Here is a 117,100-nt window from a genome sequence, read left to right as displayed (position 1 = left end):
AAAAATTTAAAAATTTACATTTCTTTATATTCAAAAATCTCTTTTCCTAAGAATGATAGTCATGCCACATGAACTTATTATTACAGCAACATCTACAACATGTCTTCTTTATGGTGACGTCATTTGGTGAACATCCTTTTACTTGTTAGGATGTTAGAGGACTTCGAAATTTTGCAGCGATTTTTCAAATTTTTATGAAAATTTCAATTCTGATTTTATTAGGCACTAGTTCAGTTTTGAAGTGGATTTGTGGGGCCTATGTTAGTTACCCCCATAAATCCCTCCACTGTAAAAACTGTACCCCTTCAAAGTAACATTTTATAAGTTTATTAACCCTTTAGGTGTTTTGCAAAATTTGGAGGGGAAATTTAAGATTTTCACTTTTTATGGCAGATATTCTATTTTAATAAATTTTTTCCTCTAACACAGCAAATTATAACTGAGAAATACCACTCAGTATTTAGTCCCCTTATTCCAATGTTTCTAGAAATCCCCAATATGTGGCCGCAGTGCGTCACCTGACTCAACCACAGCCCGCAGACATGACATAGACCTGGAGAATTTTGAGGCCTTTTTTTTATTTCAGTTTCTTTTTTAGCAATTATGCCATGTCACAGAGGCATTTATTAAACTATATTTCATTTTTTTAGACAATAGAAAGTGTAAAACATTAGCAGCAAATTTCCAAATTTTCAGTAAAATTTCAAAATCAGATATTTTTATGAACCTGTTCAGGTTTAGGCTATGTTTACACTACGTATATTTCCGGCCATAGTTTTTACGCGGCCGGAAATGTGAGGCTGAAACTACGGCCGTGGGAAAAAAATATACATGCGGCTGAAAACATACGGTCATTTACTTGGAAATCTGGTTCAACTAAAAATAACAAATAAAATCTTTAGAAAGTGATGCAAACACCTCTGGATGCATCTGGGAAAGCAGGGAACACAGTTTACATGAATCGCTATTACCGGGGTTTGCGATCCTCTGCAGTAATGCCGATGCCTCTCATGGTTAATATATTTAATTAATAAAACACATTTTCGTTGTAATAAAGTCCCTTTCGTTGTTCAATAATTAAATTTAAACGAATCCATCATTTTGCAATTAACCCATAGCTGCACCAGGACGTTATTGAACGTCCTCGTGCCGCTATGGGAGTTCAGAGGGGGGTCGCGCGGCGACCACCCTCTGAACTGCCGCGATCCCGGGTGCCGCGTGTAGCCCGGGCTCGCGGCTATTAGCGGGCACGGTCCGATCGCCGTGCCCGCTAATTAAGTACTTAGAAGCAGCTGTCAAAGTTGACAGCTGCTTCTAAATACTTGCTTTTATTCATACCTGGTGGTCTAGTGGGGGGATCGCCCCCCTGCGGCGCGATTGCGGGGGGGCGATCCCTGCATCCATCCCGGGCCGGGGTCTGCTCCGTAATGGCGCTGATCCCGGCTCGGCATTCTATTGCTTTTGGCTGCAGCAGCCAAAAGTAATAGAACACCGATCTCATGGATTCATGCAGTATAACTATACTGCATGGATCTCTATGAGAGATCAGAGTGCATATACTAGAAGTCCCCCAGGGGGGCTTCTAGTATATGTGTAAAGTAAAAGAAAAATGTATTTTTAATAACACAAAACCCCCTCCCCTAATAAAAGTCTGAATCACCCCCCTTTCCCCATTTTATAAATAAAAATAAATTAATTAATTAATAAACAAACATGTTTGCTATCGCCGCGTACGTAATCGCCCAAACTATTAATTAATCACATTCCTGATCTCACACGGTAAACGGCGTCAGCGCAAAAAAATCCCAAAGTGCAAAATTGCGCAATTTCTGTCGCATCAAATCCAGAATAATTGTAATAAAAAGCGATCAAAAAGTCATATATGCGCAATCAAGGTACCGATAGAAAGATCACATCATGGCGCAAAAAATGACACCTCACACAGACCCATAGACCAAAGGATAAAAGCGCTATAAGCCTGGGAATGGAGCCATTTTAAGTGACGTATATTTGTTAACAACGGTTTGAATTTTTTACAGGCCATCAGATACAATATAAGTTATACATGTTACATATCGTTTTAATCGTAACAACTTGAGGAACATGCATAACAAGTCAGTTTTACCCCAGGGTGAATGGCGTAAAAACACATTTCCCCCAAATAAAAGAAATGCGTTTTTTTTTTTCAATTTCACCACACTTTGAATTTTTTTCTGGTTTCCCGGCACATTTTAGGCAAAAATTACATCTGCCATAGCAAAGTACAATTAGTTGCGCAAAAAATAAGGGCTCACTTGGGTCTCTAGGTGGAAAAATGCAGGCGCTATGGCCTTATATACACGAGGAGGGAAAAACGAAAACGCAAAAATGAAAACTGGCTGTGTCCCCTAAGGGTTAAATATACTGTTAAAATATATATATAAATAAATGTATATTTATATATATATTTATTTTTTGACAGTATATTTAATTGCACAATGATGGATTCGTTTAAATTAAATTATTGAACAACGAAACTGATTTTATTACAACAAAAATGTGTTTTATTAATTAAATATTAAGCTCCATTAAGCCGTTAATTCATATTCCCGGTAAATAGAGCATTCTGTACTAATCAACACTTTAATTAAAACATCAAATGTTTCTTCTAATTATGTTATCACAAGAAGAAACATTTTGAATTATATGTGCGCTCAGCTGATTGGCTGATCGGCTGAGCGCACATATAAAGAGCCGGTCCGCAGTACAGTCACTTCATTGTGCTGCGGACCAGCAAAGAGGACACATCGGGACATCGGGACATCGGATTGTTAGTATAAAGCTCTCCCCACCCCCTCCCCAGCACTGCACCCATCCCAGTAAGGAAGGGGGGTCACTTAACCCCTTCCTTGCTGGGATAGGTGCAGTCTGACATCAGACTATAAGCAGCGATCTGTAAAGATGCTGCATACTGTAAGGTGCACAACACCGCTCACAATGATGGGTGTTGTGCTCCTGTTTGTGTGTTTTTTGTATGTTTCTCCCTTTTTGTTTTTCAGATATCGGTATCCTGTGGATTACGTCGGATTCGATGGACTATGACGATGATCAGCGGTTGTTTTTTTTTTTTTTTTAATAAAATAGTCAATGAGGGGTGTGGGGGTGTTTTTATTTGAATAAAAAAATTTTTGTCACTTGTGTCTTGTCTTTATTTCTTTACTTTATAGACTTAGTAGTGGAAGCCGTCTAATAGACGGAATCCATTACTAAGTCGGGGCCTAGTGTTATCCGGTATAAAATGGCTAACACTAACCCCCCATTATTACCCCAGTACCCAATGCCACCAGGGGTACTGGGAAGAGCCGGGTTCCAGTGGTCCCGGAGCGTCAAAATTGACGCTCCTGGACTGGGGCGGCAGCAGGCTGGTAAGATTTAGGCTGGGGAGGGCCTAAACCAATGGCTCTTCCCAGCCTGGTGTTACCAGGCTGCTGTTGCTTGGTTTTTAACCCGTCTGGTTATAAAAATAGGGCTCTACGGCCGTACATATACGTAGTGTGAACATAGCCTTATGCTATGTTCACACTACGTATATTTCAGTCAGTATTGTGGTCCTCATATTGCAACCAAAACCAGGAGTGGATTAAAAACACAGAAAGGATCTGTTCACACAATGTTGAAATTGAGTGGATGGCCGCCATTTAATGGCAAATATTTGCTGTTATTTTACGGCTGTTATATTGAAATAATGGCCGTTATTTACTGTTATATGGCGGCCATCCACTCAATTTCAACACTGTGTGGACAGAGCCTTTCTGTGTTTTTAATCCACTCCTGGTTTTGGTTGCAATATAAGGACCACAATACTGACTGAAATATACGTAGTGTGAACCCAGCCTCAATCTGTAAGTGTACCCTGAGGTACTCTCACAGAGTTTGTAGAATTTCACGCCAAACCGTCATCTCTTATTGGGACGGTACTAACGGAAAAGATGTGTCTGGGGGGCAGCGTACGCTACGCTACCCCCAGACCAGGGGCGTAGCTAATGTCTCCTGGGCCCTGGTGCGAGAGGCCAACTTGGGCCCCCCCCACCTCCTTTCACGACCAAGTGATGCTATTGGTGTGTATATATATATATATATATACACACACACCAAGACAGATATTACCAATAACACCAGCATATTGGAAGAAGAGTATTATCACCGTACATAATACCGCCGTACTGTTACTGACCAAATCCTGTATACTGAGACCAATATTACCAGTAATACCAGTATATAGGAAGGAAACTGCCACACCACAACCACTACCATCACCACCATATTGTTACTGACCAAATCCAGTATACTAAATCACCTCATCCAGTCATATAGAGGTGGCCCCAGCTCTACACAGGCTCTATACACCATATACATTACAGTGCAGATATATCAGGTGACTCACAGGGGGACGTCTTCTCTGATCGGAGTTCTTCCCTTTTCATCTTCTTCTCCATCTGCCCTGGGCCGTTATGAGAACTTCTCCGAGCCATGAATCCACAGAATCTGCCAGACAGACATATTAGTCTCCTCACTCTGGCACCATCCTCATCTATATACATACTGCACATTTGTATTGGCCCGTTTACACCCTCATTTAGTGTGACCTCCTAATAATATATGCACCCCTCTGTGTATTCCCTCTCCCCCTATGTTGCCCCCCCAAATAGATGTCCCCTCTCCCCCCATGTTGCCCTCCTTATAGATGGCCCCCTCTCCCCCCACCCTCCCTTATAGATGGCCTCCTCTCCCCCCTCCATATAGATGGCCCCCTCTACCCCCTCCCTTATAGATGGCCCCCTCTCTCCTCACCCTCCCTTATGGATGGCCCCCTCTCTCCTCACCCTCCCTTATGGATGGCCTCCTCTCCCCCCTCCTTGATAAATGGCCCCCTCTCCCCCCACCCTCCCTTATAGATGGCCCCCTCCCTTATAGATGGTTCCCTTCCCCCCCCCCCTCCCTTATAGATGGTCCCCTTCACCCCCTACCCTCCCTTATAGATGGTCCCCTTCACCCCCCATCCTCCCTTATGGATGGCCCCCTCTCCCCCCTCCTTGATAGATGGCCCCCTCTCCCCCCACCCTCCCTTATAGATGGCCCCCTCTCCCCCCACCCTCCCTTATAGATGGCCCCCTCTTCCCCCACCCTCCCTTATAGATGGCCCCCTCTCCCCCCCTCCCTTATAGATGGCCCCCTCTCCCCCCCCTCCCTTATAGATGGCCCCCTCTCCCCCCTCCCTTATAGATGGTCCCCTTCCCCCCCCTCCCTTATAGATGGTCCCCTTCACCCCCCTCCCTTATAGATGGTCCCCTTCACCCCCCCCTCCTCCCTTATAGATGGTCCCCTTCACCCCCCCTCCTCCCTTATAGATGGTCCCCTTCACCCCCCCTTCCTCCCTTATAGATGGTCCCCTTCACCCCCCCTCCTCCCTTATAGATGGTCCCCTTCACCCCCCTCTCCTCCCTTATAGATGGTCCCCTTCCCCCCCCCTCCCTTATAGATGGTCCCCTTCACCCCCCCTCCCTTATAGATGGTCCCCTTCACCCCCCCTCCTCCCTTATAGATGGTCCCCTTCACCCCCCCTCCTCCCTTATAGATGGTCCCCTTCACCCCCCCCCTCCCTTATAGATGGTCCCCTTCACCCCCCCTCCTCCCTTATAGATGGTCCCCTTCACCCCCCCCCTCCTCCCTTATAGATGGTCCCCTTCACCGCCCCTCCTCCCTTATAGATGGTCCCCTTCACCCCCCCCCCTCCTCCCTTATAGATGGTCCCCTTCACCCCCCCCCCTCCTCCCTTATAGATGGTCCCCTTCACCCCCCCTTATAGATGGTCCCCTTCACCCCCCTCCTCCCTTATAGATGGTCCCCTTCACCCCCCCCTCCTCCCTTATAGATGGTCCCCTTCACCCCCCCTCCTCCCTTATAGATGGTCCCCTTCACCCCCCCTCCTCCCTTATAGATGGTCCCCTTCACCCCCCCTCCTCCCTTATAGATGGTCCCCTTCACCCCCCCTCCTCCCTTATAGATGGTCCCCTTCACCCCCCCCTCCCTTATAGATGGTCCCCTTCACCCCCCCCCCTCCTCCCTTATAGATGGTCCCCTTTCCCCCCACCCTCATAGATGCCCCCCTCTTTCCCCCCACCCTGCAGGCTGATAAAAAACAAAACAAAACTTAACTCACCTGACAACGCGCTCCCACGTTGATCCTCACTCCTTCGGTCTGTCCCCGGCTGCTGCGCAGCTGCCGGGGGTGTCGCGTCTTATCCACGGCAGCGCGCGCATCCCAGAGCTCTCTGCGCGCCGGAACCGGAAGTCAGGGCCCAAGGCGCGCAGGGAGCTCTGGGATGCGTGCGCTGCCGGGGATAAGACGCGACACCCCCGGCAGCCGCGCAGCAGCCGGGGGAAGACGGAGTCGGACTCTTGTGACCGCAAGCAAAACAATGCTTGCGGTCACAAGAGTGATTGATCGGGAGGGCCTTGCGGGGCCCTGAGGGCCCCGCGGGCCCCCCTTTGTGGCGGGCCCGGTCGCGGCGGCGACCCCCGCGACCACGGTAGCTACGCTACTGCCCCAGACACGTCACTGGATGATGAGGATGAATGGAGGAAAGAAGGATCCCCCCATTCATCCTCACTGGCTGTTTCGGTGTCGGAGGCAATAATGTATGCTTCCAACACCGAAAACACCCTGGGGCCATCTTTATACGGGGATTGGTATATGGGGTATGTAAATGTGTAGTGGTGTAGTGTAAAACTTTATTCCGTGTAGTGTAATGGTGTTTTTTTACATGTTTTTTTAACATTAAGTATAAAAAGAAAACCTAGCTGAGGTGTCCACAGCAGGTATTTAACCCTTTCATGGAGTACTCACATCGCCGCGATCGGCCGGCCGATCACGGCGATCGGGACGTGGCACCGTGGCCACCATTACTTTTAACAGTAATGGCGGTCGGTGCCGTTCTCGGACAGCACTGACCGCCATTGCTTTACGGGCCATCGATGACCCAGAAAGCTGCAGATCGCCGCCATTGGCTGATCTGAATTGATCAGCCAATAGCGGCGATCGTCAGCACGGGAGGGGTTAATCACCCCCCGTGCCAACAAGCAGGGATGGCTTGCTATACATTATTATACAAACCGCGGGCGTAAATGTACGCCCGTTTGCGTTAAGGCACGGGTTTTGGGGGCGTACACTTACGTTAAGGTCGTTAAGGGGTTAATATTGTGAAAATGAACCATCTCCCACGATTATTATATCTTTTCCAGACTTTACCTGTCTCTATCCAGAAGTCCTTCTTCTCCACCTTGACTATACTCTTTTCCCGCTTTATTTGGGCGGGTAAACGACCACGTGTCGTCAAAGAGGTTCTTGTTAGGAAAAAGTTATTTGGCATATTGGCTCTACCCGATCTTCAGCTATATTATTTTGCCGTCATCCATTCCAGAATTTTGGATTGTTTCCTGTCAAGAACCCTCAAGAAATGGGTGGTCGTAGAACGTAGTAGTTCTGGTAAGGAACCTAGCTCGTGGCCTTGGCTGCCAAAACATTACGTGATGAGTACTATGCCTCCAGTTTTGAAATCTATATTAGAAGCTCTATCCTCTATGCATAAATCATTTCAGCTTTTCTCAGTGAATGGTCCTTTTTCTCCGGTGATGGGTAACTTGGCTTTCCAAGCCGCTTTAGAGGCTGATGTGGTCAAGGACCCGCTTTTTTTGCCAATGTGGTCAAGGACGGCATTTTTCTACCTTATGAAGATTTGGTTTCTGTCCCCCTTCGCAGCGGCCTCTGATATATAGAATATGTACAGTTGCAACACTTTTTCAGAGTACGTAAAAGACGTCTGGACCTTACTAGTTCATTGACACCCTTTGAGCAACTTTGTAAACAACCCACTCCAATGCGGGGAATGATATCTGTCCTTTTCCCTTGCTATTGGAACCTCTCCACCTAAAACCTTTGACTTACATGGAAAAGTGGAATGAGGACCTAGGTAGAGTGCTGTCATCTTCTGATTGGACCAAGTCCTTGACCATTTGCTTTAAGACGTCCATCTCGTGCAGGGCCCAAGAGACAAATTATAAACTCCTTACCAGATTGTACCGAGTACCGACTGTGTCGCATAAGATGTACGCATCATCCTTCGATATTTGCTAGAGATGAAGGGTCCCTAATACATATCTGGTGGAAATGTCCACCAATTTATGACTTTTGGAACAAGGTTATAGACCTAATTCATAAGCTTACAGGCATTTGTTTAGATTATGACCCTGCCCCGCTATTGTTGTCAGTGTATCTCCTCACTGTTGCGTTTTCTGCTGATGGCGGCTCGCTCAGTGATTCCTAGGTTATGGCAAACCACCCAATCACCTACGATATGTAGTTCGCTCTTTGTGGTTGCCATTATTTATAGAATATAGGAACTTGTAGCCGACTCCAAGAAGCAATTAACCAAACATACTAAAACCTGGTTTCCTTGGATGGAATTTACTGCTTCTGCAAAATATAGCTCTCCTTCTTAGTAACAAGCCATCTGAGACCATTGCCCTGGATCTAGTTCTCATGCTTTTGGACTGGGACACTTATCTTCCACTTTGTATAGTGTGATGTTCTCTGGAGTTAGTAATCGGGACAGCAGACGCCTTTCACCTAGGATAAAGGATTCTTCTTTATTTCTCTTTTTAATTGGTTAGCCTCTGTTTTAAAGTGACACTGTCACCCCCTATTTGCATTTTGACTGCTCTCCACAGGTGTGAAGGGTAAATGTTACAGCTTTCATTACTTATTTTATATCACACCTCATAGTGCTTGTTCTGGTAAAAAGTCATTTTTATCACCTGTGGATTGGTATATGTGTGGGTGGGGCCTTGCAGCCTATGTTACACATCGCTCCGCCCCTAGTGCCACTTAGCCCCGCCCATCCGTGACGTCATCACTGCATATGCCATGCCCCCTCAGCGACCATTGGTGTGGGACAATCTAAGGGGTGGGGCCTAGAGCTTTAGGCTGGCTCTTCCAATGGCTGCTGAGGGGCGTGGCCTATGCGGCAATGATGTCACGGATTGGGCGGGGTTAAGTGGCGCTACGGACGAAGCGATGTGGCACATAGGCCGCGAGGCCCGGCCCACATATACCAATCCACAGGTGATAAAAACGACTTTTTACCAGAACAAGTACAAAGAGGTGTGATATAAAATAAGTAATGAAAGCTGTAACATTTACCCTTCACACCTGTGGAGAGCAGAATAAAAGCCTTAGCCTACAGGGTTTAAACCTAGTTAACTATAATCTTGATATTGTATAGTGCTAGCAACTTGCAGGAACATTTGGGATATGTACTAGTGACTGTTTGATATGATATTTGTTGTGTCCTGTTCATCTATGTATACCTATGTCTGTATGCTATGGCGTGAAAAAACTTATGTTGGGAAAAAATATATAATTATTATAATGGTACTTCTCATGTACTCACACAGGACAGCTTATCTTGAATAGTTATCTGAAATAACAGTTACAATTATTACATGTTATTTCATTCTTTGGTTTGTTACATGTGAGATGGTACAATTAAAATCTTATTTTATTACTTTTGATTAAAGTTACTGTCATTTAACTTTTTTTTTTTTCCTGAAGAAAATTCTGAGCTGTTTCATGACCACATTAATATCATGTTAGGAAGGCAAAATTAGGCAACCTTTTCTATAGAGACATACAGAAAAATGTTTGAAAAGTGTCAGTAGCCTTTATATCTCTATTAGGTAGCATAAGGATAAGTGACCATACATGCCATATTGTACTGTGTACTCTCCATGTAAGTATGACCCATTTATCATCTCCATTTTTTAATGAAAAGTAGAACAGTACACTTGCTTGAGGGCCAACGCAGCATAAAAAGATTATTTCCTGAAATAGACAATGCTGACATGTGCAGGCTACCAGTTTTCATTCATCTAATTCATAAATATAACAAGACTAATGCTGGGCCTAAGAATAAGCCACAGATTGCAAATACACCTAGTTTCCTGCTATGTTTATTTAAAACCCTGCATAATAGATTTCTAAATTTATGTACCCTATTTGCTTCTTTCAGGAACTCCATGCACTTAAAGATACGGAGTCACATACTGTATATGTGGAAATAGCATAATGTCAAGCAAATACTGTCTGATTAATTGCAAAAATATACCAAGAAAAATAAAAGTGCCATTAAATGCTCCTCTGGTGTGTTAGTAATTATTATGCATAGCAATCAAAAAGCATTTTACACATACCTGCACTACAGTATGAAGCAGCAATTTCAGCTTTTTATTTATGAGGGAAAATCTACACATACTTTTAGGATTATAATGAAGAAAAATATTATTGTAATGCAATAGGATTTGGGGGATTTCATATTTCTGGAGACAATGTAAGGCCACAAACAAACATTGGGGGTAAGTTATCAAAGTACAAAGTTTTATTTTATTTGGCCATCAAGTGGCCAAATAAAGACATTGGGGGACATTTATTAAGTCCGGCGTTTTTTACGCCGGACTTATAAATGTCCCCGCATCTCCGGCGCTACGGGGATTTATGTAGAGGCGGACTGCCTCTACATAAATCCCGTGCGCTCTGGTGCGCACAGCCGAAAACCTACGCCAGCTGAGGACTGGAGTAGGTTTTCGGCGTATTTTTTGGCGGAACGGATGGTGAATCGCGCGGACTCTGAGTCCGCGCCCTCTGTTCCGCCCCCTTCACACCCCCTCCCCGCCCCCCGGCGTACTCGGCGGAAAGTGCCGATTTGCGAATATTTTATTTGCAAATCGGCCATTTGCAAATAAAATAATGCGCAAATCGGCACTTTCCGCCGAAAATCATCCGTACGCCGGATGATACATGTCCCCCATTGTGTGGTCAAGGACTTAAATTGTCAAACACATACCGTTTATTCAAAGTGTGCATATTTTCCTAAGCTAACATCATGTTGTAGTGAAACATGTTTTATTAAAAATGACAAGTGTTCCCTCAAATCCTTACCATATTTGTGCAATTATGAGAGCCTCAAAAGGGTTATCCAGGTAACAAAAACAATATTCTGAGCAATCCCCCTTCCCAATACCACCCTATGTCTAATATACTTGTATAACCTAGCTTGCACCCTTTCCCTGTTTTTTACTCATTCTTATTGACTCTTGTTGTAAAAAATCCTCTACTCTCGGTCCATTCATACCACGCTTAGCTCCCCCTTTTCCCCTCCCTTTGTGGTCTGAGGACATGTAATCTCCTCTCAGGGGGCTATGTTAGCTGTCTATTGACTTGCTAACCAAACCCCCATGAGACATCATCTGCATCATCTCCAAGCACCTGTGCTGCTTCCCTACTTACATGTGTCACTGAGCCTAGGTCTCTGTAATATGAAAATTTATAGTTCTATCTCTGCTTGCTGTCAGTGAATGTAGGTGTATGTACCTGTTGTTTTCTCACAGTAAGGCCAGCTAGCATTTTATTTTTCTGCTCTTAGGTGGATAACCCCTTTAAAGAGGTACTTAAAGTTATACAGATTTTTAAATTATTTCTATAAAAAAAAACCTCAAACCTTCCAGTACTTATCAGCTGTTGTATGTCCCGCAGGACATGGTGTATTATTTTAAGTCTGACATAGTGCTCTCTGCTGCCACCTCTGTCCTTGACAGGATTTGTCCAGAGCAGTATGAAATCCCTATAGAAAACCTCTCCTGCTTTGGACAGTTTCTATCAAAGACAGAGGTCTTTGAAATTTTAAATAGAAGTAATTTACAAATCTGTTTAACTGTCTGACAACTTGAAAACTATTTTTTTTTTTTTTTTTTTTTGCTGGAGTATACCTTTAAAGGTACAGGTGTGGTGTAGCCTCCGGTAGATGTTGGAGGATTGGCCGGTCACTTGCTAGGTAGTGAAGTGTAACTCCATTCCGTCGGCGGTTGGCTGAGATACAGCCGGACCTTGAGGTGTTACTTTGTGACGCCAGTGCCAGGTAGGCACACAGGTGTGATGGCACACCTGCTTTTATTTTACAAGGCCGGTTGTACCTTTTCCCCCTGTGGTTAGTGTTCTACCGGGGTCCCTTGGGTTAGTGTGATCAGGAATGGCCAGATTGGTGTAGTGCCCCTCCCAGACTATCAGAACCGCCACCCACAGAAAGGGGAAGTGTCCCAAGGTTGTGTGGTATACTGTGTCAGTGGAAAGCGAAGGATTAGAGAGTCTCTTTAACTAAAATATGCTTGTTTTACTAAGAAAATACATGCTTGAGGCAAAGTTAAACAATTATGAGGTTTCTCTTGATAAAGCACTTGATAATAAACTTAACAATAGACAAATACTTGACAATACAACAACCGAATCTGCAGTAGGAATACAGTGTAGGATACAGTCATGTCGACTCAGTAGTGTACTGAGTAATACGAAGAAGAGGAGTAGCAGAGGGGAACATGTCTTGAGAGTCTCAACCAAAGTAGTACTGTGCTCTGCCGGGATGTTGGAGGATGAGGTAGATAAATACTTAGAAGAAGAGGACAAATACTTGTGTGCGTGTATTGACCTTTTGTTAGTCTTCACACCACCTAATGACCACTAGATTTGTGTGAACCATCCTAGAGTGTGACACAAGGCCCCAGACCTTGTTAAGTGGGATGAACGGAATGCTGAGCATTTCCTGCTGACAACCACGCTGCGAGATAGAGTGCACTTTGCTCCATCCAGGTAAGTTCCTAGTTTACTGCTGTCTGTGAATACTGTCCTGCTCTGTGACTATTCTAGTCCATGACGTGGGTTGAGGTGGACTCTGACTTGTCCTCTCTTGTGTATGTCTAACACGGCATAGTGTTGTGAAGCGTTACTAAAAAGAAAAACTGTGTGATGTGTTGTGTCCTACCCATACGAGGCTCTGACTAAGGGTGCGTTTACACAGAGAGATTTATCTGACAGATTTTGGAAGCCAAAGCCAGGAATGGATTTAAAAAGAGGATAGATCCCAGTCTTTCCTTTATGACCTGATCTCTGTTTATAGTCTGTTCCTGGCTTTGGCTTCAAAGATCTGTCAGATAAATCTGTCTGTGTAAACGCACCATTAGAGTGACCTACTCTTTCTGTTTCCCACGTGACTTCCTTCCCCAGGGCATCTAACGTGCTCTGTGAGTGGGTGAAGAGTGCTATAGAAGAAGCAAAGAGAGAGCTGATAGGAGAGAAGAAGAACAGATTTCCATTGGTCTGCAGACCCATGTGACATACAAAGAAACAATAACCCTTTATACACTTCAGCTGTACAACTCCAATACTACTTTCACTACCACACAAGTACAATAAGTACAGACTTTTATGAAGGGTGTATATAAGAGTAACACCACACATGTATAAAGATATCCATAGGACATCACACATGTATAAAGATATCCATAAAAACACTCCAGGATCATTTGTGAACACACCCAAAGCATTCAAAAAAATTCCACCACAACATGACCAAATATTATCACCATACTGCTACTATACTGGTAGACATCCCTCTACACAATCTCTAAAGATCATATAAGAGATTGCAGTGCAGTTACATCCAGTGACTCACAGTTAATGTCTTCTATGAGCTGGTTATCTTCATTCGCATGTCAATCAGGACGGTTTCTCCCAGCCACAACTTACCACTGCAGAACGCGCCAAACAAATGTCTTAGGCACTGCACTTTTTAAGCATCCTCCTTACCTTCCATATGTATATATGTGGTATCCCAGCATGGGTGTTTCTGCTTAGATCACCCCTCGCAAAAGCCTGGTATCTCAAAAGTGAAGTGGTAATGAAGTCATATATAAGTTTTGCCACTAGAAGTTAGCATGTATATTCGTGTATATATGTTGCACAGCTGTAGTCATGAAAGGGTTATTGTTGTGTTTCTGATCTGTACACCAAGGAGAGTTGCTGTTCTCTTCTACCTATCTCTAATCCTTTTTCTTCTTGCACTCTCTTCTCCACCACTCACAGGAGCTGTTACATACACCCTGTAGGAAGTAGTCACATGGGGAGAGGAAGTGTTTGTTAGTTCTTCTTTGTTTCTCTGAGGAGCAAGACACACAGATCAGGCATCCCTGCTGAGCTAGCCAGGTCCCCTGTCCCGGAAGACTAGTTGTAGTGTCCACTAATGGAGAACACAGAGACTTTCTTTTCTAAAGCAACACCTCTATCTAAGATGTAGTGCTAAATACTTAAAGAGAGGACAAGTCAGAGATCGCCCCAACCCACGTTGTGAACATCTCAACACAGTGCAGGACAGTATCCTAAAATAGAGGAACTGATCTGGATAGAGCAAAGCACACAAGAGCCTACGTACTCTATCTCGCAACACAGGTGACACCTTGACACCCTCGAACACTTCTCTCAACTCAGGTAGCTAGGACTGGGGCTTTTGTCACCCTGATAGGACGGGTAACTCGACACTGCAGGGTAAAAAGTGGTATAGTGACAAAGGTCGAAACATGGGCACAAGTACTCTTATTCTTTCAAGTATTCTTCATCAAGAGACGGGTGGACAAACAAAACCCAACAAATTCTGACAAAATGCAAGCATTGATTGTGCAAGAATGGACTGCTATCAGTCAGGATTTGGTCCAGAAGTTGATTGAGAGCATGCCAGGGAGAATTGCAGAGATCCTGAAGAAGGGTCAACACTGCAAATATTGACTTGCTGCATTAACTGTCAATATAAGCTTTTGTTACTCATAATATGATTACAAACACACATAAGAACCAGAGGGCAGCAGATTATGTAAAAATTTTATATTTGTGTAATTCTCAAAACTTTTGGCCTTGCCTGTATGTGCATGAATTGAATCCCGGCCAGAGCGTATACTATGGGGGAGATTTATCAAACATGGTGTAAAGTAAAACCAGCTCAGCTGCCCCTAGCAATCAATCAGATTCCACCTTTCATTCCTCACAGACACTCTGGAAAATGAAGTTGGAATCTGATTGTTTGCTAGGGGCAACTGAGCCAGTTTCACTTTACACCATGTTTGATAAATCTCCCCCATAGTATACGCTCCGGCCGTGATTCTAAGCAGCCACACAAAAAACTGACATATCAGTTTTGTGCGGCTGCTATTAATCGAATAGCGACCGCACAGAACATGGCAGTGCACACAATGGAGCTCCGGCCGCACAATTCATTGTGTGCAGCGGTGAATTGGGATGCAGGCACGCACATCCCAATTCATCAGAAAAGAAGCGCATCCGGCCGGTACTGCTGTACCGTCCGAAATGATCTTCAGTAACACTGGCCGTTCTGTGATGGCAGATGTTATACGCCATGGTCTTAAAGTGTACCCGTTATTAAAAATACCTTTTGAAACATCACAGAGACATGTCAAAAGTTTTTATTGGTCTGGGTCTTAGGCTGTCCTGGTCATGTGACACAGTCAGGAATCAGTGACAACATGTAACATACTATATACAGTATACACCATGAGATCACTGATAAACGGTAACACTATATACAGTATACACCATGAGATAACCAGTAACACACTATATATAATATACACCATGAGATCACTGATAAACGGTAACACTATATACAGTATATACACCATGAGATAACCAGTAACACACTATATATAATATACACCATGAGATCACTGATAAACGGTAACACTATATACAGTATACACCATGAGATAACCAGTAACACACTATACATAATATAGACCATGAGGTCATTGATAAACGGTAATACACCATCAGATCAGTGATAACCGATAACACTATATACAGTATGAGACCAGTGATAACCGGAAACATTATATACTCCCAGCAATCAGTAATAACCCGTAACATACTGTGTACTACAAGCAACCAGGGCGATAAGATATACAGTGTCAGGGGCAGGGGATATAGAGGGCTGGAGAGAGGGGATATACATTATTGGGGGAGGGAATATATACAGGGCTGGAGGGAGGGCATATATACAGGGCTTGAGGGAGGGGGATATATACAGTGCTGGGGGGAGAGGGGATATATACAGGGCTGGAGGGGGGCATATATACAGGGCTGGGGGAAGAGGGGATATATACAGGGCTGCAGGAGAGGGGGGATATATACAGTGCTGGGGGGGATATATACAGGGCTGGAGGGAGGAGAGGGAGGAATATATACAAGGCTGGAGGGGGGGGCATATATACAGAGCTGGAAGGAGGAGATATATACAGGGCTGGAGGGGGGCATAGCATATATACAGGGCTGGGTGAGAGGAGATATATACAGTGCTGGGGGATATACAGGGCTGGGGGAGAGGAGATATATACAGTACTGGAAGGAGGAGATATATACAGGGCTGGAGGGAAGGAATATATACAGGGCTGGGGGGGGGGGAGGGGGCCTCTAAAGTGCAGAGAAAAGGGTCAAGGTCTAGGGGGGCTCTGATGTGCTGGGGAGGATGTACATACTGTGCTATGGGAGGTGACATCTGGGGTGGTGCTAGAGGTCCTATACAGAGTTCAGGGCAATGTTGGGTGGGGGATACCCCTCTACAGTTTAGTGGGGGAGGGGGTCGCTAATGTGCTGTGGGGAAGGAACATCTGCACACTGGATCCCAGCAGGGCGGCTGGAGGGCATTAGATGACAGTGAGCAGCCATTACACATCCTCTCACCTCTCTCTGTGCTGCTGTCATCTCCTGCCTCCAGCCTACCTGTGTCTGCACTTCCTGCTCTCTGCACTGTAGCTCCGTCTGTACACAGTGTACAGATAGCAGCAGGGACCTGTCTATTCCCAGCATACATATGGCAGCAAGCAGAGCCTTCCTGCTGCCCTAAGACACGCCCCTGCACAGAACAGTACTGACACTGTGTGTACAGGGCAGCCTCTCAAAGGCCCATACACACACTGCAAGTAGGAAGTCCAGGGGGCTTGTCCTCTCTCAGGCCGTGCAGAAGGGGGGGCATATGGGGGCCCTGAAACTGGAAGGTGACAGGAGTGTGCAGTGCAGCAGCTTATGATTAACCTGCAACTGATAAATGGGGAGCCACCTGGTCAGGGGCCCACCAAGGGGAGGGGCTTAGCGGAGTAGGAAGGGGGAGGGGCCTCCCCAGCACTGACCTCACTGATGCTGGTGCTGCCGGGGACGGGATTGGGCAGAGCAAGGGAGCCGCGCATCAGCGGGGGGCCCGTCCCAGCCTCCCTCTTGTAATCGCAAGACACTTGTGGTCGCAAGAGGTAGTCGGAGGGGGGTAGTGCAGTGGCAAGGGGGGCCCCTCCTTGGTAGTGGCCTGGTCACAGCGGCGACTGCTGCGACCGCTGTAGCTACAGCACTACATCAGGGAGTTCATATGCTTTCTATTCTTCAGAATAGTGTAAGTAAAATATATTACTTATTATATTACATTAAATTCTTCTAAATAACTAGAAGCTCCACTTTATGTATTTGTAGTGAGAACAGAAAGAACCCAGTAAAGTGTCTTAGTACATTAAGCTGTGTTATGGTTTTACACAATGGTAAGTGAATCTGATTTGCAAATGAAATCTGCATTGTGTTTCCAGCATAGTCTAAAAAAAGAACAATTTCCCCAATTTGCAATATTCTGCAGGTGTCAGATCCTTTCATAGAATGACACACTTGTCTTGCAGCATGTCTGCTATTTCTGGATCATATGGTAATCAGCAGCATCTCCTATCTACCTAAAATTTAAAAATACCATTACTTGAATATCTTCTTCCTGAGAACTTAATACTGCATCTGGGGGTGAATAATCGCGAAATTCAGTTTTGTTTCCGCTTCTAAATATGATTGACATCTCCTGGCATGTTTAAAAATATGTGAGAAAAAGGGGAAAAAGGAAGGTGATGATAATGCTAATCTACCATTTACTTGAATATACTGATATATTGATATCCTTTATACAGTATGTTGACACTACTCCTATTCTCCCACTGTTTAGACAACCTCAACACAGTACCACTCACTGTACTGTAACATCAGGAATCAGTTGAGGCCAGGACACATACTATATGCAGCTGTATATGTCATCACAGCCACGGCAACAGAGACAGGACGGTGCTGTATGGAAAGGGCATTAGAAATGCCCTACAAGGGGTTAATTTTTTTAAGTAACATATTTGAGGGAGCAGCTACGCACCCAACAGGGGGTTTATGTCGTAGGTAACATATTTGGGGGCGCAGCCATGCACCCAGCAGGGGGTTTATGTCTTAGGTAACATATTTCGGGCCGCAGCCACGCACCCAGCAGGGGGTTTATGTCTTAGGTAACATATTTGGGGATGCAGCTACGCACCCAGCAGGGTTTTTTAGTTCTTTGGGTAACATATTTGGGGGGCAGCTTCGCACCCAGCAGGGGGTTAATTTTTTTGGGTAACAAATTTGAGGGAGCAGCTTCGCACCAAGCAGGGGGTTTATTTTTTGGGGTAATATATTTGGGGGCGCAGCTATGCACCTAGCAGGGGGTTTATGTCTTGGGCAAGCCACAGCAGACAACGCACGGCGGGCACGCTTCATTTTCTTTGGCGGTGGGCATCTCTCTCTTCTCACTGCATATCTAATGCCTATCACTGCACCTGTCTCCCCTACCTAGCAACACCAGCCCACTTTTTTGTAACCACGCCCCTATTCACACTGCACATTCTCTATCCTGGATAACATACACCCATGCAGCTGCCTGCCTGTCTGTCTATCTATCTATCTCCTATCTATCTCTGTCTCTATGTCCATCCATATAGATAGCTACAAATTAGTAACTATTTAAAAAAAAAAATGAGGTAACTTCTCACAATGTTAGCGTTATTCAGAGGCATAGATTGCCCCCCAAAATATCGAAACTAAGCGGTTTAAACTGCACCTACCTGCATTTTCCTTGCCAGCTACCTACCTATGCTACCTACCTGGTTGCCTGCCTGGCTGCAACTAAGCTGCTTGCCTATGTATGCAGCTGTATATGTCATCACAGCCTTGATGACATCATCAATGTTTCCCTAGCAGGCTAGTTGTAAACAACCTTGGTTGATACGCCAACAGAGACAGGACAGTGCTGTATGGCAAGGGCATTGGAAATGCAGGATGCTGGGCATACACGCACCCTGCAGGGGGTTTATTTCGTGGGTAACATATTTGGGGGCGCAGCTACGCACCTAGCAGGGGGTTTATTTTTTAGGGTGACATATTTGGGGGTGCACCAACGCACCCAGCAGGGGGGTTATTTTTGGGGGTAACATATTTGGGGGCACAGCCACGCACCCAGCAGGGGGTTTATTGGGTAACATATTTGGGGAAGCATCTACGCACCTAGCAGGGGGTTTATTTTTTTGGGTAACATATTTGGGGGTGCAGCTACGCACCCAATAGGGGGTTTATTTTATTGGGTAACATATTTGGGTGTGCAGCTACGCACCTAGTAGGGGGGTTATTTTATGGGTAACATATTTAGGGGCGCAGCCATGCACCCAGCAGCGGGTTTATTTTTTGGGTAACATATTTGGGTGTGCAGCTACGCACCCAGCAGGGGGGTGATTTTTTTGAGTAACATATTTCGGTATGCAGCCACGCACTCAGCAGGGGGTTTATTTCTTGGGTAACATATTTGGGGGCGCAGCTATGCACCCAGCAGCGTGTTTAAGTTTAGGGCAAGCCACAGCAGACAACGCACGGTGGGCACGTTTCATTTCCTTTGGCAGCAGGCAGCTTTTTCTTCTCACGGCATATCTAATGTCTATAACTGCACTTGTCTCCCCTACCTAGCAACACCAGCCCCCTTTTTTGTAACCACGCCCCTATTCACACTGCGCATTCTCTACTATGGATAACATGCACCCATGCAGCTGCCTGTCTGTCTATCTATCTATCAATCTCTCTGTCTCTATGTCCATCCATATAGATAGCTACAAATTAGTAACTATTTAAAAAAAAAAAATGATGGTAACTTCTCACAATGTTAGCGTTATGCAGAGGCATAGATTGGCCCCCAAAATATCGAAACTAAGCGGTTTAAACTGCACCTACCTGCATTTTCCTTGCCAGCTACCTACCTATGCTACCTACCTGGTTGCCTGCCTGCAGGGCCGGGACCAAGGGTAGGCCAGGGTAGGCGATGGCCTAGGGCGCCATCTAGTGGTGAGTTACAGGGGGCGCAATTTCAATCTCCAAAAAAAAAAAAATTACTACAGGCTCCTGTACTCCTGGTGGCCTCAGAGTGCTGCCCCTCCCTGCTCACCTTCAGCATCCTCATGTCCTCCCACTCTCTCCCCTCCTGGGCAGGCAGTGTGAATATCCCCTCACCCCGAGCAGGATCATTGCTCTGCCCTGAAGATGGCCTGCAAGGACCTGCTAGGACCTTTCACTCGGACTAGAGGCTCCGCCCCCTCCTCACCATGTGACCTCCTCACTATCTGACTGCTGGAGGCCGTGCCGACTGCTGGGGCTGCTGTCTGGTGAGTTCACTGACTTACTCTCATCATCCTGTAGGTGTAGGGAGGCTGGGAGTGCTGGGAGAGGGAGGTCACCTAGGTCACAGGGCTGCCCCATATAACGCTGCCCCATATCCCTGCACTGCTCCTCTATACACAGCACTTCCCATATTGTTCCCCAACCTGTGGGTCACCAGCTGCTACAAAACTACAACAGTCACAGCATGATAGGAGTTGTAGTCCTGCCACAGCTTGGGACCCACAGGTTGGTGAACACATGTGTTTATTATGTACAGGCTAATTCTCCTGACACTGGTGCTTTATATCCTTATTGTATTGGGTCCTTGTACTGGGTCAGGCAGGATCAGTATATGATGTGTATATGGCGCTGTGACTGTGCTGTCATGGTATAGGGGAGGTGTATGTGGCAGGATCAGTATATGATGTGTATATGGCGCTGTGCTGTCATGGTATAGGGGAGGTGTATGTGGCAGGATCAGTATATGATGTGTATATGGCGCTGTGACTGTGCGGTCATGGTATAGGGGAGGTGTATGTGGCGGGATCAGTATATGATGTGTATATGGCGCTGTGACTGTGCTGTCATGGTATAGGGGAGGTGTATGTGGCAGGATCAGTATATGATGTGTATATGGCGCTGTGACTGTGCTGTCATGGTATAGGGGAGGTGTATGTGGCAGGATCAGTATATGATGTGTATATGTGACTGTGCTGTCATGGTATAGGGGAGGTGTATGTGGCAGGATCAGTATATGATGTGTATATGGCGCTGTGACTGTGCTGTCATGGTATAGGGGAGGTGTATGTGGCAGGATCAGTATTTGATGTGTATTTGGCGCTGTGACTGTGCTGTCATGGTATAGGGGAGGTGTATGTGGCAGGATCAGTATATGATGTGTATATGGCGCTGTGACTGTGCTGTCATGGTATAGGGGAGGTGTATGTGGCAGGATCAGTATGTGATGTGTATATGGCGCTGTGACTGTGCTGTCATGGTATAGGGGAGGTGTATGTGGCAGGATCAGTATATGATGTGTATATGGCGCTGTGACTGTGCTGTCATGGTATAGGGGAGGTGTATGTGGCAGGATCAGTATATGATGTGTATATGGCGCTGTGACTGTGCTGTCATGGTATAGGGGAGGTGTATGTGGCAGGATCAGTATATGATGTGTATATGGCGCTGTGACTGTGCTGTCATGGTATAGGGGAGGTGTATGTGGTAGGATCAGTATATGATGTGTATATGGCGCTGTGACTGTGCTGTCATGGTATAGGGGAGGTGTATGTGGTAGGATCAGTATATGATGTGTATATGGCGCTGTGACTGTGCTGTCATGGTATAGGGGAGGTGTATGTGGCAGGATCAGTATATGATGTGTATATGGCGCTGTGACTGTGCGGTCATGGTATAGGGGAGGTGTATGTGGCAGGATCAGTATATGATGTGTATACGGCGCTGTGACTGTGCTGTCATGGTATAGGGGAGGCTCCTGTGCTGCATCATTTTCTCTGTTCCTGAAGTCTGTAACGCTGTATATTCCTGTTATACCTATAGCACAATGTGCACCATCATTATACCCGAGGGGGGTACAGTATACACGGTCCTGTTACAGTCAGGGGGTACAGTATACATGGTCCTGTTACAGTCAGGGGGTACAGTATACACGGTCCTGTTACATTCAGGGGGTACAGTATACATGGTCCTGTTACAGTCAGGGGGTACAGTATACATGGTCCTGTTACAGTCAGGGGGTACAGTATACATGGTCCTGTTACAGTCAGGGGGTACAGTATACATGGTCCTGTTACAGTCAGGGGGTACAGTATACACGGTCCTGTTACAGTCAGGGGGTACAGTATACATGGTCCTGTTACAGTCAGGGGGTACAGTATACATGGTCCTGTTACAGTAAGGGGTACAGTATACATGGTCCTGTTACAGTCAGGGGGTACAGTATACATGGTCCTGTTACAGTCAGGGGGTACAGTATACACGGTCCTGTTACAGTCAGGGGGTACAGTATACATGACCCCCACATACAGTATAGCCTCCTGGCTGTCCCCGCATAGCGTACAGTCTATTCTGGGGGGGGGGGGGGGGGGCGCCATTTGTCTTCTCTGCCTAGGGCACCAAAACTCCTTGTCCCGGCCCTGCCTGCCTGGCTGCAACTAAGCTGCTTGCCTATGTATGCTGCTGTATATGTCATCACAGCCTTAATGACATCATCAATGTTTCCCTAGAAGGCTAGTTGTAAACAACCTTGGTTGCCACGGCAACAGAGACAGGACAGTGCTGTATGGCAAGGGCATTGGAAATGCAGGATGCTGGACATACACGCACCCAGCAGGGTTTTTTATTTCTTGGGTAACATATTTGGGGGCGCAGCCACGCACCCAACAGGGGGTTTATGTCGTAGGTCACATATTTCGGGGCGCAGCCACGCACCCAGCAGGGGGTTTATGTCTTAGGTAACATATTTGGGGACGCAGCTACGCACCCAGCAGGGTTTTTTATTTCTTTGGGTAACATATTTGGGGGAGCAGCTTCGCACCCAGCAGGGGGTTTATTTTTTTGGGTAACATATTTGGGGGAGCAGCTTCTCACCCAGCAGGGGTTTATTTTTTTGGGTAACATATTTGGGGGCGCAGCTATGCACCGAGCAGGGGGTTTATGTCTTGGGCAAGCCACAGCAGACAACGCACGGTGGGCACGCTTCATTTCCTTTGGCGTCGGGCATCTTTCTCTTCTCACGGCATATCTAATGCCTATCACTGCACCTGTCTCCCCTACCTAGCAACACCAGCCCCCTTTTTTGTAACCACGCCCCTATTTACACTGCACATTCTCTACCATGGATAACATACACCCATGCAGCTGCCTGTCTGCAGCATCAGCATCTATCTATCTATCTATCTATCTATCTATCTATCTATCTATCTATCTATCTATCTATCTATCTCTGTCTCTATGTCCATCCGTATAGATAGCTACAAATTAGTAACTATTTTAAAAAAAAAAAAAATGATGGTAACTTCTCACAATGTTAGCGTTATGCAGAGGCATAGATGGCCCCCAAAATATCGAAACTAAGCGGTTTAAACTGCACCTACCTGCATTTTCCTTGCCAGCTACCTACCTATGCTACCTACCTGGTTGCCTGCCTGGCTGCAACTAAGCTGCTTGCCTATGTATGCAGCTGTATATGTCATCACAGCCTTGATGACATCATCAATGTTTCCCTAGCAGGCTAGTTGTAAACAACCTTGGTTGCCTTGGCAACAGAGACAGGACAGTGCTGTATGGCAAGGGCATTGGAAATGCAGGATGCTGGGCATACACGCACCCAGCAGGGTTTTTTATTTCTTGGGTAACATATTTGGGGGCGCAGCCACGCACCCAACAGGGGGTTTATGTCGTAGGTAACATATTTCGGGGCGCAGCCACGCACCCAGCAGGGGGGTGATTTTTTTGAGTAACATATTTCGGTATGCAGCCACGCACTCAGCAGGGGGTTTATTTCTTGGGTAACATATTTGGGGGCGCAGCTATGCACCCAGCAGCGTGTTTAAGTTTAGGGCAAGCCACAGCAGACAACGCACGGCGGGCACGCTTCATTTCCTTTGGCAGCAGGCAGCTTTTTCTTCTCACGGCATATCTAATGCCTATAACTGCACCTGTCTCCCCTACCTAGCAACACCAGCCCCATTTTTTGTAACCACGCCCCTATTCACACTGCGCATTCTCTACTATGGATAACATGCACCCATGCAGCTGCTTGTCTGTCTGTCTATCTTTCTATCTATCTATCTATCTATCTATTAATCTATCTGTCTCTATGTCCATCCGTATAGATAGCTACAAATTTGTAACTATTAAAAAAAAAATGATGGTAACTTCTCACAATGTTAGCGTTATGCAGAGGCATAGATTGGCCCCCAAAATATCGAAACTAAGCGGTTTAAACTGCACCTACCTGCATTTTCCTTGCCCGCTACCTACCTATGTACCTACCTGGTTGCCTGCCTGGCTGCAACTAAGCTGCTTGCCTATGTATGCTGCTGTATGTGTCATCACAGCCTTGATGACATCACCAATGTTTCCCTAGCAGGCTAGTTGTAAACAACCTTGGTTGCCACGGCAACAGAGACAGGACGGTGCTGTATGGAAAGTGCATTGCAAATGCAGGATGCTGGGCATCAGGGGCGTAGCTAATGTCTCCTGGGCCCTGGTGCGAGAGGCCAACTTGGGCCCCCCCTCCTTTCACGACCAAGTGATGCTATTGGTGTATATATATATATATATATATATATATACACACACCAAGACAGATATTACCACTAACACCAGCATATCGGAAGAGAAAGTATTATCACCGTACATATTACTGCCATACTGTTACCGACCAAATCCTGTATACTGAGACCTATATTACCAGTAATACCAGTATATAGGAAGGAAACATTACTGCCACACCACAACCACTGCCATCACCACCATATTGTTACTGACCAAATCCAGTACACTAAATCACCTCATCCAGTCATATAGAGGTGGCCCCAGCTCTACACAGGTTCTATACACCATATACATTACAGTGCAGATATATCAAGTGACTCACAGGGGGGCGTCTTCTCTGATCGGAGTTCTTCCCTTTTCATCTTCCTCTCCATTTGCCCTGGGCCGTTATGAGGACTTCTCCGAGCCACGAATTCACAGAATCTGCAAGACAGACATATTAGTCTCCTCACTCTGGCACCATCCTCATCTATATACACACTGCACATCTGTATTGTCCCCTTTACACACTCCTTTAGTGGGTAGCCTGACTCTATGTGACCCCCTAATAATATATGCCCCCCTCTGTGTATTCCCTCTCCCCCTATGTTGCCCCCCCAAATAGATGGCCCCTCTCCCCCCATGTTGCCCTCCTTATAGATGACCCCCTCTCCCCCCACCCTCCCTTATAGATGGCCTCCTCTCCCCCCTCCATATAGATGGCCCCCTTTACCCCCTCCCTTATAGATGGCCCCCTCTCTCCTCACCCTCCCTTATGGATGGACCCCTCTCCCCCCACCCTCCCTTATAGATGGCCCCCTCTCCCCCCCCCCCCCTTATAGATGGTCCCCTTCCCCCCCCTCCCTTATAGATGGTCCCCTTCACCCCCCCTCCCTTATAGATGGTCCTCTTCACCCCCCCTCCCTTATAGATGGTCCCCTTCACCCCCCCTCCCTTATAGATGGTCCCCTTCACCCTCCCTCCCTTATAGATGGTCCCCTTCACCCCCCCTCCTCCCTTATAGATGGTCCCCTTCACCCCCCCCTCCTCCCTTATAGATGGTCCCCTTCACCCCCCCTCCTCCCTTATAGATGGCCCCCTTCACCCCCTCCCCTCCCTTATAGATGGTCCCTTTCATCACCCTCCCTTATAGATGGCCCCCTTCACCCCCCCTCCCTTATAGATGGTCCCCTTCACCCCCCCCCCTTATAGATGGTCCCCTTCACCCCCCCTCCTCCCTTATAGATGGTCCCCTTCACCCCCCCCCTCCCTTATAGATGGTCCCCTTCACCCCCCCCCTCCCTTATAGATGGTCCCCTTCACCCCCCCCTCCTCCCTTATAGATGGTCCCCTTTCCCCCCCACCCTCATAGATGCCCCCCTCTTTCCCCCCACCCGTACAGGCTGATAAAAAACAAAACTTAACTCACCTGACAACGCGTTCCCACGTTGATCCTCACTCCTTCGGTCTGTCCCCGGCTGCTGCGCGGCTGCCGGGGGTGTCGCGTCTTATCCCCGGCAGCGCGCGCATCCCAGAGCTCCCTGCGCGCCGGAACCGGAAGTCAGGGCCCAAGGCGCGCAGGGAGCTCTGGGATGCGTGCGCTGCCGGGGATAAGACGCGACATCCCCGGCAGCTGCGCAGCAGCCGGGGGAAGACAGAGTCGGACTCTTGTGACCGCAAGCAAAACAATGCTTGCGGTCACAAGAGTGATTGAAAGGGAGGGCCTTGCGGGGCCCCCGCGACCACGGTGGCTACGCCACTGCTGGGCATACCCGCACCCAGCAGGGTTTTTTATTTCTTGGGTAACATATTTGGGGGCGCAGCCACGCACCCAACAGGGGGTTTATGTCGTAGGTCACATATTTCGGGGCGCAGCCACGCACACAGCAGGGGGTTTATGTCTTAGGTAACATATTTGGGGGCGCAGCCACGCACCCAGCAGGGGGTTTATGTCTTAGGTAACATATTTGGGGGCGCAGCCACGCACCCAGCAGGGGGTTTATGTCTTAGGTAACATATTTGGGGACGCAGCTACGCACCCAGCAGGGTTTTTTATTCCTTTGGGTAACATATTTGGGGGAGCAGCTTCGCACCCAGCAGGGGGTTTATTTTTTTGGGTAACATATTTGGGGGAGCAGCTTCTCACCGAGCAGGGGGTTTATTTTTTTGGGTAACATATTTGGGGGCGCAGCTATGCACCGAGCAGGGGGTTTATGTCTTGGGCAAGCCACAGCAGACAACGCACGGTGGGCACGCTTCATTTCCTTTGGCGTCGGGCATCTTTCTCTTCTCACGGCATATCTAATGCCTATCACTGCACCTGTCTCCCCTACCTAGCAACACCAGCCCCCTTTTTTGTAACCACGCCCCTATTCACACTGCACATTCTCTACCATGGATAACATACACCCATGCAGCTGCCTGTCTGTCTATCTATCTATCTATCTATCTATCTATCTATCTATCTCTGTCTCTATGTCCATCCGTATAGATAGCTACAAATTAGTAACTATTTAAAAAAAAAAAAAAATGATGGTAACTTCTCACAATGTTAGCGTTATGCAGAGGCATAGATGGCCCCCAAAATATCGAAACTAAGCGGTTTAAACTGCACCTACCTGCATTTTCCTTGCCAGCTACCTACCTATGCTACCTACCTGGTTGCCTGCCTGGCTGCAACTAAGCTGCTTGCCTATGTATGCAGCTGTATATGTCATCACAGCCTTGATGACATCATCAATGTTTCCCTAGCAGGCTAGTTGTAAACAACCTTGGTTGCCTTGGCAACAGAGACAGGACAGTGCTGTATGGCAAGGGCATTGGAAATGCAGGATGCTGGGCATACACGCACCCAGCAGGGTTTTTTATTTCTTGGGTAACATATTTGGGGGCGCAGCCACGCACCCAACAGGGGGTTTATGTCGTAGGTAACATATTTCGGGGCGCAGCCACGCACCCAGCAGGGGGTTTATGTCTTAGGTAACATATTTGGGGGCGCAGCCACGCACCCAGCAGGGGGTTTATGTCTTAGGTAACATATTTGGGGACGCAGCTACGCACCCAGCAGGGTTTTTTATTTCTTTGGGTAGCATATTTGGGGGAGCAGCTTCGCACCCAGCAGGGGGTTTATTTTTTTGGGTAACATATTTGGGGGAGCAGCTTCTCACCGAGCAGGGGGTTTATTTTTTTGGGTAACATATTTGGGGGCGCAGCTATGCACCCTGCAGGGGGTTTAATGTCTTGGGCAAGCCACTCCAGACAACGTACGGCGGGCACACTTTATTTCCTTTGGCGTCGGGCATCTTTCTCTTCTCACAGCATATCTAATGCCTATCACTGCACCTGTCTCCCCTACCTAGCAACACCAGCCATCTTTTTTGTAACCACGCCCCTATTTACACTGCACATTCTCTGCCATGGATAACATACACCCATGCAGCTGCCTGTCTGTCTGTCTGTCTATCTATCTATCTATCTATCTCTGTCTCTATGTCCATCCGTATAGATAGCTACAAATTAGTAACTATTTAAAAAAAAAAATGATGGTAACTTCTCACAATGTTAGCGTTATGCAGAGGCATAGATTGGCCCCCAAAATATCGAAACTAAGCGGTTTAAACTGCACCTACCTGCATTTTCCTTGCCAGCTACCTACCTATGCTACCTACCTGGTTGCCTGCCTGGCTGCAACTAAGCTGCTTGCCTATGTATGCAGCTGTATATGTCATCACAGCCTTGATGACATCATCAATGTTTCCCTAGCAGGCTAGTTGTAAACAACCTTGGTTGCCACGGCAACAGAGACAGGACAGTGCTGTATGGCAAGGGCATTGGAAATGCAGGATGCTGGGCATACACGCACCCTGCAGGGGGTTTATTTCTTGGGTAACATATTTGGGGGCGCAGCTACGCACCTAGCGGGGGGTTTATTTTTTGGGGTAACATGTTTGGGGCACAGCCACGCACCCAGCAGGGGTTTATTTCTTGGGTAACATATTTGGGGGCACAGCTACGCACCTAGCGGGGGGTTTATTTCTTGGGGTAACATATTTGGGGCACAGCCACGCACCCAGCAGGGGGTTTATTTCTTGGGTAACATATTTGGGGGCGCAGCTACGCACCTAGCAGGGGGGTTATTTTTTTGGGTAACATATTTGGGGGTGCAGCTTTGCACCCAACAGGGGGTTTATTTTATTGGGTAACATATGTGAGTGTGCAGCTACGCACCCAGCAGGGGGGTTATTTTTTTGGGTAACATAGTTAGGGGGGCAGCCACGCACCCAGCAGCGGGTTTATTTCTTGGGTAACATATATGGGGGGGGGCGCACCTACGCACCCTGCAGGGGGAGTAATTTTTTTGGTTACCATATTTGGGAGTGCAGCCACGCACCCAGCGGTGGGTTTATTTCTTGGGTAACATATTTAGGGGCGCAGGTACGCACCCAGCAGGGGATTTATTTTTTGGGGTAACATATTTGGGGGCACATCTACGCACCAAGCAGGTGTTTTATTTTATTGGGTAACATTTTTGGGTGTGCAGCTACGCACCTAGCAGGGGGGTTATTTTTTGGGTAACATATTTAGGGGCGCAGCCATGCACCCAGCAGCGGGTTTATTTTTTGGGTAACATATTTGGGTGTGCAGCTACGCACCCAGCAGGGGGGTTATTTTTTTGGGTAACATATTTCGGTGTGCAGCCACGCACTCAGCAGGGGGTTTATTTCTTGGGTAACATATTTGGGGGTGCAGCTATGCACCCAGCAGCGTGTTTATGTTTAGGGCAAGCCACAGCAGACAACGCACGGTGGAAACGCTTCATTTCCTTTGGCAAAATATGGAATGAATCCCGGCACTCGCTGGTGTAGATTGCTACAATAGATGTTTATTACATCAACGCTGCACGCGTATCGACCATATCGGTCTTTATCAACAGCATGCTTCACAGTGATACAATGGACATTTAAATACACGTAGTCTGGCGCCAAACTGTGACGTCATCGGTATCATAGTAACCAAAACATAAACAAAAACAAAAAGCACATGTGGTGCATTAATAAATGGAGTATCAACACATAGTGACTGGAATATAAACAAATAATGTAAACGATCTCACGTCTCTAGAATTCATCAGTCATGTGTACCGCTTTGAAGCTGAGAAAGAGAAGAGATAATAAATGTCAAAAATAAAGCAAATAATGCAAATCAATGCAAATGGCTGATCTCATAATCTCTATTGAGACCAAGGGGTTCGAGAGTGCGCAATGTGTGGATCCAGTACGCCTCACGCTTTCTCAACAGATGTTTAATGTCCCCACCTCTTCTAGGTAATTTAACCTCTTCAATGACCTGGAAACGTAATTGTGAGATTTGATGGTTATGTGTATGGAAATGTGCGGGTACTGGTAATAAAAGATTCTGGCGTCTGATGGACGATTTATGTTGTACGATCCGATCTCGGACCTTCTGAATAGTTTCCCCAATGTACATCATCCCACATGGGCATTTAAGGCTGTAGATGACATTGCGAGTGTCACAAGTGAAATGGCCCTTAATCTTGTATCTCTTACCTGTGTGTGGGTGAGTGAAAGTATCACCACGGATGATGTTAGAGCATTGCTGACATCGCAAGCAGGGAAATGTGCCTTGTTTGCTGGCTCTGAACGTGGGTTGTCTCATGGTTCTCTGATGACCTAGGTCAGCCTTAACCAACTTATCTCTGAGATTAGGTGCTCTCTTATTACAAAGAATAGGAGGGGATTTAAATTCTTGTATTTCTGGGTGAGCGTCACTCAAGATGTGCCAGTATTTCTGAACCGATCTGTCAATTATATAATTTAGTGGATGGAATTTCCTGACAAAGGGGATTCTTGGGAGTGGACTACAACTTCGTGCCACCCTCGTGTGGTTAGCCGCAGCTGCTAACACCTTTCTTGGGTACCCCCTTGCTATGAAACGGTCCTCCATCTCTGAAACTCGGAGTTCACATGTTTGTGGATCAGTGACTATCCTCTTGACTCTGTCTATCTGTGAGATGGGTATGGACTTTTTTGTTGCGTGTGGATGACCACTGGAAAAGTGTAGCAGGCTATTGCGGTCTGTGTCTTTGCGGTAAAGATCAGTACACAGTGTCCCATCAGGTTTTTTTATGACTGTGGTGTCTAGGAAATGTACTTGACACTGATCATGTACCATCGTGAAATTTAATTCATCCCAAATGGCATTAAGGTCAGAATGGAACTCTCGAAGTGTGTCCAGTGGCCCCTCCCATATGCAAATGACGTCATCGATAAAGCGATACCAGAACTTCGCGTGGCGCTTAAAGCCACTGTGGGTGTAAATGAATCTATCTTCAAAAAAGGCCATGTACGCATTTGCATATGGGGGGGCCACATTGGACCCCATCGCAGATCCCCGCTGCTGGACATAAAAGGAATCACCAAATAGAAAATAATTTTCATGCAACACTAATCCAAGTAATTCCAGAAAAAATTGACATTGTTCAGACGTGTAATCCCCTCCTATTCTTTGTAATAAGAGAGCACCTAATCTCAGAGATAAGTTGGTTAAGGCTGACCTAGGTCATCAGAGAACCATGAGACAACCCACGTTCAGAGCCAGCAAACAAGGCACATTTCCCTGCTTGCGATGTCAGCAATGCTCTAACATCATCCGTGGTGATACTTTCACTCACCCACACACAGGTAAGAGATACAAGATTAAGGGCCATTTCACTTGTGACACTCGCAATGTCATCTACAGCCTTAAATGCCCATGTGGGATGATGTACATTGGGGAAACTATTCAGAAGGTCCGAGATCGGATCGTACAACATAAATCGTCCATCAGACGCCAGAATCTTTTATTACCAGTACCCGCACATTTCCATACACATAACCATCAAATCTCACAATTACGTTTCCAGGTCATTGAAGAGGTTAAATTACCTAGAAGAGGTGGGGACATTAAACATCTGTTGAGAAAGCGTGAGGCGTACTGGATCCACACATTGCGCACTCTCGAACCCCTTGGTCTCAATAGAGATTATGAGATCAGCCATTTGCATTGATTTGCATTATTTGCTTTATTTTTGACATTTATTATCTCTTCTCTTTCTCAGCTTCAAAGCGGTACACATGACTGATGAATTCTAGAGACGTGAGATCGTTTACATTATTTGTTTATATTCCAGTCACTATGTGTTGATACTCCATTTATTAATGCACCACATGTGCTTTTTGTTTTTGTTTATGTTTTGGTTACTATGATACCGATGACGTCACAGTTTGGCGCCAGACTACGTGTATTTAAATGTCCATTGTATCACTGTGAAGCATGCTGTTGATAAAGACCGATATGGTCGATACGCGTGCAGCGTTGATGTAATAAACATCTATTGTAGCAATCTACACCAGCGAGTGCCGGGATTCATTCCATATTTTGTGACTTCCTTGCCACGAGCACCGCGCCGCAGAAGTTAAACGGAGTGCCGGTTGTTTGAACTTTCCGTCATTTCCTTTGGCAGCGGGCAGCTTTCTCTTCTCACAGCATATCTAATGCCTATAACTGCACCTGTCTCCCCTACCTAGCAACACCAGCCCCCTTTTTTGTAACCAAGCCCCTATTCACACTGCGCATTCTCTACCATGGATAACATACACCCATGCAGCTGCCTGTCTGTCTGTCTGTCTGTCTGTCTATCTATCTATCTATCTATCTCTGTCTCTATGTCCATCCATATAGATAGCTACTAATTAGTAACTTTAAAAAAAAAAAATGATGGTAACTTCTCGCAATGTAAGCGTTATGCAGAGGCATAAATTGCCCCCCAAAATATCGAAACTAAGCGGTTTAACCCCTTAGGAACCAAGCCTGTTTGGGCCTTAATGACCAGGCTCATTTTTCAAAATCTGACCTGTCTCACTTTATGCGCTTATAGCTCAGTGATGCTTTAACGTATGCTAGCGATTCTGAGATTGTTTTTTCGTAACATATGGTACTTTATTTTAGTGGCAAAATTTGGTCAATGTCTTGTGTTTTTTTTGTGAAAAACATCAAAATATAATGAAAAATTTTAAAATTTTGCACTTTACGGACTTTGAAATGCTTTGCTTCTAAGAAAAAAAGACACATGACAAAAATTGGTTAGTAAGTCACATTATCAATATGTCCTCTTTATTCTGGCTTCATTTCGTAATTATATTTCACTTTTTTAGGGTGGTACGGGGCTTAGAAATGTATCAGAAAATTATCAATTTTTCATGAAATTTCCAAAACTTATTTTTTTAGGGACCAGTTCTTTGTTTAAGTTGATTTAGGAGGCTTATATACTGAAAACCCCCATAAGTGACCCCATTTTGGAAACTAGACACCTTAAATAATTAATCTAGGGGTATATTGACCTTACAGGGGCTGGAGGAAAGTATTCACAATTAGGCCGGAAAAAAATGGAAAATAGAAATTTTCCAATAATATATTTGTTAAGATTAAAGTATCTCATTTTCATAATAAACATGAGAGAAAATACACCCCAAATTTTGTAACGCAGGTTCTCCTGAGTACAATGGTACCCCATATGTGGGCATAAACCACTGTATGGACACACAGCGGGGCTCAGAAGGGAAGGAGCGCCTATTAGCATTTCCAGTTCAGATTTTGCTGAAGAAGTTTCTGAGCCCCAGGTGCGTTTGCAGAGCCCCTGTAGTGTCAGCAGAATAGAACCCCCCCCAAAAGTCACGCCATTTTGGAAAGCACAACCCTCAAAGAATACATCTTGGGGTGTGGTGACCATTTTGACCCCACAGGTATTAGAGGAAAGTATTCAAAAGAAGACAGTAAAAATGAAAACATATTTTTTTTTTAATAATATGTTTGTTTAGTTTGAAATTTCTCAATTTCACGAGGAACAGGGGAGAAAACTCACCCCAATATATGTAACGCAGGTTCTCCTGAGTAGAATGGTACCCCATATGTGGGCATAAACCACTGTGTGGGCACACAGCGGGGCTCAGAAGGGAAGGAGCGCCAATTGGCATTTCCAGTTCAGATTTTTATGAAGAAGTTTCTGAGCGCCAGGTGCGTTTGCAGAGCCCCTGTAGTGTCAGCAGAATAGAACCCCCCCAAAAGTCACCCCATTTTGGAAAGTACACCCCTCAAAGAATACATCTTGGGGTGTGGTGACCATTTTGACCCCACAGGTATTAGAGGAAAATATTCAAAAGAAGACAGTAAAAATGAAAAAATAGAATTTTTCATATAATATGTTTGTTTAGTTTGAAATTTCTCAATTTCACGAGGAACAGGGGAGAAAACTCACCCCAATATATGTAACGCAGGTTCTCCTGAGTAGAATGGTACCCCATATGTGGGCATAAACCACTGTGTGGGCACACAACGGGGCTCAGAATGGAAGGGGCGCCAATTAGCATTTCCAGTTCAGATTTTTATGAAGAAGTTTCTGAGCGCCAGGTGCTTTTGCAGAGCCCCTGTAGTGTCAGCAGAATAGAACCCCCCCAAAAGTCACCCCATTTTGAAAACTGCACCCCTCAAAGAATTCATCTTGGGGTTTGGTGACCATTTTGACCCCACAGGTGTTAGAGGAAGGTATTCAAAAGAAGACAGTAAAAATGAAAAAATTTAATTTTTCCAATAACAAGTTTGTTTAGTTTGAAATTTCTCAATTTCACGAGAAACGGGAAAAAACTCACCCCAATATATGTAAAGCAGGTACTCCTGAGTAAACGGTACCCCATATGTGGGCATAAACCACTGTTTGGGCACACAGCGGGCCTCAGAAGGAAGGGAGCGCCAAGCATTTTCAGTGCATGATTTTTCTGAAGAAGTTTCTGAGCGCCAGGTGCGTTTGCAGTGCCCCTGTAATGTCTACAGAATAGAACCCCCCCAAAAAAGTCACCCCATTTTGGAAAGTTCACCCCTCAAGGAATTAATCTTGGGGTGTGGTGAGCATTTTGACCCCACAGGTATTGGAGGAAAGTATTCAAAACTAGACCGTAAAAATGAAAAAAATAGAATTTTTCCAATATCATGTTTGTTTAGTTTGAAATTTCTCAATTTCACTAGGAACAGGGGAGAAAAAGCACCCCAAAATTTGTAACGGAGGTTCTCCTGAGTACAATGGTACCCCATATGTGGGCATAAACCACTGTATGGGCACACAGCAGGGCTCAGAAGAGAAAGAGTGTCATTTTAGTTACAGGCAATATGTGGGTGTTTACTGGTTATCTGGGGTGGTAATAGACAATCTCGGGGTGTTTACTGGCTATCTGAGGTGGCAACAGGCAATATGGTGGGGTTATGGGCAATCTGGGGTGGTTACGAGCAGTCTGTGCCAATCTGGGGTGGTTACGGTCAATCTGGGGTGGTCACAGGCAATCTGGGGTGGTTATGGGCAATCTGGGGTGTTTACTGGCTGTATGGGGTGGTTATGGGCAATCTTGGGGTGTTAACTGGCTTTCTAGGGGTGGTTACTGGCTATCTGGGGTGGTGATGGGCAATCTGGGGGTGTTCACTGGCTATCTGGGGTGGTGACGGGCAATCTGGTGGTGTTCACTGACTATCTGGGGTTGCAACGGGCAATCTGGGGTGGTGACGGGAAATCTGGGGTGGTGACGGGCAATCTGGGGTGGTTGCGAGCAATCTGTGATGGTTACAGGCAATTTGGGGTAGTTACAGGCAGTTTGTGGCAATCTGGGGTGGTTACGGGCTGTCTGGAATGGATATGGGCTATCAGGGGGGGATACGGGCAATCTGGGGAGATTACGGGCGATCTGGGGAGATTACGGGCAATTTGGGGTAGTGACAGGCAATCTGGGGTAGTGACGGGCAATCTGGGGTGGTGACGGGCAATCTGGGGTGGTTATGGGCTGTCTGGGATGGTTATGGGCTGTCTGGGATGGTTATGGGCTGTCTGGGATGGTTATGAGCTGTCTGGGGTGGATACGGGCAATCTGGGGTGGTTACGGGAAATCTGAGGTGGTTACAGGCAATCTGGGGTGGTCACAGGCAATCTGGGGTGGTTATGGGCAATCTGGGGTGGTTACGGGCAATCTGAGGTGGTTACGGGCAATCTGGGGTGGTGACGGGCAATCTGGGGTGGTTACGGGTAATCTGGGGTGGTTACAGGTAATCCGGGGTGGTTACAAGTAATCCAGGGTGGTTACGGGTAATCCAGGGCACTTGACTTTGTTGACAGGCGTAAAAAAGTTCCGGCACCATTTGGAACAAGCGATCAGTGGTATATAGTATATACCGCTGATCACTTGTACTGGGACCACACCGAGTGGTCACCGATCTTTGCCCCATGCTCTCCGCCACCTCCGGTGGTGGAGAGAATGAAGCTTTGATCATTTTTAGGAATCCATCACTGTGAACAGAGTCTGTTCACAGAGATGGCGGCGGCCATCTTGGATCAGATGGCCGCCCTGGGAGGGGAAGGTCAGTGACCAGGTCACTAGGGTTAATTCTGGGGACAGGGGGGGGGACATGTTCTCATCTCCTCTCACTGTGGATTCACGGTGAGAAGAGATGAAAGCGTTCAGCTGCACTGGCAATGTCTGTTACCGGTGGCCGCCGTTATACTGATAATAACGGCGATCGCCGGTGAGGGGACTTGCCGGGACTGACCCCACATTCTGCCCCAACCCCTCAGCGACCTCCGATAGCTGAGAGGAGGGGGCTGCGGGCATTACCGGCGCTGCTGCACTATTCTGCACCATTGCCATAAAGAGCTGATGGCAGCAGAATAGAGCCCATTAGTGATCGCCGTAAAAATCCGTATCGGCGGTCACTAATAACATAATACATGTATTCTATGGGTCGCTATGTTACGGCGATACCACATTTGTGTAGTTTTTTTTTAACTATTACCGCTTTGGCGCAATAGAAACTATCTTCCTAGCAAAAACCCACAAAAACTGTCGCCGCATTGCAAGATCCATAGCGTTCTCATTTTTTGCGTGACAGAGCTGGTTTGGGGCTTATTTTTTGCGGGAAGATCTGTAGTTTCTATTGATACCAAGTTTTATATGTATATGACTTTTTGATCTCTTTTATGACGTACTTTCTAAAGTGGATTGATAAAATACAGCTATTCTGGTACTGTTTATTTATTTATTTTTTTTACAGCGTGTGTCGGGCGATATAATTATTGATAAAGTTTTATAGATTGGGTCGTTACGGACGTAACAATACCAAATATGTATAGGATTTGTGTTTTTGATCACTTTTATGTAACGTTTTATAGTGTATGGGGAATGTAATGCATCTTTATTTTTGGGGGGGCTGGGGGGGCTGTGTTGTGTTTGGTGCACACTTTTATCACTTTTTTTTACTTTTACACTAGTGTACATTACTGTACACTAGTGTAAAATACTTAGATCATTGATACAATACATTGCAGTACCTGATGTACTGCAATGTATTGTATCATGCCACATGCTGACAGGCAATAGCCACGGCCACCCCTGTCAGCATCAGGCATCGCCATAGTGACCCCGGGGACCTTCATTAGGAACCTGGGATCACCATGGAGACATCGGGACCCCGGACGGCGCTGCGGGACATCGCAATCACGTAAGTGGACCTGTGACGCCGTCAGGGATCCACCGGGACCCGTTAAATGCTGATGTCGTGGTTTGACAGCGGCATTTAACGGGTTAAACTGCCCGGAGCAGAGAATCCTCCGCTCCGGGCAATTACAGGAGGGTGTCAGCGGTCAGACTGACCGCTGGTCACCCGTACTGCAGCCGCCGCCGGGCGGTAATTTATTCCGATGCGCCTGCCGTTAAAAGGCGTACGCATCGGAATAAAGCCCATTAGTGGCCGCCGTGAAAAGGCAGCATGGCAGTCACTAAGGGGTTAAACTGCACCTACCTGCATTTTCCTTGCCAGCTACCTACCTATGCTATCTACCTGGTTGCCTGCCTGGCTGCAACTAAGCTGCTTGCCTATGTATGCTGCTGTATATGTCATCACAGCCTTGATGACATCATCAATGTTTCCCTAGCAGGCTAGTTGTAAACAACCTTGGTTGCCACAGCAACAGAGACAGGACAGTGCTGTATGGCAAGGGCATTGGAAATGCAGGATGCTGGGCATACACGCACCCTGCAGGGGGTTTATTTCTTGGGTAACATATTTGGGGGCGCAGCCACGCACCCAGCAGGGGGTTTATTTTTTAGGGTGACATATTTGGGGGTGCACCAACGCACCAAGCAGGGGTTGTTTTTTTTGGGGTAACATATTTGGGGTTGCAGCTACGCACGCAGCAGGGGGTTTATTTTTTGGGGTAACATATTTGGGGGCACAGCCACGCACCCAGCAGGGGGTTTATTTCTTGGGTAACATATTTGGGGAAGCAGCTACACACCTAGCAGGGGGTTTATTTTTTTGGGTAACATATTTGGGGGTGCAGCTACGCACCCAGCAGGGGGGGTATTTTTGGGGGTAACATAGTTAGGGGGGCAGCCATGCACCCAGCAGCGGGTTTATTTTTTGGGTAACATATTTGGGTGTGCAGCTACGCACCCAGCAGGGGGGGTTATTTTTTTCAGTAACATATTTCAGTTCGCAGCCACGCACTCAGCAGGGGGTTTATTTTTTGGGTGACATATTTGGGGGTGCACTAACGCACCCAGCAGGGGTTGTTTTTTTTTGGGTAACATATTTGGGGTTGCAGCTACGCACCTAGCAGGGGGTTTATTTTTTTGGATAACATATTTGGGGGTGCAGCTACGCACCCAACAGGGGGTTTATTTTATTGGGTAACATGTGTGAGTGTGCAGCTACGCACCCAGCAGGGGGGTTATTTTTTTGGGTAACATAGTTAGCGGGGCAGCCACGCACCCAGCAGCGGGTTTATTTCTTGGATAACATATATGGGGGGGGGCGCACCTACGCACCCTGCAGGGGGGGGTTATTTTTTTGGTTACCATATTTGGGGGCACAGCCACGCACCCAGTGGTGGGTTTATTTCTTAGGTAACATATTTAGGGGTGCAGGTACGCACCCAGCAGGGGATTTATTTTTTTGGGTAACATATTTGGGGGCACATCTACGCACCCAGCAGGGTGTTTATTTTATTGGGTAACATATTTGGGTGTGCAGCTACGCACCTAGCAGGGGGGTTATTTTTTGGGTAACATATTTAGGGGCGCAGCCATGCACCCAGCAGCGGGTTTATTTTTTGGATAACATATTTGGGTGTGCAGCTACGCACCCAGCAGGGGGGTTATTTTTTTGGGTAACATATTTCGGTGCGCAGCCACGCACTCAGCAGGGGGTTTATTTCTTGGGTAACATATTTGGCGGCACAGCTATGCACCCATCAGCGTGTTTAAGTTTAGGGCAAGCCACAGCAGACAACGCACGGCGGGAACGCTTCATTTCCTTTGGCAGCAGGCAGCTTTTTCTTCTCACAGCATATCTAATGCCTATAACTACACCTGTCTCCCCTACCTAGCAACACCAGCCCCATTTTTTGTAACCACGCCCCTATTCACACTGCGCATTCTCTACCATGGATAACATGCACCCATGCAGCTGCCTGTCTGTCTGTTTATCTATCTATCTATCTATCTATCTATCTATCTATCTATCTATCTATCTATCTATCTATCTCTGTCTCTATATCCATCCATATAGATAGCTACAAATTAGTAACTATGTAAAAAAAAAATGATGGTAACTTCTCACAATGTTAGCGTTATGCAGAGGCATAGATTGGCCCCCAAAATATCGAAACTAAGCGGTTTAAACTGCACCTACCTGCATTTTCCTTGCCAGCTACCTACCTATGCTACCTACCTGGTTGCCTGCCTGGCTGCAACTAAGCTGCTTGCCTATGTATGCTGCTGTATATGTCATCACAGCCTTGATGACATCATCAATGTTTCCCTAGCAGGCTAGTTGTAAACAACCTTGGTTGCCATGGCAACAGAGACAGGACAGTGTTGTATGGAAAGGGCATTGGAAATGCAGGATGCTGGGCATACACGCACCCTGCAGGGGGTTTATTTCTTGGGTAACATTTGGGGGCGCAGCCACGCACCCAGCAGGGGGTTTATTTTTTGGGGTAACATATTTGGGGGCACAGCCACGCACCCAGCAGGGGGTTTATTTCTTGGGTAACATATTTGGGGGCGCAGCTACGCACCTAGCAGGGGGTTTATGTCGTAGGTAACATATTTCGGGGCGCAGCCACGCACCCAGCAGGGGATTTATGTCTTAGGTAACATATTTGGGGATGCAGCCACGCACCCAGCATGGTTTTTTATTTCTTGGGTAACATATTTGGGGGAGCAGCCACGCACCCAACAGGGGGTTTATGTCGTAGGTAACATATTTCGGGGGGCAGCCACGCACCCAGCAGGAAGTTTATGTCTTAGGTAACATATTTGGGGGCGCAGCCACGCACCCAGCAGGGGGTTTATGTTTTAGGTAACATATTTGGGGACGCAGCTACGCACCCAGCAGGGTTTTTATTTCTTTGGGTAACATATTTGGGGGAGCAGCTTCGCACCCAGCAGGGGGTTTATTTTTTTGGGTAACATATTTGGGAGCGCAGCTATGCACCTATCAGGGGGTTTATGTCTTGGGCAAGCCACAGCAGACAACGCACGGCGGGCACGCTTCTTTTCCTTTGGCGGTGGGCATCTCTCTCTTCTCACGGCATATCTAATGCCTATCACTGCACCTGTCTCCCCTACCTAGCAAAACCAGCCCCCTTTTTTGTAACCACGCCTCTATTCACACTGCGCATTCTCTACCATGGATAACATACACCCATGCAGCTGCCTGTCTATCTATCTATCTATCTATCTATCAATCTCTCTGTCTCTATGTCCATCTGTATAGACAGCTACAAATTAGTAACTATATGATGGTAACTTCTCACAATGTTAGCGTTATGCAGAGGCATAGATTGCCCCCCAAAATATCGAAACTAATCGGTTTAAACTGCACCTACCTGCATTTTCCTTGCCAGCTACCTACCTATGCTACCTACCTGTTTGCCTGCCTGGCTGCAACTTAGCTGCTTGCCTATGTATGCAGCTGTATATGTCATCACAGCCTTGATGACATCATCAATGTTTCCCTAGCAGGCTAGTTGTAAACAACCTTGGTTGCCACGGCAACAGAGACAGGACATTGCTGTATGGCAAGGGCATTGGAAATGCAGGATGCTGGGCATACACGCAGGGGGTTTATTTCTTGGGTAACATATTTGGGGGTGCACCAACGCACCCAGCAGGGGTTGGTTTCTTTTGGGTAACATATTTAGGGGTCCACAGCCACACTCCCAGCAGGGGGTTTATTTCTTGGGTAACATATTTGGGGAAGCAGCTTTCCACCTAGAAGGGGGTTTATTTTTTTGAGTAACATATTTGGGGGTGCAGCTACGCACCCAACAGGGGGTTTATTTTATTGGGTAACATGTGTGAGTGCAGCTACGCACCCAGCAGCGGGTTTATTTCTTCGGTAACATATATGGGGGGCGCACCTACGCACCCTGCAGGGGGGGGGGTTATTTTTTTGGTTACCATATTTGGGGGCGCAGCCACGCACCCAGCGGTGGGTTTATTTCTTAGGTAACATATTTAGGGGCGCATGTACGCACCCAGCAGGGGATTTATTTTTTTGGGTAACATATTTGCGGGCACAGCTACGCACCCAGCAGGGGGTTTATTTTATTTAGTAACATATTTGGGTGTGTAGCTACGCACCTAGCAAGGGGGTATTTTTTGGGTAACATATTTAGGGGCGCAGCCATGCACCCAGCAGCGGGTTTATTTTTTGGGTAACATATTTGGGTGTGCATCTACGCACTCAGCAGGGGGGTTATTTTTTTGGGGTAACATATTTCGGTGCGCAGCCACGCACTCAGCAGGGAGTTTATTTCTTGGGTAACATATTTGGGGGCGCAGCTATGCACCCAGCAGCTTGTTTATGTTTAGGGCAATCCACAGCAGACAACGCACGGCGGGTACGCTTCATTTCCTTTGGCAGCGGGCAGCTTTCTCTTCTCACGGCATATCTAATGCCTATAACTGCACCTGTCTTCCCTACCTAGCAACACCAGTCCCCTTTTTTGTAACCACGCCCCTATTCACACTGTGCATTCTCTACCATGGATAACATACACCTATGAAGCTGCCTATCTATCTATTTAAAAAAATTTATGGTAACTTCTCACAATGTTAGCGTTATGCAGAGGCATAGATGGCCCCCAAAATATCGCAATTAAACGGTTGCTATCTACCTGGTTGCCTGCCTGGCTGCAACTAAGCTGCTTGCCTATGTATGCAGCTGTATATGTCATCTCAGCCTTGATGACATCACAAATGTTTCCCTGGCAGGCTAGTTGTAAACAACCTTGGTTGCCATGGCAACAGAGACAGGACATTGCTGTATGGCAAGGGCATTGGAAATGCCTAGCATCCTATGCAGGCACCCTGCAGGGGTTTTATTTCTTGGGTAACACATTTGGGTTGCAGCTACGCACCCAGCAGGGGGTTTATTTTGGAGGGTACAATATTTTGGGGCGCAGCTACGCACCCAGCAGGGAGTTTATTTTTTGGGTAGCATACTTGGGGGCGCAGCCACGCACCCAGCTGGGGGTTTATTTCTTGGGTATTTTATTTGGGGGCGCAGCTTTGCACCCAGCAGGGGTTTTTTCTTTTTGTGTAAAATATTTGGTTGTGCAGCTACGCACCCAGCAGGGGGTTTATTTTTTGGAGTAACATATTTGAGGGTTCAGCTACACACCCAGCAGGGTTTTCCTTTTTTTTGGGTAACATATTTGGGGGTGCAGCTACGCACCCAGCAGGGTTTCTTTTTTTTCTGGGTAACAACTTTGGGGGCGCAGCCACGCACCCAGCAGGGGATTTAAAGGACAACTCCCACAAAAATTTTTTTTTGCTCATTTAACACACATTACAAAGTTATATAACTTTGTAATGTGGTTAAATACCCGGCCTGGCCCCCTTCCCCCACTTTCGGACCCCCGACCCCCCACCCCGGAAGTTAAGGAATTTATACATTACCTATTACGATCGTCACGGTCCTCTTCTCCGGGGCGGCATCTGGTGACGACGACGTCAGAGCCGAGGGGCGGTCCGGGTCTTCTTCCTCCTCGGCGTCTTCATGCAAAGTGAATGGGGATGAAAAGGCTGCTGGTGCACATGCGCACCAGCAGCCTTTTCATTGGCTGGAGCGCATCACATGGCTTCCAGCTTGCTCAGCCCTGATTGGCTGAGCTTGCTGGAAGCCATGTGATGCGCTCCAGCCAATGAAAAGGCTGCCGGTGCGCAAGCGCACTGGCAGCCTTTTCCATCCCCTGGACCCGGAAGTTGGAGACATCGCTGGATGGCGGAAGGCGGCGACGGAGAGGCGGACGGCGGGCGAATCGAGCGGCGATCGTCACCGGAGAGATGGTGAGTATGGTGTCTGTGTGTGTCTGTGTTTTTTTTTTTTTTGGGGTCCCGCGGGAGTTGTCCTTTAACTCTTGGGTAACATATTTGGGGGCGTAGCTACAAACCCAGCAGGGGGTTTATGTCTTGGGCAAGCCACAGCAGACAATGCACAGCGGGCAAGCTTCATTTTCTTTGGCGGCGGGCAGCTCTCTCTTATCACTTCATATCTAATGCCTATCACTGCGCCTGTCTCCCCTACTAAGCAACACCAGCCCCCTTTTTTGTAACCGCTCCCCTATTCACACTGCACATTCTCTACCATGGATAACATACACCCATGCAGCTGCCTGTCTGTCTATCTATCTATCTCTGTCTGTATGTCCATCCATATATATAGCTACAAATTAGTAACTATTTAAAAAAAAAAATTATGGTAACTTCTCACAATGTTAGCGTTATGCAGAGGCATAGATTGGCCCCCAAAATATCAAAACTATTCGGTTTGAACTGCACCTACCTATTTTTCTTGCCCGCTACCTACCTATGCTACCTACCTGGTTGCCTGCCTGGCTGCAACTAAGCTGCTTGCCTATGTATGCAGCTGTATAAACAGCCTGTTTCCCGGGCAGGCTAGTTGTAAACGACCTTGGTTGCCATGGAAACAAAGACAGGACAGTGCTGCATGGCAAGGGCATTGGAAATGCCCAGCATCCGATGCACGCACCCTGCAGGGGGTTTATTTCTTGGGTAACATATTTGGGGGTGCAGCTATGCACCCAGCAGGGGGTTTATGTCTTTATCAACATATTTGGGGGGGCATCTACGCACCCAGCAGAGGGTTTATTTTTTTGGGTAACATATTTGCGGGCACAGCTACGCACCCAGCAGGGGGTTATTCTTTTGGGGTAACATATTTGGGGGCTCAGCCACGCACCTAGCAGCGGGTTTATTTCTTGGGTAACATATTTGGACGCGCAGCTACGCACCCTGCAGGGGGGTTATTTTTTTGGGTAACATATTTTGGGGCGCAGCCATGCACCTAGCAGCAGGTTTATTTCTTGGATAACATATTTGGGGGTGCAGCTACGCACCCAGCAGGGGGTTTATTTTTTTGAGTTACATATTTGGGGGCACAGCCACCCACTCAGCAGGGGGTTTATTTCTTGGGTAACATATTTGGGGGCGCAGCTACGCACCCAGCAGGGGGTTTATGTCTTGGGCAAGCCACAGCAGACAACGCACGTCGGGCATGCTTCATTTCCTTTGGCGGTGGGCATCTCTCTCTTCTCACGGCATATCTAATGTCTATAACTGCACCTGTCTCCCCTACCTAGCAACACCAGCCCCCTTTTTTGTAACCACGCCCCTATTTACACTGCGCATTCTCTACCATGGATAACATACACCCATGCAGCTGCCTGTCTGTCTGTCTATCTATCTATCTATTAATCTATCTGTCTCTATGTCCATCCGTATAGATAGCTACAAATTAGTAACTATTTAAAAAAAAATGATGGTAACTTCTCACAATGTTAGCGTTATGCAGAGGCATAGATTGGCCCCCAAAAGATCGAAACTAAGCGGTTTAGTTGCTGCCAAGGTTCGGGATCCCTTTTCTATGGTGGTGAGCCGCAATTGCTGTGAATAATGAAGGACTCTGTTATTTTCTATCTTTCTTTTTTGTAAAATATGGAATAATTTGTTCTGCCGTCTAGTTTGAGCGGTGTTTTTTAATCACAACACATTGTATATATAAATGTAACACTTTTGTGCACGCACCAACAATGTATACAATGTCTGCTAATGAGACTCTTATCACGTGCACTATACACACCAATCACTTGTTCACATTGATTAACTCACCTGTATAAGAAGGTCTGTTGTTTGTAGTGTGGTCATGCTTGAAAAAGACGACAGTGGTCGTTGAAACGTTGCTATGGACTATTTTGCTGTGCTGTATCACCATGACTTGAAATAAATCACGTTTGAATTTTCACCGATTTTGGAGTGCTGCGGACGATTCCTTGGTATATCTATCTATCTATCTATCTATCTATCTATCTCTGTCAATCTATCTATCTCTGTCAGCATGTCCATCTATATAGATAACTACAAATTAGTAACTGTTTTAAAAAAAATTATGGTAACTTCTCACAATGTTAGCGTTATGCAGAGGCATAGATTGTCCCCCAAAATATTAAAATTAAACGGTTTGAACTGCACCTACCTGCATTTTCCTTGCCAGGTACCTACCTTTGCTGCCTACCTGGTTGCCTGCCTGGCTGCAACTAAGTTGCTTACAGTAGACACCTTTTATTCATATAGCCACACACTGGATTCTATGTGCAATGGCTTTTTCTGGGCCCAAACACTCTTACGCCAATGGCTAAGTTCACACAACGTTTTTTCAGCTCCTTTTAATATAATGTCTGTCATTTTGAGTCTAAAATAACGGACGTCATTTAGCAGCCTGACTTAGTGCATTGACAGGTGTTTGTACATTATTCTAGTTTGGGTTTGCTAATTGGACTTTGGGTGTGGCTTAATTGAGTTTATTAGTAAAAACAGAGAAAGAACGGTGACAAAAGAAAAACTGTGTGTGAACAACTAATAAAAAAAAGTCTGTTGTTTGCAAAAGATCTTCCGAAAATAATGATCATATTCATTATTTTAATGTCCGCGGTAAAAACCTCTATTACTCAATGCACTGTGTGCATTGGACGTCCGTCTTCTCATTGACTTTAATGCATTGCCATTGCAGTCAGTTATATCGCTGCAAAAACTGACATTTTTTAAATATTAAAATCGGGTGCCTTTTTAAAATTTTGCAGTGGCTTTTTCTGCACCCAAACACTTTTATGCCAATGATTTAGCTTCACCCAATGACTTTGACAGTAGACACCTTTTTAAATATAGACACACACTGGATTCACTTTAAACACTGTTTCCCGAGATACACAGTGAATAGTAGCTTACAAAAACACTCATAGACATGTACTATCCCCAACTCAACTACCAAATTTGCCCTTTCCTATCCTTTCCCTATCCCTGCTCCTCTCTCCTTGCTATCTACAGCCAGAGTGCCGTCTGCTTCAACAGGCGGGCACTGTGTAGAGGGGGAGGGGCGGGGACTACACAGAGTGATGGAATAGGGATTTTTACCTTATTCTATGGGAGAAAGGGATTATTAATAATTCCTTTCTCCCATAGAGTAACCATATAACTGTATGCGAACACCGACAGCCGCTATCGCGGCTAATTTTTGAAGCAAATCGGGTGTAATTCGCTTTGCAATGTGAAGCGAATTTATCCCCAGATTCGCTTTGCTCATCCCTGGTTTAGGCCAATGCTTGAATGTTTATGGTGCCCTGTGTCAATTAAAGGGGTTGGTCACTTTATAGTAAAATAGTTCAGTATACAGTATTAGTAACTGTACTCACTGCATTTACTGACAGCAGTTCCCTATGTACCTCATAGAGCTAAAATCAGACTCCCCTCCTACAGGCTGTGCTGTCCTGCTCTGTGGAGTTTCTGTTCATAAGATTGCTGACATGTAGGAGCATGTGACTATGCACCCCCCTATGTCCTCCATAAACATTTACAGGCTCAGTGGTGGACACAGGGGGAGGGGCATAGTCACATGCTCCTCCTAGTCGGCCATCTTATGAAAAGACTCACCACAGAGCAGACCAGTACAGCCTGGAGGAGGGGAGTCTCAATGGGGTACACAGGGAGCTTCTGTCAGTAAAGGCACTGAGTACAGTTACTAATATTGTATACTAAACTTTTTTTTTACTATGGAGTGGCCAACCCCTTTAACAAAGGGGTGTGACAAAGTTTCTGCAGTAGTATATGATGTAAATAGCTTTTAATAATAAAAATAATGAAATATTTAAAGAATGAGCTATTACATTTTTGTTTGAAAAATAGGAAAGGGGAATGATTTTTTTTTTTATTGGGGGTGGAAGGGATGGTATATATTTGAACATTTTTAAAACCATCTTTAAAGGAAGCCAATCAACACAATTGTGCTGATATGGTTCCTTCCAGCATCATATAGAGCTACTGTGCAACTTGCGGCACGTATCGGCAGTGGCTTCAGAAGTAGCTTTAGTAAGCAAAAAAAAATAAGTTTTTTGTGCTGTGCTAGGCAGGGAGAGGGACAGCAACTAGTCATCTGGGCAGGGAGCCACCTGTGGCTAGTAACCGCTCTCTGCCTGTCAGTGCACTCTACAGTGATGATTGACATGCAGAGAGACCCATTAGTGGCTTCTCTGCCTGTCAATCATCCCAGTACTGCACACCGACAGGCAGAAACTGGTGACTAGTCATGGGCAGCACCCAGTTGACTAGTTGCCGCCCCTCTCCCTGCCTCGCACAGCAGAATAAAACTTCTTTTTTCTGCTTACTAAAGCTACTGCTGCAACCGCGGCCAGTACAATATGGTGCTGAAGGGAACTATATCAGTGCAGTCATGCTGATTGATCCCTTTAAGTCCCTCTAAGATTGTGATAGCTGAAAAAAATATGTTGTACATTTTACAAGACTCATTCGTAAAGCCCAGGCAGCTGTACTATACATGTGAAGCATGTACCGCCAAGAGGTTAAAAACACACAACGTACTATTTTTTATGCTGTTTAAACAATAAGTAAAAACAAAATATTTCATAATAATATAAGGTCCAAAAAATGTTATTTTTGTTTGCAGTTGCCTGCCAGTGTTAATATGCACGTGGAGATTCAGAAGAAGGAGTTACTTTTTCCAAGGTATCCAAAAAATTTCCATGTTTGGGAGAAAGAACAGATTTTGTGTCTGCAAGTGAAGAAGCAGTGTTTTTTTGCAGGCCTTCCAAAGATTCTGCAATCGGGCAGCAAGGGCTGCACAGACATCTTTAGCAATGTCCATGCAGCCCTTGCAAAAAAAATTAACTCCAACATACCTCTCCACGCTCCCTGATGTCCTGCTAGCTTTGGCTTGCCTCTGGCACTGTCTGAAGACACAGGCCACTCAGTCAATCACCAGGACAGTGCTGCAGCATTCTTAGAGTCAGCATCCAACAGCTAGCCTTATTTTGGTGTTGAAAAATATTAAACACTATTAGGCCATGATCACACAATGTATGTTGTGTATAAATCACAGCTGTTGTTGCAATTTACAACAACGGCCGTGATGTATACACAACATACGTTGTATTGCAATGAATGGAACCCCGGCCAGACAGTATACACATAGTATACGCTCCGGACGGGATTCTATTCGGCCGCAGGAAAAACCGACATGTCAGTTTTCTGTGGCCCCTATTCATTGAATAGCGTCCGCAGAGAGCCTGTCAGTTGACACAATGGAGTGTGCGGCTCCGGCCACATGCTCCATTGTGTGCAGCAGGGAATTCGGATGTGGGTGCACACTGATGCACCCGATTCCGAATTCATTAGTAGTGAAATCATCCGTCCAGTACTTAATTAACACCATCCATTCTGTGATCGGGACGGGTCACAGAACGGCTGATGTTATACGCCATGTGAACATGGCCTTATACTGTATAAAGACAAATACAATGCATACTCTCCTAGTAACATTTCTAGAAATACCAGCTGTTATTCTAACCTTGCGCTAAGTTCTTCCGTTTATAAGATTAATGGTAAAAAAAAACAGGCAAAAATAATCTAGTTGTAATATACTGTAAATGGAATAATTATCTTTCAGTCACTGATGCCTCTAGTGCATATGTTTAGAATCTTCTTGACCATGTTAAAAATCAAGTGCTTGCCAAGAAATAATAGCTCATGAATTCCGATTTTTTAATTAAGCAGCATCTTTGAATATATTTGCCTCACTAAAAATACCATCTATTTCTGGATTAGCATATTTTAATCATGGCCTTACAGAAAGGGAGATTTTATATTAATTGCAAATCCTCCACTTCTAAAAGTATGTATACGATTTAAATTCTATGCCTTTACGTATCAGGACATATTACTGGTCTTTAAATATCCTATAAAAAAAAACAAAAAACAAAAAAACTATTATTACTTTAATCAAAGTGTCACTGTCGTTTAAAATTTTTTTGCAGAAATCAATAGTACAGACGATTTTAGGAAACTTTGTAATTGGGTTTATTAGCCGAAAAAAATGCATTTTTAACACGAAAAAGCAGTTTGAAGCTCTCCCTCCCTCAGGCGGCAGATTTTGCGGTCCGGCAGGGGGCGGCATTATGTCCCCCTGCTGTCATTTTTGTTAAGTATCACTTAACAAAAATGACAGCGGCCGCTCACCTGTCCCGTCGCCCGCGCTCTCCACATCCCGTCAGGTCCCGCGATGTCACCCTGCAGCTGTCACGGACCTCCAGGCTGTGGTGAGTGCCCGGGGTCGGCGGGGGACGCGCTGGGGTGATCGGGTCGCGCGGGACCGCCCCGCGCGACCCGATCACCCCACTCACCACAGCCTGGAGGTCTGTGACAGCTGCAGGGTGACATCACAGGACCTGACGGGATGTGGAGATCGCGGGCCGGCTGCGGTGTGGGACAGGTGAGTAGATGGCTGCTGCTGCTGCGGCGGCGGGGGGGGGGGGTGGTGGTGGGTGGATGGTCCGGGGGATGCCGGCTATCACTCGGGGCGGCCGCCTGAGGTTTGCCTCAGGCGGCAGAAACCCTTGAATCGGCCCTGCTGCTGACTAACTACTCCTTTTCCCCTCTCCCCTCTCTATAGAGCAGACAGGGTTTTGTCTGATGAAACAAGTCACAATTTCCTGATATTTTTCAGTGAATGGAAAAGAGGAGGGAAAAGTCTTTTTTAATGCAGATAATGGCATGTAACCCAATTACAAAGTTTCTTAAAATTGCCTGGACTATTGATTTCTGCAAAAATATAATAATAATAATATATATATATATATATATATATATATATATATATATATATATATATATATATATATATATATATATATTACAGTGGTGCCTTGGATTACGAGCATAATTCGTTCTGGGACTTTGCTTGTAATCCAAATCCACTCTTAAACCAAAACAAATTTTCCCATAAGAAATCACTGATATGCAGACAATTGGTTCCACACCCCAAAAATAATGATTTTATATTTTGAATAACATGTAAGACAAATGAAACAAACATTTATAAACAGCTGAATATGTGATATTATAGGTTACTGTGCAGTATAGCAATCAGCATGTGGAGTAAAATGTATAATAAGTGCATAAACCTGAAACACAGCAGCAGTTTGTAGATACAGGGTGGAACTGCAGATCCCTATAATGCAGTTGCCTAGTACAACATGCTAGAATAGAGAAGCAGGACTGCTGTCAGAGGTCTGTGTGGTCACATGACAGCAATGAAGAAGGGGTGTGTGCTCAGCATGGACTCATCAGGACTGACAGAGACTGCAGGGAGCATGAAGGACTGAGCAGTACAGATGTGGGTACATACATGCAGCACTCTGTCCGGGGAGAGAGGGGTTACAGCTATGAAGAGATTACCTCCACAGTCCTGTCCCCTGATGTAAGCCCCAGCCTGAAGTGGATCTGCTATGATTTGGAAGGCAAGGGAGACTTCCTGGGTCAGAGTACAGTGCTGTATACCCCGCTATATAGATCATGTCCCTCCCCAACTCGCAGCACTCCCACCTAGTACAGGGAGCTCTTAAACCAAAACAATGCTCTTAAACCAAGTCACAATTTTGAAAAATTGTGAGCTCTTAAACCAAAACGCTCTTAAACCAAGTTACTCTTAAACCAAGGTACCACTGTATATATATATATATATATATATATATATATATATATATATATATATATATATAAGCAGTGATCTGTCTACAATGGACCTAGCCGGCAGCCAGAGCTCAAGACTATCTATCTGTCTATTAGAGACAGTCATGACAGAAACCCTACAGAAAAAAAAAAGAGTGGAGCCCCTCATCCCCAGTCCGTAACCTGCTACCACCATAGACAAGGAGCGCTCAATGACTGGCAGTACCTTACTCTTCCCAGTATTCCTATGGTGGTCGGTAAGCTATTCTTATAGGCTAACACTAATCCCTAGTTTAGTAATGGATGGTAATCCCTAGTTTAATAATGGATGCTGTCTATCGGACAGTTTCCACTAATCTGCTTGTAAAGTGAGAAAAAAATACCACACAAAAATGTTTTTATTGAAATAAAAACATCCCCATGCTCCTCATTGATCATATGACTTAAAAAAAATCTGCTACTGCAAGGGCATATGCTAGCCCCAGTGGCTAGTGCAGCAGGGAAGAGCACCTACAAAGTTTTGAGAAGATGTATTTCCACACACACTGCTTTTTTAACATAAACCCTATGTGGGAACAGAGCCCAACTGTTACACCTTTCCACTCCTGGGGGCATCGGTTGCACTTAAAGTACCTAGGGTAGCATGAACTCCAAATACAGGCCTGGGTAAGGGTGGACACATCTTTATATGGTGAAAAGAAACAGTAAAGGCCCATATACTTGTACTACTAAAATATCAGATATACAGTTCTTAAAACATTACATATTCTTTAAAATGGTATAATCTACAGATGTGTCCATCCTTACCTTTTCTTGAATTTAATAACATTATTGTGACATGTTACTGGCTGTAAACAAACAATGAACTATGCAAAGCAAATTAGGTGCTATGGGGGTGCTTAGTAAATGACATAAGCAACAATATAACCCATAAAAAAAGAAAACGTATGTCATATGCAGTAACTGGCACATAAAGTCATTTTGTAGCACACAGTACCTTTTGCAACAGAATAAGCCATGAGGAAAGGTAGGGAAGGACACATCTGTATAAGAGCTGTAAGTAAGCCACTTTGCTAACTGTAAGAAAGGTATCAAAACGTTGTCAGAGCAAGCAGATCATTACACTTTGCCTCCTGTTTTAACATCACGACTAGTAATCAAACACAGCAGCTAAAGTGCTCTTGTGCAACATACTTAATTAAATATATCTCCAGCCAAGCCATCCGCTCCCAATCTTTATTAAACCTACTAAGTGAAATACTGTTTTCAAAGAAAATACTCTTCAATTCAAGGTCCTTGTTAAGCACTAAGAATACGAGTTTCCAGGAAAAGGGTTTCATTTCATGTTTATTTTCATTTTGCAGATGGCAAAGAGCTTCTGAGAGCTATTTATTATGTGTAAAATGATACGTAAAACAAAACTAGATATGAAATTTATTACGCATAGGCAACACCTTGTAACCGAAATGATCCCCCTCAGGGCAACGGCAAGTTAGAAGAGGATGGAATAGAGATTATCATTAGAGATGAGCGAATACTAGCTAATACTAACAGCTATTCGATCGAATAGTACGCTATTCGAGGTATTTGACTGTGGTCGAATATTCGTGCTAAAACGCAGTAAAAATTCAAGTCGCCCTCCCACATCCCCTGGCGCTTTTTTCCAGCCAATAAACATGCAGGGGGTAGGGACAGGCACTAGGAGTAGGCAGGACAAAAAAAAAAAACCTCTAACTGTGATTGGATGGCTAAACCATGTGACCTCCTGAAAAAAAGAATAGTGATTTGAGATTCGTGTCACTTGCTGGTTTGAACTAGAGATGGACAGTCTGTAATGCAGGGAGAGGAAGGTTTTAGGTGAAGTTAGGTAGGAAGGGACCCTCAAAAGCTCTTGTTAGGGCTGAAACTATGTAAAAACAGGCATTTACAAGCTGTTGTGAGACAGGCAGTGTGTCTACACTGTATAAGCTGTTGTGAGACAGGCAGTGTACACACACACACTGTATAAGCAGTTGTGAGACAGGCAGTGTGTACACACCGTATAAACTGTTGTGAGACAGGCAGTGTGTATACCCAGTGTGTATACCCACGGATAGTGTATACGGCTGTATAGTGTAATTGTGGGATAGCACCTTTTATCTTGCTACCACAAATTTGGCGCAGTCTGCATCAAGTGAAAGCGCTGACCAGCCCTTTATTTCTATTGTTGTAAAAACAATTCTATATCCAGTATACAGCTGTATATAGTGTGTGGGATAATATAGCTGTTATCTCGCTTCTACAGATTTGCGCAGTGTGCGTCCAGGGAAGGTGTTGACCAGCCCTTTTTTTTTCTATTATTGTAAAAACAATTCTATATCCAGTATATGGCTGTATACAGTGTGTGGGATAATATAGCTGTTATCTCGACTCTAGAGATTTGTGCAGTCTGCGTCCAGGGAAGGCGTTGACTAGCCCTTAATTTCTATTGTTGTAAAAACAATTCTATATCCAGTATACGGCTGTATACAGTGTGTGGGATAATATAGCTGTTATCTCGCTTCTACAGATTTGTGCAGTGTGTGTCCAGGGAAGGCGTTGAACAGGCCTTTATTTCTATTGTAAAAACAAATCTATATCCAGTATACAGCTGTATAGAGTGTGTGGGATGATATAGCTGTTATCTCGCTTCTACTGATTTGGGCAGTGTGCGTCCAGGGAAGGCCTTGACCAGCCCTTTATTTCTATTGTAAAAACAATTCTATATCTGGTATACGGCTGTATACAGTGTGTGTGGGATAATAGCTGTTATCTTGCTACTACATATTTGCGCAGTGTGCGTCCAGTGAAGGCGTTGACCAGCCCTTTATTTTTTTTGGAAAGATATTTCAAAAAGTGTGTACTCCGTGGAGTTTACACACTCGTCGGCGCTGCACTGCAGATACGTAGTTCCTATGCTGCTATATAGATCTCGAGGATTCCATGTCCTCAGTGAAAGTGTTCAAACAAATAACAATATGATCTATAGCGCTGTTATATCGTATTAACATGCGATGTTAATACGATACTGTAATATATGATAGCTATAAATGTAGATCTTGTATAGAAAAAAATGTACAATAACTAAAACAGGTGGGCAATTTGTGTTCTTCAATATGGTGCTGCCCCGCTGACCGTGATCACAAATCCGCTTTAGCTAGATATAACAATGCACAAATATATTAATATAGATGACTTATTCTGTGGTGCAGTAGGTTCCTACCTGTCTTGCACCGTGCTGTCTTCGATTTAGATGTCCATTAGTTACGGTTTTGCTATGCAAGAATTGTTGCAGGATGAGAAAGAGAAGTTCTTACTGTCGGGGTTGGGAGCGAGCCCCGGCCGGTGGCTCTGCTGCTGCCTGACACCCAGCGTGGTGGAGTAAGTCTAAAGGAATCCACGTTTCAGTGACCTTTATTTTTTTTGTTGTAAAAACAATTCTATATCCTGTATACTGTTAGTATACAGTATAATGAACAGTTCACACTCAGCATTCTTTTTTTTTTTTTTTTTGGAACTTATGCATTTGCGTGTGTTAACAATGTCCCATGTTTAGATCTCATTCACACCCACAGTGCGTTTTTTCACCACTTCCAACTCTGCTCACAAGTCCCACTTTTATTTATTGCACTTGTTTTTCTTCATATATATTGCACATATATTTGTTTTTTGTCTATTCAGTACACTTATGAAATACAATGACCGCAGCTTGAAACCCCAGCAGCATTTCCACATCCCTGTCCTCTTCGCTTTGTCACTGAGGTGCCTGGCCTTGGTGAAGTGAACCGGTAGCTTTAGACAGTAACTGTAGGTATTGTCACTTTTATTAAATGCATCAGCTGTTTCCACAGCTGATCTGGGTCCGGCTTTACTGGAGCAGTCAAAGTGAACTGTACCTTTTGTTGTTTACGGGAAAAATGTGAGGTGGGGGTCCAGGGTTAGGGCCATAATAACAGCTGCTGCTGCCCTAGGCACTAAACCTGAAGAAACTCCATCTTGGGGAGCAGGGTTTCGGAATCCCATTTTTCATGTTTTTTAACTGCTTAAAACATAAACAAATTTCTACATTGAATCAATGATTAAAGCCGTCTGCATATTGTCTGAGGAAATTCTCACCACAGGATTAGTAGGTAATCGCTCCAAGCATCACATTAAGATGCCATACCAGACTTAACCAGTACCACCTGAATAATTCCACCATCCCCCCCCCCCCCCCCAACAAGACATCAGATTTATTGGCAAGCCTCAATAAGAGGTGGGAGATTAAAGACAATAAAAAAGTTGTTTCCTTCTTCCTGCTCCCTGGTGTTGCCCCCCTGAAAGGTGCTGCCCTAGGCACCGGACCACAGATGCCTAGTGGTACATACGGCCATGTCCAGGTTATTCCAGGCAATGAGGTGGTGGCGTTCCGTGTGCTGATGTATAGATACAGTACCTGGGTTTAAACCCAAACCTGACCCACTTTATGCTCACAGATGCTACAAATGGCTACATGGTCTTTGCTGCCACCAACACGGAAGAACTGCCAGACTGCTGATCGCAGTGGCCGGTTCTTCGGAGCAAGCCCACAGTTAGGCTGTTGTAGTATGTCACCGCTGCCTTGGGGTACCCGTTGACTGCCTGGGCTTTGCTGACGTCTACTGTCTAATGCTGGGTTTTGTAGAGATAGAGAAAAGCCGCACTTCCAAATTTAAGTAGCACATAAAGGAGGTTATGGACAATCAACTGGAGGATAGTGGTGCCGGACGGCGTGTGGTAAGACGGACATCGCATGCGTAGAATGCGTGCTGTCTTTTGTGTGAAGCGATGTTTGCCGTATCCAAGTTGGTTCTTACTCAGCTGTTACTGCTGCATCCGCCCGGCTCCTTGATGATGAGACCTCACTCTGTGTGGCTCACTTGGAAATCACTGCCTTTTCTTTTCTTGGAACGTCACTAAGACTATGTTTAGACTATGTCTTTTATTTTAACATATACTTAGACTATGTCTTTTATTTTAAAATATAACAAAAGTTTTTTTTAGTTTTGTTCACCTTATCAAAAGGACAATACCGCTCCCAGAGTAAGTTTTTTTGGATTTTTTCTTACTATCCCCCCTTAGGAGACAAATCTTTCATGCCTCTGTCTCACATTATCTGTGTTTGCTGAGATCAGGCTGATGATGCAGACAGGGGGCAGTGCGTGATCTCCCAGGAGGCTTGGCTGGATCCCCCAATCCCCTGAGTGATTCATCATCTCTAACTAACCAGAAGCAGGTGTTGCACTGATTTCTCTGTGCAGAAGTGTGCAGGGAAATTAGGGCTGTGTTCACACATGTTGGAGTGTCATTGCAGTACTGCAACATATTCACAAAAATTATACAGTAACACAAGTAAATGATGCTAAACGGCAGAGAGGATCAGAGCCTTATTGTTGGGCTCAACTTCAAAGATAACAGATGCTTGATCATAATATGTGCGTGGAAATGAAAAGGAAAAATAATTCTTAAAGTGCTTTACTTTATTCCAATATCAGCATTACAGGTAAAGAATACAGCGTGATGTGTGGTGTTACAGGTAGAGAATACAATGTGCTGTGTGGTGTTACAGGTAGAGAATACAGTGTACTGTGTGGTTTACAGGTAGAGAATACAGCGCTGTGTGGTTTACAGGTAGAGAATACAGAGTGCTGTGTGGTGTTACAGGTAGAGAATACAGCGTGCTGTGTGGTGTTACAGGTAGAGAATACAGCGTGCTGTGTGGTGTTACAGGTAGAGAATACAGCGTGCTGTGTGGTGTTACAGGTAGAGAATACAGTGTGCTGTGTGGTGTTACAGGTAGGGAATACAGTGTGCTGTGTGGTGTTACAGGTATAGAATACAGTGTGCTGTGTGGTGTTACAGGTAGAGAATACAGCGTGCTGTGTGGTGTTACAGGTAGAGAATACAGTGTGCTGTGTGGTGTTACAGGTAGAGAATACAGCATGCTGTGTGGTGTTACAGGTAAAGAATACAGCATGCTGTGTGGTGTTACAGGTAGAGAATACAGCGTGCTGTGTGGTGTTACAGGTAGAGAATACAGTGCTGTGTGGTGTTACAGGTAGGGAATACAGTGTGCTGTGTGGTGTTACAGGTATAGAATACAGTGTGCTGTGTGGTGTTACAGGTAGAGAATACAGCGTGCTGTGTGGTGTTACAGGTAGAGAATACAGCGTGCTGTGTGGTGTTACAGATAGAGAATACAGTGTGCTGTGTGGTGTTACAGGTAGAGAATACAGTGTGCTGTGTGGTGTTACAGGTAGAGAATACAGCATGCTGTGTGGTGTTACAGGTAAAGAATACAGCATGCTGTGTGGTGTTACAGGTAGAGAATACAGTGTGCTGTGTGGTGTTACAGGTAGAGAATAGTGCGTGCTGTGTTGGTGTTACAGGTAGAGAATACAGTGTACTGTGTGGTGTTACAGGTAGAGAATACAGTGTGCTGTGTGGTGTTACAGGTAGAGAATACAGTGTACTGTGTGGTGTTACAGGTAGAGAATACAGCGTGCTGTGTGGTGTTACAGGTAGACAATAGAGCGTGCTGTGTGGTGTAACAAGTAAAGAATACAGCGTGATGTGTGGTGTTACAGGCAGAGAATACAGTGTGCTGTGTGGTGTTACAGGTAGAGAATACAGCGTGTTGTGTGGTGTTACAGGTAGGGAATACAGCATGCTGTGTGGGTGGGACCACAATGAAATGATAAAGTACTGCAAATAATTTAGTAACACAATGAAACTGCAATGTGTGAACACAGCCTAGATGTTCTGCAATAGATTTGGGCGTTTAATAAGCAGGGTGGGGGACTGTGATGGACAGCTGAGGGAAAGCATTGCATTCTGGAACCTGTAGTCCTGTGTACAACTGATAAACCAGGAAGTTCAGAAACACAAAACAGAAAAAAAAAAACCAAACCAATGGATTTTTGGTAGTTTCAAAAATGGAATAGATAGGTAAGTAATGCTTTATGCTTCTGCAGAAGTTTCATTTTTTTAACCTCTTTAAGGGTTAAGGGTAAGCAGAGAGAGCTCCTGCAGTGCAAGCTATATATATAACCTACAACTATAAAAAATGCTGGACAAAGAAATCACCGTTTACAAATGAATACTTTATTTATTATATATCAAAACAAATTGAATTAAAACCATTTAAAAAGGGAAGCAAAAACTATACATTACATACATCAGATGGTTTACAAGGCAGGAATAAATAAATAAATGTTCAATGCTCTATATGCTGAACAAACAATGGTATGTCAGTTGGCTCCCGGAGGCACAGAAAGTGTACTAGTGCAAGTAAACTAGGAACTCATAAAGTGCTTGAATGACCTATGTATACATTACTGCAAGTGCAGATACAAGTGCAAAATCACATGTGTTAAATTAGGCTACAAAGCAAAAAATAAAATAGAAAACAAGTAATACTTAAGCCTCTGGATCCAAAAAGTAAACTGCCAAGTGTCGCCACTCACCCGACGCTGCGTTTCGCTGTGCGAGCTTTATCAAGGGACCCTGCGTTGTAAACCATCTGATGTATGTAATGTATAGTTTTTGCTTCCCTTTTTAAATGGTTTTAATTCAATTTGTTTTGATATATAATAAATAAAGTATTCATTTGTAAACAGTGATTTCTTTGTCCAGCATTTTTTATAGTTGTAGGTTATATGTATTGTATTTGATGCTTATGGATAGTAGTAACTGTTGGTCCCTTGTTAGGTTATTTAATTATATGCAGCTGTCAAAGCTGACAGCTGCATTTATATAGTATTTGTCCCCCTATCCCTGGTGTCTAGTGGGGGAACTCTACCCCACAAGGTGATTTCGGAGGGGAGATCCCTTCTTCTGAGCCGGCCAGGGCTCAGCATCGGAATGACACTGATCCCAGATTGGCAATTAATGTATCTGGACTGCTGCAGACCAGACTAATACAGAAATGATCTAATGGATTAGTGCTGTATTATGTATACTACACTGATCTATATGATAGATCAGTGTAGTTGTAAATAGAAGACTTTGAATTGTATATAGAGGACTTATAATTAATGTGTGTAAAAAAAGAAAAAGTTTTTTCATTAATAAAAAAATCCATCCCCTAATAAAAAATAAATAAATAATAAAAATAAATAAACATAAAATAAACAAAAAAATAAACATATTTGGTAACGCTGTGTGCGTAAGCACCCAAACTATTAAATTATCACATTCCTAAACGGCGTAAGCGCAAAAAAAAAAAAAACACCAAAGTGCAAAATTGTGCTTTTAGTTTACAATTAAATCTAAAAAAAATGTAATAAAAAACGCATGTACGCAAACAAGGTACCAAAAGAAAGAATAGATCATGGAGCAAAAAATGACATCTCACACAGCCCTATAGACCAAACAATAAAAGTGTTATAAGGATGGGAATAGAGAAATTTTATACACAATTTTTTTTAAAGGTTTTAATTTTTAAAAAGCTGTTACATATCAAGTTACATATCGTTGTAATCGTACTGACTTGAGGAACATAGATAAGTTACATATCGTTGTAATCGTACTGACTTGAGGAACATAGATAACATGTCAGTTTTACCATAGGGAGAACGGTGTGAACACAAAACCTCTCAAAATAAAAAGAATTGCACCTTTTTTTTTCAATTTCACTGCAAAAAATAAGGATCATTAGTATCTGTAGTTGAAAATATGCAAGAGCTATGACCTTTTAAACATGAGAAGGAAAAAACAAAGAACAAAAATGAAAACTGGCTCAGTCCTTAAGGGGTTAAGGTACAGCTGCTGAGACTTTGGGAGGAGCACTAGGCTTGACAGAAGCTCTCTTGCTAATGGTCCTTGAAAGCTGACTTGAAGCCGAGACATGACAGGTCACAGGGCAGAAGAAACGTCCTGCCCTTGGCATAAAATGGTGTTGGCACTACGACGTAAGAACCGTGCTGAACTTTTAGTGTCCCAGTACAGGAGTGCCACTATGTCTTTATTCCATCTCTCAAAAGGTATCTCTGTCAGGTGTCAAACTCTGAGACGCAGAATACCTTTTCGCAGTATCCAACAAGAAAGAAAAAAGTGATGGCACTGCCTGGCTCTCCACTAGATGGCACTATCTCAGGCTGGGTCCGGTTTGTGGTGGTGCTCAATCCGAAATAAACATGCTGTATGAACAATGAATAAAGGATAAAAGGAGGCACTCACCAGCAGTGTATTCAGACCATCCGGCTTTTATTGCTGTGCGCTCCCCCGCTCCCCCTGCGCACAGCAATAAAAGCCGGATGGTCTGAATACACTGCCGGTGAGTGCCTCCTTTTATCCTTTATTCATTGTTCCTTTTCGCAGTATCACCTCTTGGTTTCTCACTCTCACTTATTCTTATTTCACAGCTAAAGCTCTAAAGGTTTAACTCTGTTTCTGTTTATCTGCTGTAGAATCACTGTATTAGGTGGAGAGAGAGAGATTGGCTTAGGTGCACTACAAGCACCTAGGCCAAGCACTCTGGGTTGTCCATCAGATGAGTGTTAATCTAGTTAAGTGGTGGACTCTGTTCTCATTTTGCACCTGCACCCACTCAACTTACAAAACCTAGTGTTACTATACCCAGAGGTGGGCATCACCACTCCTGGCCACTGTGACAAGAGCCTAATCAAAGCATCCCACCTAGCACACTGTTACCACCTAGCAACCCCAGGTTACTGAAACATCATGTATTTTTGTATGTTCTGAAAGCTCAGATGGATATATGAAAGGTACAATGCGTCTTGACCTAACAGCTATCTAACAGTGTCAGCAGTGTGAAATGCACCTGACAGATTACCTTTATCATTACGTATATTCAACTTCATTTATTATCTATACCTAGTTCTGTCTATATATTTCAGAGGAGGCTCTATTCAAATATATATATATATATATATATATATATATATATATATATATATATATATACACAGTACATATGTATGTACGTTTGTATATAGGACTTTCACAATAGGAGAAGCAAGCTTTTTATCTTGCATACAGTTTGTAATACCACAGTGCCACCTACTGCCCTAAAGGAACAGTACTCTTGTACATCTTATTCTGGTTCACTTGGCAAAATCCAGAATCCAAAATCATCCCAGTATCCAAGTTTTCCAACATGGACAAATGATTTTAGTCCACTTCTTCAGAAATATGCTAACATGTAGCCGTTCCCTGCTCACTTTTACTCTAATACATGGACAAATGTGAAATCCTAATACGACTGATCAACATAGAGTCAACTAAGTGGCACAAATAAGTCTTTTCTTCTTTTTTGTTTCCAATCAAATTTTATTAAACAAAATAATATATAGCACAATACAGAGCATGTCAAGAATATATAGGTCACACAGGACCTTGCAGGGGCATATATCCAAACAGAGTGCTCTTTAGAAACAAACATTTTGTTTATATAAAATTTTATGCAGAAGACTGCTAAAATGATCTAGTACACAGGGCAAATTAGGAACTATATAAAACAAGGTATCTGATCGCGCTCCTCTTGATTGCTTAGTCCTCCGGGCGTTGGCTTGAAGTAGTGCCTATTTATTCTCAGGCTGTGTGCACACTATGGTTAATCCTCTCACTACAATGGAGTGTGGAAGATAAATATATATAGAGACACAAATAGTATACAGTGGTACCTTGGTTTAAGAGTAACTTGGTTTAAGAGCGTTTTGGTTTAAGAGCTCACAGTTTTTCAAAATTGTGACTTGGTTTAAGAGCATTGTTTTGGTTTAAGAGCTCCCTGTACTGGGCGGGAGGGCGAGTGGGGGAGGGGCTTGGCATGCACAGTGGGGTCTACAGCTCTGTACTCTGACCCAGGAAGTCTCCCTCCCCTTCCAAATCATAGCAGATCCACTTCAGGTTGGGGCTTGCATCAGGGGACAGGACAGTGCAGGTAATCTCTTCATAACTGCAATCCCTCTCTCCCCGGACAGAGAGCGCTGCATGTATGTGCCCACATCGGCCCTGCTCATTCCTTCATGCTCCCTGCAGTCTCTGTCAGCTCTGATTGGTCCATGCTGAAAATACCCCCTTTCCCATTGCTGTCATGTAACCACACAGACCTCTGACAGCAGCCCTCCTTCTCTATTCGAGCCTGTTGTACTACGCTCCTGCATTATGGGCATCTGCATCAATAGATATTAAGTTTGGTATAAAATTAGGAACTATGCCAAAAGGGAAATTAACAACAGTAATATCACAACATAGAGAAAGAAAGAAAATAAAGGATAGATGGATAAATATAGATAAATGATATATCATAGTATTAGATGGTTGATATTAGTAAGTAGTGATGAGCGAATACTGTTCGATCGAATAGATATTCGATCGAATAGTAAGGTTTTTGATCTATCAAATATTATAGAATAGTTCGCTGAATATTTAATAAATATTCGATAAGCGTTCAAATTCCCCAGCTTCCGGTTTTTACCTCCAAGTGGTCGAATAGATGTTTTTCAATAATCGAATATTTGTTCCCATAGACTTTAATGGGATTGAATATTCGATCTAATATTCGGGAGATATTCGTACGAATATCGAATATTCGAATGTTTCACTCTTCGCTCATCACTATTAAGTTTATGGCAACGCCTGTGTTGCAGGGGAAGAGGCCAGGTAGCTCTTATAAAAGGTGATCCATGGGGCCCAAATGTTGAGGTATTTATCATGGGAACCATTTTCCCAACTGCATAACTCCTCTAGTCGAGCTATTTGTTGTGTTTTTTCTATCCTTTCCATGAGTTTTGGGGGAGAATCATCTCTCCAATGGAGGGGGATGAGCAATTTTGCAGCGGTTAACAAAAATGTAGGAAAATTGTTGCGTGTAGGGGTGAACGTCAGAGTCGGCACCCATTAAAGGATAAGTGTAGGATCTAATTGAATATCACATCCACATATAATACATATGTTCTGAGTGATAGTAGACCAGAATTTTTTTTATATTAGGGCATGTTAACCAAATATGAGATAATGTCCCCCTAGTAGCTAGTTTATATGAATTATCCTGTATTTTCACTCCTCTTGAAAATGTTTATAAATTTGTGTTATCGTAGATTTAGAAAAAGAGAGATCTAGTTCTTTTTTCCAGGCAGCTATAAAGGAGAGTTTACAAGTTGCTAGAAATCAGACCTTTGGGAAAATGTTCCATATTTAAGTAACATTCCAGCCATGAAGCCTCCCTAAACTTAGGAAAAGTAGATAAAAACTTCTGCGTTTTCATTGAAAATTCGCTCATACAAAGGATGGGAACAAATAAGCCTTTTTTACTCACAAAACTGTATTTACCTACCTATACAATTCTCCTTAACCAAGATTCTTACCACAAGGTATTACCTACCTGTTTACCTTCATGCATGAAGAACCACCTGTTATATTCAAGCACTTTGAAGCTAAAATAATGATTCTACTACACAGGCAAAGATGACTTGTCCTCCACTTTAAACTTAACCACAACATCTTTTGCTAGCAATATGAAAGTTACTATATAAATAACCAAGCTAAAAGAGTTCCATGGCTCCACTTCATCTCAATCCTTTGAGGATAATCAGGTCCTGTTGAGACCCATGGATGTCCAAACCGACCCTGTCAGGGCTGCTTCGGAGAGTGAAGTGTCTGTTGAAAATGAACCTTCAGCCTACAGTCCTGCACACAGAGGGAAAATGATGGAGGACCTGAGTCATATGACCTTTAGGTCCTCAAAATTACAGTGTGAAGCAACATCAGCCTGACTGCAGAGAGGAAGAGTGGGAATACAGAGCTGTAAGTGATGTGTATGAGCATGTCAGTGAGTGTATGTATGTGCATCTGTGTGTGTGTCAGTCAGTGTGTGTGTGTGTGTCAGTGTCTCAAGTGTTTGGTTTCCAAATATGTTCTGCAGCAGCACAGCTCTGCAGCAACTGAGTTCTCTTGTTTAGTTCTTTAGGGCCCTTGCACACTGAGCAATTCTCGAGGAATTGTAGCTGAAAGTTTTCAGGCAGAATTCAAGCAGAATTTAAGCCCCCCATTGACTTCTATAGGATTCCTCTAGCAGATCTACAGCAGAAAATTCTGCTCGGAAATTCTGCAGTGTGAACAACAGAGCAGAAAACCCATTGAACACAATGGGACTTTGCTCTGCACATTTTTTACGGGAGGAATTTCAAGCTGAATTTCGAGCTGAATTTCAAGCTGAATTCCTCGCCTTTTCCTCAGTGTGCACATAGCCTTAGTAAGCAGGCCTGTTTCTGTCATGAAGCCAAATAAGTTTATTGATCTGGCGGCAGATTTGTAGAGGGTATTATGTTTTATGGGTTGGCCATAAATTATATTGTCTGCTACACATCACAGCCCAAACTTTAGACCACAAAAATAGCTGTAAAATGGGTATAGAAAGGGGAAGAAGACTACAAATGCAACCAAAATGAGGGTTAACAACAGGACTAGCTAATTCAAATTAAATTAAAATTTTAACCTGACATTTTTATTTAATTTTTAAGCAATCCCTGATTGTAATTTTGAATTTAAAGTAAAATTAATTTTGAAATTAATATACTGAAATAAAATTTAAAGTTTCGTGGTACAGTGAGCATTTATAAATTCACATACCTAAGTCCTCCCTCTATCTTGCTGCCCTAACAACAACCTCGTTGAGGGACAACTGTGCATCCCTGCTAACTGGGAGAGGAGGCAAGGGATCCTAGATAATGAGAGCCTAATGCACACCCACAAAAAAAATTATTGGTCAGAACCTGGTGATGAACCTTCTTATATTTCATGATGAGGGCCTGGTGGTGAACCTCCTTATAATTTATGGTGAGGGCCTGGGGGTGAATCTCCTTATAATTCATGGTGAGAGCCTGTTGTGACCTTCTTATAATTTCTTGGAGGTAGGGAAGAATAAATAACTATACAGTTTTCCTAAGATGCCCTGGAATTTGAATGAACACACTTTCAATCTTTTAAAGAGTAGCTATGAAAGAGCAAGTATGCCAGTGAAGACCTAGAACTCAAAAGGCAATATTTCTGCAAAACATGATGGGAATTTGTGAAGGATCCAAAGTGGGTGTTTTATTTTAATTTTTAAATGTTGTTTTAATTTTAAGTTTAACACTAGTGATGAGTGAGTACTAAAATGCTCGGATGCTCGGTACTCGAGTACTCGTTTCTAATAACGAACCCCATTGAAGTCAATGGGAAACTCGAGCATTTTTGCAGGGGACCCAAGTTCGGTAGAGGGAAGGTCGTGTGAAAACCTGTGAACCTCAGAAAATGATGGAAACACTACGGAAATGCACAGGAAACAGCAGGGGCAGCATGCATGGATGCCTCTGAGGCTGCCTAATCGCACCATTATGCCAAATTCTGGGCAACAGCCTGGTTAAAACAGAGGTAGGCATATGGACCACCCAAAAACTCAGCCTGACACAGCAGGGCAGTGAGAACACAGGGAACCATTAAAACAGAGGTAGCATATGATGAACCACCTAAAAACTTTGCCTGACACAGCATGGCGGTGAATACACAGAGAACCATTAAAAATAGAGGTAGCATATGAACCACCCCAAAATTTAGCCTGACATAGCATGAGGGGTGAGGACAGAGTGGCCAAGGTAGAAGCGGTAGCCAGTGAGCCTCCCAAAAATTAGGCCAGACACATCATGGCGATGAGGTCACAGAGAACCATTAAAAGTGAGTGAGAAAGACAGAAATCTGGAAATATACTAGTGGTCCCAATAGTTTTTGGGGGGCTGTGAGATACAATCTGTTGGTGGCTGCACCTATACACTCTGTGACACCCCCTTTACACTCTGCAAGCAGTAGAGAACTTAAATATGGCTTGAGTAAGAAAGACAGAAATCTGAAAATATACTAGTGGTCCCAATAATTTTTGGGGGGCTGTGAAATACAATCTAGTGGTGGCTGCACCAATACACTCTGTGAATCTTTTATTTGAAAATCAGTAACAGTATTTACAACACATATACATGTTTCCAATAAATTAGGAAATCAAACAACTTCTTCCCCCATTAAACAAAAGCTGAGGTGTGGACATGTCTCCAGCACACATTGGCAGATTTCATTTTTTTATCAGTCTCATATACCCCTGTATAACTCCCTACGTTCTTTCCGAGACTGCTGAGCATAAATATTGATGACTCTATAACTATTGTTATCCAGTATCTATCATCAGGCATCTCCCAGCACTAATCTCTAAGATCCTCTCTAATCTGACATTTCAATTACTATATAAGATCCCCACACCATCATATCTGTCCAACCCAAAAGACCAAAAAGACCCCCATGCGTCCAGTCCCTCTTACCCGAGAAGACCTCCACATTAGTCTCCAGTCTGGTCTTCTGTATCATATATAAATCCAGGCTTTCATTAGGCAATCACTGGTATACTTCCTGACGTCTTGCTCTAGTCTTCACACTATTCACTATCAAGTGTGCAGACTCTTAGGTGCAAACAGGTTACCTCACTTTCTTAATTTTTTTTTTCCTTTTGCCGCTGTAGTGTCCTTTTGTGCCCCATCTTAGTGGACACAGGCACTTCAATGTCTCTGTCCTAAGCATGCTCCTCCTCCTCTACCAGACACCAAACCTTCCTGATAAAATCTCCACAGCTGATGATTTTTGCGTCTCTCCTGTCATCTGTTTGCGAGACTCCTGTTCAGATAAAGCATGTTTCCTTTTTACCACTTGAAATTAGTGATGAGCGAGTACTAAAATGCTCGGGTGCTCGTTACTCGAAACGAATATCTCCCGATACTCGAGTGCTCGTTTCGAGTAACGAACCCCATTGAAGTCAATGGGAGACTCGAGCATATTTTGAGGGGACTCTGGTTCGGTAGAGGGAAGGTTGTGTGAAAACCTGTCAACCTTAGAAATTGATTGAAACACAATGGAAATGGACAGGAAACAGCAGTGGCAGCATGTTTGCATGCCTATGAGGCTGCCTAATGGCACCATTATGCCTAATTCTGTGCAACAGCCTGGTTAAAACAGAGGTAGGCATATGGACCACCCAAAAACTCAGCCTGACCAAAAATAAAATTTAAAGTTTTGTGGTACAGTGAGCATTTATAAATTCACATACCTAAGTCCTCCCTCTATCTTGCTGCCCTAACAACAACCTCATTGAGGGACAACTGTGCATCCCTGCTAACTGGGAGAGAAGGCAAGGGATCCTGGATAATGAGAGCCTAATGCACACCCACAAAAAAAATTATTGGTCAACCTGGTGATGAACCTTCTTATATTTCATGATGAGGGCCTGGTGGTGAACCTCCTTATAATTTATGGTGAGGGCCTGGGGGTGAATCTCCTTATAATTCATGGTGAGAGCCTGTTGTGACCTTCTTGGAGGTAGGGAAGAATAAATAACTATACAGTTTTCCTAAGATGCCCTGGAATTTGAATGAACACACTTTCAAACAGCATGGCAGTGAGAACACAGGGAACCATTAAACCAAAGGTAGCATATCATGAACCACCCAAATATTCAGCCTGACACAGCATGGTGGTGAGAACAGAGCAGGTAGAAGAAGTAGCCAGTTAGCCTTCCAAAAATTATACCAGACCTAGCATGGCATTGAGCACACAGAGAATCCTTAAAAGTGAGTGAGGAAGCACATGAGCCTCCCAAAAATTAGGCCAGAAGCAGCATGGCATTGAGCACACAGAGAACCATTACAAGTAAGTGAGTGAGGAAGCAAGTGAGCCTCCCAAAAATTAGGCCAGACACAGCAGGGCCTTGAACACACAGAGAACCATTACAAGTGAGTGAGGAAGCTAGTGAGGCTCCCCAAAACTAGGCCAGACAGTGCAGGGCCTTGAACACACAGAGAACCATTACAAGTGAGTGAGGAAGCTAGTGAGGCTCCCCAAAACTAGGCCAGACACAGCATGGCAGTGAGGACACAGAGAACCATTACAAGTGAGTGAGGAATCAAGTGAGCCCACCCAAAAATTACAGTGAGTCCAGGGGCTGGGATATGTAGTGGACATGAACCCGGTGCTGACAGCTAACTGGCTAGGCCTGCTGTCAGTCACCACTCACCATCAAGAGTACACTTGATGCCTCTCGACTGGGGGTGGTGAGGCCCCGGCCACGGCTAGACAAAAAAATAAAATAAAACAGCTGGCCAGATGGCGGGGGCGCGATCGGCGGGCCCCCAGCAACCAGTCCCGCTCCTCCGCAGACGTAGTGTCACGTCAGAGCATGGCAGTATGGACACAGAGATCCATTAGAAGTCAGTGAGGAAGCAATTGAGCCTCCCAATAATTAGGCCAGACCCTGCATGGCGGAAGAAGACTTGGCAGTTGGCTGATAATTGTAGGAAGAGGAGGAGATACCAAGAATCTTCATGTTCAGCAGCTTTGCCCGGGTGGACAGTTGAATTCAGGTGAAATCTAGGCTTTGTTCATTTTTATAAACGTCAGCCTGTCAGCCCTGTCTGTTGACAGGCAGGTGCGCTTATCAGTGATGATGGCACCAGCTGCACTGAAGACCCGCTCTGACAACACGCTAGCGGCAGAGCAGGCCAGCACCTCCAAGGCGGAAAGCGCCAGTTGGGGCCACGTATCCAGCTTTGAAACCCAGTAGTTGTAGGTAGCAGAGTGATCGGGAAGGACGGTGGTATGGTCAGCAAGGTACTCCCTCACCATCTTCCTGATGGCTTCCCCCCTACTCTGTCTAGACTGGGGACGGTTGTCATAGTCTTGCTGGGGTGCCATGAAACTGTCAAAGGCATTGGAGAGTGTTCCCCTGCCCCTTAACAAGCTGCCTGCTCCACCGCTCCTCTCCCCCGCTCTTTCGCCCACAGCACTACGTCCTCTGGCGCTAGTGGTGTCAGATGGGAAGTACATTTTTAGCCTCTGCACCAGGGCCTGTTGATATTGAGTCACTCTTATACTGCATTCCTCGGCAGGAATGACAGTGGAAAAGTTCGGTTTCTACCAAGGGTTCAGGAGAGTGAACACCCAGTAATCTGTGTTGTCCAACATGGATGCCAGTTAAGGCCCAGCAGTAGTCAACATGGATGCCAGTTAAGGCCCAGCAACAAGGATGCAAGGGCAGGCACACCAGTAGTCAACATGGATGCCATTTAAGGCCCAGCAGTGGCCAACATGGATGTCAATTAAGGCCCAGCAGTAGTCAACATGGATGCCAGTTAAGGCCCAGCAACAAGGATGCAAGGGCAGGCCCAGCAGTAGTCAACATGGATGCCAGTTAAGGCCCAGCAGTAGTCAACAGGGATGTCAGTTAAGGCCCAGCAGTAGTCAACATGGAGGCAAGGGCAGGAGCAGCAGTAGTCAGCAGTAGTCAACATGGATGCCAGTTGACTTGCAGAAATGCGCAGATGCGGTGCACCTTTTTGAGCAAGTCAGCCACATTGGGGTTAAGCTTTAAGGAACCGCAGCAACATTAGGTTGAAGACGTGGGCCAGGCATGGCACATGTGTTGAGGCTGCCAAGTTGCAGAGCCGGCACCAGGTTCCGCCCCTTGTCACACTCAACCAAGGGCACTGCTAATTACACACGAACCCGGGTGCTGACATCTAACTGGCTAGGCCAGCTGTCAGTCACCATCAAGGGTACACCTGATGCCTCTCGACCGGGGGTGGTGAGGCCCCGGCCACGGCTAGACCAAAAAAACTAAAATAAAACAGCTGGCTGGTTGGCGAGGGCGCGATCGGCGGGCCCCCGGCAACCAGTCCCGCTCCTCCGCAGACGTAGTGTGACGTCAGAGCATGGCAGTGAGGACACAGAGAACATTACAGTCTGCTTAAGAGGCCACGGAATTTGATCAAATACACTTTCAATCCTTTAAAGAGTCTCTAAGCGACGGCAAATGCGGAAGCCTGTGTATTAAAAAGACCTGGTTAATCCTGCCTTAAAAAAGGCTACTACAACATCCAAGGAAGGAAAGAAGCTACTGGTAAAAGGCCTGGTCAATCCTGTCTTCAAAACGGCTAAAACATCTAAGGAAGGTAGAAGCTGCTGTTCAGCAGTTTGAGCACCGCCTGTTGGCGCTTCCCCACGGCAGTGTTGCTGCGCCTAAAACTAAAATAGTCGGATTATGGCTAGATTTAGCCTCACACCCTCATGCAGTTGTGCGTGATAGGCATCTCTTTGGAGGTAGGGACGAAGAATAACAATACCGTCTTCTTAAGAGGCCCCGAGCTAAAAAATGAAAGGACGGCAGAGAACACCTGCAAGTTCACATCCACAGATTATATGGTTCGAAATGGACAACACAAGGATGCTAAATTAGGATCCACCATTATTACTGTCTGTTCCTTTGAACAGTGGTGTGTATCTTGTAGATACAATAGATGACTAGACAGCCCTGCAAAATTGCACTTGAATTGAAATCGATTTGATTTTAAAATTTAAATTGAAGGTTAGAAAATAAAAAAACCTAAAGTGGCAATTACCTGCCTTTAGATGAGGCAGGCGTGGAACCTCACAAAAAAAGTTAAAAAATAAAATAAAAAATAGCTGGCTTGTTGGCAGGGGCGCGATCGGCAGGCCCCCGGCAACCAGTGCCGCTCCTCTGCAGATGTAGTGTGACATCAGAGCATGGCAGTGAGGACACAGAGAACCATTAAAAGTAAGGTAGCAAGTGAGCCTCCCAAAAATTAGGCCTGACACAGCATGGCGGTGAGAACACATGGAACCATTCAAACATTGGTAGCATATGGACCACCCAAAAACTTAGCCTGACACCACAGACCCAGACCAAGATGGACAATACAATTTTATGGCTAGATTTAGCCTCACACCCACATGCAGTTGTGCGTGAGAGGCATATCTTTGGAGGTAGGGACGAAAAATAACAATACAATCTTCTTAAGAGGCCCCGGAATTTGATTTGAATGAATTAATACACTTTCAATCCTTTAAAGAGTCTGCCCCTGCCTCTCCCTCTGCCCACCCCTCTTCCTCTTCCAACCGGTCCTGCAGGTGAACTTGCTTCCCCCTCAGAAGCACGGTCTTCACTAGGCTTATCCACCCAGCTCGGGTCAGTCACCTCGTCCTCATCCACCAGCTCCTCACTCTCCTCCTCACTTTGAGTTACATCCATAACAACAACCTCACTGACAACCGGGTCTCATCGTCATTATCAGACACCTCTTCCAACCCCGCTTGCAAGTCCCCACTCTCATTACCCACTGACTGCGTGAGCTGCATAGTTTGGGCATCAGGACAGATCGACTTCTCCCGTTACTCTGACTCAGGGAAGGGTCCAGAAAACAGTTCCTGGGAGCATGGTGGTGGATCTGAATCCCTTCTTTCCCTGGAGGGGCCAGGCTGTGGGGAAGCAGGCTTAGCTAATGGAGCAAGAGTTCCACTCCCTTGGGTAGCGTGGGTGGACTGCGTGGAAGACTGGGTGGTGGATAAGTTACTGCACACATTATCCGCTATCCAAGTGATCACCTGTTCACACTGCTGCGGTTTCAATAACGGTCTACCTTGAGACCCCGTAAGTTGGTCAAAGAAGCTAGGGAGTGGACGTCTGCGGTATGCCACTGCTACCTCCTCAACAGGTGCTGCTGTGTCACCCTGCCCTGAAACACGGCCTCCAGCAACCACATCACTTGGAACCCCACGCCCTCGACCCTTACCCCTGGGGTTCACCATTTTATGGACACTGGAAAAATAGTTGTAGTACCCAATGGTTTAGTGGGGCTGTACGGTGCAATCTGGTATGGGCACCATCTGTCCACACTTTCTGTCACCCCAATATAATGAGCAGTGAAGTTATATGCAGGATGCACTACAAATCCCAGCAATACAGTGTAGTACACACTAATTTAGGGGGTGCTATCTGGTATGGGCACCAACTGTACACACTTTCTGTCACCCCAATACAATGAGCAGTGAAGTTCTATGCAGGATGCACTACAAATCCCAGCAATACAGTGTAGTACACACTAATTTAGGGGGTGCTATCTGGTATGGGCACCAACTGTACACACTTTCTGTCACCCCAATACAATGAGCAGTGAAGTTCTATGCAGGATGCACTACAAATCCCAGCAATACAGTGTAGTACACACTAGTTTAGGGGTGCTATCTGGTATGGGCACCAACTGTACACACTTTCTGTCACCCCAATACAATGAGCAGTGAAGTTCTATGCAGGATGCACTACAAATCCCAGCAATACAGTGCAGTACACACTAGTTTAGGGGGTGCTATCTGGTATGGGCACCAACTGTACACACTTTCTGCCACCCCAATACAATGAGCAGTAAAGTTCTATGCAGGATGCAATACAGTGTAGTACACCAGGACCACCAACCCCCAAATCAAAAAGGTACACTGAGCACTTCTTAGGGGTGTGTATGAAACACCTAATGTCCCCTTTCTGCCAGCAGCCGGTCACCACAGTGTGCTGGTTAAATCGAGGTAGCAGCCCTGCAACTCCCAGCCAGCAGCCCTGAAAAGGTCTGTTTGTTTATATTGCTAGTATATACCCTGCCTACTGGAACGCTAAATCCTACACTGACATTCACCCTGACCAGCAGCAGCTCTGTCCCTGATCTCTCACAGCATGCGTCTGAAGCGAGCACAGCCGGCACAGAGTTTTATATGGCAGGTTCATCTGATCTGGCCAACCAATCGCTGCTATCAACATGTATGGGTCCCACGTCATCGCAGGATGTACCAAAGAGTCTCCTGCATGTTTATTGGCTGAGAAATAGCGCCCAAACTTACAGGAAACGGATGACGAGATTTCCTCGAGTATCGCGAGATGCTCGTCCGAGTAATGAGTACCATCGAGTACCCTAATACTCGATCGAGTACCAAGCTCGGACGAGCACATTCGCTCATCACTACTTGAAATCCATACTGGTCTACAGGCTCAGTGACTCTGATGATACTTGGGCCCTGGTGCACAGAGGTCTCTGTTATAACATCAGACACTATACTGGACAGCTCGGTGCTGACAAGAGGGAATCCTTGTTTATTTACTTCAGAATGATGACTTTCCACTTCTTGTACTCTTCCTTCCACATAAGTACTTTCCTCCAGATCACAGGCTACATCCAACACAATCTCTTCAGATGAACTGCCACCATTTTGATTGTAATGTGCCACTGGGCACTCCCTGAAGGTATGCCCTTGTTCTGAGCACAGATTACATATGACCTGTCCTGTACAGGCGTCTCTTGTGTGGCCCAGCTCTCCACACATTGAGCATTTTACTTGAGGGCAAGTGTATGCCAAATGTGTGCCTCCACATCTATGGCACAACCTTGGTTGTCCAGGGTAATAACATGTACCCCTATCAAATCCCAGATAGAAGACGTGAGGCAGATGTTTGGTGACTCCATTGTCCTGCAGGAGTTGAGCTCTTACTTTATAACCACCATTCCAGAACCCTTTTTCATCATAGATCTTGGCTGGGGGTCTGAGAACCGTACATTGCCTGTTCAGCCAGTGCTGTAAGTCCGCCAGTGCCACCACCTCAGACTGGAAGAGAATAGTGACCAGCACAGTCAGAGGCTTGGACAGCTGAATAACCTGCAAATGATCCCAGATGTCATTGTGCTTTGTAGAATTAAAAATCTCCCAGAACATTTCCAGACTCTAAGGCAGCTTAAAGCTAATGTCATAGATCCTGGAGGTTTGTACATGGATGAGTGCATAGATTTCAGATGCATCAAACTTCATGAAATTTTTCAATAAGTCTCTTCCTATGAACTGCCTTGTGGGGACGGCTTCCTCCGGACCACTATACTTAATCCGCACTGAATTTCTTCTCTAGGGCATACCTCCCAACCATCCCGGTTTCAGCGGGACGGTCCCGATTTGGGGGTGATGTCCCGCTGTCCCGGGAAGGTTCCCCTGTGTCCCGCCGCCCCCCTGTGTCCCGCACGCATCACTGAAGCCATCTGACAGTGTGAGCGGCTCCTGCGGCTGCTGACAGTGTCAGGTGGCTTTAGGGACGCTGTTTGCATAAGCAGGGAGCTTGTGGAGCAAGACGGCCGGCCTCACACACAGCTCAGCTGCTGCCCCGGAAGCTCTCTGCTCCAGCCCCGCACGGTACCTGCTTTCCTCTTCTCTCCTGTCTGCTGCCGCGGCTGCTGGTTACGTCACAGGTCAGTGAAAGGTCGGAGAGAAGAGGAAAGCAGATACCGCGGGGCTGGAGCTGTGAGCTGTGGGGGCAGGGAGCTGTGTGTCAGGCTGCCTGCTCCTCTCCTGCAGTGTCCCTGACCTGTGACCAGCTGGGAGAAGACAGACAGCCAGCTGGGATCTGACTGCTCCTGACTAGGTGAGTATATGTAGTTTTTATTATTTTCTGTCAGGGATGGGTCTGCAGTGGGATTACTACATTGGGATGAACTGGGATTAATACATTGGGATGAACTGGGATTACTACATTGGGATGAACTGGGATTACTACTATAGGATTAACTGGGGAGGGGGATTACTACAATATGATTAACTGGGGGAGAGGGATTACTACAATAGGATTAACTGGGGGAGAGGGATTACTACAATAGGATTAACTGGGGGAGAAGGATTACTACAATAGAATTAACTGGGGAGGGGGATTACTACAGTGGGATTAACTGGGGAGGGGGATTACTACAGTGGGATTAACTGGGGAGGGGGATTACTACCACAGGATTAACTGGGAAGGAGGATTACTACAATAGGATTAACTGGGGAGGGGGATTACTACAGTGGGATTAACTGGGGAGGGGGATTACTACAATAGAATTAACTGGGGAGGGGGGTAACTACAGTGTGATTAACTGGGGGAGGGGGGATTACTACAGTGGGATTAACTGGGGAGGGGGGTAACTACAGTGTGATTAACTGGGGGAGGGGGGATTACTACAGTGGGATTAACTGGGGAGGGGGGTTACTACAGTGTGCTAGGGGGAGGTGGGTTACTATATTGTGTTCTATGGGGAGATGGGGGTTACTACAATTAGATATGGAGGCACAGAGGGGTCTGTACCATATGGGGGCACAGAGGGGTCTGTACCATATGGGGCACAAAGAGTTACTGTGAAGCAGATGAGGATGATAGTGGAGACAGGAGCCTAAAATGTTTGTCTCGCAGATGGCCGGAGAGGTTTTCAAGATGGCCGTGCATGATGGCAAAGAACCACAAAAGTGATCAACAAGAGAAAACGTCCCCTGTGAGTCACTAAATAACTGCACTATAATCACCTATAAGGTATGCAGGTGTACAGTCTAATCTACCGCTATATTGTCAGTGCTGAGGGAGAGAACTGCTCTGTTTATAGTGGATGTTATGCAGTAATAGTATAAGGGGGGATAAGTCACTATGTGGTGAAGATCTGGTGGGAATATTTGTTTCCTATATAATGGTAATAGGTAATGCGGGCATGTTTTTTCTGAGGTCAATGCTGCCCTGGGCTGTGAAGATATTTACACTTTGTTCGCTGAGCTCCATGTTGTCTCCTGTAGATGGTTGTGAGTCCAGCATGGGCCTGTTAGGGATACGTTCAGTCTCTGCCTCTGGGGTTATCTGACACAATCCCACCCAGTACACAGGCATCAGATATATGGACCTTTTAACCCTCTCCTCTAAGAGTCTGGATCACATACAGCACTATTATCCTGTGACCATGTATCCTTGCAGTCCATGCAGTCATCCCCAGTGCCTGGGGCAGTTAACCCCTTAGTGGCCACATTGCCCTCTACAGGCTGTGCAGCAGCCATGACACTTGCATAATCAATGTCCTTATTGCTGATCATTTCCCGTCTCTGGGACGCTTGTCGCCTGGTTTCCCTCCTTACTAGAGGGGACCATGTCTGTGTTTTTGGGGGTACACTTGGCTCTTTTCTATATGAATCTTTCATAGCAACAAGATCCCTCAGACAAACATCCAGCCGCTCACACTTCATCAGCTTCTCTCTAGGATCAGTCTCTCTCTTTATGTCGTTACGCAATCTTGCGATTTGCAATTCCTTCTTCAGTATATCTTTATTGGTAACTTTAGTACTTACAGCAGCAACAGCAGCCATCTCCTCATCTACAACCCCAGACTGACCTCCACAAGATGGACCTTCTCCAAAATCAGGATGGAGGCCCAGATCCAGACCAGGGCCTTTCCCAGAGGACTCAGCCCAACTCCCCTCACTCAGGTGCACACAACCTCACTCTGTGAAACCCGATTTACACTCTGCAAGCAATAGTGAACTTAAATATGGCTTGAGTAAGAAATACAGAAATCTGGAAATATACTAGTGGTCCCAATATATATTTTTTTTTTTTTGGGGGGGGGGGGGCTGTGAGATGGTGGCTGCCCCTATATACACTCTGTGACACCCCCTTTACACTGTGGAAGCAGTGGCCCAAACCACCATGACAATTTCTTCCAGCTACAATTTGTCTCTTCAGAATCTGCCAGACAAACATCTTAGGCTCCGCACTTTTTCAACAACTTACTTCCTTTTTTCCAACCTATAAGGTCTCAAACAGTAGGAATTCCACTTTTTTGGTGTGATTTCCAGTAAAGTGAGTAAGTACTGTATGCGAGTTGCCTGTGTATGTAGGATTCCCCTGTTGTGCGCCCAAATAGTTATAAAGTCCCTATGTCTCCATATAGTAGTAATGTCTCCCGCTGTGCCTCCATATAGTAATAATGTCCCTGGCTGTGCCCTCCATATAGCAATAATATCTTCTGCTCCTGCTGTGTCCGCACTTAATGTTATACTGTGTGCAGATGTGCTGTGTGTGGGTTAGCAGCACCTGGGGCAAGGAAAAGTACTTGTGCCCCCAATGCCCCTAGCATTGTAATTAACACTTTAGTGGTGCTCATATAGCTATCCCCAGTTGTGTGCTGATAGCTGTAGTTCTCCCCCCCAATCTCCTGTGGTGTGCTGATAGCTGTAGTTCTCCCCCCCCCAATCCCCTGTGGTGTGCTGACAGCTGTAGTTCCCCCCCCCCCCCAATCCCCTGTGGTGTGCTGATAGTTGTAGTTTTCTCCCCCCCTAATACCCTGTGGTGTGCTGATAGCTGTATTCCCCCCCCCACCAATCCCTTGTGGTCTGCTGATAGCTGTAGTTTCTTCTCCCCCACCCCCAAACCCCTGTGGTGTGCTGATAGCTGTAGTTCTCTCCCCCACCCCCAATCCCCTGTGGTGTGCTGATAGCTGTAGATGTAGTAAAAAAAAAAAAAAAACACTCCACTCACCTTTCCTCGCTCCAGAGCTGGCCGGGCCCTCTGCCATCTCCTGCAGCGCACATCTTCTCCGGCAGGCGGCACAGCGCTCTCCTGTGTCTAGTGGCAACCGGACACAGGAGAGTGCTGGAGATGTCGGGAGCCTGATGTGGCTTTTCCTCACCCCACCCCTGCCATAGATGCACCAATCTGAACCCGGAACTCAGCTTCTGGGTTCGGGTTGGTGGGGGCCCCTTTGTGGTAGTTGCCCAGAGGCACGTGCCCCTGGTGCCCATTCCTTAATCCGGCCCTGCAGCAGCATAGATATTACACATACAAAAAGCTAAAAGGTAAAGTACAGGCATTACGATTAAAGTAGACAGAGAGAAGAAAAGGTAAAAAAGATACAATAAAAACATTAGACTATTTTAGTTCTTTTTATAGAGTGATCTCTGCATAGGTGGTGTTGGTTGTACAGCCTAACCGCTGCAGGAAGGAAGGACTTCCGATATCGCTCCTTCTCGCACTTTGGGTGAATTAAACGGTCACTGATAGTACTGCCCAGTGCTATCATAGTCTCGTGCATAGGATGGGAGTCATTCTCCAGTATGGAGCTGACCACTGACAAAATCCTTCGCTTCCCCACCATCTGCACCAGTTCCAGGGGGGCTTCCAAGGACAGGGCTGGCCCTTCTGATCAGCTTGTCCAGTTTGTTCAGTACTTATGAAGTGACCCGCTAAGGGCCCCTAAGTCTTATTGCATCTGAGTAAGGTAACTACCTTACACAGGTAGGATGAGGTATCCAATGCAGTTAGTGTTTTTTCCACCAGGTGTTACTACTGTGTTCGCTTAAAGTCTCTACTATGCATGGCTGAAGCCTTTCAAGGTTTAACTATTGTATGTTACATGTTGCCTTTTGTCCACTCACAGGTGCAGGTGCTTTCACTTCTCTCTTTAGCCTATTCTTCCTTTCTCTCTGCTCACACAAAGCCCACCAATCACAGGCAGGGTTAGATGGACCCCTGTAGAAGGAACTTGGGAGGAGTTAGTTCAGTCGGAGTAAGTTGTTGTCTGGAGTGAGTCTAACAGTTACCTTAGGAGTCATAGGAACAAAGGTACGGATAGTCTACGTATTTAACTTGGCAGTGCAGGACAACTGCAGGACAAAAGTCTCAGGGATCTGCTTAGCACAAATAACAAGGCCTGGGGCTCATATTGCCCACCTAGGATGGGTAACCCGCAACTAGGGGGCAAAAAGCGATCAGACTAGAAGTCATCCATGAGTATGCGTGTTCTCTGCTTTCTTCTACACACCTCTATTGTTCTGGCAGAGTACATTTCTACGCTGGACAAGCGGAGAGAAGGCGTAGTGTGTGCGTGGGGGGGTGTGGCAGCACGCAAAGGGGGCGCGGCCCCTGCGTGCGCCGCATTTATCATTTTTCCGGGGGGAAAATTATAGTGAAACCTACACCAGCTCTGAGCTGACGTAGGTTTCATTTTATTCGCATGGAGAGGCTCCGTGCGCATGGGATTTATGTAGAGGCAGGCGTGAGCTCCAGAGCTCCGGGGACATTTGTAAGCCCGCCGTAAAAAAAAACGCCAGACTTAATAAAAATCCCCCTTGTCTCTACCTCATCTACGAGCACGAGTCACTTGCAAGATTGTGTTCTTTTTGTATTGCACTGGACTGTGTCCATACCAAAGTACTTTCCTTGTTCCTTGTTCTCTCAAGTAAACTGTTCTATTTCGCGAAAGCATTGGACTCTGGCCTAATCCTTGTGTACCCACACACACCTGTACAATTGGGTTTATTCCTTAGTGATGTTGGTGAGGAGCCAAACCGACTAGGGTGGGCCTTATGCCACTTCAGGCTTCCGTGACAAATGCCCAAGTGACCTTAGACCCACTCAGCTACCACGCCACTTTACCAGCTGACCTGGCAGGGAGACCACCGAAACAGAATGTACAGAATATAAACAGTGCATTATAGTCCTGCATCCTCAACGTGTGGTCATCACACCATGGACTCAAATTTCCAACATAAAAGTCAACGCACACATTTAGAGTTGTTTTATACAACAGCTGGAGATTCACAACCTGCAGCCGGCGATATCAGTCAAAGATGATTTAATCCACAGAGGACACTGAGCGGTGACCTGTATACAGGGACCACTGTGCTAGAAATCGCACTTACTTTCACACACGTGCTGTGAGTGACATCTCCCTGTGTCTGCTCTCAGCCTTTGCCGCCATCTCCTTCAGGCCAGTTCAAACTGAGAGTAGAATGGGGAAGGCGGAAATGGAGGAAAGCCTCGGACCACCAATGATAGGTAATCCAGGCTATTTAAATGCCACTGTCAGTTCTGACAGCAGCATTTAAATGCTTAAGTAACTACCATGGAGAATCGTTCTGTTCTGGCTACTAATAATGGCCCGGTAGAGAGGCACCACAACGCAACAGTAACTGCAACTGAGGGCCGTCCTGGGACAGCAGGACAACGCCCCAATTGTGAATGTCCCAATAGATCCGGGACGGTTGGGAGGCATTAATATTTTCCCATGGTATTATTGGTAATATCGGTCTTGGTTGTTTTCAGGGTGATAAGACAGAGCCCCTAGAAGGCCTAAAATCTCGGATAGTACCTTACAGTCAGAACCAGTCTATTTGCTGTGGCTTTCAGTAGGTGCTCCTGACAAGATAAGTAAGAAGGGAACACTTTGATGCAATGGCTCTCTTTCTTGTTTTTGAATCTCAAGCACACTTGGTTGGGGCATTTAACCCAAGCATGAAGCTTTTAATTACCGGTGGCTGTGTTTATAGGATCTAGGGCTGCATCCAACTTTTTCAGCCACAGGTAATCAAATGCTTCGGGCAAACCACAGGCTTGCTTGAAGTTCACTCCTTTCTAGTCTGTATGTAGAGACAGGAACAATAGGAGAGTTGCAGGTGAATAGGAGTAGCAATTATGACCACTTCTGGTCACTAGATGGCGATATAGGATTACATTTGGATACAGAGCTATTTGGATACAGAGAAAATCAAGCTATCTTCAACAGGAGGTGTATATGCTTCCTGGCCAGATAATGGATGTAGAATAAAAAAGAGTTTGTGTGGGAGGGTGGTTCAGCTGAGTAAAATGGCTGTGTTGGCGACTTCCTCCTCCTTGGCCTGTTGCTCCCACCAAACCCTCTCTGTCAGATGGTCATTCTGACAGTAGTGCCTTTTATCAGCTTTTGTTTGTTTCCCACTTTATTTTTCTCTCCTGCTCTACTAATGGCTCACTTTTCATTTTTGCACTTTAGTTTTGTCCTTCTCTTGTTTAAAAGGCCATAGCGCTTGTATTTTCTTCACCTACAGACCCACATGATTTCTTATTTTTTGTGAAACCAATTGTACTTTGCAAAGACAGACTTAATCTTTTAATAAAATATGCTGCAAAACCCAGAAAAATTATTTGAGCAGTGAATTAAAAAACATGTTATCTATGTTCCTCAAGTCATTAAAATTAGAATGATTGGCGACTTATATAACTTTTATGACTGCTTTGAAAATAATTAAAACCTTTTGAGAAAACTAAGTGTTTAAAACTGTCCTAATACTTTTCTTATAACTCTTTTATTTATTTGTTGGTCTACGGGACTTTTTTTAATTTTTGTATATAATGGGAAAAAGGCTGTGATTTAAACTTTTATTAGGGATGGGGATTTTTTATGAATGAAAAAACTTTTTTTGGGCACTATTATCGCTGCACTGATCTCTACTGCAGAAATCAGTGCAGTATGATTGAAGAGGGCTGCTGGAGCCCATTGCAATCCAATGAGGCCCGGCCCAGTAGAATGAAGGGATCATCGCTCCATGATCGCATTGTGGGGGGCGATCCCGCCCACTAGACACCAGGGATGGCTTCTTACAGCCGTTTAAATGTAGCTGTCATCTTTGACAGCTGCATCTATATGGCTAATTAGCTAATGCCTGCGGTCACGGCATGGCCCCTCTCTGAACTCCCCTACCTGCTGCAGGACGTGCTAACACGTCCATATGAGGGAAGGGGTTAAGGATGTGATGTTGTCCTTATAGTGGATCCAGCAGGGTGGCCTCTCAGTAGTCGAAACTGGGGAGGATCCTGGCAACTCAAGGGTCACTCAGGGGTCATGTCCTAAAGTCAAGAACAAGCATTCCTCAGTGGCAGGTGTCTTCTCTGGCTCCTTTGCATCCTCCCAGTCATGCTCCACTGCCACCTGAGAGCTCTGGGTGTTGCCTTGCTGTAAGCACACATCCTCCTTCTTTTCCTCCTCCAAAACTGTCCCCTAGCTGGACCAAGGTGTGGACTGGTCGAACGACAACAGGGAGAATGGACTTCCTCCTCCTCTGCTTCCACCTGTGCCACCATGATATCTATTATCATTGCCTGAAGCAGGCATAGGATGGGGATGGTAGCGCTGATGATTGTATCTTTAGTAGAGATGAGCGAACCGGGTTCGGGTTCGAGTCGATCCGAACGATCGGCATTTGATTAGGTGGCTGCTGAACTTGGATAAAGCTCTAAAGTTGTCTGGAAAACATGGATACAGCCAATGACTATATCCATATTTTCCACATAGCCTTAGGACTTTATTCAAGTTCAGCAGCCACCGCTAATCAAATGCCGAAAATTCGGGTTTGGATCGACTCGAACCCGGTTCGCTCATCTCTAATCTTTAGCCAATAATATATTTTTCAGGGGCTTAACTACCACTGTAGCAACCATAGCGGCTGCTATGGGGCCCACCATATCAGGGGGCCCCATTGTCTGCTCCTGCAATATGCTGAGCCCCCTGAGCTGTCATCATTTGGAGCGCCAGGTGGCCAAGGGGGGCCTCTGGGGCTCTGCAAATGTCCCTTAAACTGCAAGCACTACTGATGAGCACTTGCAGTTATGACTAGATTTGACAGCTAAGTGGTCAGTCATGATGGGGGGGGGGGGATCAAAAGTTTGCCATGGGGCCCAGACATTTCTAGTTACAATCAAAGCATCTCAAGACAGCACCAATGTCCTGCATGGTGGCCCACTCCTTTGGTGTGAAGTGTTGTTCCACACTGTAAACAAGCAAGAAGGTGATCATTACACGAAATGACAGAGTGCAGCTATTATATACATATAAACTTCACAATTCAAAGAGAGAAAAAAAGCATATGCATAAGAGCTGTACATTAGAGATGAGCGAACCGGGTTCGGGTTCGAGTCCATCCGAGGCATTCGATTAGCTGGGGCTGCCGAAGTTGGATAAAGCTCCAAGGTTGTCTGGAAAACATGGATACAGCCAATGACTATATTCATGTTTTCTACATAGCCTTAGGGCTTTATCCAACTTCAGCAGTCACCGCTAATCAAATGCCTAAAGTTCGGGTTCCGATGGACTCGAGCATGCTCGAGGTTCGCTCATCTCTACTGTACATCCAAACAATATTTTATTTAGTCAAAGTACACAAAATGGGTGTCATGGGTGCTTCTCCTTCCTACAGTAACTACATCACCCCCCTTTATCCTTCACAAATAGTGAAATCTTTTTATTAATATATGGAAAAGAAGAATCACTGCTAGGTAAAGGGGTGCTACAATGCCAACATACTAAATAACACCAACTTAATGATGTACAAAAATTGTATGACAATGAGACAATAGCACACTAAAAGACGAAAAAGTAAACGTTTATTTAAATCATACAGAACAAAGCCACAAAATTTTTTAAAAACTGCAAAACAGAGGACCATGGATGGTATTCATGGTCTCAGGGCCAGTTATGAAGTATGTAAACTCAAGTGTGTCACCTTCCCCATACAAAGATAATAGTAACTCCACCCTATACCCAGGATACAAAGATGTATATAGCCTATTTACCAAAAAAAAAAAGAAAACCCTGGTTCAGAAATTGCACAAATTATAGTTCGAGAATGGCAAGGTAAACATATAGTGGAAATATACTATAAAAGGGTCATGTATAGGGAGTATGTATAAATCCCCTAGTGATTGCACAGCCTGGAATACAAGACATGCAACAATGAAGGCAATATAAAACATATACAACAGGGATGTGCAAACACATAGGGGGACTTAAAAATGTCCCTGCAGCTCTGATAGCACGCTGATTTATGTAGAGGCGTACTGACTCATAAACGTAAATAACATAAATCCCTAGCGGGCGAGTTCGCGCGCCAGGAAACCTACGCTAGCTCAGAGCCATGGCCAGTGCATGGCCAGTGATGGTAATTGTCGTGATGTCAGTGCTAGTCCAGCACACAGGTGTGATGTTGGTACCTGCTTTGTGTATGGCTGGTTTGTACTCAGGGGCGTAGCTAAAGGCTGATGGGCCCTGGTGCAAAATTTTAGCTTGGGCCCCCCCCCCCCCCCATCTCCCCCCGATCAGGCAAAGTCCTATCTAACGTTATATCCAATTACTCTAATGTGCCACCATGTTCTAATGCACGGCCACTGCCTCCACCTCATGTACTGCACTACTGCCCCCTATCATTAATGGACTGTACTGTGTCATTGTCTAATCATTGTATTCCAATCTTTGACTCTACAGCTGAAAAACTACAACTCTCATCATGAACTGCCAGTTGGAAACGATGGGGGTTGTAGTGCTGCAACCTGAAGAGCCACATGCTGCAAAACTACAACTCCCATTATAAACTGTCAGCAGGGCACGATGAAGTTTGAACTTCTGCAACCTGGAGAAGTCACCTGATATCACCTGCAGTCCTATGTAACACCACAGATAACAGTGATATCCCTCTGAGTACAGATAATGTAGCAGTCACCTGCAGTCCTATGTAACACCACAGATAACACAGTGATATCCCTCTGAGTACAGATAATGTAGTAGTCACCTGCAGTCCTATGTAACACCACAGATAACAGTGATATCTCTCTGAGTACAGATAATGTAGTAGTCACCTGCAGTCCTATGTAACACCACAGATAACGCAGTGATATCTCTGAGTACAGATAATGTAGATGCAGCACAAGCTGGAGCTCAACGCGGTAAAGATACGGCCATAGGACACAGCTTGGGCCGCCAAGGCAGATGTCTGGAGGAGGGGGCGCTGGTACTTGCTGTCATCTGATTAGGTAAGAGGCCCAATCAGATGACAGCATGTGCCAGCGGGCGCAGCGGGACAGATTAGCGCAGTGCTTCCCAACCTTTTCCACCTCGGGGCACCCCTACTAAATGATGTTCTACAAAATAAGAAAACCGTCATACAGTGACTCACCGGTGATGTCTTCTTTGATCTGAGGCGTCACTTTCCCTTTTCCTCTCCATCCGGCCCAGTCCTCCATGATGATTCCTTCCAGATACGTTTCATCCCCTTAGAACCTGCGAGACAAACAATTTAGGCTCCGCACATTTCTAGCAACTTCCTTCCCTTCCTCCCTCCTGTAGGCTCCCATAGTAACTGCGCTGTGTGGTGTAATGTGCAGTAAAGTGAGTAGGAATGTGGGATGCCCCCTGTATGTAGGATTCCCTGCTGTGCCCCCATGAGCTAATAATGGCCCCAGAGGTGCCCCCATACAATAATAATGCCCCCAGAGGTGCCCTCATGAGCTAATTATGCCCCCAGAGGTGGCCCCCATATACTAATAATGCCCCCAGAGGTGCCCTCATGAGCTAATAATGCCCCCAGAGGTGCCCTCATGAGCTAATAATGCCCCCAGAGGTGCCCCCATGAACTAATAATGCCCCCAGAGGTGCCCCCATCAACTAATAATGCCCCCAGAGGTGCCCCCATGAGCTAATAATGCCCCCAGAGGTGCCCCCATACACTATTAATGCCCCCAGAGGTGCCCCCATACACTAATAATGCCCCCAGAGGTGCCCCCATATACTAATAGTGCCCCCATACACTAATAATGCCCCCAGAGGTGCCCCCATATACTAATAATGCCCCCAGAGGTGCCCCTATGAGCTAATAATGCCCCCAGAGGTGCCCCCATGAACTAATAATGCCCCCAGAGGTGCCCCCATGAACTAATAATGCCCCCAGAGGTGCCCCCATGAACTAATAATGCCTCCAGAGGTGCCCCCATGAACTAATAACCCCCCCAGAGGTGCCCCCATGAGCTAATAGTGCCCCCAGAGGTGCCCCCATGAGCTAATAGTGCCCCCAGAGGTGCCCCCATGAACTAATAATGCCCCCAGAGGTGCCCCCATGAGCTAATAATGCCCCCAGAGTTGCCCCCATCAACTAATAATGCCCCCAGAGGTGCCCCATGAGCTAATAATGCCCCCAGAGTTGCCCCCATCAACTAATAATGCCCCAGAGGTGCCCCCATGAGCTAATAATGCCCCCAGAGGTGCCCCCGTGAACTAATAATGCCTCCAGAGGTGCCCCCATGAACTAATAACGCCCCCAGAGTTGCCCCCTATGAACTAATAATGCCCCCAGAGGTGCCCCCATGAACTAATAATGCCCCCAGAGTTGCCCCCATCAACTAATAATGCCCCCAGAGGTGCCCCCATGAGCTAATAATGCCCCCAGAGGTGGCCCCCATGAGCTAATAATGCCCCCAGAGGTGCCCCCATGAGTTACATCATCACGTCACATCATCACACCTGCCGGAGAGGTCACGGCCCTGCCTCCCATAGGCTGCTGGTATGAAGTGCTGGCAGCCTATGGGAGAGAATACAGGAGGAGGACACTGACAGGTCCTGCTCCTGTATTCTGATCGCTTTAATGTTCCGCCCGCTCAATGTGCGGGCGGAACATCAAAGCGATCTGTGCATCCCGAGAAGCTGTGCGGCCGCAGCTTCTCGGAATGCTTAAAGTGACAGTGTCACAAGTGGCAAGGGGGGACCGTGCGGGCCCCCCTAGCGTAGGGGCCCGGTCGCCATGGCGACCCTGGCGACCCCTATAGTTACGCCACTGTTTGTACTGTTCCCCAAAATGGTCTCCACCCTGACTATCGGTACTGCCACCCACAGAAGGGGAAAAAAAACAAGGTGTGTAGGTGCTGGTGCGGAGGAAGAGATGACTGAGTCCCAGTGATAAAAATAGAACAGCTTTACTGTGCAGTCTCTGAATAGTACAAAATAATTTGGCAGCAAATAGATAAACTTTGTACAGGCGTTAGTGCTCAACTTGCAACTTTGTGCTGCGAAGACACTTGGAAGAGTAGAATATAGTAGAGGTAGTTGTAACGGTGCTTGTAGTGCTGAGAGTGAATGGAGCAGCATAGAAGAGAGGAGTATGTCAAGGGAGTCCCAACCCAATGTAGTACTTGTGCTCTGCCGGAACTTTGGAAAAATACTTGAGAGAAAGAAAGAGATACTTGTACCCATGATTAGACTAGTGTCTGACCACCTTCTGCCCTACAGTGTCGAGCTACTTGTCCTACTAGGTTGGTACAAGCCCCAGCCGTGGTTACCTGGGTGAAGCTAAGTGTCTGAGACCTCCCCCTCTGGTAGCTTTGTCCTATCCAGGGTAGTTACTCTGTGTATCAGGATACTGCCCTGCACTTTGTATAGTGGTTCTCAGCGTGGGCTAGGATTATCCCCGACTTTCTCCCTCTTGTAATGTCTAGCACTGCATAGTAGCTATAGTAGATAGACTAGAAGAACTGTGTGTCTCTGGTTGCTTCCGCATACACATGTGAACTGAACTCACTGACACACTAGACTAGATTAGACTGACTTTCTCCCACACGGGGCCAACTAGCTACTTCCCCAGGGGCTGTGTGTGTGTGTAGAAATCAGGGCTAGGTAGAGAAAGAGAGTATCTCCTATAGGTCAATACAAAAAACATTGTACAACAATAATAGTAACCCTTTGCTTAATTCAGCTGTGCAAGGAAACAAGGTTCAAAAGTAACACTGACACCTAGTGGTGAAACTATAAGATTGCTACCACTGAACTTGAAGAAAGAACTTTACGACAGGTGTCTAGGGCACTTAACTGTGCAATACCACAGATGGATCACTGAATCAATGGGAGCAGAGTCGTCAAAGAGCAATAATGATTGCTCCATGACCTGGGGCTCATAACGTTTAGAAGATATGCAGGGGGTGAGGTGGAGAAGTCAATTCTTTCAACAGCAGAGGAGCAATTAGAAGACAACCGCATGGAACTGGAGGCACTCTGTGCCATGTAATCAACTAAAGCCTCCACTTGCTCTTGACTGAGCATTCAATGGGTGGTTTTGCGGCCTATCTTGGAGACACTGTAATCCCTGCCGCCTGCTTGTACTAGAAGTAAGTGTAATATTTTCTAGCATAGCCGGCACAGATCTTCCACATCTGCTCCTTACAATAACAGCAGCAACAACAGCTGCAGAACCACCACAGCAACGTCCTTTCTTTGTGGCTTTTTTAATGTTTGGGTAATTGGTAACTCTGGAAACACTTGTATGTAGTGTCCACGCACACACAGCCTAACTAAACTATTAGCCATGCACTGATGAAATAAATGAACTCCCTTTTACTTTGTTCCTTTTTTTTTTAATGTATGCACTGAAGGGCTATGTCACCCGCTATCTGAGTTGAGAAAGCACACACTCAAAGGCTATGTCGCTGGCTATTTGAGTTGAATAAGCACACACTTAAAGGTTATGTCACCTGCTATTTATGATGAGAGAGCAGTCACTCAAAGACTGTCAGCCACTGTTGAAGCGTGCACTCACAGGCTATGTCGTTTTCTATTTGAGTTGAATGAGCACATAGCAGGGGGGGGGAGGGGGGCTGTCGCAGACTGCAACACTAGCCCCCAACTCTTTTCAATTATCCCAACTGTGGTCACCGGCCCCAAACTCTTCAAATAGGCATGCTGTGGTTACTCTCATGCAGACATTTTTTTTTAGAATACACTTGTCAAGACTTTGCCCACCTCCTCCTATCTCATTGATGTTCTGAAAGCCACTAACTCCCCATTGTTTTACAAAAATTATTTATGCCTTTCTATCCCTGCCCGCAGCAGCACCCCCTTTCCCTTGTGGAAACAGAGGTGTTAATCTGCTGAGGTTTTTCACTCCCTCCTCTTGTCTCACTGATGTTCTGACAACCACCAGCCTCTCAGCATAGACAATTGCACTGTTGGGCAATGAAAAGGGCATTTAGTAAACCTTTTAAGCAGGGCCAGCCTTAGGGTAAATAGCGCCCTGTGCGAAACCTTTTTTCGGCGCCCCCCCCCCCCCCCTAAGGTAACATAAAGCTCCTTCAGCCTCGTACGAACCCGAACTCTCGGTAATGATTCCCGTTGTCTGCCCGCTCCGTGGAGAGGGTGGATACAGCGGGAGGACCGCCTGGAAAACTGGGATACAGCCATAGGCTGTAACCCAGTTTTCCAAGCGGTCCTCCGGCTGTATCCATCCCTCTCCACGGAGCGGGCAGACAGCAGTGATCTGATGCCGAGCATTCAGATTCATACGAACCCGAACCTCGGAAGATTATGACCATCCCTACTGTAGACGACATGGAACACCCATCACTCAACCCCCTCCTCCACCATACACACAACTAACCCCCCAGCTATTCACACAACTACCCCCCCAGCCATACACACTACTACCCCCGCCAGCCATACACAGAACTACCCTACCCCTCCCCCCATGCACAAAACTATCCCCCAGCCTTACATACAACTACCCTACCCCCCCACCACCAGCCATTCACACAACTACCCGACTACCCCCCAGCCATACAAACAAGTACCCCCCCAGCCCCCACACAATTACAACTTTAAAGCCAAAGCCAGGAATGGATTTGAGATGAGGAGAAATCTCAGTCTTTCCTTAATGACCTGTTCTCTGTTTATAGTCTGTTTCTGACTTTGGCTTCAATAATCTGTTATATAAATCTGTCTGTGTAAAGTCACCCTTACAGATATCCTCCTGAGCAAGTAAAATGTACATCAAATGCTGTGTTTCCATATTTGCATTCAGAACGCATTTTTAAACACATGGAAAACAACGTCCCTATTGCAAGAGCCGTGGAATATTGCCAATAATCCCCACCACATTGCACGGCTATTGGAGAGGAAAGCGCGATTTCATCCATGTTTGGACACCAATGTGGAAACAGCCTAACACCACCTGCTGGCCACAAAAGGGGGAAAAACACTGTAAACAATGTGTAGTTTTTCTGAAAAATGCTCTGTGACATGTAAGGGCTATTTTATAATATATATATATATTAGATTGCTGCAGCATGTATGCAGTGTATCTTAGCTCTCAGCCTCCCGCCATAATTGGGCCGCGTTCAGGTCACCTCAGCTGGTGACTATGGTCAGACCGCGTCCTGCTGGTATACGCACATGGAACAGGACACAATAGTGCAGCATATCCCAATATTCAGTCCAGTTACATTTGTGTATATCAATGGGAAGTGGCCTGACCAGTCACTGGCTGACTACAATGACAGTGAATGGAATATGTCTTGGGGTGGGCTGCTGCTGATGTATAGCACTGGCTGCACTCATCATGTCCTGTGTATTAGGGACCCCCCATAGTGTACACACATCTGGCCTCTCCTGCCTCCTTAGCTCTGACTTTTATTTATTACAGCAAGTCAGGTTTAACTCTTTCATTGCTTTTCACCATATATTTCTGTGTCATTAGCTGCAGTGTAAGGGTTAAACCTCTCCTGCCCCAATAAATCAAAGTTACAGATAAGGAGACACAGCAGGACAATGGTCTCATCCCCCTCTCCTCCTCCATCCTGGCTGTGACAGGACTGCTGCCCCCACCTCAGTGCTGTGCTGCCCCCACCTCACAGCCCACTCCCAGCTACCTGACAGGATCATGGCGTGAGCAGAGATGGAGGTAACACAGACATTACTCACACTGTCTACTGCTGTTCTGTCAGGACGGGTCAGCCGGGGGAGGGGCGCTTCCTCTCTCTCTCTGCTCTGGCCGCAAGTCTCTCTTCACAGAGCAGCTAAGCTGATTGGTGGAACAGCAGGGGAGCTGGTACTGTTCCACCAATCAGCAACAAAGATGCCCTACAGCGGAGAGTGGAGAGGAGGATTATACCACTGCAGGAGGCAGGAGGGGGGCGCTCTGGCAGACAGCTGCACATCTAACTTAGAAACAGAAGTTAGATGTGCTTTCTGTCTGTCTGCCAGAGCGCCCCAAACGAACCACTATGGGAGGAGGAGGCCAGGGGCTCCAGCAGACAGACAGAAAGCACATCTCACTTCTGTTTTTAAGTTAGATGTGCAGCTGTCTGCCAGAGTGCCCCCTGCTGGCCGGGAGTGAGGTGCCCTGTGCAATCGCACAGGTCGCACACCCCAAAGGCCGGCCCTGCCTGCGGGGCCCTGAAACAATAAAGGACAGGAGTGCAGGGGAGCTGTATCACAAGTAAGAGCAGCCCGACCTCCCTGCTCTCTGTATGACTCCTCTCAGGGCTGCCGCTGACCTGTAATGTAACCCCAGAGATTACACTGACCTTACTGACCTCAGCTTCTGACTTTCCCCACCAGTGCTGCGTGCCAGGAGAAGATCTATGGCCTGGATAGAGAGCGACTGCTATCAGAATGTCGCCCCCTGCAGGGAGGAGTCCTGTCTCCCCTATTGTAACAGAGTTCAGTATCTAGACATCGCACTGTCACTGAGCTGCAGCAGGAGGCTGAGGCGCCCCCTGACTTGCCAGGAGTGATGCGCCCTGTGCCAGCGCACAGCTCGCACACCCCAAAGGCCGGCCCTGCTTTTAAGCTTACCTACCTCTGTCTGCAGCATCAACCTCTCCCTTTCTTAAACAGCAGCAAAATAGCGGTGGAACGTGTGACCAGCGTTATTATACAACGTTATCACAAGAATAAAAGGCTATACTACTTTAATTTATTTTCACATGCAGACCTATACTAGGTCTTATTTTTGCAACACCAACAGTACATTGTAATGAAACTTTTTTTGAGCAGTATCTCCAATCTCCACTACCCTAGTGTAGTTTTATCAGCCAAAATGTTTCTTTGAGTTGCATGGTCTTTTTTAAAGAAAAACTGAGCAGATTTTACAATGTCCAGTCAGCATTTTGAGCAGTCAGCAGTAATTTTTGCGAAGCACTCAAATATTACCACTTGCGCAAAAAATAAGCACATTAAAAATCCCCATAAAACTTTTTAAAAAATGTAAATGTGAATGTGCCTAAATTGCTCTTCTGTATCCTTATAATTTTAGTCTATAAGGCTATTTGAGGGCTAATTTTTTTACACCATAATTTGAGGGCTAATTTTTTTACACCATAATCTGTACGTTTTATTGTTAGATCATTTGCTTTTATGTGACTTTTTGATCACGTTTTATAATTTTTTCTGGAAGTGATGTAACGAAGAATCTACAGTTTTGCACTTGTGTTTTTGTGCTTACACCGTTTACAGTGCAGGATCAGGAATGTGATCATTTAATAGGTGGGGTGACTCCACATGCGGTGATACCAAATATGTTTACTATTTTTTTTTATTTATTTAAAAATGGGAAATGGGGGGGGGGTTAAACTTTTATTATGGGATGTTTATTTTTATATATTAAAAAACATTTTTTTTACACTTGTTTGTAGTCCCCTTACAGGAATTCTATGAGGAATACACTAATTGCTTATGTGGTGCATCGCGGTGAGGCTCGACCAGTCACTTGCTGGGTGGTACTGTGTGACGCTGCGTCTGTGGTGGTTGGTCGAAGTATAGCTCAGCCAGATGTTGTACTGTTGTGATGCCAGTGTCAGATGGGCACACAGGTATGTAGGCACACCTGCTTTGAGTGGCTATACCTTTTCCCCTTTGGTCGGTGGCCTGCCTCGTTGTGAGAGGGTTCCTTGGGTGCTTATCACGGTGGTCCAGAGTGAAGTTGTGACCCACCCCATCTATTGGTACCACCACCCACACAAAGGGGAGATGACCCAAGGAAGGTGCAATTACTGTGTCGGTGTTTAAGTAATAATCAGCTGTCCTGTTACCATAAATAAACTCTTCTTTGCTTTAGAAATACTTGATATAGTGATATACAATAGACCTCTTACTTGACAATAGACTTTAGACTTTAGTGACAGGATTTGTGCTGAGAGCTCTAGAGGTAGTATAGTCGTGCTGGCTTGGTTGATGCTGAGTAATAGAGTAAATTCAGAGAAGTAGAGGGAAGGATGTCAAGAGAGTCCCAACCCAATGTAGTACTGTGCTCTGCCGGAACTTTAGAAGTAGAATAACTGAGAGTAGAGAGAATACTTGTGCCCGTGTTTTGACCTTTTGTCTTAGCACCACCTATTGCCCACCAGTGTTGAATGACTAGTCCTAGAGGGTGACACAAGCCCCAGATCTCGTTACTTAAGCCGAGTGGTCAGAGTTCTCTGATGACACCCGCGCTGCGAGATAAAGTACGTATGCTCTAGCAACTTTGCTCTATCCGGGTCAGTTCCTCTTGCTTCAGGATACTGTCCTGCACCTTTAGACATGTTCACGGCGTGGGGTGGGATGATCCCTGACTTGTCCTCTCTGTGACCATTTAGCACTGCATAGTGTGTAGAAGTGCTGCTTTCAAGAAAAGAGTGTCCTTGTTACCCATGTGTGTCTGTAGACTAGACTACACTGGATTTGACCTCTAACAGGGGGCCTGGCATAAGCCAAGGCCCAGCGTAACTGCTGTAGGGACCTTTCTGGCTTGCATCCTCTCTGTATGGGAACCAGACTAAGACTAAGGTCCCAATTACACAAGACGATTATCGTGCAAAAAATTGTTAAATCGTTCGAATTTAAACGATAATCGTTCTGTGTAATTGCAGGCAACGATCAAAAATCATGTCGTTGACAGTTGATATAGAGCTGAACCTAAAATTATGTTTGCTGTAATTCTACGTTCGTTTGCTGAAGTTCCACATTTTTTCACTAATCGTTCAGTGTAATTGCACATTGTTCATTGTTTTTCTGGGATCAGAAGGACTAAACGATCATAGTAACAATCGCAATAACGATCATAGTAACTAACAATTATCGTTCTTTGTAATATGGTGAACGATTTCAGGTTAACAATAAACAATCTTGTTTGCGATCTTTAATTGTTAGTCGTTAATCGTTAAAAATCGCTCAGTGTAATAGGACCCTAAGTGTGTCTACACTTCCTCTCCCCGTATGAGAACCTCCTACAGGGTATGTAATACCTGCTGTGAGTGGGTGAGAAGAGAGTGTAAATAAGAAAGAAGAATGGAGATAGGTGGAAAAGAAAAAGGTCTCTTATTGGTGCACAAATCACAAAAACAATAACCCTTTGAGTACTACAGCTGTGCAATACATAGGTACAAGACATACATACTAGCCACATCTAGTGGCAAAACTTAGATACTACTTCATTACCACTGTTACTCAGAGTACAGTCTTTTGCGAGGGGTGTATACACTAGCAACACCCGTGGTGGGACACCACACTTATAGGGATCAATATGTACGGCATTGATGCAATATCTTGCATCTTCATTGCTTCAGCCTGCTGCAAAAAGGCTGAAACAATCCTAGATGTAAAGCAGCCTGGAAGTTGTTGTAGAGGCCTTGGTCTGCTCAGACATCAAATCCGCTCCCCGCAATCTCGCACCTGGGAGCCAGTCCAGCCACCGCACCACCAGTGAAGGTTAATGAAGACCACTTAAATGGTTAAATAGCTGGCACGATCAGTCCATGACAGCTATTAGCCTCAGTTCCCGACTGCTCATAGAAGCCAGGAATACCCGTCATTTGTTGTTAAGAGTTTACAGAAAAACTGTGAGAGACTGAATTCTTGCTGGTTAGTAAGTAATTAAATAGTTTTTTCATGCAATAAAATGCTATAAAATTATTTAAAAATCATTAATTCTGTTTCTCACAGTTGCAGTGTACCTAAGTTAAAATTTACAGTTACACCAACTCCATTCTTTGTTGGTGGGAAAACTAGCAAAATGAGGAGTGTACCATATACTTCTTTTTTCCTACTGTACCATCCCAACATGAAAACCAGCAGCCACCTTTTAATGATTAACCCCTTAAGGACCGGGCCTAAAATGGCCTTAAGGACCGAGGCATATTTTGTGAATATGACCTGTGTCACTTTAGTCATTAATAACTTCGGGATGCTTTTACCTATCCGGCTGATTCTGAGATTGTTTTCTCGTGACATATGGTACTTTACATTTCTGGTAAATTGGAGTCGATACTTCTATTGAATCTTTATGAAAAAATCCAAAATAACGTGAAAAATTTGGAAAAATTGCATTTTTCCACCTTTGAAACTTTTCTGCTTATACAGAAAATGGTTATGCCACATAAATTATATATTAAATAGCATTAGAAACATGTCTACTTTATGGTGGCAGCTTTTATTTAACTATATTTCATTTTTTTTTAGACAATAGAAAGCTTAAAACATTAGCAGCAAATTTCAAAATTTTCAGTAAAATTTCATAATCAGATATTTTCAGGGACCTGTTCAGGTTTAGGCTGGGTTCACACTACGTATATTTCAGTCAGTATTGTGGTCCTCATATTGCAACCAAAACCAGGAGTCGATTGAAAACACAGAAAGGATCTGTTCACACAATGTTGAAATTGAGTGGATGGCCGCCATATAACGGTAAAGAACTGCCATTATTTCAATACAACAGCCATTGTTTTAAAATAACAGCAAATATTTGCCATTAAATGGCGGCCATCCACTCAATTTCAACATTGTGTGAACAGATCCTTTCTGTGTTTTTAATCCACTCCTGGTTTTGGTTGCAATATGAGGACCACAATACTGACTGAAATATACGTAGTGTGAACCCAGCTTTAAAGTGTATTTGAGGGGACTGTGTGTTAGAAAGCCCCACAAAGCACCCCATTTCAGAAACTGCACCCCCTAAACTCTGCAAAAGCATATCCAGAAAGTTTTTTTAACCCGTTAGGGAAGGCACAGAAATAAAAGCTAAGTGTGTAAGAAATTTGAAAATTTTAATTTTCTGTGCAGAGATTTTATTGTAATCCAATATTTTTCAGAATGATAAACCTACTAGCAGAGAAATGCACCCCAATATTGATTGCTCCGTTTCTGCAGTTTATAGAAATACCCCATATGTGGCCCTAATGCGCTATTTGACGCAACCACAAACCTCAGATATATAGGAGCGCCTAGTGAATTTCAACGCCTCTCTTTTATTTGGTCATTTTTGACTGTACCACTTCAGGTTGGCAGAGGCTCTGGGGTGCCAAAACCTAAAAGAAACCCCTAAAGGGACACCATTTAGAAAACTACACCCCTCAAGGAATGTAACAAGGGGTGCGGTGAGCATTTGGACCCCACAGGTGCTTCACAGATTTTCAGAACAATGCGGCGTGAAAAAAGAAAAATTTATTTTTTACTCTAAAACGTTGTTCTAGCCTTCAATTTTTATTTTTCTTAAAGGGATAAAAGGAAAAAAAAACCACAATGCGTGTAGTGCAGTTTCTTCCGAGTACGGAAATACCCCACATGTGGACATAAAGTGCCAAGTGGGCACAGGACGAGCCTCCAAAGGGAAGGAGCGCCAATTGGCTTTTGGAAGCTGAATTTCACTGGAATGGATTTCAAGAGCCATGTCGCATTTACAGAGCCCTCGTGCTGCCAAAACACTAGAAACCCCCCACAAGTGACCCCATTCTGGAAACTACACCCCTCAAGGAATCTAACAAGGGGTGCAGTGAGCATATGGACCCCACTGGTGATGGACACAAATGTGGAACAATGTGACGAGAAAGTGAAAATTTCCAGAATGGGGTCACTTTTGGGGGGTTTCCAGTGTGTTGGCAGCACGAGGGCTCTGTAAATGCGACATGGCGTTCATAATCCATTCTGGCCAAATCCAGCCTCCAAAATCCAAATGGCGCTCCTTCCCTTCTGAGGCTTGCCCTGCACCCACATGGTGCTTTATGTCCACATGTAGGGTATTTACAGACTCGGGGGAAATTGCTCTACACATTTTGTGTTTTTTTTTCTCTTTTAACCCCTTGTGAAAATGATAAATTCAAGGCTAAACCAACATTATAGTGTAAAAAATTTTATATTTTATTTTCACGCCACATTGTTCCACATTTGTGCCCGTCACCAGTGGGGTCCATATGCTCACTACACCCCTTGTTACATTCCCTGAGGGGTGTAGTTTCCATAATGGGGTCACTTGTCTTGGCAACACAGGGGCCTTTTAAATGCAACATGGCCCTCGAAATCTATTCCAGCCAAATCCAGCCTCCAAAAACCAAATGGTGCTCCTTCCCTTTGGAGGCTTACCCTGCACTAGTGATGAGCGAATAGTAAGATATTCGAATATTCGATATTCGTACGAAAATCTCGCGAATATTCGATCGAATATTCGATCCCATTAAAGTCTATGGGAACAAGTATTCAATTAGTGAAAAACATCTATTTGACTATTTGGAGGGTGAAACCGGAAGCTGGGGGATTTGAACGCTTATCGAATATTCGTGGGATATCCAATATTTGAATATCTCACTATTCGATCGAATATCTATTCGATCAAACAGTATTCGCTCATCACTACCCTGCACCCACATGGTGCCTTATGTCCACCTGTGGGTTATTTCGGTAGTCAGGGAAAATTGCTCTACACTTTTTGTGTTTGTTTTTTTTTATCTTTTAACCCCTTGTGAAAATGAAAAAATGAAGACAAGATTAATGATTTAGTGTAAAAATGTAAAAAAAATTACACTAAATGTTGGTCTAGCCTTGATTTGTTCCATTTCCACAAGGGGTTCAAAAGAAAATTAATGCAAAACGTGCAGGGTAATTTTCCCTGAGTACGAAAATACCCCACATGTGGACATAATGTGCCATATGGGCACAGGGCAAGCCACCAAAGGGACAGAGCGCCATTTAGAGGCTGGAGGCCATGTCGCAATTACAAAGCTCCTGTGCTGCCAGGACAGTAGAAACTCCCCACAAGTGACCCCATTCTGGAAACTACACCCCTCAAGGAATCTAGCAAGAGGTGCAGTGAGCATATGGATTCCACTGGTGATGGGCACATGTGTAGAACATGTGCTGTGAAAATAAAAAATACAATTTTTTTCATTTTCACGGCACAAATGTGTCCGTCACCAGGGGGCCATATCAATAGTTGCCCCCCTTGTTAGATTTATTATGGGGTGTAGTTTCCAGAATGGGGTCACTTGTGAGGGGTTTCTACTGTCCTGGCCGTACAGGGGCTTTCTAATTGCATCATGGCACGCCTCTAATGGGAATAGGGGGCCATGCCTATTTAGTTGGGCAAAAGGGACAATTCTAATTTATTTGGGGATATTAGGCCAATTATTACTTTATAAGGTTGAAAATGACAGGTGTCCATCAAATTCAACCTGTGTTGATCCAGAGAGGAAGGCAAAAAACCCTCGTGAGGCAGACGACAGTAGCCTCATCACAGCGGAAAAATTCCTTCCCGACTCCATAATGGCGATCAGAATAATCCCTGGATCAACGTGACCCCTGAAATAGGAATAAGGGACAGAATTTAGATAATGTAGAGCTCCAATGACGTGTAGTACGCCTTGAAGCGATCCAGTATGCAGAGGCTGGGGTAATCAGGACAGGTGTCACACTGGAAAATGGTGTCCTTCCTGATCTCCCTATTACGCCACACTCTGCACTTCTTCTGGGGTCTCCTGTTTTCCAGTGTGGGGGACGTCACCTGGAAAATGTTGTCCTGGTGCGATACGGGGTCCTTCATATCCAGAAGCGCTGGGTCCGCTCCATGGCTGATAAATATTAGGGCTTTATTACTGCTTCTGATATTTTTGGATCGTGCTGCAAGCTACAGTAGCTCGGGCAGCGAGGGACCGGAAGAGGGGGTGCTGGTATAAAAGTTATCCCCGTACAGGTGGTAACCTTTATCCAGCAGTGGGAAGATCAGGTCCCAAACGATCTTCGCACTAACTCCAAGGATGGGGGGGGGGCGGTTTCATCTGGGGGCATCTGGGGTGGATTTGGGTGTCCCTTCCTTCATACACTGTAATGGTACATGTACACTGCGGAATGGCGAAGGATAACCCTTTGTGCATTCCGCAGCTGGCACCCACCGGCGGACTGATGCGGGCGCGCGTCTCCGTCCGTGTCACACTCCATTCTATGCACAGGCGGATTCCGCCCTCTGTGCAAAGAATGAACGTGTTCATTCTTTGGACGGACGACGGAATCCGCCCGTGCATAGGATGGAGTCTATGACACAGGTGGAGACGCACGCCTGCATCAGTCCGCCGGTGGGTGCCAGCTGCAGAATGCACAAAGGGTTATCCATCGCCATTCCGCAGTGTGCACGTACCCTAAATCTGTAAGTGTACCCTGAGGTACTCTCACAGAGTTTGTAGAATTTAACGCCATACCGTCATCTCTTAATGGGACGGTACTGGCGGAAAAGACGTGTCTGGGGGGCAGCGTACGCTACGCTACCCCCAGACACATCACTGGATGATAAGGATGAGGATGAATGGGGGAAAAAAAGGATCCCCCATTCATCCTCACTGGCTGGTTCAGTGTCAGAGGCAATAATAACGTATGCCTCCGACGCCGAAAACACCCTGGGGGCCATCTTTATAAGGGGACTAGTATATGGGGTATGTAAATGTGTAGTGGTGTAGTGTAAAACTTTATTCCGTGTAGTGTAATGGTGTTTTTTACATGTTTTTTTTAACATTAAGTATAAAAAAAAAAACTACGCCAAGAAAGGAGTTGACGATAAATGCCGCACTTATGTGCGGCACTTATAAGCGGACCTTGGCTGTAGGATATAGGAAAAAAACACCATACGCCAAAAAGGAGGAGTTGCTGATCAGCGCCGCACTTACGTGTGATGCTGATCAGCACTCAGCGGCGATAGGGTGCGGAAAATGTAAAAAAAAAAATTGGAAAAAAAAAACTTTCTTCAACCCTATAGCTACTGATATGTGTATTATATACACTTATCAGCCGCTAGGGGGCAGTAGAACGCAAATTCCGGAAAAAGCCGAAGTTTGACGACGCTGGAGCCGATGATTGCCGATGGGGACCGCCAGAAAAAGATGAAGACGCCGACGAAGACAAGGACGCGATCGGGACCCGGAAGACGCGATCGGGACGCTGGAGCAGGAGAGTATGGGTCAATACCTGCTCTGGACACCTCAGCTACCTAGCTGAGATGTCCACAGCAGGTATTTAACCCTTTCATGGGGTACTTATATCGCCGTAATCGGGATAGGGCGATCGGGACGTGGCACCGTGGCCACCATTACTTTTAACAGTAATAGCGGTCGGTGCCGTTCTCGGACAGCACCGACCGCCATTGCTTTCCGGGCCATCGGGTCACCGATGACCCGGAAAGCTGCAGATCGCCGCCATTGGCTGATCTAAATTGATCAGCCAATAGCGGCGATCGTCAGCACGGGAGGGGTTAATCACCCCCCCCCCCTGTGCCGACAAGCAGGGATGGCCTGCTATACATTATAGCAGGCCATCTTCCCTGATCGCTGCGTGTGTACACGCATCGATCGGGGAAACCGCGGGCGTAAATGTACGCCCGTTTGCGTCAAGGCACGGGTTTTGGGGGCGTACACTTACGCCCGCGGTCGTTAAGGGGTTAAAAGCCTATTACCTATACTGTGTTCATATAGTAGGCAGATATATTTAGGTTAAAGGGGTTATCCAGGATTCAAAACACATAGTAGCTTTCTTCCAAAAACAGCATAGCTTTTCTCCCGTTGTGTGTCTGGTATTACAATTTGGCTCCATTTACATCACTGGGTACCATACACAACCAGGGTGGGAAAGGGACAGGATAGAGTTGGAGTTGTCTTTGAAAGATATTCGCCATGTTTTTTTTTGTTTTGTTTTTTTATTAAATCCTGGAAAACCTATTTACAGGGGTTGCATAGGATTAGAAGTCAAGAACACTTATATAGTAGTAAGATCTCCCATACAATAGTTAAAGGAGAAGTCGGGCCAAAATGTTATTACTGATGGAAAGTTATACAATTTTCTAATGTACATTAATTATGGGAAATGCTCATATACTGCTATTTCCCCTAATTTAGTGTACCAGGATGTGTTAGAATTATCTCGGAAGCAGTGACGTTGCGACGAATGGTGTAATTCCTATGGAGTGTCCAGCAGGGGGCGCTCTATATATAGAAGTCAATGAGTACCATTGACTTCTATATATAGTGCGCCCCTGCTGGACACTCCATTGGAATTACAATGGATGTGTATGTAAATGTAATATACAATGTTTTTGATTGAATACATTTATGGAATACTTTGGGGAGCAAGTGTCCTTGCTTCCCAAAGTATTCCATAAATGTAATCAATCAGTACATCACAGCAAGCCCGCAGCGGCCTGCCGCTACCGAACGCCCGCCGCTACCGAACGCCCGCCGCTCTGGACTACACTCTACTACTCTCATCACCTGCTCATAGCATGAGCAGGTGATGGGAGGTGTAGTAGCTGGGTTATATCTCTGAGATCGCGGCGGCCGCCGATGCTGCTGATGCCGCGCAGGGGGAGCCGCTCATCACTGCAGCCATCATCCCCCTCCGCTCCCCCCTCCTGCTTCTTCCTTACACTATCTGATCTGACTATCTGGGGAGTCAGCCATCACATAGTGTAAAGTTTGCTCGGATCCCGGAAGAAGCAGCAGGAAGGGGAAGCGGAGGGTGATGATGGCTGCAGTGATTAGCAGCATCAGCAGCATCAGCGGCGGCGGCGATCTCAGAGATATAACCCAGCTACTACTCTTCCATCACCTCCGCATGCTATGAGCAGGTGATGAGAGTAGTAGTTGAGATCGCCCCCGCCGATGCCGCTGATGCCGTGCAGGGGAGTCGCTCATCACTGCAGCCATCATCCCCCATTAGAAAATTGTATAACTTTCCATCAGTAATAACATATAAAAAAATTATTTTGGCCGGACTTCTCCTTTAAGCCATCACCCCCCTCAGCATTACTCACCTCATCCTTCAGCATTACCCCTCTCAGGCTTCAGCATCATTCCTCTCATCACTCTCTCACCCCCAGTGGCGTATTAAAAAACAAAAAAAATCCCTCACCTCCCACACCTGTTGGCCCTATATTATAATCCACTGTTCGCACCTCGTGTGGTTGCCTGTCTTGCATAGTGGTAAAAATGGCCCTGCTTTCATATGTTTGTTTGTCCTTTCATAATGTGGAATTTTTTTTTTATTTTCTGGTGTTTAGTGTAAAAGAGGTATTTTGAAGCCACTGAAGACTGTCTCCTTGCTACCCCTCCCATCCCTTTCCCTTTTTGGGACTCTTCCAGGTGACTGTCAATGCCTCTGACATCTTGCACCAGAGAATAGAAGAATTTTACTATGTTATGAGAAATCAGATGGATAAATGAAAAGTATTATGTGTCTCCTTGCCCTAAGAGCTATCTATCAGTGTTGTCAGTTTGGAATGTAACTTGCATTTGACAAATTCATTTTAAGGGTACGTTCACACTTACCGGATCCGCAGCTGATTTTCTGCTGCATATACGCAGCAGATTTCATTTAAATAACTGAACACAGCATCAAATCTGCACCATCAAATCTGCTGCGGATCTGCTGCAGATCTGCTGCGGATCCTGTAGGTGTGAACGCACCCTAAAAGGAAATAAGTTAGAAGACTTTAATCTACCATTATGTTCCCATAGAGAAGTGAAAGGTAGTGTTCTTGAAAGTAGTGTTGTTTTGTTAATATGTAAATTAGATGACTGCACTAGGGGTGGAACTACAGCGCTCAGTGAACTGATCTACCCCACTAGCTCCCCTCCTCATGAACATTCAATCAGCGTTTTCCTGTAATGAGTAGCAGAGTGACATCACTGCAGAAGGCCACCTCAAGGACGCACTTAAATAAAAATAAAACAGCACTAAGAATAAAGGAAGAAAATTACCTTCATTCTCAGTATCCCCACCAATAATATTCTTCTAAACTGCTGTTAGTTTCCCATAGTTGGCAACAGTATGCCAGAGTATACCTCGAGATATAAAATAGCCTAGGCCAAACTATACCCTAGGGTTTAAAATAGCCAAGGCCAGAGTATACCCTGGGGTATAAAATAGCCCAGGCCAAACTGTATCCTGGGGTATAAAATAGCCTAGGCTAAACTATACCCTGCTGTGTAAAAAAGCCTAGGCCAAACTATACCCCGCTGTGTAAAAAAGCCTAGGCCAAACTATACCCCGGGTGTAAAATAGCCTATGCCAAACTTTACCCATCCAGGCCAGCATATAGGCATCTAATGTCGAACCAGACAACAGTATACACTGGGGGATAAACTCTATACCTGGGGGTGTAAAACAGCCTAGGCCATGCTATATCTCTCAGAGCCATAATGTTATTACTTCACTGGTTTTCTTACTCCTGGCCCAGGCCACAGTATACCCCAGAGGATATATTCTATACTGGGGGTGTGTGTAAATAACCTAGGCCATACTATAAACCTGGGTATGGTCTAGCCCAGGTCAGAGTATACTCCAGGGGATATATATTCATACCCTGGGGGGTAAAGGCCATACTATAAACTTAGGGCCCCTTTACACACACAGATTATCTGAAAGATATCTGGCAGATTTCTGGAGCCAAAGCCAGGAATGGATTTTAAAATAGGAGACATTTCAGTCTTTTCTTCATGACCTGTTCTCTGTTTATAGTCTGCTCCTGGCTTTGGCTGCAAAAATCTGTCAGATATCTGTCAGATAATCTGTGTGTGTAAAGGGACCGTTAGATATAGTCTAACCTAGGCCACAGTATACCCTGGATGATAAACTCTATATTTTGGGTTGTAAAATAGCCTAGGCCAGACTATATCCCTCCAAGTTATCATATCACTGGTTTTCTCACTTCTGGTCCAGGCTACAGTATACCCCAGGGGATATATTCTATACCAGGAGGTGTAAAATGGCCTAGTCCATAATATATTCCTCCAGGTCATAATGTTATCACTTTTCTAATTTGTTGTGTACATATCTTTTTTATTTTTTTAAATCATACTCAGATACAGTTTTTTCCTATTGTTGGGAAATATAGTACAGTGCTTACATTGGACTGACAATAGATGGCACTGTCCATTTAGTGCATCATCTACACAATTTTTTTGAGCAGGAGGTGCTTTGTTTTGCATGGGCTACACAAATTTTTTGGTCATTAGACGCAAGTGCCTTGCTACATCTTGCACAACTTATGCCTTAGACTGGTTTCACACTGCGTTTTTTGCAGTCCGTTTTTTTTTTTCCCATCCCTTTTTGCAAACAAAGAAGGATTAAAATACGGATCAAAAGACCAGGTTTTTTGTGTATGCTAAAAAAAGGATGCATTTTGATCCGTTTTTTTTTATTATGGAGGTCAATGGAAAAATGGATCAAAACGGAGGCACACAAATGCATCCGTTTTTTCATTTACTTTTCATGAAAAAAAAAAAGAAGAAAGAAATTGACTGCAAAAACACAGCGTGAACTCAAAACAGCGCAAAACAGCGCAGCATCAGCCTAAAACTGCTTGGATAAAAAGCTACGCTGGGGTAATATTTGGCACAAAAACTGAAAGTTTGCACATGATAAATCTAAAGAAGAAAATAGGCTATAGAAAACCATGCCCCATCCCAGCAAAACCCTTAATAAATCTTTCACAGATTTTTATGAAGTGCTCAAACTCTCCTTATTAGCTAATAAAAAAATAAATAAACAATAGTACAAAAGCAATGATAAATGTGTGCACACTTTTAAGATTTACATCAGTTAGGGATCAGTTACACAGAAAGATTATCTGACATTATCTGCCAAAGATTTGAAGCCAAAGCCAGGAACGGATTTGAAAAGAGGAGAAATCTCAGGCTTTCCTTTATGACCTGATCTCTGTTTATAGTCTGTTCCTGGCCTTGGCTTCAAATCTTTGGCAGATAATCAGTCAGATAATCTTTCTGTGTAAATGGACCCTTAGCTTCTCACTTAACTTAGCAGGCAATAAAATAAAATAAAATGTTGAAATTCTTGTGTCTATCACTCAAAGCTACTGATTTGATGGGGGTATAATATGGCCTGAGGGGGTATAAACTGGCCAAGGCCAAAATATACCCCGGGGTATAATCTAGTCTAGGCTAGTATAGTCTGGACTGGGGGTATACTTTGGCCTGTTACACTGGCAAATGTAACTTGCCTCCTCCATCAGCAGCCTGCCTCCCAGATCCCAGCCCAGCACAAAGTATGCAAGAAGCATAGCAGTAACTATTTCTCTGCTGTGCTTCCTCCTGATGACAGGTCATGGGTTTCAGTGTGTATGTATATATGTATAAATCACAGTGTGTCTATGTATGGACTATATTTGTTTTTGTGCATATATTGTACTGTAGCTGTGAGAGCTCCTTCATGTGACACATAGGGCTCACTGGAAAATAGTACAGCTTACAGTACTGTATATACTGTATAAACAGAAAATGTATTAGCAGCAAGATATAGCAGTATATGCTCAATTCTGCATTGCCAGAAGTTAAAGAATCACCCTGGTGATCAGTTACTCACTACATTTCTCCAGCTGTCCCACATCTAAAGAGGCCAGAAGTCAGTGTCTTCTATGCATCTCTATAAGTGTAAATTTACACGGCCGTATCTGCAGCGGATTTCACGCTGCGAGTTTTGCAAAAGTCCGGAGACCTTAAAAGTCTACCAAAATCTGCATTTTTGCACTAGCACCTGTGAGCAGTCGACTTCATATATTGTGTATTTCACTGAAGATATTTTCAGTAAAGTTCAATGCCTGTTTAAAGGGGTAGTCCGGCAGGGGGGGGGGCATTTTTTTCCTGACACCTTGGAGTAGGTGGCTGAGGGAAACGACGTTCACTCGCCTCCCTGGTTCCAGTGGCGGGTTTTGCATCGCGGCGCTCAGTAAGTGACAGAGGCGGGATCCGTGTCAAGTCCGCTGAGATCCCGCCTCTGTCACTGACTGGCTGAGCGGACCTGAGACTTATTGTCTCAGGCCCGCTTCAGACACCAGGAAGCGGCCGGGAACCGGGGACCGGAGCGCCGCGATGCGGGACCCGCCGATGGAACCAGGGAGGTGAGTGGATGTCATTTCCCTCAGCCACCTACTCCCCGGTGTCAGGAAAAAAATGCCCCTCCGCCTGAGTACCCCTTTAAGTGCTGGACATCTCTTGCACCGCATCCTGCACCTGTATCTCACACAATAGATTTACCAAGGTCTGGTGCCCGTATGTTCAGGGGTGAGTGTCACCACTCCTGCCCACTGTGACAAGTTGCTCCAAAAACACCAGAGCCCACCAGCTGCACATAACATCTGCAATACGCAATGTTGTAATGATATCTTTTCCTCCCTACAATAGCTTAAAATCTACATTAGTGTTGGGTTAGTACTTTGTGTGTCACTGCAAAGTGTGGCCACTAGATGTCGCAGTGGTACAGTTTTAAAGCATCTATATTATAAACAGTTACATGCACTTAGTAGATTTTTTGGCACTAGTAAGTTAATTCCGGACCGCTGCATAAACAAGTGTGCATTCGGATCTATGGAGGGCCTTTTACTGCTGAACCTTGCAGTGGTGCTCAACACAAAAGTCAAAGTAAAAATACAAAAATAGAAACAACTTAATTTCATGCTGGTGCTGGGATATGGACAAGTGGGCGATGATCATTTCACAGCCAGGTCGAAAGGAAGTGCGTTGCAGGTGTGTGTGTGCAAAACGTTCGTCGCCCGCTCGTCCACATTTCAGCACCAGCATGAAATAAAATAGTTTCTATTCTCGCATTAACGCATGGTGAGTGCAGCATTTTTCTACATTTAAGCATATTATAGACAGTGTTACAAAGGAGTACATTGACCAGTTTCCAGAACAGATGAGCATAAAAATATAAAATTAGAACGGAAAGTCAAATTATTATTGTCAGGAATGTGCAGTAGCCTGGTGTGAACTGGGCCTGGCTTTTGCTTTTGTGTGACACACCCGATTGCTTCTCAGCTTCCAGCAATGCAAGGGTTACACTGAACTCTGCTAGCCTTGATTGCTGCAGCTGAGCAAGTCTTTTTGATTGATGTTTTTCTCTGCCTGTCTGGAACCCTGAGGATCAGAGCGCCGGTCCAATGGGGATCCGGACAAGGTTCTTGATCCTCATAAAAGAAAGCTGAGCAAGTCTGTCAGCGCTGGCTATTAAGGTTCATACCCTGATCCTATCTCCCCCTGTCTATTCCTACGATCCCCGTACCTAATCCCTCTGCTCGATTTACCTGTTATCTGACCTCCTGCCTGACCTTTGACTAACCAACAGTTTACTGATTTTGTACTGCATTGCCCGTTTGGTTTGGACTTTGGGTTGTTTGACTCTCCCTTTGTGTTTGTTCGTCTGTCTCGTTCTGTGTTCATCTATACCAAAGCAGGGTCCACCTTCATGGTTGTCTGCGGCTGCCTAGGGCTGTTTGACGCATGTAGGTAGGGACAGTGGGTGGGCTCAGTATCAGGGCTCACTGTCGTTTCTTGTCCCTGCCTTCCCTGTCCTGACAAATTACATTATTAAGTGGGATAAAAGTAAATACATTGGGGTAAATTTATCAAAACTTGTGAAAACATTGAAGCAGTTTCTTATAGCAAGCAATCAGAATACTATGGGTAACTGCTACAATAACAAAAATTTGCATGAACCCTTGAACCTATAACTAGAGATGAGCAAACTAAACTTCACAAACCAAGATTTGTTACGAACTTTGCAAAAAGTCCGGTTCATCACAAAATCAAACTTTTTGCAGTTTGTACTGAGTTCATAAAGATTCACAATTTAGTACTCAAAAAAAGAAAAAAGGGGGTATGCTTCAGTGTCATCCTACAGTTCTCTGGTGTTCCCTGCTGATTGCAGCTGCTGTCTTGCATGAATTGCGTGCTTGAGATCTCCCCAGAGTGGCAAAATGATATTGAAGTCAGGAAACTGAGATGGCCACTCCAGAACTTTCATTTTGTTCTGCTGTAGCCAATGACAGGTTGACTTGGCCTTGTGTTTTGGATCATAGTCGTGTTGGAACGTCCAAGTACGTCCCATGCGCAGCTTCCGGGCTGGTGAGAGCAAGTTTGCCTCCAGAATTTGCTGATAACGTGCTGCATTCATCTTTCCTTTAGTCTTCCAGTACTTTTCAGCTGCTGTATGTCCTGCCAGAAAGATTGTTGTCTTTTCAGTCCGACACAGTGCTCTTTGCTGACATCTCTGTCTGAGACAGAAGCTGTCCTATGTCCTGTGCAAATTGCAACACCGGCCATGATTAATTCAAAATATACATTGCATTAACCCCTTCGGGACCAGGCTAATTTTCGTTTTTGCGTTTTCGTTTTTTCCTCCTTGTGCTTAAAAGGCCATAGCACTTGCATTTTTACACCTACAGACCCACATGAGCCCTTATTTTTTGCATCACTAATTGTACTTTGCAATGACAGGCTGGACTTTTGCATAAAATATGCAGTGAAACCAGAAAAAAATTGAAAAAAACCCACAATTCTTTTTCTTTAGGGGGATTGTGTTTTTATATCTTCCTCAAGTCGTTACGATTAAAACGATATGTAACATGTATAACTTTTCTTTTATCTGATGGCCTGTAAAAAATTAAACTATTGTTAACAAATATACGTTCCTTAAAATCGCTCCATTCCCAGGCTTATAGCGCTTTTATCCTTTGGTCTATGGGGCTGTGTGAGGTGTCATTTTTTGCGCCATGATGTTTTCTTTCTATCGGTACCTTGAGTGCGCATATACAACTTTTTGATCAAAAATGCGCAATTTTGTACTTTGGGATATTTTTGCGCTTACTCCGTTTACCGTGCGAGATCAGGAATGTGATTAATTAATAGTTCGGGCGATTATGCACGCGGCGATAGCAAACATGTTTGTTTATTTATTTACTTTTATTTATAACCTGGGAAAAGGGGGGTGATTCTGACTCTTATTAGGGGAGGGGGCTTTTTATTGACAACAACACTTTATTTATTTTTTTTACACATATACTAGAAGCCCCCCTGGTGGACTTCTAGTATATACACTCTGATCTCTCATTGAGATCTTTATAGTTCTGTATAGTTATACAGCAAAGATCAATGAGATAGGCACTCTTTTGGCTGCTGCAGCCGAAAACAAACAAGTGCCGAGCCGGGGACGGCGCCATCTTGAAGCGGTCCGCGGCCGGCTTCAGTAACGGAGATCGCTCCTCCGGGACAACGTCCCGGAGGAGCGATCTCCCCTACTAGACACCAGGGAACTGCTGAATCCGGGAATCGGAGGCAGCTGTCATCTTTGACATCTGCCTCCGATTATCTAATTAGCGGGCACGGCGATCAGACCGTGCCCGCTAATAGCCGCGATCCCGGGCTACATGAAGCACCCGGAATCGCGGCGGTTCAGAGCGGGGTCGCCTCGCGGCCCCGTTCTGAACACCCGCACGAGGACGTACAGTTACGTCCTCGTGCGGGAAAGGGTTAAAAGTCATTAAAAGTCAATAGAATCCTGTCCGTAGTGTATATGCAAAGTATAAACTCCGGCCGGGATTCCAAGCGGTCGCAGGAAAAACTGACATTCTTAAAATAGCAGCTGCACAACACGTACAGTTCACACAATGGAAAGTGCGGCTCTGGCCGAATTTTCTATTGTGTGCTGTGGTGATCTGGCACATTTCAGTGCGCCCGCATCTTAATTCAATAGAAATTAAATTCATTTGGCCGCTACTGCAGTACAGGCCAGGATGAACTTCACTGACACTGGCCATTCTTCTTCCCACCTCGCTTGATGTTATCCACGCAGATTCCTGATGGTGAATATCCCTTAAGGAACTATTCCAACAGGGTCTAGTCAGGCAAAACAGGAGTCCGTGGAGCCTCGGTTGCGAGTCTCAAAACACGGGATAGCCAGATATCTCTAGCCTGTTGCCACGGGGTGCCTCCATGATAGGGAGAGCACCACACCACCCTGATAAATAGCCCCTTAAGTCCCACTCGGTTGCGAGTATTGGAAGATAAATAGGGAAACACCAGGGTGGCCCCTTTTTGTCAATGTCTAACTCTTAGAGTTCAGTGATAACTGTGTTTTGTTGGTCGATTTGCTATTGCCCCAACTAGCCAGAATCCTACTCCACACTGACGAGGGGCAAAACCCCCGAAACGGCTGTCTGTGGATGGAAGCCTGCCTTGGCAAGCCCTTGTCATGATCGCAATACTTGAGTTAGACATTGACAAAAAGGGGCCACCCTGGTGTTTCCCTATTTATGTTCCAATACTCGCAACCGAGTGGGACTTAAGGGGCTATTTATCATGGTGGTGTGGTGCTCTCCCTATCATGGAGGCACCCCGTGGCAACAGGCTAGAGATATCTGGCTATCCCGTGTTTTGAGACTCGCAACCGAGGCTCCACGGACTCCTGTTTTGCATATTTAAATTTTTGGGGGCATCAGTGGAGACTCTTGATTGAGTACTTCATTGGAATTTCACTGTTCTCCTTGAGTTCAGTGATAACTGTGTTTTGAGGGTCTAGTCAGGAAAAGATAAAAACACAACTCAACAGTGTAGTATCATCATAAATTATAGATAAAAAGACTACATTCTAAATATTGCTTCTTTAGAGAAATAAGAAACTGTGTCCCTTTCAAAAGGGAGATTGCTTGTGGGAAAGAAATTATTTGAAGCTCCATTAATTATTATCTCATTACAAGATCTGGGGTTGTATTGTCAAACCATAGTCTAGTGCGATGAAGCTGTCAATTATAGTGAATAATTAAGGGGCCAGCTGCATGTTTAATTTAACAAGATAAACATCTACCCAGATGTTATATACCCATTGCTCTATAATAAGATATGCTCTAGGGTTTTTAACAATACACAGAAGAGACATCTATACTTTACCACCTTTGCATGCTAACACTTAAGTCAGTTCTCATTAATTAAGTGCACCCCTTTGTAATCTTAGTCCATCTTTTTACAAATATAATGTATACATAGCAAACTCCAAAGCACTGTCTGACTCATTATGTTGTACAGAAAATAAAAATCTAGTAAAACTAGAAAACAAAATTCAAGTGGATGGTGATAATGGAGGTACGGAAACAATGCAGGTCCAAAAACTGGACTATAAAGTATAATGTGAGAAGACAAACCACAATGGTGTGGGGGGACCGGTGCCGTTGAAGATGTCCAAGTAACAATACTGTAGCACGCCTTTTTATTTTCTGCAAAGAAGAGCGCAATGAAAAGTGACAAAACCAAAATAACCTGCAAAACCTGGGTAGCTACATGGTAAAAGAAGTTGGTTTCAGAAGAGTAGGGCCTCATCTAGAAACCATGATGAGATGCTATTCAAAGATCAATTTACAATTCACCTGCAGTCTGTGACTTTTTGTCATATCACCTAGTATGCCCATTAAGCATACAGCATTAAGCAGAAGAGACACAGCTGACGTTACCATCAACTGATCTTAGGGTACCTGTATACAAAAAGATTTATCTGACAGATTTTTAAAGCCAAAGGATTTAGGCTGCCTCTTTTTTGTAGAAAACGCCAATAAAAACACCGGCAGCCAGATGTTAAAGGGGTAGTGCGGCGCTAAGAAATTATTCACAAAATAATACACATTACAAAGTTATACAACTTTGTAATGTATGTTATGTATGTGAATGGCCCTCTTCCCCATGTTCCCCGACCCCGCCTGTGGACCCGGAAGTGTAGTGCAGTATAAATACCTGATATGTGTCGACCCCCATCCGCCGTCTTCTGACAGTGATGTAATCTTCGGGAGGCCGGCCGACCCGCTCCTGCTGTCCCTCATGCCGACCCCCCTTTGCCGCTTCATAACTATGCTCAGCCGCGATTGGCTGAGCACAGTTATGCTCAGCCAATCGCGGCTGAGCAGCTGATGACGCGACACATGTCATCAGCTGCTCAGCCGCGATTGGCTGAGCACAGTTATGCGTCGGGGGAACACGGGGAAGGGGGCCATTCACATACATAACATACATTACAAGGCTGGGTTCACACTACGTATATTTCAGTCAGTATTGTGGTCCTCATATTGCAACTAAAACAAGGAGTGGATTAAAAACACAGAAAGGCTCTGTTCACACAATGTTGAAATTGAGTGGATGGCCGCCATATAACAGTAAATAACGGCCATTATTTCAATACAACAGCCGTTGTTTTAAAATAACAGCAAATATTTGCCATTAAATGGCGGCCATCCACTCAATTTCAACATTGTGTGAACAGAGCCTTTCTGTGTTTTTAATCCACTTCTGGTTTTGGTTGCAATATGAGGACCACAATACTGACTGAAATATATGTAGTGTGAACCCAGCCCAAAGTTGTATAACTTTGTAATGTGTGTTATTTTGTGAATAATTTCTTAGCGCCGCACTACCCCTTTAAGCCAGAATCAATGGACGTTTATGATTTTCCTTGCATACATGGAGTTTTTATTTTGTGGCGTTTTTGGAGCTCTGTGGTAGTTTTCCAAAAAGCAGAATGCTAAGGGGTTTGTTTGTTTTTTGGCAAACTGCAGTATTTTTTTCCCTATAGACTTCAATGGAAGTCTTCAGCTCCACTAAAAAATGCCATAGCTTATGCATATGGTGGTTTTTAGTTCCGCTTTTCAGGGAGAAAAGTCCCACTATCTGGCACCCAGGGGTTTACTCAACCCCCTGTGGTCCAAGGGGTGACAGTCTGGTCCACAGTGGCTACAGCAGGAACACTGCTTCAGTCGCTGAGTATCATCTGCTCAGCCATTCACTGGCTGCAGCAGCGTCCCAGCTGCAGCCACTGATGCTGGGAAGCAATTTATGAAGATACACTTGTATGAGATACACTAGCACAGTATCTCTGTGTGCCAGTCTTTGCTGAAGATAGATGACATCGGGGTGAGTATAACCCCTGAAAAGTAAAGGATAATAAAACGTAATACAATATAGAAAAGTTTTTTATTTAAAAAATAACACCTCTACACCCCTCGTTGACGATTTTATAAAAAAAAACAACAACCCAGGTCATGGATGTAGTGCGCCTTACAGTATGGCGCACAAAGGGTTAAGTATGGATGCATGACGTCTGCTCCTGCAACGCTGTTCACCTTCCATGAGATGACGAATACTCAGATGTGAGCTAAAAGAGCTTAATTCCTCTCATACGGCATCGGGACTTTATTGAGCAAGTTTTTATGTGAATACCTTGGGATTTTGTACCTTTTCAAAATTGGATAAAACATGTGAAACATATTTTCATGTGTGTGTCTTCTTATTGGATGGAAGGCGTCGAGGTTCACAAGCCCTAGTTACCACACACATGTATGAGAGGATCACATTGCAGAATAAGTATTGTATATTGTTGTACTTTGCTGGTTTTCTCACACTGTCTATAATTTTTTGAAAAGTGTGTTGTCTCCTATCTCTGCAAGGCTTCCAGGTCACCTGATCAGTGTATGACATGTCATGTGCTGATCGGGTGACACATAAACATTTACCAGATAATCATCCGATGTTAAGCCATCTTTATAGGTTAAAGCGAGTGTACAATCAGGTACATTCGCTTTAACATGACCCACAGATAGATCTATAAAATATGCCAGAGAAAAAAGTGCAGCGCTCTGAGTAGATACTTGAACACAATAAAATATCAGTAAGTCACCAAAATGCTGTGGGTAAACTCACTTCACCATGGGGGAGAGGCCAACCGACCACGCCAAACCCCCTCCAGGACGCTTATCAGTAATATGGATCAGAAGAATTCCATGAGCTCCCGGTTCCAAGGGTTATATTTATTCAGCAGGGATATAGGCAAAGCGTTTCGGTGGGTCAATTGGCACCTTTATCAAGCCAAAAGAACATAGCAAAACATACAACATTTATACAATATATGCACTTACATTCCCAGTTAGTGTCCATGCGAATCTCGCGCTGGCTTGGAAGTGACGAATCGCCAGCATCTCCGGCCGGTATAACCGGAAGTTGCTTGCGTTCCACTGTTGCGTTCCACCGCCGCCAGATGTGTCTTCGGCTGCGGCCGAAGCCGGAAGTTGTTTGTGTTCCACTCTTGCGTTCCACCGCCTCCGGAAGTGTCTCCGGTTGCGGCGAACATAGTGTAAACATATTTTATTGAGATAGGATAAAATAAACAATATTATACTATTATACATACAGTCTATATTCTAATTTAATGGTCTCTATCTGTAAAGATTCACTTTGCGTTAATATATATATAACTTTATAAGTGCAATTGCTTGTGGGATAACTCCTTTCTTATTGCGACTAAACATAGTAAAAAGTAAAAAAAAAATATATATATATACAAAAATAAATAAATATGTACTGTTAGAGATATATATATATATATATATATATATATATACATACATAACGTTAAAAAGTAGTTAGTATATATACTAATATATGCTATATATATATATATATGCATATCATAGGTTTCCAGAAGAGTTCATAGATTGGCAATTGCCAACCAGGCAATTCCCCAAACCATTATTGCGTGTATGTTTCTATAATAAAAAAAACAGTATAAAAAATTTCATATCGTAGTTAAAACTCTATCAAATCTATAGCTATAAAGTGCAAATGTTAAAGTGACAATTCACAAAACAGATAACTGTCAACCAAAGTGCTTCATATTCAAATAGAATATACCTCAAAAATAAAAAATGGATACAATGTTCTAAAATATTTTACAGTAACTACTTTATGGACATTTATTTTATTTCTAAAATACCTGCTCGAGAGATTCATTTAGTCCATGAGGGTTCAGCGTGTTAAGTCGGAAGATCCAGAACATCTCTTTATGGCACAGGTTCCTATAGTTCTCTTGCGATATCCTCTCTATAGGGGTAATTCGTAGTAATTTTGGATCGTTATTATGACATTCAGAAAAATGTCTAGATACACTGTGCAATTGATAACTATGACATATATTGAACCTGTGCTTATTGAGGGGTTGTCTTAAAGTGTTTTTCATTCTTCCTATGTATTTAAGTGTACATGGACACTCCAACATATAGATAACAAACTTAGTGTTACATGTCATGTGTTGTTTAATTATGTATGGATCGTTCTCATCGGGTATTTCTATTTCTTTTCTCTTATGTATGATATGGGCACAGCATTTACATCTAGAGCTGCTACATCTAAAACTCCCTGGTTCTGTTAGCCAGCTGTTTCCAGTTTCCCTAAGTTTACTTTTTTCAATCCTCGGGACAGAAGGAGCTAGGAGATTTTTCTGAGTTTTACTTTTACGAAAGATACATTGTGGTTTGTCTAGGACACAGTCCTTTAAGATGGGATCATCTCTGAGGGTTCCCCAATTGGCCCTCAGGATTTTCTGAATATCCCTATCATGGGCATTGTATTTAGTAATGAATAATGTTTCCCCGTATTTCGTGTTATTTTCTTTTTCCTTGCTAGATGGTAAGAGGCAAGGTTCTTGGCTGTAAGTAAGGGCTCTGTCATATGCCCCTTTAATTAATGTCTGGGGGTATTTTTTCTCTCTAAATCTATCTTGTAATATGGACATTTGTTCTTCACATTTTTTTTAGGGAGCTGCAGTTCCGTCTGATCCTCTTCATCTGTCCAAAAGGTATGTTGTTTTTCCAGCTGCTGAGGTGGCAGCTATTATAGTCCAAGTAACTATTAGCGTCCACCTCCTTAAAGTGCGTGGCTGTTTGGAAATGGTTATTTTCAATAAAAATATTAAGATCTAAAAATACTACCTCTTTATTGCTAATAAAACTAGTGAATTCTAGCCCCCAATCATTAAAATTTAACTGGTTAATAAAATCTTGAAGACTCTGTGTCTCCTTCCCATACTAAAATAATATCGTCGATATATCTTTTATATAAGACTATATTAGGATGATGTATTAACCTTTCAAATGCCCCCATATACAAGTTGGCGAAACATGGGGCAAATTTGGTGCCTATTGCCGTTTGGTGCCTATTGCTGTTTTTTGACAGTTTTTTTTTTTCTCAAAAAACAGGAAACAGTCAGAAAACCGGAAGTCCTGTGTATTTCAGGCCATCTGAGCGCTCACAGAAAGAAGGCAGTCATGTGACTGATGGACATATTCTGTGACTCTTTCTACTGGTCGGGTTTCCTGGGTTTAGTCTGTTTTTTACAACTAGTACAAGTTTAAAAATCTGCCTTCAGGAGCCTGGACCTGGATTTCTGCTTTGTTTTACAGCATGATAATAACAACAAAAAATAATGAATGTATATTGCAAACTTGCTTTATATCACATCTACTGTTGACTTAGATTTTGAAAGTTAAGATGTCAGTAACACTTTAAAGTTTCAGGATGTTATGACTTCCTTATGAACAGCCGAGTTTTTCTGGTTGAAGTATAAAAGTAAAAAAATAAAATAAAAAAAAAAAGTCTATGGGGGAAATTTATCATCTAAACACTTTTTTTGAGTAGGAGGGGCTTTTTATGGGCTGCACAAAATTTTACGATTCTTGCACAAAAATCATCATCAGACACAAGTGCCTTGATATATCTTGCTCAATTTACTGCACAATTCATGGCTAAAACAGCTTGGCTAAAAAGCTATGCTAAGGTAGAATTTTGTGCAAAAACTAAAAATCTGCACATGATAACTTTAATGAAAAAAAGTAGTTAATAGAAAAGCAAAAGTAAATTGCAAACTTGCTTTATATCACATCTACTGTTGATTTACATTTTGAGGCTATGTTCACACTACGTATGAGACCGGCCGTTCCGTGACCCTGACCGGGTCACAGAACGGCCAGTCTCTGGCCGGATCATCTCGTCCGGTACTTAAGTACCGGCCGGATGATCTTTCCGGCCGCAGAGCTCTGATGCGGGCACATCAGCGTGCGCCCGCATCAGAGCTTACCATAGCACAGAGTGAAGCGAGTGGCCGCAGCCGCTCACTTCACTGTGTGAACTGACAGGTCTTTTTTTTTCACTGAATTCCGGCCGCAGAAAACTGTTCTGTCAGTTCTTTCCGGCGCCGCACAGATCCCGGCCGGAGCGTATACGATGTGTGTATGCTCCGGCCGGGATCCAATTGCACACAAGGCTATGTTCAACTCCACAAAACTACGGCCGTGGTTCTGCGGCGAGAACTATGGCCGTAGTTTTACGTAGCCTGAAACTATAGCCTGAAAGTTATAATGATAGCGACATCTGCAACATCCTGGATAGGTGTAAAGATATTAAATCTGGTAATGCGGATAAGCACAAGTGGGTAGAATATTGGAGTCACTGTGATAACAATGTTTCCCCCCTTATGTTCTTAATGTTGTAAAATATAATGGAGGACGATGGGAATGGAAATGTTTGGAGGAAGACAGATACATGTCAATGAAAAGATATATACACTGTTAATGTAATTATAACCGTTTAGCATTTGAGGATGATGTTTCAGAGCCACTTTTCTCAATATCACCTGCTTGTTCGGTTTCTGCACACAGCTTGCCTTGGGTTCTGTTCACCTTTATGGTTTTCGGTATAAGAGAAAACATAACAGCAGTGCCTGACCTGTCAAGCAACAGACAATGCTTCTGCCCCCAGACTGTTACCTAGTGAAAGAAACAGAGCCTCCAGCAGAACAATGTATGTTAGAAGAGGATCGTTCTGATATTTTGGGTATTCACAGGGAGTTGGTAGGAGCATGGCATCTCAGCAGGACAGAGTAATTTAGGAATGAGAATTTAAGATGAGGACTTTATCTTGTGGGTAATAGCACCAACATCAGAGACCTTATTAATAAAGTGTACTTGTCATGAGGGCCCCTGCTGGTTCAGTAGTGAATTACATGCTACTGGCAGAACTGCACAGAAAAGCTGTCAAATGAGTTGCTAAAAAGTTACTTTGCGTACTCCTGTGAACTGAGTACAAATAAACATATCAGTAATCGTAAAGTTTCTAGATTTCCTGCATTTTCATACTTCAAGATGGTAAAATTGTTAAGTCTTAGTGTGATGTTTCACAGATTATAGAAACAGTGACTGAGCAACCTCCTAGATAAAT

The 117,100-nt window shown here is 44.9% G+C and overlaps 1 long non-coding RNA gene across 1 annotated transcript; it reads left to right on the top strand.

Annotated features, from left to right (window-relative positions):
* Window positions 1-47,860: 47,860 nt before the first annotated feature.
* Window positions 47,861-115,386, top strand: LOC138784701 (uncharacterized). Its single transcript, XR_011361910.1, has 3 exons — window positions 47,861-47,922; window positions 114,643-114,683; window positions 115,084-115,386. It is a non-coding gene; the product is annotated as an uncharacterized lncRNA (long non-coding RNA).
* Window positions 115,387-117,100: the final 1,714 nt, after the last annotated feature.

This window comes from Dendropsophus ebraccatus, chromosome 2 (genome assembly GCF_027789765.1).
Source record: "Dendropsophus ebraccatus isolate aDenEbr1 chromosome 2, aDenEbr1.pat, whole genome shotgun sequence".
Classification (NCBI taxonomy): Eukaryota; Metazoa; Chordata; class Amphibia; order Anura; family Hylidae; genus Dendropsophus; species Dendropsophus ebraccatus.
The sequence above is the reverse complement of the archived record's forward strand: the minus strand, read 5'-3'. Positions and strand labels throughout refer to the sequence as shown.